We start from the raw sequence: 121896 nt of genomic DNA on the forward strand, positions 1-121896 counted from the left end.
TTTGATTTTGACTTTCTTTCCTTTGAAGTTAAAAGATAATCCTTGGGGAAACTCCCACCTATAAGGAATTGAGTTGCCTCTCAAAAGTCTTGCCAATTCTGTATATGTAGCTCTGAGGTCTAAAAGTTGTTTCGGTATGTCTCTGTAAATTTCTGCTTTGTTGCCTTGAATAACCAATGATTTTCCAAAATGAAGGCCTAGTATTTTATCTCTCTCTTGCTTGGATCTCAAAATGATCAAACAGTCTCTGGATCTGTCCTTCCTCACCACTCTTCCCAGTCTAAAAGCAGTTACAATTTTGAAGTCCTTGTCTTCTTCTATACCCCAGAACTTTGAAAGTTCTTATGTCAAATAACCAATCAAATCTCCCTGTTCAAGTTCTGGAATAGCTCTCAGTCTAAGGTTGTTTTCCCGGTTTCTCAGTTCAACCATAGACAGGTAGGCCTGCTGTTCACTGATCTGTTTATACAGCGGTTTTACTTCCACTTTTATTGCCTCGGCCTTCTGATTGGCTTCCTCTGCTTTCTGATTGGCTTTCTCAGCCAGTTTACGATTTTCTGCAGTTGCTTCCTGGAGAGTCCCAATTGCTTGTGTATGTTGAGCAACTTGATCGGTCAGTTTGCTAATAGAAGCAGTGGCTTGATCAATTTTAGTCGAATGTTCATCAGCTTTTTTGTTTAAAATTGCCAGTTGTTCCAAAATTTGATTTAAGACTGTTTCAGATCCTCCTGAAGCCATATCCGCTGATGGTGTCTGCTCAGCTTCTCCTTCTTGTATTCCTAAAACAGCTGGGACAGATGATCTGCGTGGTTGAGAAGTCAAAGTTGTTTGCACCAATTGTCTTGCTTTCGTTTTAGCCAATCTTGTTTTCCCTGCGCCACTCATTCCAAACCTGTCTATGTGTCAAGGTCAAGCTGTATGCAGTCTCATGGGAAAGGCAGTTCCAGAGTATAAACAACAAGGCAGCAAAGAGTCAAAACAAAATACAGTTCCCAGAGACTTATAAATCCAAAATCCTCTAGGGGGAGTACCACCGTAATTCAGAAGAAAGAAAGAGGTTTTTCCGCCATTAAAGTCCCTGCAGACCAAAACAAATTGCAAAGGAACCTTCAACTTCCTTTTTGGCGTGTAGAGCTATTCCCAAGTTAAAACAAAGTCTCAGAAAGGGTCAAGAAACAGTTTCCCTGTTTGTATCCAAACTGTAACACTTACATGTAGCACTTTCAAAATTAAATACAGTTTCCGCAATTTGACAGTTCTTCTTTAGCCTGGCAGTCCGGGGCTTTGGGTTTCTTAATCATTTATAAATCCAAAAGGGAGAGGAAAAGTCTGATCAAAAGTCCAATATCGATAAAACAGAATTGTCTCTTTTAATTTCTCAGAAACAAGTTCAATTTATTGCACGATAATCCAAGCTTTTTACAGTCCTTTTCAAAGCGCTTCCCGCTTGTCAAAATTTTTGCTTTGATCCCTTAAGCACGATCGGGAGACGGACTTCCTGGTTGCATCTCCCGTTTTCAGCCAAATTTAATCACTTTAGTCCCGATAATTTTAAAGTTCCCTACTCACGGGTTTGTAGTTTAAAATCTGATGTTCCAAGAAGAAAGGTCAGCGCTCATCAGCAGCAGCCGCGCGGCTTCGCTTCCGCAGAAAGAGCGATGAACTCACAGCACCGCTCCCCCTTCCACGTTCCGGAGCCCCTTACGGGGTTCCCTCTTCGCTTCTGGGGGGGCTTCTGGTGCCCGCCGAGCCCCACGGCCACGGGCTCGCTCTGCCCGTGGTTTTTCTTAATGGGTCGCCGCTTTGCCGCAGCGGACGACCCTTTTCTGCGGAGCCCCTCTTCAGAGCACGAAGAGGACCTCTTCAGAGCACGAAGAGTGTGATTGTTAAAAGGCTGGGTGATGGATAGAAAGTACCACCTTGTTTAAGAACCAAAATATTCTGCTGTAACACCTATGCAAACAAGTTGAGGAACTAAAGTAACTGGAAATAAGGATTTGCCATCTAGTATACTCACCTGTAATATCTACCTGATGTTACAAGAAATCAGTATAGGCCTGAATATAAGCTGTGGGTTTACTACCTTATTAGAAGTCTGTAAAATTTGTTAGATTTAGTACAAATATTAAATAACTGTTTCTTGAAAGAACATTATCTCCTGACATATCCTTTGTTTAAAAACTTTGTTCTATAAAAAAAAATCAATATTTGTTCAACTTCTGCCCAAGTCTCCAAATCACTGAGTTTTCCCTTCCACATAAAATCCACAAGATAACCTGTTGTGGTTATTATACAGTTATACCTAAGTAGGAGATCTGCCTCAATGGGTATACCAAGGTTGGATCCACTACAGCCATCCCTTGGGATGGTTGTAAGAAGCCAGTTGGTGGGGGGTGACTGAGGGCAGATTGAAGTTGTTGGGGCAGTCCCTCCTTCCACCTATTTGCATCAGATCTACCCCCACCCTCTGCAAAAATACTTAAGACACTTTTCATGGTCTTCTTGACTGACTTTCCTGATGCAATTCCTAAAGGGCTTCAGAGGATGGGAAGTCAATGTAGGAAGGGTCCAAAAGGCCAGCAGAAGTTAGGCATTAACCTCTCTTCTTTCTTTTTTCCAGGAAAAGAAGAAAAGTTCTAGTAAACCAGATGACGACGATGACTACGATGACCACAATGACCACAAGAAGAACAACAAGAACAATTAGAACAAGAACAACAACAACAACATAGATGGCGACGATGACAACGATGATATTGACATTGATGTTGATGATGATGACTAGGGTAACCCTCAGTGCAGATGTTTCTCCTTGGCACCTCAAGAAGGATTACAGAATCCCATACAGTTCCAACATCTCTCCTCCCACTGGATCCTCACCATTTCATACATCACCCATGCATCTGAGGCTCTCCATTCTTATTGAGTACATAAGCTCTAATTTTTAGGGGAGGGTGGATATAAGTTGTTTCCTTCACACACACACACACACAAACACACACACACACACACACACACACACACACACACAGCAACCTGCCCCAGCCCTTGCTTTTATCAATTGGCTCTTCCAGGAATGGCTTTTGCACCTGCTTTGGAAATGGATGGGCATGGGCAGAGCTGCACAACCTGCAGCCAGATATCACAGTTGTCACATTTAGAAGAAAGAATGTCCGTGAAACCAAGTTCTATGAGAGAGAGTTGAAAGCTGGGTACCTTTAACCTGAAAAAGGGAAAGTTGAGGGGAAACGCTAACTTATTTGCTATGCTGAAGATTGAGCAGACTTCTCTGTTGCTCCAGGGTCTCCTCTGGGATCCACAGGAGAATTCGTAATGACAAGGAAAGGCAACTATGGCAAGGCAATTCAACACCCTGGACAGCTCCCAGCTACTGTTCTTTACTATGGCAGATGCTATCTCAGCAAAGGCTGTGTTCCCCAAATGCTTATGGAGGCTGGTAAATCTTTTTCCTCAAGCATCTCTGCCCTCCTGGAAGAGACATCTGTAATCCCAACAGCCCATTGGCTGATCCTGAAATCACATACTACTGGCCAGCAGGGGAGCAGGGGAAGCTACAAGGGAGACACACATGGCCAGAGATCCTGAGAGCTGTTATCCAAAGCATTTGTAGGGCACCGCATTGCATCAGCCCAAAGAGCTGAAAGAGTACTGTGTTGTTCTATTGTGGCTTGGCACTCAGCCAAGAGGTGGGAGCAATTGCAAGAGGTTGGTAAGGCTAGGGAAAGCATGGGTGCTGGATATCTCCCAGTGGGCCCTGCTAGCTGAGACATGGAAGGTGTTGCTTCAGAAAAGGGCCAGAAGCAGTGCTTTGCATCTGTGGGTAGTCATGGGAACACAATACCTTTTGTTTTCAAATGTTAAAAGTGTGGCACTTACAGTAACATCCATCTTGGACTCCCTTCTCTTTCATTATTTCTGACCATAAGATCTCACCCAGTGCAGTGGTGAGGGAAATGTACCCTGTGTGAGCTCAGAAGGGCTCTTTTAATGCTTGTGTTCCTGAAAAAGACACAGCGCCTCCAAGAGGCAGATAGGGAGGGTGGGTGGGTGGGTTCTGATGTCCTGGGCCCAAGCCAACAGGGTACTCAGATTTTCAGCTTCCAAGTTCTTTCTTTAAAAAGCCTATCTGTGTCCTCACTGGAAACAAAGTTATGAAGCAAAACCCCTCTCCATTAATACACCTTTTCTTACACTTCCTCACAGTGTAGCCCTTTGAATCGCTGCACGTTGGCCTTCTGTTTTCTACCAGCAAGAAGTACACATCTTTCCTGAGGTGGGTTTGCCTGCAATCAGGTACTCCCTAGAAGTGATCTTCCGCAATAGGTGTGGGTGGGTGTAAGAGGATCCCTGCCCCCAATAACAAATGCAAACTGTAACAACTTTGCAATGAGGCTTAGACAAGCCTCCTGCTGTACAGGAGCTAAGGACTGGGCACTCAATGAGAACTCACAGTATATATGACTTGTTAGAAGTAGGTCTCTTTGTGGATAATGGGGCTTCCTCCCAGGTCTGGGGATATAGGCTTTTCCTTCTCTGGAAATACAATTCTGGGAAAAAGCTTCACCTGTTCTCAATCTGTCTGCCAAATATTATACTTTTATTTTATTTTTTATTTATGCATTTTCCAAATTCTATTTACACATCATACATTTTTCCTCATACATTATTTCTATGCAAACTTCCAAACCCATCAGTCCATGACATTCTAAGTAAAGGTAAAAGGTAAAGGACCCCTTGACAGTTAAGTCCAGTCAAGGGCAACTATGGGGTTTCGGCACTCATCTCACTTATGGCCAAGGGAGCCATGGGTCATGTGGCCAGCATGATTAACCTGCTTCTGGCGCAATGGGACATCATGACGGAAACCAGAGCACACAGAAACAGTGTTTACCTTCCCGCCGCAGCAGTACCTATTTATTTAGTTGCGCTGGCATGCTTTCAAACAGCTAGGTTGGCAGAAGCTGGGACAGAGCAACAGGAGTTCATCCATCGTGGGGATTTGAACCGCTGGCCTTCCAGCAAGCCCAAGAGGCTCAGTGGTTTATTCTAAGTATACCTTGTTTTGCTGCATATTTATTAGTTTTTCCACCCTATTCTCCTGCCATCATTTTCTTTGTTGTTGGTAACTGTGGCTCAAAGTATTACCCCTACTTGTAGAATAGTTTTGGTGTAATATCTTCTTAGGTATTCTTTGACTCTCCCCTTATTTGTCTCTCATCCTAATTCCTTATTTTGGCTGTCAAATTTGCAAGTTTTTCAGACTCCATCAGTTTGTACAACTATTGTTCTTTTGCTGGATTACCTCTTTCTTTCCAATTTCTGGCACAAACTATCCTAGCTCCAGCAGCTGCATAGAGGAAACGATTATATGCCATCTTTGGTATCTAATCTCATACTATAGCTAGTAAAAAGGCTTCAGGTCTTTTGGGGGAATATGAAAATCTTTTTTGGCCAAGTATTATACCATCAGTATTTTTAAATCATGGGTTTAGTTCAGGATCTGCTACTTCACCTGAAAAATAGGATACAACTTTGAATATCACAGGAAGCAAATGCAAATTCTCTGCAGATCTGTGTCCTCTTCTGAGAGTGTATTGGAGGACCCCACCCACCTACTGGACCCAGAATGTTCTGTTACACTCCTGGACAGATATCTTGTAGGTTAACATTCAAGAAACTAAACAAGAGGCTAGAATGCTAAGATTTATTTGCAGTTGCTGAATTCTTCCTGAATTCTGGGCTGCCCATGAAATCTGGATTCAGGGCTTAAGGACTACGGGAGCAGAGTGGAGGTATCAAGCAGTGAAGATATGCGACTGAGATCATTTGGTGAACCTGCTGAAGATCTGGGTTGATCCCAATCTGTGTCTCAGTTTTCTTCGGCCATAGTAGCTGCCTCTACATCTGTGAGGAGAAAGAAAAGGGCAGGGGATTCATTCCTCTGAGAGGCCAACTATGATCTTCTTTATGAAGAAGGCAGGAATCACAGAATTTGAGAGCTGAGAGAGACTGGAAGTCATTTAGTCCAGCAACTTGGAACTAAAATGTCCCCAGCATGTGGCTATCTCAAGTGGCAGACTTTCTCTCACTCCAAAATACCACTCTGTTGGGATTGGGTCCATTCTCCCCCTGTTTTTGCCATCAGGAATTGCCTCCCAGTGTTCTATCCAAATCTACCCTAGTGCAACTTAAGCCTCAAGACCCACTCCTCCCCTCTGGGGCAGCAAAGGATGATTCTTTGCCATCTTCCAACTGACAGCTCTCCATGGATGTAAAGAGTGCTCTCCTCTCTCCCTTCAGTCGTCCCTTCTCCAGCCTAAACCAACTCTGTGGTGTATCCAATGTTAGACCTACTTCAAGTCGGCCCATTGAAATTAAAGAACATGCCTAAGTTAGGTCCATTAATTCCAATGGCTCAGAGTAGAACTTCCTTGAACATAACCTTTCATTGCTATAACCTTTCCTCCTAGGGCGGGTTTCTGAGGTCTCTGCTCATCCTCATTGCCCTCCTCCAAAACCCTTCCGGGTTCTCTACTGATTGCCTTCTCATCTTCCTAGAACAACATTCATGCTCTCTAATATCTGAGCAAAAGACAGCTAGCAGGTCATTAACGTCCCATCATGGATACTTCCTTGCTAGGGAAGCTACAGCTGCTCAATTCTTGTCCACTGCACCACAGTTAAAAGAACAGGAGCACTTGGGATGAACAGAAAAGTCCATACCAACCTCTTTTACCCGGGCTGACAGTATCTATGTAGCCAACCGTGCTCGGACAACGACATATTTTTCTGCCCTAGAAGTAAAAAGGGATGCGTTTTAACCTCTTGACAATGTATCTCCAGTACATTTTTAAAAACAATTGAACAGATATTCCACTCTCTCCACTCCTATTGCCTCTGAATCCTGGGAATGGTTGTTTGAACAGCAGGATACTTACAAAAGACTCAGTACAGGAAGTTGGGCCTGTGCACTCCACGCGTTGGGCCCTTGTGCAGCTCATGAGAGCCAGAAGAGACAGCAAGATCAGAAGATGCTTCATGATGGATGGAGCTGGAACTGGTGCTTGCTTTGGATAGACAGAAACGAAAAAGGGGGGCCATGATTATATTTTTTCTGACCTTTAGAAAACATGCAATAAACACGGAACAACAGAGGCAATGAGAGCAATATCTACAACAACATTTAGAGTCATATCACAAAAGGTTAATGTCACAGAACATATGAGGAAGTGATTTAGCATATGCCCTAAAAGGCCTCAACCCTATATACCTGAAGGAGCGTCTCCACCCCCATCATTCAGCCCAGACACTGAGGTCCAGCTCCAAGGGATTTCTGGTGGTTCCCTCACTGCAAGAAGCAAAGTAACAGGGAACCAGGCAGAGGGCCTTCTTGATAGTGGCGCCCGCCCTGTGGAATGCCCTCCCATCAGTTGTCAAGGAAATGAACAACTATCTGACTTTTAGAAGGCATCTGAAAGCAGCCCTGTTTAAGGAAGTTTTTAATGTTTGATGTTTTATCATGTTTTTAATATTCTGTTAGGAGCTGCACAGAGTGGCTGGGGAAATAATAATAATAATAATAATAATAATAATAATAATAATAATAATAATTCCTTATATATGGGCAGAATGTGGGCTAATTGGCATGTAGTCTGGGCAGGTGAGAAGATTTCAGAAAGAAAGAAACACTTACTTGAGACAGTGTTGGGTTGTGGGCATCCTTGAGGCACTGTTGTCAGACATGGTCTGTGGGTGCTGCCGGTGCCCTTTGGCTTGATGGACACATTGGGGTGTAAGTTGCCCAATGGGGCCATGGTATGACTCTTTGGTTTTAAAACCAAAGGTCCTTGCAGCAGGAAGGAAGGAATCACAGGAAACCTCACTGCATGCACAATATAATAATAATAATAATAATAATAATAATAATAATAATAATAATAATAATAATAATAATAATAATTTTTATTTATACCCCCGCCTTCCCCAGCCAAGGCCGGGTTCAGGGCGGCTAATAAGCAATAATAAAAACAAGTTGAATGAATACAACTTAAAAACAAGATTAAAATACAACATTGAAACATTAAAATGCAGCCTCATCAGAGGAGGAGAAAGGAAAAAAGAAAGAGGGGGAGGGAATCAAATTGACTCCAATCCAAAGGCCAGGTGGAACAACTCTGTCTTACAGGCCCTTCGGAAAGAAATCAGATCCTGCAGGGCCCTGGTCTCATGAGACAGAGCGTTTCACCAGGCTGGAGCCAGTGTTGGGAAAGCCCTGGCTCTGGTTGAGGCTAATTTAACTTCCTTGGGACCTCTAGGGTGTTGCTATTTATGGACCTTAAGGTCCTCCGTGGGAGAGGCAGTATGTGCTGTGTGACCCCCATCTATTAATGGACATCTGCCCGGACTTTATTAGATTTGTTTACATTGGTTGAATCTGACTAACTAGTTTGTTTTGCAGATCCTCAAGTTATGTTTATTAAATATTACCAATTTATCCACCTGTGGTTGTCTTGACCCCTCTTCCTGGTGTGCTGGCAAGTGTCCTTGATGCTGTCTCTAAGCTGTCCCTCCAAACCCGAATAGGAACATCTCCCCACCTCCCTGAGAAAGAGGATTCTCTTTGTTTCTGCCTAGTTCTCAGGAACATAGAGTTTCTTCACTGAAAGAATCAAGTAATGAACAGTCCCCAAGTGACTGCCCACCCCCACCTTGTCCTGCTTACAAGGGGAATGTAAGGCATGAGATTGGAGGAAGTAAAGGAAAATGAAAAGGCTGCAGAGTGCAGACCACCACTTTGATTTAGATACCATTGACTCCACAGAACACATGGAAGCTTTTAATAATGGACCATCTAAAATCATTCGTTAAAAAGGATCAAGAAAAGCAAACTTTAAAAAGATACTTGCATATATTTAAATAGAAATATAACATTTAAAGATCTCATTTAAAGATCTTAAATTATGAAGATCTTAAAATTATATATAAAGCTGCGCATTAAAATCCTTTGCAGAATTAAAGTAAGGACACTCGCAAACACCCCTTCTGTGCCCTAGAATCCTGGAGTTTTTGACCAACGTTTTCTCTTCCCTTTGATCATTTTTAACTGCAGTTTCTTTCCCCAGATATTTCTGGGGAATAGTCAGAACAGCACTGGGCTTGATCTAACTGCTGCAGTCAAGAAGAAAACGATGTTCTTACCAAGCTAGTGATCTTTGTCTCCAGGGATGAGAAGCCAACCGAAGTCCTGTGCAGAAGAACCCACATTGGGCTGGTTTAAATAGCCAGGTGGTCTGACCTGGGGGGATTAGAGGGTATGATTTGTTGTCTTGTGTTCCTGGACTAAGACCAAGTGTCTTAGGGAGGACAATTAGCCATCTTGTGCTGACATGGAGAACAGTGTGCTCCTTCCCAAGGCAGAGTGGTCTTTCCTCTGTTCTCTTCCTTGACTGTTCCTCCGGTTCATTCTGTTCTGCGTCGTACCCTTCCTGAATTTCACAATTTCTTATATCCATGCCTGAATCGCATAATGCACAACTCCTCCATCATTTTCTTCTCCCCTAGGGCAGGCTCAGCAACAAAGAAGTGCTGTAGACACAAATGCTTTCCATAGAGTAGGGGACACTGGGTATGTGTTTATGGAACAGTGAGTGCCCCCCACCCAAAAAAAGGTTTGGGAACCTCTGCACTAAGTCATGAGGCGTGTGGCAGTTTTTCAGATCCCAATGTGATCTTTGATGCTTATCACCTCATGGTTGTTCCAACTTCCTGGCTGTATGATGACTTTTGAAAAAAGGAATATACTTTCCTCTGTGTATTTAAGAGGCACATTAGTGTTTCAACGGTACCATGAATAGGTTCAGTAACCCAGGGACTTGCCGATCCGAAGGTCAGCAGTTCGAATGCCCATGACGGGGTGAGCTCCCATTGCTCGGTCCCAGCTCCCGCCAACCTAGCAGTTCGAAAGCACATCAAAGTGCATGTAGATAAATAGGTACCGCTCCGGCCGGAAGGTAAACGGCGTTTCCGTGCACTGCTCTGGTTCGCCAGAAGCTGCTTAGTCATGCTGGCCACATGACCCAGAAGCTGTACACTGGCTCCCTCGGCCAATAAAGTGAGATGAGCGCCGCAACCCCAGAGTCGGTCACGACTGGACCTAATGGTCAGGGGTCCCTTTACCTAACCCAGTAGGGAGAACATGGACGTTGCATGATGAGCTTGGTTGTTTACTGGTGTGGGCTGATCAGCACACTGACACATGCTATGGACCAAGCATGGTTTATTATGTCTGCAACATCCACATTACAATGTCCTCAGGACCCCTATTCCTCTACTATCTTGGCTTGAGGACGTGACCCTACCCTCATTCCCAGACTCTGGAGATGACTTTCTCCCCATGTTTCTAGCCCACTCTCTATTTTCTGCATGCTAGCCCACAATTAGCCATCTTGTGCTGACATGGAGAACAGTATGCTCCTTCCCAAGGCAGAGTGGTCTTTCCTCTGTTCTCTTCCTTGACTGTTCCTCCGGTTCATTCTGTTCTGCGTCGTACCCTTCCTGAATTTCACAATTTCTTATATCCCTGCCTGAATCGCATAATCCACAACTCCCCCGTCATTTTCTTCTCCCCGCTCCACCTCACAAATATGAGTTTCTGCACTGGAGAAAGACCTCCATAAGAATACATATGTTGGACCCACTGAAGTTACCCACAAATTTTTAAAAAAAGTTTTGGAGCATTATGAGAGTCCAGTCCTGTAGTCACTAACGGAATGATTCCCAAAGTGGACAGTACTGCTCACCGAAGGACAGTGGGAATAGCTAAGGCAGATTCAGCTACAAAGAAGTGCTGTAGGCACAAAGGCTTTTCATAGAGTGAGGGACACTGGGTATGTGTTTAGGGAATGAGGCCAACAGTGGGTGCCCCCGCCCCAAAGTTTGGGAACCTCTGCACTAAGTCATGAGCTGTGTGGCAGCTTTTCAGATCCCAATGAGACCTTTGATGCTTAAAAGTAAAGTAAAGTGGCCCCTGACCATTAGGTCCAGTTGTGACCGACTCTGGGGTTGCGGCGCTCATCTCGCTTTATTGGCCAAGGGAGCCGGCATTTATCCGCAGACAGCTTCTGGGTCATGTGGCCAGCATGACTAAGCCGCTTGTGGTGAACCAGAGCAGCACATGGAAATGCTGCTTACCTTCCCACTGGAGCGATACCTATTTATCTACTTGCACTTTGTGCTTTCGAACTGCTAGGTTGGCAGGAGCTGGGACCAAACAACAGGAGCTCACCCCGTCGCGGGGATTCGAACGGCCGACCTTCTGATCGGCAAGTCCTAGGCTCTGTGGTTTAACCCACAGCGCCACCCGCGTCCCTTTGATGCTTATCACTTCATTATTGCTCCAACTTCCTGGCTGTACACCGACATTTGAAAAGAGGAATATACCTTCCCCTGTCTATTTAAGTGGTGCATTAATGTTTCAATGGTTCAGTAACCCATTAGTAGGGAGAACATGAACGTTGCATGATGAGCTTGGTTGTTTACTGGTGTGGGCTGATCAGCACACTGACACATGCAATGGACCAAGCATGGTTTATTATGTCTGTACCACTGAGCCTAGGACTTTCCGATCAGAAGGTCGGCGGTTCAAATCCCTGCAATGGGGTGAGCTCCTGTTGCTCGGTCCCAGCTCTTGCCAACCTAGCAGTTTGAAAGCACGTCAAAGTGCAAGTAGATAAATAGGTACTGCTCCAGTGGGAAGGTAAACGGCGTTTCCGTGCGCTGCTCTGGTTTCACCAGAAGCAGCTTAGTCCTGCTGACCACATGACCCGAAAACTGTCTGTGGACAAACGGCCAGTAAACTCGGCCAGTAAAGCGAGATGAGTGCCGCAACCCCAGAGTCATTCGCGACTGGACTTAACTGTCAGGGGTCCTTTACCTTAACATCCACATTACAATGTTGCCCTGAGTAGGACTTGAGCTGAGATTACTCTGAAGTCCTCAGTATCCCTATTCCTCCACTATCTTGGCTTGAGGACATGACCCTACCCTCATTCCCAGACTCTGGATATGACTTTCTCCCCCAGTTCCTAGACCACTTTCTTTTTTTATATATAAATATTTTATTAAGTTTTCACAATAGACAAGCATACATAGACAAAGAAAATACAAAATCACAAAAAACAATACAATACAAAAATACAAACATTAAACACATCAAAGGAAAAAGAAAAAAAGATAAAAACACATATAGTAACAAAAAAACAAAAATTCCCTCTTTCTTAATTTCTCATTTTCAATTAGCTTATTTTCCCGACTTCCTCACGTCTCCCGTTCTTGTATCCCTTTTTAAAAATTAATTCAGCAAATTCATATCCTATTAATTTATCTGTTGTTAGTCCAATCTTGCATTTTACTTTGTTGCTAAAGCCCCTGCAATTCATTTCAATGTCCTTAACATTCATAAATTTTACAGTATTTCTGCAAATAAATTTTAAATTTCTTCCAATCTTCCTCCACCATCTGAAACACATCCTGAAGTCCTGAGCATAGCTACACACAGCAGAATCTGCACCCTCATTGAGTTCAATGGGTAAGTGGATAAGTTTGACCTCTGGCATGGATACACTGTCAGACATATGACTTAAGAGGCATAGTCATTTCCTGGACATGCTGAAACAATGGAGGGAATAAGATCTTTTTATATATAGTAAAAATTTAAGACCGTCATTGTCATTGGAAGATTTGTAGTGCTGCATCACAATCCTGGATTTGAAACAATGGAGGGACTTATGTATTATATATCTTAATTTCAGAGGACATCTCCTTATTTACTATTCTCTCTTTGGCTTACAATGATGCTTTGATATAACAGTGCAACATGATAATTAGGTATCTGTTCGCTCAATCAATACTACCTTTATTTCAGGGCTCAGACAAGGGCTTCCATTCTAAGGAACTTCTTGCAAACAGTAGAAGAACAGTGGGAACTTTTGAACCATCTATCCTTGCAAAAATGGTATAAGAACATTAGGAACATTGCAGCCTTAGAAAAGATTGCCCACAGACTGTTATTTCTTGCAGAGTAAAGGACAGCCACAGTCCTTTAACACTATATACTGGGACTTTATTTTACATCCTGTGAGAATGGACTAGATGGGCCATTGGCCCAATCCAACAGGCTCTTCTTGTGTTCTGATGTTGTTATTAGGACAAGGACCCTACTGATACCCTGTACCCAAATGCCCCCAGAAAGATGGAGCCAGCCCTGGGGCTTCCCATGCTGGACATTTGATTGGTGACCATGAGGATGCTGGACTGGCTGAGCCTTTGGCCTGATCCTGCAGGGCTCTTCTTACATCTCCCCAGGGAGAGCATTCCACAACTGGGGAGCCACTACAGAAAATGTATCTTGAGCATATGATAAAATGTTTAGGGAGCTCCAACAATGAAGGAAAACAAATACAATTATTCAGTCAGTATTGGGAGGGTAGATTGTTATAAAACTAACCTTGTCGCCTGATGTAACACAACTCTAATCTGTTTTATACAATGCCAATGTGACAGATTTATTTATTTAAGAGTAGACACCAAATTGCAGTGGCTGAGATGCCTTCAGAATCCCAAGCCTAACTCTGGGTTTTAAACCTATCTTTATTGCTTTTCTTCCAAAGGCTCATCCGCTTGGACTACTGCAACGCGCTCTACGTGGGGCTACCTTTGAAGGTGACCCGGAAACTGCAATTAATCCAGAATGCGGCAGCTAGACTGGTGACTGGGAGTGGCCGCCGGGACCACATAACACCTGTCCTGAGAGATCTGCATTGGCTCCCAGTACGTTTCTAAGCAGAATTCAAAGTGTTGGTGCTCACCTTTAAAGCCCTAAACAGCCTCGGTCCTGTATACCTGAAGGAGCGTCTCCACCCCCATCGTTCAGCTCGGACACTGAGATCCAGCGCCGAGGGCCTTCTGGCAGTTCCCTCATTGCAAGAAGTGAGGTTACAGGGAACCAGACAGAGGGCCTTCTCAGTAGTGACGCCCACCCTGTGGAACACCCTCCCTTCAGATGTGAAGGAAATAAGCAGCTATCCTATCTTCAAAAGACATCTGAAGGCAGCCCTGTTTAGGGAAGTTTTTAATATTTAACGCTGTACTGTTTTTAACACTTGATTGGGAGCCGCCCAGAGTGGTTGGGGAAACTCAGCCAGATGGGCGGGGTATAATAATTTTTATATTATTATTATTATTATTATTATTATTATTATTATTATTATTATTATTATCCACAGTGGCAAAGCTGCATGTTCCACTACCAGGGCCGGAGAGCGGGCGGGGGCATGGCTGGTGCCCCCTGTGGGGCGTGATGTGTGCCCCAGGGGTGTGGTGCGCACCCTGGGGGCATGACACGACTCCTGTGGGGGTGCAGCGCCTGGCATGGGGGGGCGCGGCACATGTCAGGGGGGCCGCCGTGATGGCAGCCTCCCAGAATAGTGGTGCCGGTGGTGGTCCACTCCCGTTCCTCCGCCAGTGCTCATCCACACTTCTGCTTGTCTCATACCAAGAAAGTATGGGGCTGAGTGGCTTCCTGCTTGTCCTGCGCTTTCTTGGCACTATTCCAAGTGGCTTTGCCTTTGTCCCACCGCTTTCCCCAAGAAAATCTGCTCTTTATCACTAAATCAGAGCATTTAGCAATCCAGAGAAAACCTGGTTAACTTTGGTTCTGATTCCTGGGGATCAGGAGTGCTGATTTGGGCCTTGTGGGGTCTTGAAGGTCATGTCTGATACCTCACGAGACCTTTGATACAACTTCCGGTTTATACTGGATGTTGCATTTGGAGGCCTGGCATGGCCTTAAAGTTACCTGGGAGGTTGTGTCGGAGCCCCATGGTGTGGGTGCTGAGTGCCCACACAATTTTTTGTTTTGTTATTGGTGCCCTACTTGCCAGGGCCTCCTAGAGTTGGCTGGGTACAAGTGGTAGGGCAAGTGGAAGTGTGAAGGAACAGCATTTATACTACAGAAGAAACACACAACTTTAGCAACTATGATGCAGCACGAATCTGGATTTTAGAGGGGAACTGGTGAGTCTTTTATTCCTCTTGTCCAAGTTTCTGCTCACCCCCAGAATGCAACCTTCAAATTATATTGTTTCACTTTCTGGTTTAATTGTGACTTAGCATTATCTTGTTTCCCTTTCTCTATCCTCCCCCAGGCTTTAAGATTATTAGGAATGAAACACTTAAGGAGGAAGGGGCATAGACAGTTACCACATTGATTTTTTCTCCCTGATGATTAATTTGTATTCCTAAAATTCTCCCTTCCTCGTCTTTACATATTAATTTGGGCTCCCATTTTTCTTTAGCATATATCACTATCCCTCTTTTTTTGTTGGCATCTGAATTAATAAATTCAACCCCCAACCTTTTGTTTATCAGAATATGTTTATGTTTTTTGGCCACATGTGTTTCCTGGCAACATATCACATCGAAATTCTTTTTCATCAAAACTTTCGAGATTTGTCATTTAATCCGTTCACATTCCAAGATATAAATTTTAGAGTCATTATTATATATTTTATTTTATTTTATTTATACTACCCACGTTCTCAGGCTTATAGTCTAGTTTTTCTATTCCTTGTAATTTCTTCTTCCTCCTCCTCTTCTTCTCCTCCCACTGCACCTTCTTCCTCTTCTTCCTCTTTCTCCTCTACTTCTTTCCCTTTTTCCTCTTTTCCTTTTCCTTTTTCCTTCTCTTTCCTTTTCTTTTTCTCCTCAGTAATTCTCTCTCTTTCTTCAAATCTTTCTTCCACTTTTCCAAGCTCCTTCTCATATCTTCTAAGAATTTTTTCCACTTCTTGGGTATTCAACAGTCTGAATCTCTTGTCCTTGTAATAGAAGGTAATCCCTTCTGGGAATTCCCATCTATAGGATATAGCATTCCTTTTCAGGACACTTACTATTTGTCTATATCCGTCCCTTTTGCGCAAGAGCCTGATTGGAATTTCTTTGAATATAACAATAGGTCTTCCTCCAATTATTAATTTTTTTTTTAATAACTCATTCTTAGAATCATATTTTTCATATCAATTGAGTTGAAGACTACTAGACAATCACCAACACGTTTTTTTGATTTGGTTTGTTGTGTTTTCCCTCTAATCCTAAATGCCTTATTGATGGGAAGTTTTCTTTCTGTACATTCTTTCTTTACCCACCCTAGAATGTTCAGTTCATGAAACATTGTACCCTGACCTGTTCTTAATGCATGGTCAACCACATCTACGGAATGCGATGGTTATGCTCTTTTAAGTCTTGCTATATCAATCACTAGTTATAGTTTAAGTCTTGCTATATCAATCACTAGTAATTGTTTAATATGAGGTCTTCACGCCTGTCTAATTCTGTGTTCCCTTTCCCAACCTTTAATCTATTGATGATTAATGTCTATATGCAACCTTTGCATTGTATTTGTGTTAACCAATCAGCAACAAGCACATATGTGGCAATGCTGTAATATTCAATAAAAGGGACTCCTCGAGACATGCTCGGGAGATGCCTCCCATATGACACTTGTCACTCGTCTGTCGTTTATTTCAACCCAACACCTTATCTACCGTGTAAGCTACCTCTTCCTCTTTCAATTCTAGCCATTTAGAAAGCTCTCTAATCATTTTTTCTTTTACATTCTCATTTACTTCTTCTCCAACTCCTCTAAAATTTAAATTGAGCTGCTTCTGCCTCATTTCTACCATAGCAATATTGTCCGACAGTTGGTCTTGTCTATTGTTCCATTCTCTTATTTCCTCCTTTATTTTTTCTGTCTCTTTCTTTTGTTCTTTCATTTCCTTTTGGATTTTCCTATTTGAATCTTCAATAGATTTTGACCTAACTGACAAGTCTTGGATCTTACTAGCAAGTTCTCCTACGCCCCCTTCTATTTTCTTATCTATCCTGTCTTGCACCTCTCCTAATTTGTTTTCCATATGTACCTCACTTTGTTTAAATTCCTCCTTAATCTTTAACCACAAAAAATCTAAATCTTTGATTTCCTCTTATTGAGATGCTTTCCTTTCCCCCAGGGTCCCTACCGCCTTCTTTCCATTTCCCCCCGACATTATGCGTTGCTTTTTCCCCAATTGTCAATCTTATTACCTAAACTCTCCCTTAGAGGGCGCACAATCTCTCTCTCTTTCTCTGACTAGATCCCGTACTTCCCAATATCGTCCCCCCAAAAATTCCAGACCAGAATGTAACTTTGTTACCAATAGTACGTAACAGGGCAGAACACAGTCCAATCTAGATAAAAAGCATCATACAAGTACAGGAACAGATTATTTCATAATTTCCTCTTTAAATCCAATGGATATCTACTAAAGTTGAGACATCTATTACCTTATAACGCTTAATGTAGAGGTTGTATTTTACTTCAAGGCCTAAAAAATTAAATTAGAGTCTTAACATTGGAAGGCATCTAAATTAAATGTCTTTTCCCAGCAAAAACCCCAAACCAGGTCCTCTAATAGGGCTTGACTTGTTTCCCTAATTAAACCAAGATGCTTTTAAACTTAATTGAGAAATAGACCTATTTGCATCATTTTCCCAGAAAGAGCAAATAGCAAAGAAAAAAGAAAAAAAAATTGAGGAGAAACAATTTTTTTACCAATAAGAAATAATTTACAGTTAATCCTAATCAGTCTTAGTCCGCTCTAATCAATTCTGTTATCTTCTGCAATTTGTCGGCATTAATCCATCTTAATCCAGTTTAAATATGAAGTCTTCCACGCTTGTTATTTTGCCCAGGCCCAAAAAAGAAGAAGAAGAAAAAGAAAAAAGAAACCTCAAAGTGTAAAGTCACGGTTTGTTTTCACTTCTTAGAAAACAAAGAAACCCAAATAGCCAAATGCCCTCAGAGATCAAAGTCAATAAGTAAATCCAAAAATCGTTCAATCTTGTAAGGTCAAATTAAGTTGGTCAGAAAGAGGGATTTAAACTGTAATGAAAGAGGGGAGTTCAAAATGAAGTAACATGGAGCAGGGTAAATAGCTGTCATTACCAATCTTAGTCATTAGGGACAAATCTAGAATCTTCCTTCTCTTTCCAGCTCAGTCCATTTCAAAAATCCTCCTACATAGCCAGTCCCAGTCGCTTCAACAATTGTAAAAAAGTTTGGGAAGTCCCTCCAAGAGAAGAAAAGGTGATAGTCTAAAGTACCACAGTGTTGCCCTAATCTTTAATGTTATTGAGAAGATGAGAATTAGCGACTTCCAGGGTGGCGCCATCGGTAATGGCGGATTCCCTCTGATCTGGAGGGACTAGCTCCGCGGAAAACGGGTCTTCCCGCTACGGCGAAGCGGGGACCCTTTCAAAAATCACAGGCGGATGAAGCCTGTGACCATGGGACTCGGCGGGCACCTTTCGCGCCCCCCAACTCGTAAAGGAACCCCGTTACGGGCTCCGGAGCAAAGAGGGGCAAGTGGCGTGGTGCTGAGAGTCAACTGCTTCTTCCGTGGAGCGATGCCGCACAGCCGTTGCCGGAGAGCGCTGCCTTTTTCCTGGGACAATTTGGCTTTTAAAACAATTACCCGTGAGTAACTTAATTTTGGACATTTGGACTTTAAAAAACGACCTGCGAGTAGAAAGGAAATTTGGACTAAGAAATTCTTCTTAATTTGGTACTGAAACGGGAAGGTCTAAACAGGAAGTCAGCCTTCCGTTTCTTGTAGATAGATTAAAGCAAAGACATGGCAAACTAAAGTTTCAGAAAATAGTTTCTAAAGGATTAACTTTCATCATTTAAAATTGTTGAACCCCCTTCGGGAGCAGGAGAAGAGGGGGGATTTTTTCTGGACTGTTTAAACCTGCAGAAGAGTGTGTAAAGAAAAGTAATTTTCCACCGTCTTGAACCTGGGAGCCGGGTGTCAGGACTGACGTTTTTTAGGAAGCTCATTGACCATAGACAAATGTCTTTGACAGATGGTTAAAGGAAGAGAAACATAGTGATTCCATTGTTCTCCTTCGCATTTTAAAGGAGCAAATATTGACAAAATATCTGAAGTAGGAAACTTTGTTGTTAGATCTGTCTTTAAAAGAAAAGAACAAATAGAAGTTCTTCCCCCAGAGGGAGCCTGTGAAACTGTTACCGAATTTGAACCGGGGAGCTCTGCAGCTGCAACAGATTACGATCGTGGGAACAGACTTCTGACCTTGCAGAACAATGTATTCAGAAGCCTTGGTGCGTGCTTTCTGTAAAACAAGTGCCCTATTGGATCAGCTACATGAGAAGACGGACTTGATGACTGTTGCGATCGGAAATTTTGGACAGGTACTGGGTAACTATATAGAACCCACCCAGGAATCAAATCAGGAGTGTGCTCTGACAGATCAGATGAGGGAAGAAGATGTTGCTGAACCTCGGATGCCAGAGATGGAGGGAGTTGTGGCCCAGCAGGAACATGAGTTGTTGGATTTGATAGATGAACTTGGAAAAAGCCAGATTTAGAAAGATAAAGTTTTGTTTGGTTTGGAAATGGGGGGTTGGATAGACCCCCCTATGCAGGGATGTTTTGACTTTCCAAGTCTGGCAATGGGCCGCGGGATGTTTGGGGTTGTGGGGGCTCTTAATTCTGGAGGGACTTTGAAATATGTTCTTAAATACCACATCGAGTTTAGTGAGGACTATGGAAAAGGGGCTGATTTGTCGAGAAGGGTCAAAAACACCGTCAAGCTGGAGTACCCACGAGTGAAAGGAGCAGGAGACAAAGTAAAGTATAGGTATAAATATGAAGATGAGACATGAGGAAGGGACATGGAAGAGACTTAAGGGCCTCGGACTTAAGATTACCAGGTTAATGCGCCAGATTGATGGGATAGAAAGGACTGACAAAACCCGGGACCAGGAGGAAGAGACGCTGGATGAAGATTGGAAGAAAATCGGGGGGGGGGGGATTTATTAGGATTGCCTTATAAAATTAATGAATGTTAGAAAAATGTTGGAATGAAATTATTTGGCTTTAGCAAAAATGTTAAAAGAATTATGTAAGAATATCTTATGGTTATGAGAAATTGGTATAAATAAGATGTAAGTTTTAGGTTTTAGGGTTCTTTATAGTAAAATAAGGTTCAAATAGACTAAGGTAATGTAATGACAGAATATTATGAAAAATGGAAAGGATTTGCTGTGATAATTAACAACTAGCATACAAAAAAGGGAGGAGTGAGGAGGTCAATGAAAGAAGGTAATGACAGTTAAGAATTTGAGAATATTGGATTTGTTTTTAAAATTCTGTGGCTTATTTTTGTTTTTTGATTGTGCTCTGTTATCTGTTTTGTTGTTATTTTTTTATTTTGATTTTTACCAATTTGTATTGTTTGATTGTGGTTTGTTCTTCTTTTGTTCTTTCTCTTTCTGTTTCTTCTTTGTTCTTTCTGTAATTTTAAAATTCTTAATAAATATCATTTTTTTAAAAAGAGAGAGAGAAGAAGAGAATTAGCAATGGTTTCAACTACGACCTATTATGTAAACGGATGGGAAGGTAGTCCTTTGTGATACGCTTCCTTCTTTTGTCTGTTTAAAGTCCTTTGAAGTCCTTTGACAAACCTTATGCATCGCCCCTCCAGAGAGGGTCTCTTTTAAACACACACAAACAAAAAGGGAAGGCAGGTTTTCATTCCTCCGTTCAATTCCTTCACTTTAGGACCTTCTCAGATCTTTTCACAATCTTCTTAGCTACAGCTCTTTGAAGTGAGCGGACGTGGAAACTTTTTAACTTCTTAGCTTTTTGCCTTCCCGGCTCTAAAGATATACAAAATCTCTAAACATCTCCTTATTAATTACTTTGTGTTTAGTAAGTCTGTCTGCCGCAGCAAGAAGTAGCCGTGGACTTTTGTTTTGTACTCACTCAGATAGGGAGAAAGCAACTTCCTTTCTTGTTCTTGCGACTTTGTTTCCTGCGCCATTTTTTCCCCTCCGCCCGAGATGGAGACCTTACTTTCAATCTTTGAACATCTGAAGTTCCCTTGATGTTTTCTTCAAGCTTTTAGCATGTAAATCTCCCACTTTCATCAGGGAATTCAGTCATCTGTCTCTGAAAATTCATCTCGCTTCTCAGTGGAAGCTAAAGGCATCGCAGCATAGGGTCGGTGCTTTCCCACTTGCATTCGCAGTCTCGTCGTCCTCGAGCTCTTCCGGGAAAAAACCCCAAAAAGACAGCGAAACCGTACCTCCGCTGCTGGGTAGCCTGTCCCTCAAGGATCCCCTCCTTGAGATTTTTGGGGTGTGCAGTGCCTTTGCGGCTCCCCCAAGCCCCCGTGCTGCCCAGGGAAACCCCACTGAGGTTTCCTTTGCTTCCTCGCTGTCTGCAAGTCAAACCAGAAGTCTCCGCCTCTAGCCCTTTTCTGACCATTTCTGTACAGTGGTACCTCAGTTTATGAACAGTGTTGTTGTTTTTATATAAGATATTGTCAGGGCTGCTTCCAGATCCTAGCTCACAGAGGATCACGTTAGCCAGCGTTCACTTTATAAAAGTCTTTATTGAGTTACAGTTTCCAATTTCAAACTGCCGCAGGCAGCCCTACGTCTTATCAGCTAGACCGGCGAAGCTCCGTCTGAGTCTCCGCCTCCTGTACACCAACTTAATAACATCGCCTTACTCCACCTTTTCCGCCTTCCCCTCCTTCTCTGGGTCCCTCTGCCCCCCGTGGTCTCTTCCTTCCTGGACTCTTCTGACGCTGACCCCCCAGACCCTTCTGTCTCCTTGCGGCGGGCTTTAGGACCTGGCTCCCTCTCCGGGCTGCTTACTCTGCCGCCTTCCTGTGCATTTGAACTTGGCGCGCGCGCCCAACCTCCCACTTTCTGCTTGACCATTCCTTCGCTCCCCGATGGGGGTGTGGCCACTCCTGACTCATGCCCTCCCCCCTGCGGCGAGCCGCCGGATCCCGATACCTGGTGCCCTTCCTCCTCACTGCGCTCTGTTGGGGATGTTGGCCCCGATTTCCAACTGCTGCTCTCTGAACCCCCTTGTGTCCCTTTTTCCTGGGGTGTCCCCTTGATCTCCCCCCTCGCTCTGACAACTGGCGCTCCTTTCTGTGAATCTTCCGATTCACTGGAAAGACTCGGAGATCTCGGGTCGTCGTCATCGCTCATCTTTCCCTCGGACTCCTCCCCCTCACTCTCTGTTTCCTCCCTTGCCCTCGCCTCTGCTCCTGAACCCCTGACAGATATTTATTAAGATTTTCAAAGTATTACAAAGTAAAAATAAAAAAAATACAAAATACAAAACAAAAATGGTTAAAAACCACTCAATCTTTCCATTACTTATTTTTCATTAGCTTATTTCCCAGACCTCCTCACGCCTCCCTTTTTTGTATTCCAGTTCAGTTTGTTGGTTCAGCAAATCCTTACCCTCTTTATTTATCCTAGTCCTTAATCTTAAAATATTGTAACGTTAAATTTTTGCCTATTAATAATCCATTTTTCATATTCCCTTATACTATTACAGCTGAAAACCACTTAATTTCTATCCAACATCATTCTAACATTCATTAATTTTACAATATTTCTGTAGATAGTCTTTAAATTTCTTCCAATCTTCTTCCACCGACTCTTCTCCTTGGTCTCAGATTCTGCCAGTCATTTCTGCCAGTTCCATGTAGTCCATCACCTTCATCTGCCATTCTTCCAGGGTGGGTAGATCTTGTGTCTTCCAATACTTTGCAATAAGTATTCTTGCTGCTGTTGTGGCATACATAAAAAAAAGTTCTGTCCTTCTTTGGCACCAATTGGCCGACTATGCCTAGGAGAAAGGCCTCTGGTTTCTTCAAGAAGGTATATTTAAATACCTTTTTCAGTTCATTATATATCATCTCCCAGAAAGCCTTAATCCTTGGGCACGTCCACCAAAGGTGAAAGAATGTACCTTCAGTTTCTTTACATTTCCAACATTTATTATCGGGCAAATGATAGATTTTTGCAAGCTTGACTGGGGTCATGTACCACCTGTATACCATTTTCATAATATTCTCTCTTAAGGCATTACATGCCGTAAACTTCATACCTGTGGTCCATAACTGTTCCCAGTCAGCCATCATTATGTTATGTCCAACATCTTGTGCCCATTTAATCATAGCAGATTTCACCGTTTCATCCTGAGTATTCCATTTCAACAGCAAGTTATACATCTTTGACAAAATCTTAGTTTTGGGTTCTAACAGTTCTGTTTCTAATTTTGATTTTTCCACCTGGAAACCAATTTCCTTGACCGAATTATATGCCTCCATTATCTGGTAATAATGAAGCCAATCTCGCACTTTGTTTTTTAGTTTCTCAAAACTCTGCAATTTCAGTCTATCTCCCTCTTGTTCCAGAATTTCCCAATATTTCGGCCACTTGGCCTCCATATTGAGCTTTTTCTGTGCTTTTGCTTCCATCGGTGACAACCACCTTGGGGTTTTATTTTCCAATAAATCCTTATATCTTATCCAGACATTAAACAATGCTTTCCTGACAATATGATTCTTGAATGCTTTATGTGCTTTGACCTTATCATACCATAAATATGCATGCCATCCAAATATGTTGTTAAAACCTTCTGAATCCAAAATGTCTGTATTTTCAAGAAGCAGCCATTCTTTCAACCAGCAAAAAGTTGCTGATTCATAATAAAGTTTAAAGTCTGGCAGGGCAAATCCACCCCTTTCCTTTGCATCAGTTAATATCTTAAATTTTATTCTGGGCTTCTTGCCCTGCCAGACAAATCTAGAAATATCTCTCTGCCACTTCTTGAAGCAATCCATTTTGTCCACAATTTGCAATGTTTGAAACAAAAACAACATTCTAGGCAATACATTCATTTTTATCGCAGCAATACGACCCAGCAGTGAAAGCTTCAGGTTTGACCAAATTTCTAAATCTTTTTTCACTTCGGCCCAGCATTTTTCATAGTTGTCTTTAAATAAGTTCCCAATTTTTTCTGTCATATTAATCCCCAGGTATTTCACTTTCTTAACCACTGTCAATCCTGTCTCATTCTGAAACCTCTCTCTCTCAATCGGTGTTAAATTTTTCTCTAAAACCTTGGTTTTTAACTTATTCAGTTTAAATCCTGCAACCTGACCAAATTCTTGAATCAGTTCTAAAACCCTTTTAGTACTAGATTCTGGCTCCTGTAATGTCAATACTAAGTCATCCGCAAATGCTCTCAATTTGTACTGTTTAGCTCCGACTTGTATACCTTTAACCAACTGGTCCCTTCTAATCATATTCAGCAAAACCTCCAGGACTGATATAAAAAGCAATGGGGAAATTGGGCAACCTTGTTGTGTCCCTTTTTCTATCTTAAATTCTTCCGTCACTACATTATTTACAATTAGTTTAGCCTTTTGTTCTGAATAAATTGCACTTATACCGTTTTCAAAGCCTTGGCCTACCCCCAACCCCTATAGGTTCTTCTTCATAAAACTCCAAGAGATATTATCAAAAACTTTCTCCGCGTCCACAAATATCAAAACTGCTTTAGTATTTATGTTCACTTCTAGTTTTTCCAAAATATAAATTATATTCCTCAAATTGTCAGACAAATGTCTTCCCGGGAGAAAGCCCGCTTGGTCTTTATGAATCTCTTCCATTAACACTTTTTTCAATCTCTTGGCCAAAATGTCTGCAAAGATTTTGTAATCCACATTAAGTAATGATATGGGGCGGTAGTTCTTAAGCTGAGTCTTTTCAGTCTCTGTTTTCGGTATAAGTGTAATGTACGTCTCTTTCCACGACTCTGGTGCCCTTTTCCCTTCCAATATTTCATTGCAGACTTCCTTTAAAGGCTGTATTAACCACTCTTTCAAGGATCTATAATATCTAGAAGTCAGCCCATCCGGTCCTGGAGATTTGCCCAATTGCATGTTTTGGATGGCACCTTCTACTTCCTGTTCAGTTATTTTATAATTCAACATTAATTTACTTTCTTGAGAGATATTTTGTAATCCATTTGTCTTCAAAAATCGGTCTATATCCATTTCTTTCTGTGGCCCTTGTGTGTATAGTTGTTTAAAATACCTCTGGAAACAGTTTCTAATCTCAGTTGGATTGTGTATGTTCTTTCCTTCCACTTCTAAATTTGTGATAGTATTTAATTTTTGTCTTTTTTTCATTTGCCAGGCCAGCAATTTCCCACATTTATTAGCTGATTCAAATGTTTTCTGTCTCATTTGTTTAATTTTCCATTCTATTTCCTGATTCATCATTTCCATATATTGTACTTGATATAACTTTATTTCTCTCAAAATCTCCTGCGACTTTGGTTTTGCTCTCAATTTCTTCTCACTTTCTTTTATTTTCCCCAAAATTTTATCTTTCTTCTCATTTTGACTTCTCTTCTTTATTGCATTCTGTTGTATCAGGAACCCTCTCATGACACCTTTGCTTGCGTCCCAGATTACTCTTTTTTCCACATTGGTGTTCATATTTATCTCAAAATAATCTCTCAAGGTTTTTTGGGCCTTCTTAAGCACTTCTTCATCTCTGAATAAGGTGTCATTCATCCTCCATCTAAAGGAGCCAGTTGGTGCTAGTTTCATTTCCATCTTAACAGCATTATGGTCGGAGCAGGTTTTGGGGCAGATTTCCACTTTTCTTGTCTTTGGTGCCATTCCTCTAGTTACCCATATTTGGTCAATTCTAGTCCATGTCATCTTGGCTTCAGAAAAGAAAGTTCCCTCTCTTCCCAAGGGATTCTTTGTTCTCCAAATATCGACTAAGTCCAAGTTGTCTGTCATCTCGAAAAATGTTTTCGGTAGTCTACCATCCTTGGTGACTACCTGTCTTTGTGCCTTATCCATATTTGTAGATACTACTCCATTCATGTCTCCCATCCAGATCAGATTGCAATCCAAATAATCCAATAAGGTCTCATGCAACTTTTTAAAGAATTCAGCTTTCCCCTCATTTGGTGCGTAAATTCCTACTATCAAAAATTTCTCTCCTTGGAGTTTAATTTTAATTGCCAGAAATCTTCCTTGGTCATCTTTAAAAATAAATTTCGGTGATAGTCTCTCCTTTGCATAAATCACAACTCCTCTTTTTTTAACTTTGTCAGATGAAATAAACTCCTGTCCCAATCTCTTGTTAGTCAGTAGTTTCCTGTGTAACCTTGTTAAATGTGTTTCTTGTAGACAAGTCCAATTGTTCCTTTTTTAATAAATGAAAAACACTTTTTCTCTTCCGAGGGGAATTTAGACCATTACAATTCCAACTTAACAGTTGCAGAGCCATGATGGGGTTACTTCGCTTTACCTCCAACTGTGCCAAGTGTCTGTTCTTGTTCTGTCAGTGGTGTCACTTTCTCTGGACCATGCAATCCAAAAGATAAGTTTGCTATATCTAGTATTCCTTTTTCCAGTGCTTTTGGCTCTTCTCCGGATTCCGCTTCTTCCTGTAAATCTTCTCCGTGGTCCTTCAGAAACCTATCTTTGTCATTGACTGATCTTATTTTTATCTTTCTTCCTTTATATTTAAAGGACAGGCCTTGAGGGAATTCCCACCTAAGGATGATTCTATTTCTTCTCAACAGGGCAGCCAGATCTCCGTAGTTGAGCCTTAAGTCCAAAAGGTGTTTTGGAATGTCCTTGAATATCTCCACACTTGAGTCGTAAATTTCTAAAGTCTTTTGGTAATGCAGATTCAAGATTTTGTCTCTCTCCTCTTTTGTACGAAGGGTAATCAAGCAGTCTCTCACCTTGTTCCTCCTCCTCTTCCAAGTCTAAATGCACTCACTATCTTAAATTCTTCCTTCCCCAAATCCTGTTGCCAGAAATCTGCAAATTCCTGCGTAAGAAAATCAGCCAAATTGTCTTTCTCATGTTCTGGTACAGCCCTGATTCTTAAATTCCATTGTTTCTCCTTCAATTCAATCATAGGCAACGTCAAACCGTGGTCCTCAAGTTGCTTATACACCGGTGGTATCTTCTCTTGAGTAGCAGTTGCTATATCTTTTGCTTCTTCAGCTATCTTTCGGGTCGAAGCAGATTCCTGTAGTATTTTTTCAATAGACTCTGTGTTGGTATTCACCTTCTGTCCCAAATTGTTAATGCTTGTGGTATTCTGGTCAATTTTAACTGATGCTTCGGCTACTTGTTTATTTGTTTCAGCTACTTGTTTAGCTAAATTTTCCAAAGATTCATTAATTTTTCCAAGTGCCTGTGCCAAAACGTCTTCGGACAACATAACTTTTGATTTAACTTGTGGAGGTGCAGCCCCTGGTATTCCAGATATTCCAGAAGGACCAGATGTTGAAGCCCTTCGCTGCAACGCAGTATCTGTCCGATAGGGTCTGCCAGACCTAGTAGTTTTTTCCTGCGTCAACTCTAACTTTCCTCTTCCATCTGCCATAAAACTCTCATGAGAGTCCAAGGTCGATCCCATGGCTGGAATTTGTTTTGAAATGGAAAATTCCTCTAGCCCAGTTGTTATTGTAACAATGTCAAGCCTCCTCTAGGGGGACACAGTAACGGCCAAAGCTTGCAACTTTAAGAAAGGAAAATAGTTCTTATAAGTCCCCCAGTTCACATAAAAACAACAGTTTCAGTTGCACTTAATCAGTTACTTTAAAACCAGGAGAGGTTCAGAAACACTGTATCTCTTTTGCAGAGTTAACTGTCAAAAGTCCTCTGCTTACCGATAGGCTTTCCACAGAGCGGCATTCCTTATCTCGGGGCAGTCTGTTCCCAGGTTTTAGGCGGTGGATTTTAGCTTCCCTTTCCCCTTTCTTTGCAGATAAATACAGTTCAAACCTTTTCCCTCTCCTCTCCTGCAATCCGGAGGGGAGATCGCTTTCCTGATGTTGAGATTTAAATCTTTTTTTCAAGCGTCTTTCAGAGTTTCCGCTTACAGTCTCTTTGCTTTGATCCATTTACAAGAAAGGAAGGCAGACTTCCTGTTTATACCTTCCCGCTTCGGTGCCAAATTTACTTGTTTTCCCCTTTAAATCCAATTTAATCCTACTCATGGGTAGTTGCTTTCAAAGTCAAATTGTCCCAGGAAGAAGTCAGCACTCTCCGATAATGGCTTTGCGGCTTCACTCCGCGGAAGAAGCAGTCGACTCTCAGCACCGCACCGCTCAACCCATCTTGCTCCGGAGCCCTTAAAAGGGTTCCTTTCGCAATTTTGGGGGGGGCGCAAAAGGTGCCCGCCGAGTCCCTACGTTCACAGGCTTCACCCACCTGTGATTTTTAAAGGGTCCCTGCTTCGCCGCAGCGGTCAGACCCGATCCCGTGGAGCTGGTCCCTCAGAGACTCAGAGGGAATCCGCCATTATCGATGGCGCCAACCCAGAAGTCCCAGTGTTGTTTACAAACTATTCGGTTTACGAACTTCGCAAAAACCAGAAGTAGTGTCCCTGTTTGCGAACTTTACCTTGCTCTACGAATGGAAGCCGAATGGCGGAAGGGCACTGGCGGTGGGAGACCTCATTAGGGAAAGCACACCTTGGTTTAAGAACAGATTTGGTTTAAGAACGGACTTCAGGAACGGATTAAGTTCATAAACTGAGGTACCACTGTATATATATATCTTCACATCAGCCCCATCCAGGATAGCCAAAGATCTCCATCTCTGCATTAAAATGCTGCTGGAGGCAGTAAAGGCAAGCGATGGCCTCGTGCAGGGATGGGAAATCTAGTTTCTGTTGGGATACTGCCGGGAAGACGGGGGCATCAGGCAGGCATCAGGCAGGCTCCCAGCTGGCTCCAGCCACCGGCCGGCAGCCAGTCTCCCTTGGAGCAGCATCAATTAGTGACACGAGCCTCAGATACGTTTAGAGACCCATGCACGCACTATCAGCAGAGTGTAAATCTTCTCACAGCAGAAGAGGCAGACAGAGAAATGTGTAAGCATAATGTACAGCATTTTATTTAGCGTTGTTCAGGAACAAAGGAAAACATGTCTGCTTCCCTTCGTCTCCAGCAAAACGGCAGTAACACAAAAGCTATATACAAAACGGAAGTTCCCAGCAGACTGTGCTGGGAATGTAAACAGGCATGTGCCACACAATAGTCCTAAATGTCCCTTTTAAGGTGGAACGGAACTGTATCCTAACAGTTTCCTCCAGATGTTGTTGGACTCCAACTCCAATCAGCCCTTCCTGCCAAAGGAGCACAGGGTGGCAAATACCATAGAACACTGAGATTTTTTAAAACAACCACAGCAACAATGCAGATGCAGAGCTAGCTGCACTGGCACCCGGAGCGGCACCCGGGGGCAGGGCTACCCGCCGGCGGGGGTGCGCCACTGGCGGTCAGCATCCCAGAGCGGTGCGCCAGCAGCGTTGAATGTCCGGGGGGCGCCGCCAGCAGCGATGTAACCGCCTCTCAGGGATGACGCCTGGGGCCAACCACCACCACCGCACCCCCCTTTCTCCACCAGTACAACAATGTGATCATCTAAAACCAAGCCCAATACAGGCAGACTGGGAAGGTCCTTTTTGAGCTGTGGGACTCCCTTCCCACAGAGGGGTACCTGGTGACTTCACTGCACAGCTTTTCATGACTCCCCTTGTCCGGGACTGGACTGAGGAGGAATGGTGGGAGCCACTGCCTCCCTTTTTCTGAGCCTTCCCAAGGGCAGGAAGACAGTAATGTTTTACAACAGTGGTTTGCAAAAGGGGGGGGGACTGGGAAATACTGGGTGAGGAACGGCTAGAAGAGGAAACGCCAAGAGACAGACAGCTGGGAGGTTCAGTGTCCTTGGACAGCATTCCTGACCCCCCATTCGCCCAAGGTTAGACAGGCTTAGAAAGTAATAGAACAGAAAGTCTATTGGCAACAAGCTCAGATTACCTGATGTAGGAGTTAAGTAGATTAAGCAGATTAGACGGAGGGGGTAAAGCTTTACTGGGAGCAACACCATTTTTTTTGAGAGATATGTATATCTTTGTCTCTTGCTGTGATTATTAAAGAACTTATCTGGTAACGGTCCTTTCATTTGATCTGCTTATTTACTGCCACTAGGGGAGGGATCTGATTCCTTGAAGCCTGACACCTCTTTATCCTGGCGTTTGAAACTGGAGAAATGTGTTCATTTATAATTAAAATAGAGCATGAACACTCCCTAGTCAGGATTTGGACCTTAGCATGGCGGGGGCATTACTTGGGTTCATTTGATTGCATTCCAAGCGCTTATAGACCACTTTTCATTGAGACACTTGGCAAAGAAGTTTTCAAAGCAGGAGAGATAACAAAAAATGGGTGACGTATATAAGATAGGTCTAACAACATTTAAAACCTAAGTTTTCCCCTGCTTCACAATACACTTCCACCCCCTCGTTACACAGCTATACCTCAACCAACTTACTCACACACCCCATCAATTATCCATTCATTAACCATAATTCTTCACCATTCTCCACAATCCATTGATGGCCTTCTCCACTCTAACTTTGTCTCATTCTCCTTAAAACTCATCAGAGGTTGGTGGCCATCCCTGCCTCCTGTGGAAGCGAATTTCAGTTTGCTTTATCTGTGAATGAAGCAGGGCTCAAGTCTTCAGAGAAAGATCTCACAAGGACAGCTTTCGCATGTTGTTATTTTCACATTGTACTGTGCAGCAAAAATAGGGAAAGCAGAGATTTGAGAACGAATTCCATTTTTATTACCGTATTTTTCGTCCCATAGGATGTTCCGTCCCATAGGACACACCTAGTTTTTTGGGGGGGAAATAAAGGGAAAAAAATTTCCCTTTATTTCCCCCCCAAAAGCAGGTCGGGGAAACAGAACCAGGTCGAGGAACAGCGGGATGGCGGCGCTGCGCCTCCCTGCTGTCCCCCGAGCTTGTGGGGCTGGCCAATGTCTGCCCCGCGCGAGGGGCACTCTGCATCAGGGCGCCCCCCCCTGCGGGGCGGCAGGCTGCTACCTGCAGCGTGGGGAGCCTTGCGGGGAACTCCTGCAAGGCTCCCCACGCTGCAGATGTCTGCCTGGCGCGGGGGGGGCGCTCTGCTTCAGGGCGCCCCTCGCGCCGGGCAGCAGGCTGCTATCCGCAGCGTGGGGAGCCTTGCGGGGAACTCCTGCAAGGCTCCCCACACTGTGGATGTCTGCCTGGCGCGGGGGGCGCTCTGCTTCAGGGCGCCCTGCCCGCCGGGCAGCAGGCTGCTATCCGCAGCGTGGAGAACCTTGCGGGGAACTCCTGCAAGGCTCCCCACGCTGCGGATGTCTGCCTGGCGCGGGGGGCGCTCTGCTTCTGGGAGTCCCGCCCGCCGGGCAGCAGGCTGCTATCCGCAGCGTGGGGAACCTTGCGGGGAACTCCTGCAAGGCTCCCCACGCTGCGGATGTCTGCCCGGCACGGGGGGCGCTCTGCTTCCGGGCGCCCCTCACGCTGGGCAGCAGGCTGCTATCCGCAGCGTGGGGAGCCTTGCGGGGAACTCCTGCAAGGCTCCCCACGCTGCGGATGTCTGCCTGGCGCGGGGGGCGCTCTGCTTCAGGGCGCCCCTCGCGCTGGGCAGCAGGCTGCTATCCGCAGCCTAGACATCCCTGCCGGACCTCCCGTAGGGCTGCCTAGGCTGCGGATGTGTTCCTGAAGCCTGGAGAGCGAGAGGGGTCGGTGCGCACTGATCCCTCTCGCTCTCCAAGCTTCAGCAAAAGCCTGCATTCAGCCCATAGGATGCACCCAGATTTCCCCTTCATTTTTGGAGGGGGAAAAGTGCGTCCTATATGGCGAAAAATACGGTAAATACAATGAAAACACCCACCATTTATTCAACCTTCTACACCACTGTCTGTATACCATAGAAATTAAAACAAAGAAAGTTTTATTATTTGCTGTGCATTTGTGCTCTATTCAGTTACATCGAAGTCAGGCTTTCCTTCGTTGGATTCCACAAGCTTTTCTGATATTTCACAAGACGACTGTAATCTTTTCAGTATTCTTTTGATGACAGCAGCAACTATATCACTAGTAGGCTTGTCACGATTCTTCCAGACATCTTTCAAGATATCTAAAGTCTGTTTGTAGAAAGAAGAACAGAGGTCAGAGTCCCCTCTGGGAAAGGAGGTGTTTGTGTGTGTGTTTGTGTGTGAGTGTGTAGATTTCCACAGATTAGACCCACTGGTTATACTGGCCCTAAATAAACTGAGGTCCAGCTTCAAGGGCCTTCTGGCGGTTACCTCACCACAAGAAGTGAGGTTACAGGGAACCAGACATAAAGCCTTCTCAGTAGTGGCACCCACCCTGTGGAATGACCTCCCATCATATGTCAAGGAAATAAACAACTATCTGACTTTTAGAAGACATCTGAAAGCAGCCCTGTTTATGGGAGTTTTTAATGTTTGATATTTAATTGAGTTTTGAATATTCTGTTGGGAGCCAACCAGAGTGGCTGGGGAAACCCAACCAGTTGGGTGGGATATAAATTATTACTAATATTACTACTACTACTACTACTACTACTACTACTACTACTACTAAAAAGTCCATTAATTTCTGTGTTTCAATTCTGAATATGACTACTTTGGATACAACCCAGACTCCTTTTTGCCACTCACAACCTTATCTGTTTGGCATGGGGGGGGGGGAATCTTTACTGAACACCTTGTGGGGCTTCAGACAAACAGCACCTTCCTTCTCAAATACACTCACACATACGAATGCACACACAATGTAATTAGTGTTATTTTTACTCACAGTTTCCAAAACTGTCTTGAATATGTTCTTCATTTCAGAGTCATTGAGATTGCGTAATTTATCCCCAAACTTCGAATGAATCAATTTTTCGACCAGCTTGTCGACCTTCTTCACAACCCACTCCTTTATACAGTGACGCAGCCCACGCTTGGATCTGTGCTTGCGACTAAACAGGGACCTGAAATTGCACTTGGACCCATGTATGTCCTCGCCATGATCTTCATCCTGGTCCTCGTCCAGAGACCGCGTCTTAACTTGGTTTCCATCCTTGTCCAACACATCAGCATTAAAATTACCCAACGTGCTTGTACTCAAGGCCAGCAGCATTACAGCTAGCAGGATGGGCCAAGACTTCATGATGAGCCGAGACTTCAAATTCAGGGCGCCCTGATTTAGCTGGCAAAAAGGAACAGAAGAGTAGGAGAGTTGTCGCTTGTCTCTTCTCTGCCAGGGATGGAGCTCTCTGCCTTTCTTATACAGCCGTCTTCAAGCTCTGTTGGGTTATGCTTCCAATTATTGGACTAGAACCAAGTGGGCAGTCAGGCAGTTCATGCTGGCATAGGGAATGCTGAGCTCCTTCTAGGGTTGAGTGAATTGCCTCCATTCCCTTCCTTGACTGTCCCTCCAGTTCGTTCCACTCTGCACTCCCCTGCTAGAACCTCCAAACAAGCTCAAGGTCCAGTTCGTTCCACTCTGGGTCCCACTAATGCCTGAAATGGACCATGCACAGTTTGCCACGGTTCCTAAATCATTTTCTGCTCCCTCGGCCCCATCTCACAAATATGAATATGGACATTGGAGATATGCTCCAAAAAGGAAATCTGAAGTTACCCAATTTTTAATTTTTTCTTCTGATATGGAGTTCACTGTGAAAGTTACTCAGGCTTGAGGTTCAACATGGTCGTTCAGATCCCAATGAGATGTCTAAGGCTTATCACCTTGTTGCTGTTCCAATCTCCAAGCTGCTCAATGTTTTTTGCAGAAAAAGTACGGCACCTTTCAACAATGTATTAAACAGGTACATCAATTTTCCAAGAGTACAACATCTCTGCTGCAGGAACAGGATGCAAGTTGTTTAATGAGCTTGGTAGGTTGCTGATTTGGAGTGACCTACACACTGAAACATGCTGTTAACCAAGCCTAACTTACGTTGTCCACAACATCCATATGGCAACATTGCCCCGAGGAGGACTTGGACATAGATGACTCTCAAGACCTTAGTAGCTCCTTCTCCACTTTCCAGGTTTGAGGATGTGGCTCTTCCACTATCTTCAGACTCTCAAAATGACCCACTTGTAGTTTTGCCTGCTCCAGACATGCAGGAGCACGTGACTGCAAAATCAGCTGTGGACCCTTTTAAGGAATTGCAGACAGCTCTCTCAGAAGGGGTTCATCCATGGAGAAGAAAGCCTCCCCAGTCCTCTTGGGCCTTTTTCTGAAGATTTTCAGAAAAAACAACTAAACCACAAAATTAAAAATAGAATATGCAGTCCTCTCTTAAAGGTAGTTTGTCAAACACCCCCCAACCCAGCTCTCATCAGAGGTCTTTCCTTTCTTCTCCCAGCTTCTCACCCTCTAAGCCCAACACTTCCCTGCCTCCCACCCAGGGTCCACCCCATGAGTGCACAGACCCTGGACCCTGATGAAGGTCCCGAGCAGAGGACACGAAAGAAGAAATAAAAGAGAACGGAGAAGGGGAGGGGAGAGAAAGAGAAAGAAAGATGAGGAAGAAATAAAAGAGAAAGAGAAATGAAAGAAACAAGAAACAAGGGGAAAAAATAAAAATGACCTCCCGACTTCCGGGTTAGCGCGATCGGCTAATGGCAGATTCCCTCCGAGCTCCGGAGGGAATCGGCTCCATGGAGGACGGGTCTTGCAGCGGCGGCGATGCAGGGACCCTCAGAAACCACAGGCGCTGAAGCCTGTGGACTTGGTGACTCGGCGGGCACCATTTGCGCCCCCCCGACCCGCAAAGAAGCCATTTTAAAGGCTTCAGAGTGGGGGATGGAGAGTGGTGTGGTGCTGTGAGTAGACCGCTTCTTCTATGGAGTGAAGCCGCGAGCCATGGTCGGAGAGCGCTGACTTCTTTCCTTGAACATTTGGACTGTAAAAGAAACAACCCGTGAGTAGTACGGAATTTGGACTTAAAAACTTCCTTTCCTTTGAATTTGGTACGATCGGTGGAAGCGTTAAAAGGAAGTCCGCCCCCCCCCCGTCCTGCAGACAATTTAAAGCAAAAATCGGATAACTAAGGTCAAGAGACCATTTCTATCTTTGTGAGATAAAAGCTATTAATTTCACAATTGGGCATTAGAAGTTTTGTGCTGGAGGATAAGAACTGAATTTTAGGAGCTGACGTGCAACCCCCCGGGATCCAGGAGCGATCCGCGAGCGAGCCTGTTGAGGAGACATAAGGAGTTTGACAGCTGTCAAATGAGCTGTCAAACGAGCTGTCAAAGCTAGAAAAATTGGTTTTTTATTATCTCTGCTGGCTAGATTTGATACATTGGATCTTAAGTTGCTGGAAACAAAGAAGATATATTAATAAAGTAACTGGACTGTTGGAGAAAGATTACTAAATAACTAGAATCCCTCTAGAGGGGGTTCTGAGACATTACAATGGCTGCAGATGGAAAAATACAGGCAGAGCTGGAAAGAATGTTTCTTCTCGTGGGAAGGTTACAAGATCAGAGTACAGCTTTGGCTACAGAGGTAACGACCTTGAATTCTAAAGCAAGTAAACTTGTTGATTGCATTAAGGACTTGACTCAAGAGAATTCTGCAGCCGAATTAGAAGAGATATCTGCAGACTTAGAGGAGCGGGAAGGAGGAGCTGAAGTGTTGCAGGTGGAATGGGACAACCAGAGGCCTACAAAAATGAACTACAAGGAAAACAAGACTTGGACGATGAGAATTTGGACTGAAATTAAGAATGAAGAATGGAGTGATCTCTTCATGGGGAGATCGGAAGAACTATGGGTTACAAATTTGATTAAGATAAAATTTGGAGCTTTTGGGACATTTGGACTTAAAAGAAGTAAGAAACATGATTTGGGCTCCGCTTTTGAATATGGAGGACTGGTTGGAAGTAACACAGATCTTGCTGGGACAGAGCTCCTCCGAGACTTGATGACCAACATAAAGGACTACCAACAAAACCGGCAGAGAGGGACTGAGAGAGATTTGAAGGCCTCGGACGTGAGGAATCCAGGCTAAGAACTGATACTGTGGACATATTTTGGGGATTGAAACCGGGAAAGGGGGGGTGAGAGTTTTTGAATCCAAAGGGTGCATAATTTTATGTTGTTTTTTGTTAGTATGTTTAGTAATTAATATAAAAATTGGGGAATCTGTGGAAGGGAATTTGGGTTGACCTTAGAAAAGGACGTAAAAGATTAGTATTGTGATTTAATTGAGGTAAAAGTTAAATTTGGTTAATGAAGAAGAATTTAGTTAAAAAATAATAATAATAATAAGGTAAAGGTGGGAGATAAGAACTTGCTGAGTTAACTATTGGAATTAGGATGTAAGAAGGGGAGGTGTGGGGAAGTCAGGGAAAGTGGTTAAGAAAGTAAGGATTTGAAATTATGCATGTTTGTGTTTGTGTTTGTGTTTGTGTGTCTGTGTTGTGTATTGTGTGTTTATAAAACCCAATAAAAATTTTATAAAATAAATAAAATAAATAAATACGACCTCCCTTTTCCATCTGCCAGTTACATCTCAAAAAACATTTAAGACATTCTGTCCATGATAGCACTCATCTTTTCCACTTTCTGAAACAATGTTTCTTTTAAATCCAAGCATCTCATTCATTTCCTTTAACCACAAAAAGTCCAATAGGACTTTCCAAATTATTATTAGTAGTAATAAATGTCAACTGTGTTTTTTCTTTACAGTGGTACCTCGGGTTACATACGCTTCAGGTTACATACTCCGCTAACCCAGAAATAGTGCTTCAGGTTAAGAACTTTGCTTTAGGATGAGAACAGAAATCGGGCTCCGGCGGCACAGCAGCAGCATGAGGCCCCATTAGCTAAAGTGGTGCTTCAGGTTAAGAACAGTTTCAGGTTAAGAATGGACCTCCGGAATGAATTAAGTACTTAACCTGAGGTACCACTGTACTTTCTTTACTATGCTTCCAGTAATTCCCACAACCATGCCTTCATGGGGAGTAGTAGTAAATTCTTCCATCCATGTCCCTATTAGAGTTTCTCCACTGTGATCATATACTGAAATAATATTCCATAATCCCATTTTCTGATGTGTTTACCATAGTATTCCAATCTTCTCTAGAAGTGACCTTTCATCTACATTTCTTCCAAACTTTTTCCAGATGCGTAGCATAACTTTAGTGACATCTTTCTCTGAATTATTTCCAAATTGTACAAATAGCGCTTTCTCTCTATTAGAAGAATAGACAGGACTGAAGTTTCCCCAAAACCTTTTCTCTCTCGGCTCCCACAATGCCAAATCCAGATGGCTTGCCATCTCTCCATTTATGGTTTTATTTCCCCCTTCTCCAAACCCTTGTATGAAAGGCATTGGGGAGGAGGGCTATTGGGTAGTTTTTTCTATTTTTAATATGTATTTTCATATATATATTGTGATTTTATGTTGTAACTGCCTGAGACCTGTGAGTATAGGGTGCTATGCCAATTTAATAAATAATAATAAATAATAATTTTGATTTCACCATCTGCTTTCTCCAATTTTTCTCCGTCAACTGCTGAACAATACCAACAGTCACTGGGAGAGCCAAAGTCCTTGCTATGGTCTTCATCCTGGTCCTCATCCACAGACCGGGTCTTAATTTTGTTTTCATCCTTGTCCAACACGTCAGCATCAGAGTTACCCAACGTACTTGTAGCCAAGGCCAGCAGCACTACAGCTAGCAGGATGGGCCAAGACTTCAGGATATGTCAGATTCAAAGTGTCCTACTTTGGCAGGCCAAAAGGAATAGAAGAATGAAAGAGCTGTCCCTTGTCTCTGCTCTGCTGAATATGGAGCTCTCTGCCTTTCTTATATAGCCCTCTTCAAGCTCTGCTGACTTATGCTACCAGTTACCATACTGGAGCCAAGTGTGCAGTTAGGCACATCATTCTGTCATGGCGAACATTGAACTCCCTTGCCAGGGCTGAGTGAATTGCCTCCATTTCCTCCCTTTACTGTCCCTCCAGTTCATTAGGCTCAGGGTCCCAGTCTTCCTCAATTTCATGGGTTTTTGTTTTAATGCCCCAAATGCATCATGCACAGTTTGCCACAGTTCCCGAACCTTTTCTGCTCCCTCTGCCTCATCTCACAGATATGAAAGTGTACATTGGGGATATGCTCCAAAAAGCTTATCTGAAATTACCCCATTTTTATTACAGGTATGGAGCATTATGAGGTTCGTCATGGTCATTCAGGTCCCAAGGAGATGCCTAAGGCTTATCACCTTGTTGCTGTTCCAATCTCCAGGCTGCTCAATGACTTTTGAAGAAAAACATTGCTGCACCTTTTGAGGAGGTACATTCACTTTCCATCAGGGCCATTCAGGAGTAAAGCAACACTGTGGCAGAAACAGTTTGCAAGTTTTTTTAAGAGTTTGGTTGGTTGCTGATGGGGAGTGACCAACATACCAGTTCATGCAGTTAACCAAGCCTAACTTATAATGTCCACCCATCCATATCCCTTCTCCACTATCCAGGTTTGAAGATGTGGCTCTCCGATTATCCTTACTCTGAAAATGACTGACTTGGAGCTTCGCCGGATCCACAGACATGCAGGAGGATGTGAATCAGCTCTGGGCGCTTTTTAGGAATTGCAGACAGCTCTCCCAGAGGGGGTTCATCCACCAGAGAGGAAAGCCTCCCCAGCCCTCTTAGGCCTTCAGATGCCTCTAGCCCTTTTCTGAAGCAACATCTTCCATGTCCCATGGACCCACGGGGAGATGGCCAGGATCCTGATTTCCCTCACTTTACCAGCCTCTTGTAATTGCTCCCACCTCTGGGTGAGTGCCAAGTCACGCTTGAGCAGTATAGCACTCTTTCAGCCCTTTAGACTTTTGCAGTATAGCAAATGCAGTCAATACTGTCCCCTCCAGGTGCATTGGAGGACAGCTCTCTGCTTCCTTGGCCTTGTGTGTCTCCCATGTAGCCTCTCCTGCTCTACCACTGGGAGCGGCCGCCGAGACCATATAACCGGTCTTGAAAGACCTACATTGGCTCCCAGTACATTTCCAAGCACAATTCAAAGTGTTGGTGCTGACCTTTAAAGCCTTGGTCCAGTATATCTGAAGGAGCGTCTCCTCAAAGCAGATTCTGCAGTCACATTCTGCAGTGGTAATAATAATAATAATAATAATAATAATAATAATAATAATTTATTTTTTATACCCCGCCCATCTGGCTGGGCTTCCCCAGCCACTCTGGGTGTCTTCCAAATATATATATATTAAAATATGGTAATACATCAAACATTAAAAGCTTCCCTAAACAGGGCTGCCTTAAGATGTCTTCTGAATGTCAGGTAGTTGTTTATTGCTTTGACATCTGCTGGAAGGGCGTTCCAGAGGGCGGGCACCACTACTGAGAAGGCCCTCTGCCTGGTTCCCTGTAGCTTTGCTTCTCGCAATGAGGGAACCGCCAGAAGGTCCTTGGCGCTTGACCTCAGCATCCGGGCAGAACGATGGGGGTGGAGACACTCCTTCAGGTATACTGGACCGAGGCCGTTTAGGGCTTTAAAGGTCAGCACCAACACTTTGAATTGTGCTCGGAAACGTACTGGGAGCCAATGTAGGTCTTTCAAGACTGGTGTTATATGGTCTCAGCGGCCGCCCCCAGTCACCAGTCTAGCTGCCGCATTCTGGATTAGTTGTAGTTTCCGAGTCACCTTCAAAGGTAGCCCCACGTAGAGCGCTTTGCAGTAGTCCAAGCGGGAGATAACCAGAGCATGCACCACTCTGGCGAGACAGTCCGCAGGCAGATAGGATCTCAGCCTACGTACCAGATGGAGCTGGTAAAAAGCTGCCCTGGACACAGATTTGACCTGTGCCTCCATGGACAGCTGTGAGTCCAAAATGACTCCCAGACTGCGCACCTGGTCCTTCAGGGGCACAGTTACCCCATTCAGGACCAGGGAATCCTCCACACCTGCCCGCCTCCTGTCCCCCAAAAGCAGTACTTCTGTCTTGTCAGGATTCAACCTCAATCTGTTAGCCGCCATCCATCCTCCAACCGCCTCCAGACACTCACACAGGACCTTCACCGCCTTCACTGGTTCTGATTTAAAAGAGAGGTAGAGCTGGGTATCATCTGCATACTGATGAACACCCAGCCCAAACCTCCTGATGATCTCTCCCAGCAGCTGCATGTAAATGTTGAAAAGCATGGGGGAGAGGACAGAACCCTGAGGCACCCCACAAGTGAGAGCCCAGGGGTCTGAACACTCATCCCCCACCAACACTTTCTGAACACGGCCCAGGAGGAAGGAGCGGAACCACTGTATGACAGTGCCCACAGCTTCCAGCCCCTCAAGACGGTCCAGAAGGAAGTCATGGTCGATGGTATCAAACGCCGCTGAGAGATCCAGCAGAACTAGGAAACAGCTCTCACCTTTGTCCCTAGCCCGCTGGAGATCATCAACCAGTGCGACCAAGGCAGTTTCAGTCCCATGATGAGGCCTGAATCCCGACTGGAAGGAATCCAAATGGTCCGCTTCTTCCAGGCGTGCCTGGAGTTGTTCAGCAACCACTCACTCAATCACCTTGCCCAAGAATGGAAGATTTGAGACTGGGCGATAGTTGGCCATCGTGGCCGCATCTAAAGATGGTTTTTTAAGAAGCGGTTTAATAACCGCCTCTTTCAGCGGGTCTGGGAAGGCTCCCTCACGGAGGGAAGCATTCACCACCCCACGAAGCTCATTGCCCAGTCCTTCCCGGCTAGCTTTTATAAGCCAGGATGGGCAAGGATCCAGGAGACAGTGGTTGGCTTCACTCGTCCAAGCAGCCTGTCCACATCCTCCGAGGTAACAGATTGGAATTGATCCCACGCAACTTGACTAGACAGGACTCTAGCACTCTCCCACCCCGGCCCTGCTCCCACGGTGGAGTCTACTTCTTCCCGAATCTGAGCGATTTTATCTGCAAAAAACTTTGCAAAGTCATTGCAGGAGAACATGTGGCCCGTAGTGGGCCCCGATGTTGCAGGTGGTTCCGCTAAATTGTGAACCACCTGAAAAAGTCTCCTGCTGCTGTTTTCTGCAGATGCAATAGAGGCGGTGAAGAAATTCTTCTTCGCGTCTCTATCGCCACTTGGTAGGCTTGACGTTGAGCTCTAACCTGTGTCCGGTCAGATTTGGAATGTGTTATCCACCACCGGCGCTCTAGCCGTCTCAACGATTGTTTCATTGCCCTCAGATCTGTGGAAAACCACAGGGCTGCCCAGGCTCCATGCAATCGGAGAGGGCGTTTCGGAGCCAGTCAATAGCCCTGGTTAACTCCACATTCCAGCGGGCCACCAGGGAATCAGCTGAAAGGCCATCAACATGGGATAAAGCATCCCCTACCACTCTCTGGAAACCATTTGGATCCATTAAGTGGCGGGGGCGGACCATCCGAATTGGTCCCACCTCCCTGCAGAGGGGATGGGTCACAGAGAAGTCCAGTTGCACCAGGAAGTGATCTGACCATGGCACTTCTTTCGTTTCGCTTTTACTTAGTGTCAGATCACCAACATCCATAGAGGTAAACACCAGGTCCAAGGCATGTCCGCGGCTATGGGTTGGGCCAGACTTATTCAGGGACAGCCCCATGGAGGCCATGCTTTCCACAAAGTCCCGAGCGGCCCCTTGTAAGGTCATGTCGGCATGGATGTTAAAATCCCCTAGGATGACCAAACTAGGTGTCTCCAGGAGAACGTCTGCCACGACCTGAAGCAGCTCGGGCAGGGAATCCTTGGTGCAGCGGGGAGGTTGGTACACCAAAAGGAATCCTGTACTGCCCCTATTGCCCAACTTCCAGAACATGCACTCGGAAAACTGGGTCTTCCCAATAGGACGCCTGGTGCAAACTAATGACTTCCTAAAAATCACTGCAACCCCCCCTCCCCGCCCACATGACCTGGGTTGATGTGCGTAAGAGAAACCTGGTGGACAAGCAGCAGCAAGGACAGGCCCATCTGCTTCATCCAACCAAGTCTCTGTTACACATGCCAGGTCAAATCCTCCATCCATGATCAAGTCATGGATGGCAGTGGTCTTATGAATCATTGACCTGGCATTGCACAGCAACACCTTCAGGTCATGTGGGTATCCCTTGCTCAGGGACTGAGCAACGGGAGCTCACCCCGTCGCGGGGATCCGAACCGCCGACCTTCTGATCAGCAAGCCCTAGGCTCTGTGGTCTAATCCACAGCGCCACCAGCGATGATTTATTAAATTTATATCCTGTCCTTCCTGCCAAAAGAGCACAGGATGGCAAGTACCATAAAGCAATGGGATTTTTGAAAACAACAACAACAATGAGATTATCTAAAACTAAGCCCAATACAGGCAAACTGGGAAGATGCTTTTTCAGCTGTGGAACTCCCTCCCCACAGAGGGGTACCCGGTAACTTCACTGCACAGATTTAATGACTCCTGAAGAAACACCTCTTTATCCTGGCGTTTGACACTGGAGAAATATGTTTATTTATAATTAAAGTAGAGCATGAACACTCCCTAGTCAGGATTCGGACCTTAGCATGGCGGGGGCATTACTTGGGTTCATTTGATTGCATTCCAAGCGCTTATAGACCACTTTTCATTGAGACACTTGGCAAAGAAGTTTTCAAAGCAGGAGAGATAACAAAAAAGGGTGACGTATATAAGATAGGTCTAACAACATTTAAAACCTAAGTTTTCCCCTGCTCCACAATACACTTCCACCCCCTCATTACACAGCTATACCTCAACCAACTTACTCACACACCCCATCAATTCTCCATTCATTAACCATCATTCGTCACCATTCTCCACAAGCCATTGATGGCCTTCTCCACTCTAACTTTGTCTCATTCTCCTTAAAACTCATCAAAGGTTGGTGGCCATCCCTGCCTCCTGTGGCAGCGAATTTCATAGTTTGCTTTATTTGTGAATGAAGCAGGGCTCAAGTCTTCAGAGAAAGATCTCACAATGACAGCTCTCACATGTTGTTATTTTCACATTGTAAAGTAAAGGTAAAGGGAACATTAGTTTATTGGCTGAGGGAGCCGGCGTACAGCTTCCGGGTTATGTGGCCAGCATGACTAAGCCGCTTCTGGCGAACCAGAGCAGCGCACAGAAATGCCATTTACCTTCCCGCTGGAGTGGTACCTATTTATCTACTTGCACTTGATGTGCTTTTGAACTGCTAGGTGGGCAGGAGCTGGGACCAAGCAACGGGAGCTCACCCCATCACGGGGATTCGAACCACCGACCTTCTGATCGGAAAGTCCTAGACTCTGTGGTTGAACCCACAGCGCCACCCGCATCCCTTTTCACATTGTACTGTGCAGCAAAAATAGGAAAAGCAGAGATTTGAGAATGAATGCCCCCTTTATTAAATATAGGAAATCAAAACACCTGTGATGGCCTGGGATTCCGAGTCTGAGAGTGAACCGGAGGAATCCCAGCCGGCACAGGAGTCCCCGCCTCCAGGGCCGGCTGAACTGGGGCAAGGCCTAGATGCTGAGGAGCCTGCACCTGGGCCATATCCTATGGGGCAGGCACCAGGTGAGACCATTCTGGCCCCAGAGGTGCTGGAGGACTCAGTGGCTACAAGTGAGCCTCCCCCGGGGCCCAGTAACCCTTCGGCCTCTCCTGAACTGCAGAGGCTTAGGGCAGAGAGGCGAAGGGAACTGGTCTCTCCCAGGAGGAGTGCTCGCCTTAAGGCCAGGAGAGGCGGGGCTCCTGGGGGCCGGGACCGCCCCCAGCCTTAGAAGAAGATAAAGGTCAGGCAGCCCAGTCCCAGGTTGCGGGAGCAACGTCGTTGTGGAGTACCTGCTTTTACCCAGACCTAGATCTGCACTCCCGGTGTGCCTGTTCCTCGCCCGGCTGCCCGCTTCTGCCCTACCAGTGTTCCTGTTCCCCGCCTGGCTTCCTGCTTCTGCCCTACCAGTGTTCCTGTTCCCCGCCTGGCTTCCTGCTGCTGCCCTACCAGCGTTCCTCTTTCCCCGCCCGGCTCCCTGTTTCGGACCTCGCGTCTCATCTAGTGATCGTCTACCCTGCTAGTGACTCTGGACTGAACCTCGGCTACGGTATTAGTACCTTTCCCCCCCGGGACCAGCACAGTTTGCTCCCGCCCCACCCGCACTCCCTCTTTGTTGGGGTGCGTTCGGGAAGAGTCAGAGGCCATGGCCGACCAAGCGGCTACACTGCTGAGACTGAGATGCTAGCAGCTGCGCCCACTGAGGAGGCTGCTGCAACGCTCCCCGCTGAGTACCGGGACTATCACGACGTGTTCGAGGAACGGGGGGCAGACCAGCTGCCGCCGCATCGGTCCTTTGACTGCGGCATAGACCTCCAGCCCGGAGCGCCCCTACCGGTGAGTCGCTTATACTCTTTAACAGAGCCAGAGCGCGAGGCTTTGCAGGACTTCTTACGCAAGAACCTGGAGCGTGGGTTCATTAGGCCTTCTACCTTGCCCACTGCTGCGCCAGTGCTCTTTGTTAAAAAGAAATGTGGGGAGCTCCGCCTTTGCCATGATTACCGGGCCCTGAACAAAATTACCATCCCAGACCGGTACCCCTTGCCCCTTATTTCGGAGTTACTGGAGCGGGTGCAAGGGGCACAGGTGTTCACCAAGCTAGACCTCCGGGGTGCCTACAATTTGATTCGGATCCGAGCCGGGGATGAGTGGAAGACAGCATTCGGGACCCGGTACGGGCAGTTCGAATACCTGGTTATGCCCTTTGGTTTGTGCAACGCGCCTGCTGTGTTCCAAAGGTACATCAACCACGTGTTCCAGGACTTGCTAGACAAGTACGTGGTGGTGTATTTGGATGACATTCTGGTTTACTCCCGTGACCCGGCGCGCCACGAGGGTCATGTCCGGACCGTGCTGCAGCGCTTGCGCGAGCACCGTCTGTATGCAAAGCTCAGCAAGTGCGAGTTCCATCAGCGGTCAGTGGACTTCCTGGGTCACCGACTCTCACCAGGTGGGGTGCAGATGGATCCTGGGAAGGTGGCAGCGGTTCGAGAATGGGCGGCACCTCGGAACCGGAAGGACCTACAGCGTTTCCTGGGGTTCGCCAACTATTACCGGACCTTCATTGCGGATTATGCTCATCGCACCACCCCGTTGACCCGGCTACTGCGCCCCAAGACGCCGTTTTCCTGGGACAAGGAGGCAGAGGAGGCATTTGAAGGGTTGAAGGCCTGTTTCCAGAGAGTGCCAATCCTGCAACATCCGGATCCTTCTCGACCCTTTGTGATAGAGACTGACGCCTCCAGTACGGCTCTCGGTGCCGTCTTGTCTCAGCAGTGCGGACCGGAAGTGCCACTCTTACCCTGCGCCTTCTATTCCCGCCAGCTCCTTCCAGCGGAGCGTAACTATACCGTGTGGGAGCGGGAACTACTGGCCATCAAGGTGGCCTTTGAGGTTTGGCGCCACCATCTTGAGGGGGCACAACACCCGGTGGAGGTGAGAACCGACCACCGGAACCTGGAGTACCTCCAGACCACTCGCAAGCTAAACCAAAGGCAGATCCGGTGGGCGTTGTTCTTTTCCCGGTTCCAGTTCCGGATCCGCTACATCCCTAGCTCCCAAAACCAGAAGGCGGATGCCCTATCCCGGAAACCTGAAGACAACGCAGGCACGGTACAGCAAGCAGTACCCACCACGATTCTACCACCAGCTGCATTCCTGGCCACCCAGGAGGTTGAGCCACTGCAGGCTCGGGTGCGGGAACAGCAGCGGGTCGACGCTTGGGCCCAGGAACGACTCCGGGAACTGGCCGAAGGGTCATGCCCTCAGAATCCAGGGCTGGTCTTGCATCAGGGTCTTCTGCTGCACCACGGGCGCCTGTACATCCCACCCGGGCCGCTGCGGGCTGAGGTTCTCCGGATGACCCATGATGCTCCAGCAGCGGGGCACTTTGGGCGGTATCGGACCACCCATCTGGTAAGCCGTGAGTTTTGGTGGCCCCGTCTGAAGGCTGACGTGGCTCGCTACGTCGCTGGTTGTGATGTCTGCAGGCGGGCCAAGGGGCCTACCGGGCGACCCCCCGGCCTTCTTCAGCCGTTGCCGGTTCCACCACGTCCTTGGCACACAGTTTCTCTGGACTTTGTAGTGGAGCTACCCCCGTCTCGGGGCTGCACCTGCCTTCTAGTTTTCTCCGACCATTTCACAAAGATGGTGCACTGTGCCCCCTGCCCATCCGTACCCTCAGCTAAGGAAACCGCTCAGCTGTACCTTCAGCATGTCTTCCGCCTGCACGGCCTACCTGAGCGTGTGGTGTCCGACCGTGGCGTTCAGTTCACGTCCCGGTTTTGGCGTGCTTTGCACCAGGCCCTCGGAACGGAGGTCTGTCTCTCATCTGCTTGCCACCCACAGACTGATGGCCAGACGGAACGGGCGAACGCGGTGCTGGAGCAGTACCTCCGGTGTTACTGCAGCTACCAGCAGGATGACTGGGTCGACCACCTAGCCTTGGCGGAATTCGCTTATAACAACGCGGTGAATGCGTCCACCCAGCAGACCCCGTTCCAGGCCAGCTACGGTTTTCATCCACGGTTGTTTCCGGATGTGCTGCCGGCATCTGCGGTCCCTGCGGTGACAGAGTGGCTTCAGGAGCTCCAGTCCCAGCAACAGCTGTTGATGGAGCAGCTGCGCCAGGCCAAGGAGGCGTACAAGGTCCAGGCCGACCGCCACCGCCAGGTGGGGCCGGAACTCCACGTCGGTGACCTGGTATGGCTCTCCACTCGCCACCTCCACCCTTCTCGACCTTCGCGGAAGCTGGACGCCCGTTTCACCGGCCCGTTCCCCTGTTAGGATATTTCCGTTCCACCTTAAAAGGGAGCAGGCTTTCTGTAAGAGTCTGCGCATGTCCTGATCACAGGATGTTTATGTTCTGATATTCCTTTCGGTTTTGTCAGTTGGCCAGAGATGCTGACACAGAACGGTCACGTTTTCTTTTGTTCTGTTAAACGCTAATAAAGTCTGTAAATTATGCTCTTCTGCGGTGCGACTTTTGGCTGTGCTTTTATCTGCTGATAAACAGTGTACACAAGCCTGGAATGTGGCAATCCGTTTCCAGAACGGCTTCGTGTCGCTAACTGCTGGATCTGCCTGAGCTACGGGAGATTGATGGACGTCCGACTGCCAGCTTGGGGGCTCATGATGGACACTATCTCCCTGGCAGTTTCCCAACAACAAGGTTTCGGGCCCAGATTCACGGCACCTACAGGAGAGTAAAGCTGCAAAAGCCCACGCCAGTGGAAAGCAAGGTTTTGCTTGCTGGTACAGCTTCAGCAAAGGCTAAAGGCACGTCTGCTGGCCAGAAGCAGGGGGGCAAGCTGCAAAAGCCCACGCCAGTGGAAAGCAAGGTTTTGCTTGCTGGCACAGCTTCACCAAAGGCTAAAGGCACGTCAGCTGGCCAGGAGCAGCAGGGGGGCAAGCTGCAAAAGCCCACACCGGTGCAAAACAAGGGTTTGCTTGCTGTAAGGACTGCTCCAACAGCCAAAGGCAGCTTTGTTGTTGATTCAGGCTGTACGCGCCACATTTTGAAGGATCGCCATCTCTTTATCTCCTTCAAGCCTCAGGAAGGTGAGATCCACCTGGCTGATGGAAGGACGTTGCAAATTGCAGGAGAAGGGACTGTGAAACTTGCAAGTCTGCACACTACCATCAGTAATGTACTTTTTGTTCCAGGAGCAGCGAGCAACTTGTTGAGCGTCCCACAGCTTACTGGGCGTGGTTTTCAGATTTCTTTCAAGAGGAGCGTCTGTGTCATCAGTAAAGGCAAAGAGGACTATTTGCATGCAAAGTTTATGGATGGTTTGTTCCATATAACTTATGATGACACTGCTGTTGTGAATAATGCTGATTCTTGTTGTGTTGCACAAACTAACAAAGTTCTTCATGCAGGTTGCATTCATGATGCGCATCGAAGATTTGGTCACCTCTCTTGGAAGGCACTGGCCAAGATGCCAGAGGTGGTTGAGGGTTTGAACATCAAACCCTGTAAATTTCACATGAAATGTGTATCTTGTGCAGAGAACAAGGTGAAGGTTGCTCCAAAAGGCAAGGAGTCTAGCAGGCAGGCTTCCAAACCCTACCAGCTAGTGCATGCGGACCTGGTTGGACCACTAGCACCCTCTATAGGAGGAGCAAGGTACTTCATGATTCTGATTGATTCTTTTTCCAGGTACATTCATGTGTTTTTGCTCGAACAGAAATCGCAAGCGTTTCCAAAGTTTAAGGCATTCTGTGCTTGGTTGGAGAATGTGCACGGTAAACGTATTTCTTGTTTTTTTACTGATCGGGGCGGGGAGTTTACTTCTCAGCAGTTTGAAGCTTTCCTGACTGAGAAGGGAATCCAGCATGACATGTCAACGCTCAGATCGCCATGGATGAATGGTCTTGCGGAGAGAGCAATCAGACATTGCTGCAAGGAATCAAAACCTTGTTGCATGATGCCAATCTCCCTGATAAGTTTTGGGGGGAGGCTCTGGGGAATTTGGTTTATACCGTTAATCGCAGATTGTCATCACCCATTGGTTGTACCCCCTATGAGAAGATGTTTGGCAAGAAACCCAACATCAAGCACATGAGAATCTTTGGTTCTGACATGTGGGTACGCACTCAACAAACCAACAAGCTTGGGAAGCGTGGGGCACATGGTTTGTTCATGGGGTACGAAAAAGGTGCTTACAGGGTGTGGATGACTAACTCTAAGTCCATTAAGTTCACAAGGAGTGTTGAGTACAATCCTAAGTGGGGGGGAAATGTGGGAATTTTCCAGAGTTACCCAGAGGAGGATGAAGGTGATGTCAAGCAAGCAGCTAAAGATGAGAAAGCTGCTGCTGATGATGATGAGGATGATGATGATGAGGATGATGATGATGATGATGATGATGATCAGAGTTCGGATTCCAGTTCAGTGGGCGGCGCGGCTGCTGCTGCTGGTGTCAGTGACAGTGATGACACAGCAGACTACCAGAGCGCAAAGGCCTCAGTCAGACCATCTGATGCGTCTGACAATGAACTGGAAGAACCACTGTTCACCATTGGTCATTTTTCTCCTAAGAAAGAGGAGATGAGTCCAGAAGACTTGCGTCTAGTACGTAGGTCTGAAAGGGCGACCAAGGGCAGACCTCCAAAGAGGTATGCTGATGAGTTTGCTAAGACAGCAACTGCTGTTCTTAGTAGCTCAGAGAAGGTATGGGAACCTTCAAGCTTCAAAGAGGTTCAGGAGTTAGCCTCTAAAGATGCTGAGCCTTGGCTTAATGCCATGAAGGCTGAAGTTGATTCCTTGAACAGGAACCAAACTTGGGAATTGGTACCGGTAGTCCCAGGAATGAGACTGGTTGGCAGCAAATGGGTCTTCAAGGCCAAGACAGACCAGAATGGCAAGGTAGTCAGACACAAAGCCAGATTGGTTGCCAGAGGTTTTTCACAGGTACCAGGACAGGATTACCACGAGACCTACTCTCCCACAGTCAAATATGAGAGCATTCGGCTGATGCTCAAGATTGCTGCGGAGGAGAAACTGCATGTTTCCCATCATGACATTAATACAGCTTTTTTGTACGGGGTTTTGGGGGAGGAGCTGTTCATGCTTCCACCTGATGGGATGGAGATACAGAAGGGAATGGTCTGTAAACTGCGGAAATCCTTATATGGTCTCAAGCAGAGTGCCAGGTGTTGGAACACAAAACTCACTGAGACATTGCTTTCTCTAGGTTTTCACCAGGGCAAAGCTGATCCATGTGTGTTTGTCAAGGAGGAGGGGCAAAACAAACTGTATTGTTTATGTTTTGTTGATGATCTTCTGATGTTTTGGAAGAATCAGGCTTTCTACCAAAGCACCCTAGCTCAGCTGAAGGAGCACTTTGACATGAAGGATCTTGGTGAGGTATCCAACTATCTTTCTCTGCAGGTGGAGAAGGACCAAGCAGGTAATTTTCTGGTATACCAAACACAGAAAATTGCTGATGTGTTAACCAGGTTGAATTTGGTTGATGCAAACCCAGCAGACACACCGATGGTGACAGGTTACCAGGTAGACAGTACTGCTGAAGCGTTTTCTGACACAACGCTATACAGATGCATTCTAGGCAAGCTGAATTTCATTGCCAGATGTTCAAGACCTGACATAGCTGTAAGCTGTAATCTGCTTAGCAGACATGCCAACAATCCTACGGTTCAGGATTGGAAAGCTCTGAAGCGCATAGCTCGCTATTTGAAAGGGACTATGCACTACAGGCTGAGGTTCACCAGTCAGAAGACTGGAGGTCTTGAAATCTTTGCAGATGCAAGTTTTGGAAGTGACACCACGGATGGTACAAGCACTTCTGGAGTATGCTACATGTACAACCACTGCCTGTTTGACTGGTTGTGCAAGAAGCAGACAACAGTAAGCCTAAGTTCCTGTGAAGCAGAACTCAATGCTCTGTCATTTTCACTCATGGATTGTGAATGGTTGATGCAACTGTTTAAGGACATCAGGGTTTCTGTGAAATGTCCTATACAAGTGTATCAAAACAACAGATCTTGTTTGGCTTTGCTGAACTCGGAGAGTTGCAAGCAGAGAACCAAGTACTTGCAGATTAAGCTACATCGTGCAAGAGAGTGTATTCAGAAAGGACTGATTCAGGTGTCCTACATGGCAGGAAATGAAATTCCTGCTGATCTGTTGTCTAAGGTTGTTAACAGAGAACAACATAAGGTTTATGTACAAAGGTTGCAATTGGGTGAACCACAGGTACAACAGGTTACACGGAAAGGGGGAGGATGTTAGGATATTTCCGTTCCACCTTAAAAGGGAGCAGGCTTTCTGTAAGAGTCTGCGCATGTCCTGATCACAGGATGTTTATGTTCTGATATTCCTTTCGGTTTTGTCAGTTGGCCAGAGATGCTGACACAGAACGGTCACGTTTTCTTTTGTTCTGTTAAACGCTAATAAAGTCTGTAAATTATGCTCTTCTGCGGTGCGACTTTTGGCTGTGCTTTTATCTGCTGATAAACAGTGTACACAAGCCTGGAATGTGGCAATCCGTTTCCAGAACGGCTTCGTGTCGCTAACTGCTGGATCTGCCTGAGCTACGGGAGATTGATGGACGTCCGACTGCCAGCTTGGGGGCTCATGATGGACACTATCTCCCTGGCAGTTTTCCAACATCCCCATCGTGCACCAGGTCTCGCCGGTGACATTCCGTCTCCGGTTGCCAGCGACCCTGAAGGTTCACCCGGTATTCCACAGGTCCCTTCTGAGTCCGGTGGCCCCACCCGACGAGTTCCACCCGAACCGTCCCCGACCGCAGCCAGTTTTGGTGCAGGGAGAGCCTGAGTACGAGGTGGAACGCATTCTGGACTCCCGATACCGCAGGGGAAAGCTGCAGTATCTCATAGACTGGAAGGGGTATGGGCCAGAGGACCGTTCCTGGGAACCAGCGGCCAACGTCCACGCGCCTGTCTGCCTCCGAGAGTTTCATGCGGCGTACCCCAACAAGCCGGGTCCGGACCCTCAATTGGGGGGGGGGCTGGGAGGTGGGATGGTGTGATGGCCTGGGATTCCGAGTCTGAGAGTGAACCGGAGGAATCCCAGCCGGCACAGGAGTCCCCGCCTCCAGGGCCGGCTGAACTGGGGCAAGGCCTAGATGCTGAGGAGCCTGCACCTGGGCCAGATCCTCAGGGGCAGGCACCAGGTGAGACCATTCTGGCCCCAGAGGTGCTGGAGGACTCAGTGGCTACAGGTGAGCCTCCCCCGGGGCCCAGTAACCCTTCGGCCTCTCCTGAACTGCAGAGGCTTAGGGCAGAGAGGCGAAGGGAACTGGTCTCTCCCAGGAGGAGTGCTCGCCTTAAGGCCAGGAGAGGCGGGGCTCTTGGGGGCCGGGACCGCCCCCGGCCTTAGAAGAAGATAAAGGTCAGGCAGCCCAGTCCCAGGTTGCGGGAGCAACGTCGTTGTGGAGTACCTGCTTTTACCCAGACCTAGATCTGCACTCCCAGTGTGCCTGTTCCTCGCCCGGCTTCCTGCTCCTGACTCTCCGGTGTTCCTGTTCCTCGCCCGGCTGCCCGCTTCTGCCCTACCAGTGTTCCTGTTCCCCGCCTGGCTTCCTGCTTCTGCCCTACCAGTGTTCCTGTTCCCCGCCTGGCTTCCTGCTGCTGCCCTACCAGCGTTCCTGTTTCCCCGCCCGGCTCCCTGTTTCGGACCTCGCGTCTCACCTAGTGATCGTCTACCCTGCTAGTGACTCTGGACTGAACCTCGGCTACGGTATTAGTACCTCCCCCCCCCCCGGGACCAGCACAGCACCCATCATTTATTCAAAGCTTTTACACCACTGTCTTTATACTATAGAAATTAAAACAAAGAAAGTTTTATTATTTGCTTTGCATTTGTGTTCTATTCAGTTACATTGAGGTCAGGCTTCCCTCTGTTGGATTGTACAAAAATGAGCAGGGACATAGGTGACTAGCAAGCAGAGTGGGCTTGCTTCATTATTACATGATCAAGAAGAACAAAGAGCCTCAGATGTGTGGGTGGCATATTAGCAGGTGGAGGGTCCGATGGAGCAAAGTGGTTGGAACTGATCCATAATTTAATCTGGGATTGTGCAATCCTGGTTGAGGTGCCCAGGAGGAACTTCTTCCCTAAGGATTGCCTAATTTCACATGCTTTTCTTTTTCTGGACCAGAAGAGGACAGTCTATTGAGTATACTTGTGGTTGCACCAGCTGCTATATACTCAGCAGGCTTGGCACGATTCTTCCAGACATGTTTAAAGATATCCGACATTTGTTTGTAGAAAGAAGAACAGAGGTCAGAGGCCGCTCTGGGAACTGAGGTGTTTGTGTTTGTTGGTTTTGTGTTTGTGTGTGTGTGTGTCTGTGTGTGTGTGTGTAGATTTCCTCAGATTAGACCCACTGGAAGTACTGGCCCTAAGTAAGTAATGTCCATTAATTTCTGTGTTTTTATTCTGAGTATGACTAACTTTGGATACAACCTGGACTTTTTGCCAATCACAACCTTATCTGTTTCGGATTTGGGGGGAAATCTTTGCTGAATACCTTGTGGGGTTTCAGAGAACCAGTACTTCCCTTCCTCAAATATGCACACGCATACACATGCACACACGATGTAATTAGTATTACTTCCAGTCACAGTACCCATAACTGCATCAATTATTTTCTTCTTCAACACATCACTGAGATTGCGTAAATTATCTCCGAACTTCAAATGACTCAACTTGTCAACCACCTTATAGAACTGCTTCTCAGAACTTAGAACTTAGAACTGCTTCTTCCTTGATATTTTGAAGCAGCCCATACTTGAATCTGCGCCAGAGATTGAGCAAGAACCTGTGATTGCTCTTGGGCCCATTTGATCCTCTTCATGGTCTTCATCCTGGTCCTCATCCACAGACCATGTCTTAACTTGGTTTTATTCCTTGTCCAACATGTCAGCATCAAAATTACTCAACATGCTTGTAGTCAAGGCCAGCAGCAGTACAGCTAGTAGGATGGGCATGATGGGTCATATTCACAGTGTCCTACTTTGGTGGGCCAAAAGGAATAGTAGAGTAGAAGAGTTGTCCTGTGTCTCTACTCTGCCAGTGATGGAGCTCTCTGCCTTTCTTATATAGCCCTCTTCAAGCTCTGTTGGGTTATGCTACCAATTACTGCACTAAAACCAAGTAGGCAGTTAGGCATTTCATGCTGGCATGGGGAATGCTGAGCTCCTTGCCAGGGCTGAGTGAATTGCCTCCATTCCCTTCCTTGACTGTCCCTCCAGTTTGTTCCACTCTGGGTCCCACTCTTCCTCAATTTCATGGTCTTTTGTTTTTGTTTTTAATGGCCGAACTACATCGTGCACAGTTTGCCATGGTTCCTAAATCCTTTCCTTCTCCCTCCATCCCATCTCACAAATATGAATATGTACATTGGAGATATGCTCCAAAAAGAAAAGAAGACGTTGCCCAATTGTTTTTTACAGGTATGGAGAATTATGAGAGTCCACTGTGGAAGTTACTCAGGCATGAGGTTCGTCATGTTCGTTCAGGTCCCAAGGAGATGCCTCAGGCTTATCACCTTGTTGCTGTTCCAATCTCCAGGCTGCTCAGTGACCTTTGAAGAAAAAGATTACTGCACTTTATGACAACGTATTTAGGAGGTCCATTCGCATTCCAATAGTGCCATTCAGGAGTACAGTAACTCTGCTGCAGGAACAGTATGTAAGTTGTTTAATCAGCTTAGTAGGTTACTGGTGGGGAGTGACCAACATACCAGTACATGCTGTTAACCAAGCCTAACTTCTAATGTCCACAGTATCCATATTACAATGTTGCCCTGAGCAGGACTTGGAAGACTCTCAAGTCCTCCATGCCCCCATCTCCACTATCCAGGTTTGAAGACGTGGCTCTCTGCTTATCCTCACTCTCAAAATGACTCACTTGTAGCTTTGCCTGATCCACAGACATGCAGGAGGATGTGACTGCAGAATCAGCTCTGGGCACTTTTTAGGAATTGCAGGCAGCTCTCCCAGAGAGGGTTCCTCCACGTGAGAGATGAAAGCCTCCCCAACCATCTTAAGCCTTCAAGTGCCTCTAGTCCTTTTCTGAAGCAACATCTTCCATGTCCTAGCCAGAAGGGCGGGCCCACAGGAGATGTCCAGGATCCTGATTTGCCTATTTTTTATATATATATATAATTTTTTATTACGTATTTTTTGCTCTATAAGACGCACCAGACCATAAGATGCACCTAGTTTTTGGAGGTGGAAAACAAGAAAAAAAATATTCTGAATCTCAGAAGCCAGAACAGCAAGAGGGATCGCTGTGCAGCGAAAACAGCAATCCATCTTGCTGTTTTGGCTTCTGGGATAGCTCCGCAGCCTGCATTCGCTCCATAAGACGCACGCACATTTCCCCTTACTTTTTAGGAGGGAAAAAGTGAGTCTTATAGAGCAAAAAATACGGTAGTTTTTTAACATACCATTTTCAACAGTAATTAAACATATGTTTACATCTTACTCATTTTTTTGACTTCCATCAGTCCTATCTGAGAATTTTCCAATCTAATCTCTTAGTATACATTTCTTACCTTTCCTATTACATTTAAAACTCACAACCAATATATCTATTCTTTAATCTACTTTGTAACACTTCATATATTTCTCCTTACAAAACTTCTTCTAGTCCTACTAGTGTAATTTGTTGATTACAATTGCTCTTCAAATAGTTCATATACTTCTTCCTTGTCCTCCTCAGAATCCTCCCTGACATTCTTCACCATTCTCCACAAGCCACAGGTGGCATTTTCCACTATAAATTTGTCTCATTCTCTTTAAAAATCATCTAGGTTGGTGGCCAATCCCTGCCTACTGCGGCAGTGAATTCCTTAGTTTGAAGATGCACTAAGAAACTCTGTGATGATCTTCTAGGAAGGGTCTACCAAGTTTAGAAGGATAATAATTTTGGGGTGGTTTTTTGTTTGCCAGGAATAAGGGGATCAGGGCACATCCTCTGAACTGTGAGGCCTATCCCCTAAATCCTCTATGGAGGACTAAATCCTTCATTTGGTAACTCACTGTCTAAGCCCAAACTAATGGATTCAATTTTCACAGAAGGAGATTCTGACCCAACATTAGTAAGACCTTTCTGGTGGGAAGATCACTTTGACAGTGGAATAACCTTGTTTGGAAGGTGGTGGCCTCTCCTTCCTTGCAGGTTTTAAAACAGAGTGGGCCATCTGTCAGGGATTGCTTTAGCTGTCTTCAGTGCCTTGCAGGGGGTTGGATTAGATGTCCCTTGGGTTCCCTCCCAACTCTACAATTCTGTGATTCAATGAAATATAATTGCTCTGTAGAAGCTCACCTGCCTCAAGATTCCTCATGTAAGCTGAGCTTCAGATGGTATGAACTCCCCTCATCCCTCTGAAAACTCATTCACAGACAATGGAAGCAGAGCCTTTACGGTTGAGCCCACCAACCTTGCTCTGCCTTCAGCCGGTCCCCACCTGTCCAGAAGCATAGGAAGGTCAGGTGGTACCCAGTGCGGAAAATTTCTTGTCACACCCCCATTGATTTTTATTTTATTTTTTGCCTGCAAAAATGGTTTTACGTTATTTCATATTTTCTTACAAAGGAATAATAATAATAATAACAATAATAAAGTTTTATTTATACAGTCATACCTCGGGTTACAGACGCTTCAGGCTGCGTGTTTTCGGGTTACAGATGTGCCAAAACCCAGAAGTACCGGAATGGGTTACTTTCTGGTTTCAGCACTCGCACATGCGCAGAAACACTAAATCATGCTTTGCGCATGCACAGAAGCACCTAATCGCGACCCGCGCGTGTGCAGACACGGCGCTGCGGGTTGCGAACGTGCATCCCACATGGATCATATTCACAACCCGAGCGTCCACTGTATCCTGCCTTCCCCAGCCAAAGTCAGGCTCAGGGTATCTAGCAACAGATACATAACATTGGTATAAAATCAAACAATAATTAAATCACCTAAAAAACATGTCAAAATCAAATTAAAGTCTAATTAGATGGCTTTCTGCAGGGTTAGGGTTGAGAACAGTAAATGCTCCACTGAATTGAAATTTCAGCCTTCACGACATAGGAAAAAGGCCAAGTAAACAGGTATTTTCATGGAGAAGGGTCAAGATATTAACCGATATGCATGGAATTTCATATATAGCTATACAGTGGTGCCTCGCAAGACGAAAAGAATCCGTTCTGTGATTCTCTTCGTCTAGCGGTTTTTTCGTCTTGCAAAGCAAGCCCATTGACGGATTAGCGGATTAGCGCTATTAGCGCTATTAGCGGCTTTTAACGGCTTTTAGCGGCTTTTAGCGGCTTATCTGCTGATCGGATCAGCTGATAAGCGGCTTAGTGGCTTAGAAAAAGGGGGGGAAGGGGAAAAAACCAGCAGGAACTCACAAGACATTGTCGTCTTGCGAAGCAAGCCCATAGGAAATTCGTTTTGCGAAGCACCTCCAAAACGGAAAACTCTTTCATCTAGCGAGTTTTCCGTCTTGCGAGGCATTCGTCTTGCAGGGCACCACTGTATAATCCCTAGTGTAGTAAGATAAGACCTTTGGAGCAGGCATTTTTTTTAAAAAAAGTTTTTTTATGAACTGCCCTAGTAGGGCAGAGATTGTTCCTTGATAATTTGTCATCTCCCACCTTGATGGAAACTGGGGCAACCCACCCCACCCCACCCCCTGCCTATGCCCCTGCACCTGTCTTGCTTCTAGCTTAGGTAAAAGGTAAAGGTAAAGGACCCCTGGACGGTTAAGTCCAGTCAAAGGCAACTATGGGGTTGCGGCGCTTATTTGGCTTTCAGGCCGAGGGAGCTGGCGTTTGTCCACAAACATCTTTCTGGGTCATGTGGCCAGCAGGACTATACCACTTCTGGTGCAATGGAACACCATGACAGAAATCAGAGCACACGGAAATACCATTTACCTACCTGCCACAGTGGTACCTATTTATCTACTTGTGTTGGCGTGCTTTCAGACTGCTAGGTTGGCAGGAGCTGGGACAGAGCAACAGGAGCTCACTCCATTGCAGGGATTCAAACCTCCAACCTTCTGATCGGCAAGTCCAAGAGACTCAGTCATTTAGACCTGCGTCCCTTCACTTCTAACTTATAAGCATTCAGCGGCTGGCTTTGTCTCTCATAGGCTCTGGCTCTGCTTGTCATTGACTCTGAACCCACCTGCTGTGGTCCCCTTGCCTGCCACCCTGCCAGCCTGAATCAGCACTGCTCACAGGTTGCCATGTAGTCAGGATTAATTTGTGAATGGAACAAGGCTCAAGGCTTTGAAGGAAGATCTCACAATGCCAGCTCTCACACATTTTTATTTTGATGGTGTGCATTGCAGGAAAAGTAGAAACAGGAGATATTTGAGAATGAATGCTCCTTTTATTAAGTACATGAAATGTAATTGAAAGTACACCCATCAATTATGCAAAGCTTTTTTTGCTGCTGACAAAATTGAAGAATGTTTGATTATTTGCATTACATTTGTGTTCTATTCAATTATCATCAAAGTCAGGATTGTACAGAAATGAGCATGTGCACAGGGACTAGCTTCCTTCATTTAGTGTGTGTGCATGTTCAAGAAATATCTCCCACCCCCTGAAAAGCTGGAGTTAACCTGAATCAACAAGAATTAGGAGACTCAAGTACGTAGGTGGTATAATAGCTGGTGGGGTGTCCAGTAGAGGAGAGAGGCTGGAACTGATCACTAGATCAAACTGGGATCCTGTAACTTAGGTTCAAGTGCCAACGAGGAAATGACATGAAAACATAAAAGTCATAAAACATAAAAGGTTTCCTGCTGTTGTGGTAATTATTCAATCATTTTGATAATTGGTTATATGTAAAAAATGTTTCTTTATCTGCATTACATTTGAGTTACATGCAACTATATACAGTATAAGGGAAGAAATGGAGGCAGTGAGAGATTTTACTTTCTTGGGTTCCATGATCACTGCAGATGGTGACAGCAGTCATGAAATTAAAAGACACCTGCTTCTTGGGAGAAAAGCAATGACAAACCTAGACAGCATCTCAAAAAGCAGAGACATCACCTTGCCAACAAAGGTACGTATAGTTAAAGCTATGGTTTTCCCAGTAGTGATGTATGGAAGTGAGAGCTGGACCATAAAGAAGGCTGATCGCCGAAGAATTGATGCTTTTGAATTATGGTGCTGGAGGAGACTCTTGAGATCAAACCTCTCCATTCTTAAGGAAATCAGCCCTGAGTGCTCACTGGAAGATCGTGAAGCTGAGGCTCCAATACTCTGGCCACCTCATGAGAAGAGAAGACTCCCTGGAAAAGACCCTGATGTTGGGAAAGATAGAGGGCACAAGGAGAAGGGGACGACAGAGAACGAGATGTCTGGGCAGTGTTCTCGAAGCTACTAACATGAGTCTGACAAAACTGTGGGAGGCAGTGGAAGACAAGAGTGCCTGGCATGCTCTGGTCCATGGGGTAATGAAGAGTCGGACACGACTAAACGACTAAACAACAAAATATGAAAGATAGAGTGTCCTATGTAGGATTCTACAGAAATAAGCATGCACATAGGTGAATATTAAGCCACTCCCATTAAGCCCCTCTTTCTGCCACTGCTGGGATATTGGGGGTGCAGGTTGCACAGCTCTGGCTATGCCCATCCATTTCTTGAGTGGGTTCCAAGGTCAGCCCGGTAGAGTCAGTTGAGATGGGCTGCAGTGGGGGCTTGCTTCATGATAACATAGTCTAGAAGAATTAAGAGCCTCAGATGTGTGGGTTGTGTAATAGTTGATGGGGGGTCCGATGGAGGAGAGAGGTTGGAACTGATCTGTAGTTCAATTGGAGATTCTGCAATCCTGGTCAAAGTGCTCAGGAGGAACATATACCCTAAGGATTGCCTGATTCCACAGGCTTTTCTGCTGCTGGACCAGTAGTGACCATACCACTCACATACATCCGGTAGATTTCAGCAATGTTCTCTGCAATACGCTTGTTAGGATTCTTCCAGATATCCTTCAACTGTTTGTAGAAAGAAGAAGGGAGAGGAAGGCCTAACAGCTACAACAGTGGCTTTTGAATCCTTCTGACATTGACTTGCGTGTTAGAGATCCCATCCCCTGAAGCCCTTTAAAATTGCATTGGGAAGGTCAGTTTTTTAGGTCAAGAATAGTTCTCAAGGGGCTGTATCCAATGCTGTAAGCAAATCAGGAGAGGCTAATGCAGCAGCACAAAGCATTTCCCCATAACCTTTGTCTACCTTCAGCCATCCCCCATCTGCCAGCTTCTTAACTACAACCCCCCTACCTACCAAGATTCTGCAGGGGGTAGGGTGGGCTCTGCATGTATTTGTTAGTATCTTCGCTCACAGTCAGAGGTACCTGGCCTCCCCCGAGGCAATTGAGCGAGATACTGTGTTTACCTTCCGTCTGCGACCCCGGCAGGCTAGGTAAACAAACCCGGCGATTCTTCTCATTAGACGTGAGATAGAACACACCCTCTGCTTCTCTGCTTCTCTCTCCCTCCCTGCATTCTCCCAGGGAGGAAAAATGAGACAGACAGGAGTCCTTTTTACATGTTTTATTCCTGTCACTCAACAGTACATAGAAATGTAACTGTTCCCTTCAGACTCCATCAGAAGAGACACACAACTCCTCCCCTGTACTTCCAGCACAGGTCATATGACACTCTGAGCTAACATCTGGTGCTCAGTACAGAGAATAGGCTCCTCCTTTTCCCCAGCAGTACAGCAGCAAACCACAACATCCTGTTTTGCATTCCAGCAATCTGGAGCTGGCTTTTGCCTTGCTGCTTTTCCCCAACATCCTCCCCCAAAAGCATCAATTGGCAAAACATGATCCAGAGAAGAAAACAAACAGTTGTTATACATATAACAGTCCCCTGTTGTTTCAGTTCCACCCTTGGAACTTCCCACCACTGGTTCCACCAGTGTACCTCTCTGGTTGTCTGGCTTCCAAGGAATGAGTGCTTCTGCATTACCTTGGCTAGCTACTCTCTGTTGTGTCTTTGTCTCTGACTTAGACACTGCTTTAACCTGCTTTGAGTTGTTAACAATAGCAACACATGCAACAGCTAAGTTAGCAAACTCTTTTGAGTACCTCTTTGGTGGTACACCCTTTGTAACTCTCTCAGACCTGCGTATGAGGTTCTGATCCTCTGTGCTCACTGGTTCAACCTCTGGACTCTGTTGAGAACCAGTAGCATTGGCTAACAGTGGTTCTTCCTTCACCTGTGAAGGTCTATCCATTGTGTGAGATTTTCTCTCAATGACTGTTACAACTGAACTCTCTGAGCTATCAGTGTCATCATCAGTACCACTGTAATCTGTGACATCAGAAAAATCATCATCATCATCATCATCTGAATTGCCACCTGTGGGAAATGTTTGTTCTACAACCCGCTCTTGTTCAGGAGCACTCTCTAGGAACTTTGTGAGAATCACCTGACCAGATTCAGACAAAATTACTCTGTAGAGACCCTTTTCATAACCCACAAAAATGCCTCTGGCATTCTTTACTCCACCTGGAGCTTCTGTTCTCACATGAGACCCGAAAACCTTAAAGTAGGCAACAAAAGGTTTTCTATTGAACAGCTTCTCAAAAGGAGAACATCCCAACTCTGTTGAGACTTTTCTCAACCACACATGAAGATAGGACGCTAGCGATTCGGCCCAATATTCATGTGGCAAATGTGAACTCAGCAATTGCGCATGCATCCCCTTTTGCAATTCTTTGTTCACCCTAACACAGACCCCCCTGTTCCACGCTTCGGCAGAAACAGCAACTTTGTGGTCTATCCCTCTTCCATCCAGGAACTTCTGAAACTTCTGTAACAGAAAAAATTGCTTCTCATCTGTGAAAAGACAATCAATGTTAGCATCATGCATATTTTTAACCTTGTCACAAAACTCCTGAAACTTTTCTAAAGTTTCTTGCGGTTTCTCCATCAAATACACCCAAGAATAATTAGTGAAACAATCCACACACAAAAGGTAATATTTTGCACCGCCTCTAGATGGTTCTAGAGGACCAATCACATCAGCATACACCCGCTGAAACGCTCTGTCGACCTTCGGCACCTTCCGGGCGCTCGTTTTGGTCACACCTGCAAGAGAGATTACGTTAGAATCAGAAGAATTACATTTCATGTAATCACTTTGATCAAAAGTCAACAAATACAGTCCATCTTTCTCTTTGGCAGTAAGAAACAGTTCTCCATCTTTGTAGATCTTGCAGCTTTTAGCATCATAGGACAGTTTCAGTCCTTTCTTTGCAATCTGCGACACGCTCAGCAGATTAAATCTCAGTTCTGGAACCAGGTAAACATCGCTTATAGTCAAGTTTAGACTCTCAAGATACACAGTTCCAATTCCGGTTGCTTCCAACTCCTGACCGTTGGCCTGTTTCACAGTGAAGCTTTGCTTCTTCAACGTCGAAAACAGTCCTCTGTGTGGGCATAAATGTTTTGTACATCCAGTGTCGATTACGAATGCGTTCCCAACATCTGGCGTGGTTCCTTTCGCCATCATAGCCTTTGCAGGTTTCACCTGGTACTTGGTACGGCTTTTGCCTGACGCCTCAGGCTTCGTAGAGCTGCTCTTCGCTCCTCTTGACTGTCGCGGCTTCTTACAGTTTCGCTGTAGATGCCCAGTCTGTCCACAATTGTAGCATCGGACAGCACTCAATGCTACTCCATGCTCTCCAGTAGATTCAGCAGCGGGAAGATTCGAACTCTGTTCTACCCTCCCCCTGTCCTTCACTTCCAGTGCAGCAAGTCTGTCGTGTTCGTTCAGTACGACGGCACACACTCTTTCCGCGGTCAGGTCCTGAGCCGGAAGGGAACCAAGCTGACTGGCAACAACCTTGTAGGTGCGATTAAGGCTGTTTATCATCATGAAGCAAAACACTTCCTCTTGTAGACGGAAATTGCGTTCCACCATCTGTTGATGCAGAAACTTCATCTCTGTCAGGTGCGCTTGAACATCTCCATCAGGCGCAAGTCTCAGATTGGTCAACTTCTCAAAATACAGCAACGCTGAAGAACCAGCATCTCTCTGATGCGTTGTACGCAGCGTGTCCCAAACCTCTTTCGCATTTTCTAAATGCTGGATATGCACCAATTGCGCGTCTGAGACACACAGAATTATAGCAGTCCTGGCCCTCACGTTCTGTGATTCCCAACCTCCGGTTGGTGCTGCAGGGATGGGGTTTTCAATTACATCAAAAAGCCTCTGATTCTGCAGCAGGGCCTTCATCTTTACAGACCAAGATGAATAATTGTCATTGGTTAAGGGAGGTGGGTAAGGCAGCGCTCCCCCTTTCTTGGCATCCATCTTGAAGCCAAGCCTCCAGTTCACACTGTCAAACAAACTGTAAAATCCAACAGTTGTTTTTTTCTTTCTCAGGCAGGCAAATTGCAAGTTGTTTATGCTCTTTGCACCTGGCAGCTAAACTCTGGCTGCTATGGAAAGTCCCTCCAAGAGCTTCGTAAAGCTTGTAGCCAAAACATTCTATGGCTTTGTTTCGCTTTCCCAGGCTCACAGTCCAGCCTCTCTGCTAGTAACTTTCCACCATCGTTACTTAGCAAGAGTGCATTCAGGACTTCTTATCAACCACAGGAATTTGTGGAATGCAGGCTTCAGCCTCTGAGCTGCAGGCCTCCTTCCGGAGCTTTTGTTTTTCAAACGCAGAGCTCCCGTGAACCAGGGAATTAATCAACCTGCGTTCACACTTTTAGCCCGAAATGCAGCATACCTTGATCTTTCGTTGCTTGGAGAACACTTTCCTCTGGGTGTGTTCAGCCTCTGGCTTCTTTCAGACGCTTGCCTTCTCCCTTGGAGCAGAGGAGGACAATCCACCAGCCTCTCATGCAGATGTCCGATGAATCGCAACCATCCTCTGCTACCATATGTTAGTATCTTCGCTCACAGTCAGAGGTACCTGGCCTCCCCCGAGGCAATTGAGCGAGATACTGTGTTTACCTTCCGTCTGCGACCCCGGCAGGCTAGGTAAACAAACCCGGTGATTCTTCTCATTAGACGTGAGATAGAACACACCCTCTGCTTCTCTGCTTCTCTCTCCCTCCCTGCATTCTCCCAGGGAGGAAAAATGAGACAGACAGGAGTCCTTTTTACATGTTTTATTCCTGTCACTCAACAGTACATAGAAATGTGACTGTTCCCTTCAGACTCCATCAGAAGAGACACACAACTCCTCCCCTGTACTTCCAGCACAGGTCATATGACACTCTGAGCTAACATCCGGTGCTCAGTACAGAGAATAGGCTCCTCCTTTTCCCCAGCAGTACAGCAGCAAACCACAACATCCTGTTTTGCATTCCAGCAATCTGGAGCTGGCTTTTGCCTTGCTGCTTTTTCCCAACAGTATTGGCTCTGGCTCCACTTTCTGTTGGCCTTCCTGCCTTCTGCTCATTAGTCACAATGAGCACCAGCCACATACACAACCCAAGGTGTTGTGGCACAGTCTTTAAGCCTTCTCCCACTGAGATTTTGTCCCCATAGAACTTAGTGTTAGATAGATTTGGAGTGTAGGGGAGGATGTATTATTTAGTGATTTTCCTTCCTTTGGCTCATGTGTGTGACAATTCTTATACAGATTCAACAGAGTTAAAAGTCACCATCCTTTGCAACACAGAATGGACATTTCTGGGACGAAAGCTATGTAGCTTTCTATAATTATTGAGGAAGTGTTAGCAGACTGGATCATTTGTGGATTTCACTGCTTTGTAAGCCCTCTAGACAGAAGGTTCAGACACAGCTGACTGAACTGTAAGCATATAAAAAAAAATGTTTACTTACATAGCCTTGTGCAAGGTTCAGCAGAAACAATAGTGTAAATCAAGACAGGCAAAAACTAGTTACTAAATTGCAAAACACATTGTTGAAGATCAAAATAGACCTTCTTGCTCAGGAGAGCAAAAGATATGCATCCTATCTGCTCGTCAGGAAGGTGCTCAGGCAGGAAGAAAGTACATAGGATAATCTGCTTTGCAAGAAATCCCCTCCAAAGCAAACAGAGTGAAATGACCTCACAGAGTTCTCTCTAGGAATTTTTTACTAACCCTTAGACATCTAGGAAAAATGAAATTTTATATTTGGCTGCAACATCATTTTCCCATGCTCAGCAGGGTGCAGGATGGGCTCTGCCTGCCATTGTTTCCCTCTACTGTTGGCCTCCCTTGCCTTCTGCCCCTCCTCTCTCCCCTCCTCTCTCTTTTGCAAAACCTAGGCCACTTCTATGTGTACTTATATGTGTGTGTGCGCGTGTGCGCGCATGCGTTTATATATAGTTTTCTTCAGAGTAGACCCACTGGAATCACTGGTGCAAAATAATTAATGACAATTAATTTCAGCGGGTTTATTCTGAGTATAACAAACTTTGGATACAACCCAGACTCCTTTCTGCCATAACAATCTTATCTCTTTGGCTTCAGGACAAAAATCATTGTTGAATATGTTGTGGTGCTTCAGAGAGCCACTACCATCCTTCCCCAAGTACACACATATAAGGCATCTAGGGTTACTTCTACTCACAGCTGTCAAAATTTCCTCGATTAACTTCTCCTTGAGCTCGTCACTGAGATTGTATCCATCCAATTCGAGCTTCGTATTGATTATTTTTGTCACAAACTTCTTGGCCTTATTCCTGGTCCAATTCTTGAATTTATCAATCATGCCACCCTCAAATCTGTGGTTCTCACCATGGTCTTCATCCTGGTCCTCGTCCAGAGACCGTGTCTTAACTTGGTTTTCATCCTTGTCCAACGTGTCAGCATCAAAGTTACCCAGTGTGCTTGTAGTCAAGGCCAGCAGCATTACAGCTAGCAGGATGCACCAAGACTTCATGATGAGCCGAGACTTCAAATTCAGGGTGCCCTGATTTAGCTGACAGAAAGGAATAGAAGAATGGAAGGACTGTCCCTTGTCTCTGCCAGAGATGGGGCTCTCTGCATTTCTTATATAGCTCTCTTCAAGCTCTCTCTTGGGTTATGCTACCAGCTATTGGACTAGAACCAAGGTCGTTCAGGTCTCAGTGAGGCTTATCACCTTGTTGTTGTTCCAATCTCCAGGCTGCTCAGTGATTTCTGCACAATGTATTTAAGAGGTACATTAACTTTTCAGCAGAGTCATTACAGAATACACAACTCTGTTGCATGGACAGTGTGTGAGTTCTTCCTCATCCAGTCCTGCCAGCTTTTTTCGAATTTCATATCTTTCAGATTTATTTTGTTTCCCTCTTTCATCAAACGTTGAGCTGAACATTTTAAATTTTCCCAGCATCAATTGCCGAACAATATCAACAGTCACTGGCACAGCCAAAGATACCTTTGCCATACTCAGTGTTTTAGTGCTATTAACAACTCAGTCTCTTTATAAGTCCCAACCCTGCCTTAAGATTTCCACCTTAAGATCACAGTCAAAACAATATTATTTCTCATGGAGGAAGTAATGGTTGAATTATTTCAGTTTCTCAGTGACTTTTTTAAAAAAAAGAAAAATATTTTTTTCTCACTGAGAATTCCCTTGTTTATTTAATTTTTTTTCCAACCATAAATCAGGCTTTCCCCTCTACCATAGACACTTTAACAACCAGTTTTCCCTCTCTTCATCGTAAAGGCCGAAAGGAGACCGAAAACATTTGCATTATATTTAATTATACCAAGGGCATGGTTTCACATGTAGGATTGTAGAGAAATGATTGTGTACATGTGCCTAGAAAACAGAGTGGACTTTTTTCATTTTAGCTTGTGTGTGTGTTAGAGAGCTATATTCAACCCCCTAAAAAGAGAGAGCCAGTGTGGTGTAGTGGTTAAGAGCGATAGACTCCTAATCTGGTGAACCGGGTTCATGTCTCCGCTCCTCCACGTGCAGCTACTGGGTGACCTTGGGCTAGTCACACTTCTTTGAAGTCTCTCAGCCCCACTCACCTCACAGAGTGTTTGTTGTGGGGAGGAAGGGAAAGGAGAATATTAGCTGCTTTGAGACTCCTTCGGGTAGTGATAAAGCGGGATATCAAATCCAAACTCTTCTGAATCAACAAGAATTGAGAGCCTCAAGTGCATGGGTGGTATATTAGCTGGGTGTCCAATAGGGGAGAGGGGCTTGAACTGATCAAGCTGTGATTCTGTAACCCAGGTTCAGGTGCCATTTCAGGTGTGGAAATAAAATGAAAACATCAAAGTTATTTAAAGCTTTTTCCACTGTTGGGGTAAGTATACGATCATCTGATCATTGGTTATACAACAATAATTCAAACAAAGAATGTTTCATTATTCACATTGCATTTAATGATATGCAACTATATCAAAGATAGTTTCCAATGCAGGATTCTACAGAAATGAGTGTGTACATAGGTGAATTTTAAACAGCTCCCATTAAGCCCCTCTTTCTGCCACCACTGTGATATGGGGGTGCAGATTACACAACTCTGGCCATGCCCATCCATTCCTTGAGCAGGTTCCATGGCCAGTCCTGGTAGAGCCAGTTGAGATGGGCTGCAGTGGGGGCTTGCTTCATTATGACATCATTCAGAAGAATTGAGAGCCTCAGATGTGTGGGTTGTATAATAGTAGGTGGGGGGGCCCAATGGGGCAGAGAGGTTGGAACTGATTCGTAGCTGAATCTGGGATTCTTGGTTGAGGTGCCCAGAAAGAACATCTGCCCTAAGGATCGGACGATTCCTCAGGTATTTCTTCTTCTTCTGGACCAGTTCCTATGCCCTTTATTTTTTCCACTGTTTCCAGTGTTTTGTCAATCACATTAGTCAAAAGCCCCACAATAGGCACTCCGATCTTATTCCAGCCATCAAGCTGTAGGAAGAAGAAGAGAGGGTAAGGCCAAACAGCTGCACCAGTGGCTTTTGAACCCTTCCTACATTGACTTGCCTATGAGAGAGCTCATCACCTGAAGCCCTTTAAAAATTGCATCAAGAAGGTCAGCTAATTAGACCAAGAAAATGGGCAATAGTTTTACTCGAGCTATATCCAATGCTGTAAGCATGCAAACCAGGGGAGGCTAATGCAACAGAACAAACAGAGCATTTCCCCATTAACCTCAGTCTGCCATCCACCAACTCTCACCTGACAGCTTCTTAACTACAACCCCCACTCGTGCAGAGCTTTCCCCCTTGCAGAACTCAGCAGCAGAGAGAATGGGTTCTGCATGCATTGGCTCTGGCTCCCTAACCGTTGGCCTTCCTGTCTTCAGCCCCATCAGTTGCAATGGGCACCAGCCACTACTGGCACATACACAGACAAATAATAATAATTAAAAAAAATATTTATACCCCCGCCCTCCCCAGCCAAGACCGGGCTCAGGGCGGCTAACAACCAATAATAAAAACAAGTTGATTGAAATGCAACTTAATGCAACACAAGATTAAAATACAACATTAAAACATCAAAACATTAAAATGCATAAATAAAATCTAAGCTTATGACATTAAAAATGAGGAGAGGGGCTTGGAAAATAATGATGATGATGATCTTGTTCAGAGCATACCCATTGAATAGTAATTTTTATTTTTATTTTTATTTTATTTTTTTGGAGCACTGCAGCAAAAAATTTGCATACTGCTCATCGTTTTCATGGTCTGTATCCAATGCAATAGGCACACATACCTAGCCTGCATACCGGTGCAGGCTGATAAATCAGGATTGAATAAGGCTCTGCCCAACTTAACCTCAGTCACCCTCAGTCATCCTCCACCTGCAGGTCTCTTAAAACCAACCCAATGAATGATACAGCCTGTAAGCCTCCTCCCACTGTGCTTTTGTCCCAATAGAACTAAGTGTTGAATGGATTTGGAGTGTAGGTGGTTTGAGCCGACCCAGGACAGCTGTAGCAGGATTCCTGTGTTGTAGGATGTTGGACTAAATGACTCTCAGGGGTCCCTTCCAACTTTACAGTTCTATGGCAAATGCAACTACTGTTACGTCTACTCACAAGACCTTTCTTGATCCTTTCGACCTTTCCCTGGAACTCAGCCTGGTATTCATCATTACCCAAAACACCTGTAGTATGAACCAGCAGCATTACAGATAGGAGGATGGGCCAGAACTTCATGATGGGTTGGAATTGGAGTGTCCTCTTTCAGCAGCAGCAAAAAAAGGAAAAGAAAGAAAGAGCTGCTCTTTGCCTCTGCTGTGCCTGAGATGGTGCTCTTTGCCTGCCTTATATAGCCTTGTTTGAGCTTCAATGGGTGATGCTACCCTACTTCTGGACTAAAACCAAGTGCCTTTCAGAAAGACAATTAGGCAGTTCATGCTGGCATGGTGAACACAGAGCTCATTGCCCAGGCTGAGTGAATTTCCTCGACTCTCTTCCTTGATTGTTTCTCCAATTCGTTCTGCTCTGGGTCCCACACACTTTGATAAACTGATAATTTCTGTGCACAGGTCATGCCCAATTTGCCACAGCTCCCCAGTCATTTTCTTATCTTGCCTCTCCCTCCTATCTCATCAATATGAATGAGTACACTCAAGTCTTGGTTCCAGAGTTCCCAGAGGCAACTGGTTAGCCACTGTGAGAATTGGATGCTGGGCCAGATGGACTTGAGCGACCAGGTTCTTCTTAAGTTCTGATGGCATGAAAGAGTGTGGAAAATCCTACATAGTGCTGTCAGAGAAACTCACGAGCAATACTGTCAGGCTGCTGGGAGCGACTCCCGGCTGGTTGTCCAGGAACGTTCAAAGACAAGGGAATGTTTCTTACTATCCGCTTTCTATACAATATTTACAGAAAGAGGCTATAGAACCCAGCCTCTTGGAAAATGGCATTGATCTGAGTGAATCTCCACCCCCGTATCTCTCCCACTTTCTCATTTGTCTCTCTTATAGGTGCTGCTATGCACCCTCTGTCTTTGAGGTTTTGCTCTCCTACTTTCAAGGCTCGCCAGGTACTGGGAGAGGGGTGGGTGTTGGTTTCTATTTCCCTCACTGAGCAGCAACTGCAGTCAGAAGACATTGTTTTGTATTCCACAGTCCAAGTTACTGTTGGATTCCCACGGGAAATGGGAGACTGGATGTGACGTTCACTGGTTTCCTGTTTTTCACTGTTCTCTCGGTTTCTTTGTTAGAGAGACGGTTGCTTCTCTGCTCTCACAGAAGCAAGATGCATGTTTGTATTCTCTCAGCATAGAGAGGAAATAAAGTTAAGAATGTGGCACATACTGCTTATCCTTCTGCTGTGTGGACTGCTCTGCATGGGCTCAAGATGAGACGAGCCTGTATCAGCTTCAGATGGCTGAAGCTGGTCAAAATCTCACAGTGGGTGGGTCTGAAATGCTTTCTAAAGACACTGTCCATCAGCTGTCACCCCCCTGGTGCTTCCTCCTCCTCCTCTCCCATTATTTCCCAACTTTCCCCCTCATCTGCTTCTGAGCAGATTTACAACCCCTGTGGTAAATCTAAACTGTCTTCCTCTTCCTCCTCCTTGGAAAGGTCAAGCTGGGGGGATGGTCGCCCCCATTCCTCCTCTGCCCAGTCCCTGACACATACATTGCTACACATTTGAAATATCGCATTCAATGGTTGGATGGGGAAGATATGAGCCCGGTTTCAATTTTAATGGAAGGTTATATAGAAAAGTACCTTGGGTATGTGATGAAAGATATCAGTAGCTCCAATGATGGTAAAAGAGAGCCAGAGTGGTGCAGTGGTTAGAGTGCAGGACAAGAACCTGGAGATCAAGGTTCAAATCCCCACTCAACCTTGAAGGGTTGACCTTGGGATCAGTCCCTGCCTAACCCACATCACAGGAACACAGGGGGTGCTGTGGTCTAAACCACTGAGCCTCTTGGGCTTGCCGATCGGAAGGTCGGCGGTTCGAATCCACAAGGATGGAAAGGGCAAGCGCGAGGGATGCAAAGTCCTCCTTGCTCATATTGCTTTGCTGTTTTCCAAGCACACTGACCTGGTCTCCTTCAGTGTGCAGGATTTTCTTCTGTGTACAGGACTTTAACAGAATAATGCTTTAAAGGGTTGCTGCTTTGTTTTTGTTTTTTTTTTAAAAAAGAAATGTGAATGGTATGTTGTGTTTGACTAAGTCTGTAAACTGCCCATTAGCTATTTGATAGTGTTTGTGTGTCTTGCTTGCTTGACAACAACAGTGTTGATATGTGTTGTGACAAAACCAGCCAAGGGTATGATGACAAAAACTTAACAAAAAAAAACCCTGGTTGATTCCATAATGTAAGCTTTTAAATATGTTGCCGAAATGTTACTTGATTTTTATTATGTTTTATGTGTGTTGGGAGGCACCCAGAGTGGCTGGGGCAGGGTATAAATAACAAAATTATAAATTATTATTATTATTATTCTGTTTCTAGAGGGGTAGCCATGTTAATCTCTTGCTATGAAAACCAAAAGCAGCACCATAAAGGCTAACACACTGATGTAAGGTTTCTTGGAGCAAAAGCTCATGCCTATAAATGTGGCACCTTAAATGTGTTACTTTTTAGGGTGTCACGAGAGATGCTTTATGTTTATTTTTATTTTCTGTGCACCTGCTTGTTGCAGCAAAATGTTCATGGGGCTAAAGAGGAGGTTTCTACCTGCCCATTCAGTTCAGAAGTGCAGAAGCGGCCTAGATTAAGACAGGAACCGAAAATGCATCAATCAAAATAATTGAAAGCTTTATTGCTGCTGCCATAATTGATTGATTGATTGATTGATTGATTGATTGATTGATTGATAATTTGATTGTTTTTGCTACAGAAAATGAAACAATGTGACTGGCAGAATCCGAGACCAGGGAGAAGAGTCGGTGGAAGAAGACTGGAAAAAGTTTAAAGACTATTTGCAGAAATACTGTAAAATTAATGAATGTTAGAAAAATGTTGGAATGAAGTTATATGGCTTTAGTAGAAATGTTATAAGGAATTAAGTATAAATAGATTAATAGAGCATTAAAGGGAAAAATAAGGTTAGAATGTGTTAAGACAATTATAGGATAGAAAACAGAGGAAGATGGAAAGGAATTGCTGAAACAATTAATAGAAGTGGAATACAAAAAGGGAGGTGCGAGGAGGTCGTGGAAATTAGTAAAAGAAAGATAAGATATTGAAATTGGACTGTGTTTTAAATGGTTTTTGTTTTGTTTTGTTAGATGTATGTTAGTGTTTTGCAGTTTGTTTGTTTTTGCACTGTATTGTATTGTTGTATGTTTTTTTTCTTTTTTGGTTTTTTGTAGTGTTGTGTTTAATTTGTTGGAAAACTAAAAAATATTATTAAAAAGAAAAGAAAATGAAACAATGGTTGCTATCTTTGCATTATGCTAATGTTCAGTCAGTTATATTAAAGTCCCTAGTTTTCCATGTAGGATTGTACAGAAGGGGGGCAAATGATCAAACAGCTCCTGATAAGCCCCTCATTCTGCTGCTGCAGTGACCTGTAGACAAAGGTTAGGTAGCTACAGCCATGCTCAATCTTTCCCTGAGGCAAATATCACCCTGTGAGAGCCAGCATCTCAGGCAGCAGAGTAGGCTCACTTCGCTGCAGTGTGTTTGTGATTGTGAAGGAAACCATTTCTGCCCACCCATCCTGAGAAAAGCAAGCATTCACCATAATCACCAAAAACTCAAGAGTCTCAGGTGCACAGGTGGGGTATTAGTTGGTGAGTGATCCATTGGAAGAGAGAGGTTGGACATTATCTCTACATCCATCTTTCATTCCACAATCCCAGTGAAAGTGCCAAGGAGGAACATAATCATGGTTTGAAACATTTCCAATTCCATAAGCTTGTTGTTTTTTCAGTCATCACACACTAGCTGGTTCCATTTGGCTTTCAACTATTGTTTTGCCCCCTTGAACGCAGCCTTGGCAGCTGCTTTAGAGATCTTCCAGGCTTCCAGCATCTATTTGCAGAAAGAAGAAGGAAGGTGAAAGCTTAACTTCTGCGACAGTGGCTTTCGAACCCTCTCTACTTTGACTTGCCTGCCAGAAAACATACTCCCTGAGCTCCTTTTAGGATTGCATCAGGAGGGTCAGTGTAATAGGCTGAGAAAACTGGTAGTGGGCTTCTTTGGGAGCTATATCCAATATGGCTCTGCCCCCAAACTTCTTCCAAATCCAGAGCAGTGCAAGTGACCCCCAGGTTGGCCCAGGGCAGGGTGCTCTTATTTGGAAACCACCACCCCACCCTGATTGATGCTATGGGCGACGACTATTGCATCAATAGGAGTATAGCATCTAGATCAAGGGAAGTAATAGTGCCACTGTATTCTGCTCTGGTCAGACCTCACCTGGAGTACTGTGTCCAGTTCTGGGCACCACAGTTCAAGAAGGACACTGACAAACTGGAACGTGTCCAGAGGAGGGCAACCAAAATGGTCAAAGGCCTGGAAACGATGCCTTATGAGGAACGGCTAAGGGAGCTGGGCATGTTTAGCCTGGAGAAGAGGAGGTTAAGGGGTGACTATGATATATATATATATATATATATATATATATATATATATATATATATATTTAAAAAAAGATATTTATTAAAGTTTTTTTTTAAATATAACAATGAAAATGAAAAATAAAAAGAAACAAAATATAAAATACAACATAAAAACAGTTTAAAAACAGATAATTTTCCATATCTTCCTTACACTTATTTCCCCAGACCTCCTCATACCTCCCTTCTTTGTATTCCACTTCAATTTGTTAGTTCAGCAAATCCTTACCATTAAGCCAGTGTTTCCCAACCGGTGTTCCGCGGCACACTAGTGTGCCGCCAGACGTTGCCTGGTGTGCTGTGGGAGGGAGGTGGGCGAGTCGGGCTAATCCTCCGACGAGCTCCACCTCCAGACCCATTGCTCAAATCCTTTAACCCAGGAAGGCAGGAGGGCGGGGAGGGGGGGGAGAGAAAAAAGAAAGGGTGGAAAAAAAGAAGGGGAAGAGAAAATATTTTTTTAAAAAAAGGAAAGAGAGGAAAAAAGCGAGGGATGGAGGAAGGGGAAGGGGGAAGAAGATGGGGGTCTTTGTGTATAAACAGAAGGGGAGGACAATGAAGAGGGGCGGGGCTTGGCAGGCAGCAGATAACTGGGGAGGGGGGCGCAGCTGGCGGCGGCTCAAGGCAGGAAGGGAGGAGCTGCCTCGCGGAGAGTCTTGGGCTGCAGAGATTTCCCGTTCAGGAGTGCGGGAGGCCACGCCATGGATGGGAATCTCCTCCTCCTCTTCCTCCTCCAGGAGAGAGGGTGGTCCGCCCCACCGAGTCGGGCCTGCTCAAGCGTGGGAGCCTATAGTTAGAGCTCAGCTCCTTTTCTTGCCTTCCCCGCCCCCCCACGGAGCACATTTTCCTCGCCCCCCCAACCCCCGCATGTAGAATAGAAGCCCTCCAGCCTCCACGGTGCACAAACTCTCCCCTCTGCAACGAAGCGCTTTGTTGCATATCTTTGGTGAGGTTTTTAGGCAGTCTTGGTGCACCTTAAATCAGCGCTAATTGCGCCTGGACGCAGTATTTACTTCCGAGTAGGCCCCCTTCTCCCCCCCCCCGGTAGCACCTGACGTTGCTATTCGTATCATCAGGTTTGTTTGTTGATAATTTAATTGTTTTAAAAGCATCATGCTAAAGAGCTCTCTCCCACCCCCAGACCCTTGGGCAAAACAGAAACACATACATACACAAACACAGAGATTGAGCCCTGCAGGTTTTATGAAATGAATGGATTCTGAATGCCTGTTTCAGTGGCTTGTCCGCCTTAGGCTGCTGGGCCAGACACCTGTTACACGGTGCAGTCCGTAAGCTGTGAGCTCTGCTACCTGCCGCCGAGACCACGTAACGACAGTCTTGAAAGACCTACATTGGCTCCCAGTACCTTTCCGAGCACAATTCAAAGTGTTGGTGCTGACCTTTAAAGCCTGAAGTAGTGTCTCCGCCACCATCGTTCAGCCCAGACACTGAGATCCAGTGCCAAGGGCCTTCTGGCAATTCCCTCACTGTGAAAAGTGAGGTTACAGGGAACCAGGCAGAGGGCCTTCTCGGTAGTGGCGCCCGCCCTGTGGAATGCCCTCCCATCAGACATCAAAGAGATAAACCAGTGTTTCCCAACCGGTGCGAGACGTTGCCTAGTGTGCCGTGGGAGGGAGGCGGGCGAGTCGGGTGGCGAGAGGCGGGGCGGCGGCGGCGAGGAGAGGCCGCCCAGTGCGGGGCTCTCACCGTCTGCCTGCATGGCTGCCTGCGTGGCGCTGACGTCATGGGGCTGTAACGTGCCCCACATAGGCATACGCGGGGCGGCGAACGAGCTCCCTCCCACATCCCATCGCCGCTCGCTTCGGCCGGCCTACTGGGCTGTCGCAGGCGGAAGGCCTGCGCATGCGCGAGGTTTCCGCACCTTCGGGATTCCCTTCACACCTTCCTCCTCCCGTGTCCTTGAGAGCGCGGGAAGCAGCAGCGCGAGACCGGCGTTGAGCCTGGTAGGTATTGCGCTTGCCAAGGCAGTCATTTGGGAAATGAAAACTTGCAAAGCAAGCAACCAGTTCAATCTGAAGTACGTGTATGCTTAATATCCTGTATCTGAAACCTGTTCTGCCCCTCCCCCACACTTGGTGCCATTTTCATCTACACATGCAGCAGAGTAAGTTGACCCAGAATAGTACCAATTCAGATGGCAGATGGGAGAATGACAGTGCTGAATGCTTTCCCATGTAGAACAGTCCCTGCAAATAAAAACCTAGCATATTTGGAAGAGGGATGCTAGCCTAACCATTACCTTCTATGCTGTTACTATTTTTTTATTTTTTTTTTACATAAGTAAAAAGTGACCTTTCCCCATCTGGCATGGTGGTGTGCCTCGAGATTTTTTTCATGAAACAAGTGTGCCTTTGCCCAAAAAAGGTTGGGAAACACTGCATTAAGCTTTTACCCATTTGTAAACCTTTTTTTTCGTATCTCCTAAAGCATTACAGCTGGAAACCCCTTAGTTTCTATCCAACATCCTTCTAGCATTCATTAATTTTACAATATTTCTTTAAGTAGTCTTTAAATTTCTTCCAGTCTTCTTTCATTATATCTTCTCCCTGGTCTCGGATTCTGCCAGTCATTTCTGCCAATTCCATGTAGTCGTTCACCTTCATCTGCCATTCTTCCAGAGTGGGTAAATCTTGTGTTTTCCAATACTTTGCAATGAGTATTCTTGCTGCTGTTGTAGCATACATAAAAAAAGTTCTGTCCTTCTTTGGCACCAATTGGCCGACAATGCCCAGGAGAAAGGCCTCTGGTTTCTTCAGGAAGGTATATTTAAATACCTTTTTCAGTTCATTATATATCATTTCCCAGAAGGCCTTAATCTTTGGGCACGTCCACCAAAGGTGAAAGAATGTACCTTCCGTTTCTTTACATTTCCAACATTTATTATCGGGCAGATGGTAGATTTTTGCAAGCTTGACTGGGGTCATGTACCACCTGTATATCATTTTCATAATATTCTCTCTTAAGGCATTACATGCCGTAAACTTCATACCTGTGGTCCATAACTGTTCCCAGTCAGCAAACATAATATTATGTCCAACATCTTGTGCCCATTTAATCATAATGGATTTCACCGTTTCATCCTGAGTATTCCATTTCAACAGCAAGTTATACATTCTTGACAGATTCTTAGTTTTGGGTTCTAACAGTTCTGTTTCTAATTTTGACTTTTCCACCTGGAAGCCGATTTTCTTGTCCAAATTATATACCTCCATTATCTGATAATAATGAAACCAATCTCTCACTTTGTTTTTTAATTTTTCAAAACTCTGCAATTTCAATTTGTCTCCTTCTTGTTCCAAAATTTCCCAATATGTTGGCCATTTGGCCTCCATATTGAGCCTTTTCTGAGCTTTTGCTTCCATTGGTGACAACCACCTTGGGGTTTTATTTTCCAATAAGTCTTTATATCTTACCCAGACATTAAACAATGCTTTCCTGACAATATGGTTTTTGAATGCTTTAGGTGCTTTGACCTTATCATACCATAAATATGCATGCCATCCAAATACATTGTTAAAACCTTCTAAGTCTAAAATGTCTGTGTTTTCAAGAAGTAGCCATTCTTTCAACCAGCAAAAGGCTGCTGATTCATAGTAAAGTTTAAAGTCTGGCAGGGCAAATCCACCCCTTTCCTTTGCATCTGTTAATATCTTAAATTTTATTCTGGGCTTCTTGCCCTGCCAGACAAATCTAGAGATATCTCTTTGCCACTTCTTGAAGCAATCCATTTTGTCCACAATTTGCAATGTTTGAAACAGAAACAACATTCTTGGCAATACGTTCATCTTTATCACAGCAATACGACCCAGCAGTGAAAGCCTCAAGTTTGACCAGATTTCTAAATCTTTTTTCACTTTGACCCAGCATTTTTCATAGTTGTCTTTAAATAAATTCCCATTTTTGGCTGTCATGTTAATCCCCAAATATTTCACTTTCTTCACCACAGTCAATCTAGTCTCATTCTGAAACCTATCTCTTTCAGTCGGTGTTAAATTTTTCTCTAAAACCTTAGTTTTTAACTTGTTCAATTTAAAACCTGCCATTTGACCAAATTCTTGAATCAGTTCTAAAGCTCTTTTAGTACTAGATTCTGGCTCCTGTAGCGTCAATACTAAATCATCTGCAAATGCTCTCAGTTTGTACTGTTTGGCTCCGACCTGTATACCTTTAACCAGCCGGTCCCTTCTAATCATATTTAGCAGAACCTCCAGGACCGATATAAAAAGCAGTGGGGAGATTGGGCACCCCTGTCGTGTCCTTTTTTCTATCTTAAATTCTTCCGTCACCACATTATTTACAATTAATTTAGCTTTTTGTTCAGAATATATTGCACCTATACCATTTTCAAAACCTTGGCCTACCCCCATCCCATGTAGATTTTTCTTCATAAAACTCCAAGAGATGTTGTCAAAAGCCATGTTCAAATATATAAAAGGATGTCATATAGAGGAGGGAGAAAGGTTGTTTTCTGCTGCTCCAGAGAAGCGGTCACGGAGCAATGGATCCAAACTACAAGAAAGAAGATTCCACCTAAACATTAGGAAGAACTTCCTGACAGTAAGAGCTGTTTGACAGTGGAATTTGCTGCCAAGGAGTGTGGTGGAGTCTCCTTCTTTGGAGGTCTTTAAGCAGAGGCTTGACAACCATATGTAAGGAGTGCTGTGATGGTGTTTCCTGCTTGGCAGGGGGTTGGACTCGATGGCCCTTGTGGTCTATTCCAATTCTATGATTCTATGATTCTATGATTCTATGATTCTATGATTCTATGATTCTATGATTCTATGATTCTATGATTCTATGACTGTGTACAGTGCCAGATTACCAAATAGGCAGAGCAGGCACTTGCCTATGGGCCCCATGCCTTTTAGGGGCCCCACAACAATAGATCAAAATTCCAACTCAACTTTAGGAATAACGTTCTGGTGGAAAGAGCTATTGGACAGTGGACTGGACTCCCACAGGAGGTGGTGGACAATCCTTCATTGGTGGTTTTGAAGCAGAAGTTGGGTGGCCATCTGCCAGTGATTATTTAGCTGTGGTTCCTGCACTGCAAGGGGGTTAAACCAGATGACCCAACTCTACAATTCTATGATTCTATGAAAACTATAATTATTTGGAACCACCAGTCCTTGCCTGTGGCTCCAGTTTCTGTGGGCCTCCCTGCCTTCTGCCCCATCAGTCTTACTAGACACCAGCAGTGTATCACACACAAACACAAAGCCTTTGCTTAAGGACTGTTAAGAAGGTTGTGAATCGCTTGGATAAGTTTTTGTGCCACAAGTTTATTAATAATAATAATACTAGACAAGAGTGTGCCTCTCACAATCTTATATGATCATTTTTCTTGTACAAGCCACTGCCGAATACATTGTGGAGACTTTGAAGGAACATAGGAACACAAGAAGCTGCTTTTACCATGTTGTTTCATCTGGTTCATTATTGTCTGCATTGTCAGCGACTCTCCATACCTTCAGACAGAGGACTATCTATGCGCTACCTTGAGATTCCAGAGATTGAACTGGGGTTTTCTAAATGCAAGGCAGGTGCTCTACCATGCTTCCCAAAAATACACATATTGCATTTAGCATTGCTTCTACTCACCTTGTTCTTAGTGACTGCAAGAAAATTGATTACTGCTGGACTTCCGGGTTAGCGCCATCGGCGAATGGCGGAGTTCCTCCAACCGGAGGAACTGGCTCCGTGGAAACTGGGTCTTCCCGCCGCAGCGAAGGTGGGGACCCGCTAGAAATCCCAGGCGGAGGAAGCCTGGGAACGTGGGGTTCGGCAGGACACCAGGAGCGCCTCCCCTACTCACGGGGAACCCCATTTCGGGGTTCCGGAGTGAAGTGGGGTGAGCGGCGCGGTGCTGCGAACTGATTGCTACTTTCACGGAGTGAAGACGCACAGCCATTGCCGGAGAGCGCTGACTTTTTCCTGTGGACAATTGGATTTAAAACAAGTACCCGTGAGTAGAAACGGGAAATTGGATCAAGAAATATCCTAATTTGGCACCGAAGCGGGAAGGTTCAAAACAGGAAGTCCGCCTTCCGCTTTTTGTATATAGACTGAAGCAAAAACCTTGTAAGCTAAAGCCTGGAAAGTTGTTTAAAAAGTCTAAATTTCCTTCATTTATAACCACTAAAACCCCCTTGGAAGCAGGAGAAAAGGGGGGGGGGACTTTGTTTAAGCCTGCAGGAGAGGGAGTGAAGAAAGATAAGTTTCCACCGTCTCTAACCTGGGAACGGGGTGTCAGAGACAGAAATTGTTGGAGAGGTTCTCTGACTGTGAATGGAATACTTTGACAGATAGCTAAAGAAGAGAAATAAACTGATTCCAATGTTGCCTTTTGCATTCTAAAGAAACAAAATATCTGAAAAATGAAAGTAATTTTCCTTTGTTGGACTTGCCTTAAAAAGATGGATACAAATAGAAATTGTCTCCTCTAGAGGGAGCTTGTTAAATTGTTGCTGCAGTCTACTGGAGGACTCTACAGCTGTGAGATTAAGATCGTGGGACCAGTCCTTTTGACCTTGAATAAAAATGAGCTGGGAGGAAGTTTTGGTGCTTGCTTTATGCATGACAAGTGCTTTGTTGGAACAGATGCATGAGAAGATGGATTTGATGAATGAGAAAACGGATTTGATGACTGTTGTGGTCAATAACTGTGGACAAACAGGGAATATTGATACAGAAACCATTCAGGGACCAACTCAGGAACCTGTATTGATTGGGCAAGTGCAGAAGATAATGGAGGAGGTTGCGGTTGCACCTCAAATAATACAAATGGAGAGATCTGAGGCCCTGCAGGAGCATAAGCCGCTGTTTTTAAAGATTGAAGTTGGAGTGGGCCAGGGGGAGTCTGGAGCTGAGGAGGTTCTTAACTTCGGAGGGACTTTGAAATATGCTCTTAAATATTTTTTGGATTATATTGATGACTGTGGGGAGTGGGACTGTGGGGAATGGGCTGGTTTGATGAAGGGAGATGGAGATAATCTTGGGCTGGAACCTCCCAGAGACCTACTCCTCAATGAGAAAGGAAATAAATTAAGAAAGAGACCTACAAAAGACAAGGAAAAGTGCAGGTATAAACAAGAAGAAGAAGATCTGCAGAAGGGACATGGAAGAGACTTAAGAGCCTCGGACATAAGATTACCAGGTTGATGGACTAGATGGAATGGACAGTAAGGACTGACATGACCCGATACCAGGAAGGAGAGACGTTGGATGAAGATTGGAAGAAAATTTATAAAGAAAATTTTTTATTTCGGGAATTAGCCTAAAATTAATGAATATTAGGGAAAATGTTGGAATGAAACTATATGGTTTTAATAGAAATGATATAAGGAGTCATGTATAATTGAGTATTAAGTTTCAAGCCCTAAGGTATTTTACGGTAAGATAAGGTTAAATAAATCAAGGCAATTTGAATAACAGAATATGGGGAAAGATGGAAAGGATTTGTTGAGTTAATTAATAGGTTAAATTGTTAAGATAAATTATTCAATAAAAATTGAGAAAGATGGAAAGAATTTGCTGAAATAACTAACTAAACTAGAATACAAAAAGGGAGGTGTGAGGAGGTCAATGAAACAAGCAAATGGAAGTTAAAGATACGTAATATGGAATTTGTGTGTTTTTTTTCTTTGTGCTGTATTGTTGTATTGGTTTTTATGCTTTGGTTTTTTTTCTTTTTTATGTATTGTAGTGTTGTTTCCTATTTTTTCTTCTTTTCTGTAATTCTGAAACTTTTAATAAATATTATTTTTTTTAAAAAAAAAAGGAAAAAAAGAAAATTGATTACTGCCCCCATCCTCGTCTTTTTCCTCTATCTGTTCCTGCTCTTACTCTTGTTCTTCACCTTGCGCTGACTTGAAATGCTCACATTTCTGATGGATCAGAATCAAAGTGTCCTCCTTCGGATGGCATAGATGAATAGAGGTGACGAAGAGCTGGCCCTTGTCGCTGATGTGTCTGAGATGGTGCTCCTCAGTGAGTGCTGCCTGGCATTTTGTCACCCTCCTCCGTGGTGACACCTGGGGTGGCCTGCACCCACCGCACCCCCTTCCTCTGCCCCTGTCTCTGCCTTCTTTGTACAGACCTGTTTGAGATGGGTGATGCTACCTACTTTAAACTAAGTGAAGTTTAGTAGGGCAATAAGCCATTTCATGCTGATGTGGGGAACACTCAGCCCTTTGAGGCTGAGTGGATTTCCTCCATTCTCTTCCTTGACTGTTTCTTCAGTTCATTCTGCTCTGGGTCCCACATGTCGCAAATTTCACAGTTTCAGAGCTCAATGAGGAAATTGGCTCACACTCTTTGCAACAGCTCCTTTTCTTCTCTCTCTCCCCACCCCCACCAATCTCATAAAACTGTATGTGTGCATTAGAAAAATGCTCCAAAAGGAATGTCTTGAACCCACTGAAGCTACCCTTTTTTATTTTATTTTATTTTATTTTATTTTATTTTATTTTATTCAGGTATGGAGAATCACAAGAGTCCAGTCTGGAAGTTACTATAGCGGATTTTCAAATCCTAATTAGAAACTCATCACTGCATTGTTGTTCCAAATTCCACAATAACTTTAAAAAAAAATTTAAGGACATTCCCCTACTTATTTAAGAGGTATATTAACTTTTCAGCAGTATCATTAATGGATAGAGTAGCTCTGTTGTAGGAAAAGTATGCAAGTTGCATTGTGAGCTGGTTTGGTTACTGGTGTGGAGTTACCAGTACTCATGCCATTGACCAAGCCTAAGTTATTATGTCCCCAACAGCCATGTCACAGTGTTGCCCTCAGGAGAACTTTGATTAAGATGACCAAGCAGTCCTCAGCGCCCCTTTCTCCACTATCCAGGCTTGAAGACGTGTCTCTCCCAGAGCAGAAGAAAAGAAGAGCCTTCTGAATCAGGTCAATGACCTATCTGGTCCAGCATCCTCTTCTCATGGTGGCAAACCAGTTGTCTGTGGGAAACCCATAAGCAGGATTTGAGTACAAGAGTACCTTCTTCTCCTGAGGTTTCTAGTAACTGGTACCCAGAAGCATTGCTGCCTTAGACCATGGAGGCAGAGCCGAGCCATCATGACTAATAATAATAATAATAATAATAATAATAATAATAATAATAATAATAATAATAATTTATTATTAATACCCCGGCCATCTGGCTGGGTTTCCCCAGGGCGGCTTCCAACAAAACACTAAAATACAATAACCTATTAAACATTAAAAGCTTCCCTAAACAGGGCTGCTTTTAGATGTCTTCTAAAAGTTTGGTAGTTATTTTTCTCTTTGACATCTGGTGGGAGGCCGTTCCACAGGGCGGGTGCCACTACCGAGAAGGCCCTCTGCCTGGTTCCCTGTGACTTGGCTTCTCACAGCGAGTGAACCACTCATCATTCAGCCCGGACACTGAGGTCCAGCTCTGAGGGACTTCTGCTGGTTCCCTCACTGGGAGAAGTGAGGTTACAGGGAACCAGGCAGAGGACCTCCTCAGTAGTGGTGCCCACTCTGTGGAACGCCCTCCCATCAGATGTCAAGGAAACAAACAACTCTCTGACTTTCAGAAGACATCTGAAGGCAGCTCTGTTTAGGGAAGTTTTTAATGTTTAATGCTGTATTGTGTTTTTAATATTCTGTTGGGAGCTGCCCAGAGTGGCTGGGGAAAACCAGCCAGATGGGCAGGGTATAAATAATATATTATTATTATTATTATTATTATTATTATTATTATTATTATTATTATTATTATTATTATTATTTTCCATTCTGAAGGAAATCAGCCCTGACTGCTCACTAGAAGGACAGATCGTGAAGCTGAGGCTCCAGTACTTTGGCCACCTCATGAGAAGAGAAGACTCCCTGGAAAAGACCCTGATGTTGGGATAGATTGAGGGCACAAGGAGAAGGGGATGACAGAGGACGAGATGGTTGGACAGTGTTCTCGAAGCTACCAGCATGAGTTTGACCAAACTACGGGAGGCAGTGGAAGACAGGAGTGCCTGGCGTGCTCTGGTCCATGGGGTCATGAAGAGTGGGATCCGACTAAACAACAACAACATTGTTATTATTATTTGTGTTCTTGTCTGGCTGGGATGTGTCCTCAACTCTGATGATGCCTCTTGGTTGCCTGGATGGAGGTGTGTGTGTGTGTGTGTAAAATCTAGCTTAGTCTGTAAAGGTAAAATCATACGGTCACCCAGAAGGAAATGCAGCCATCGGGCTGAGAATGGTCTCCCCTTCCTTGAAGGCAGACACTGAAGCAAGCAATGTGGGAATAAACAGACTCTCTTTATTAAGTACACAAAGCAAAAAAAATCAGTTATCGAAAGCCTTTTTTGCTCCTGCTGCCACCATGATTAATGAATTAATTACATGACCGTTCATTTATACTGTATAAATTTAAAGAAATCATATTATATTTGCATGACATTCAATTACATTAAAAGGCATGGCTGTCCGTTTAGGACGGTACAGAAATGGGTGTTGTACATAGGTGTCTATTAAACAGCTCTCCTTAAGCCCCCTTTTGTGCCACGGCTGTGACGAGTGGATGCAAATTGTGTGGCTGTGGCCACTCCTCATCTTCCCCTGCAGAGGGTACAAAAGCCAATTGAGATAGGGGGCAGAGTGGGCTCACTTCATTGCAGTGTGTGCTTGTGGAAGTGAAGGAAGCAGCTTCCACCCACCCTCAATAACAGGAGGAATTTAACATAATCAATAAGAACCGAGAGTCTCCGATGTGTGGGTGGAGGAAAGAGGTCGGGGTTCATCTTGAGATCTATCTTTGATTCCACAATGCTGGCGAAAGTACCAAAGAGTCACATCTGCACAGTTCAGACACAAGGTGTTTTCTGTTTCATGGGCTTGTTGGTTGTCCCTCGCTCTCTTATTTTTACCCAAATACATTACTGAATTTCGCCTTTGCACCTCGGGCTATTGCTGAAAATTTCGCTTTTGCCCCTTTGGCCAAGTATTTTGCAGCCTCTGCTGATGCTGACACTGCTTTGCTCATCTGATTGGAGAAAGAAGAAGGGATGTTGAGGCCTGATTCCATCAGCAACGCTCCCTACATTGACCTGCCTGCCTGGGGACCCCTCCCCCTGAACCCCTGTTAGAATTGCATTTGGAAGGTCAGTGTGGTAGGCTGAGAAAAGTGGTCGCAGTCTCCTTTGGGAGCTGGATTCTGCCAAGGCCTGATTCAAATCAGGCATATGTGGATGCCCCAGAGTCATCCATGACTCTCAGGGCAGAGTAGGCTTCAGGCAGGAAGGTGAGGCAGAACCTCTAAAACACTTACAGAGGCAAGCCCTGCAGAGAAGCCCCTTGCATAGGAATGGCATGGACAAGGCAAGATGGGTGCCTTTGCCAAACAGCTTGCAAAGGTGCACACTTCAAAAGTGACCCCCCCTTACCTTTAGTCAGTTGTGGGGAGGCACAAGCCCCGAACTACAGTGGAACGTACTAGCTCAGAAGGTGGCAGACTCTCCTTCCTTGGAGAGTTTCAAACAGAGTTTGGATGGCCATCAGCTAGGGATGTCTTAGCTGTGATTCCTGCATTGCACGGGGTTGGACCAGATGACACCTGGATTCCCTTTCAACTCTGCAGTTCTATGATTTTATTATTCTACTGCAGGAACAAATCCAGGACAGAACAAGCAGTTGCTTGGGAAATGACTTATAATGAAATTGGGCAAAGGACCAGAGTCATTCCTTTAGGGCAGGGGTCTGCAACCCGCAGCTCCGGAGCCGCATGTGGCTCTTTTACACCTTTGCCGTGGCTCCGGGGCAGATACTAGCGAGGGGAGGAGGCGCATTGTGTGCCCTGACACTCCCCACTGTGGCGGGCGCTGTACTGGCTGTGACGTCGCATGGGGGCAGTGCGTGCGTTAGTTACGCACCGTCCCAACGTCACCTTCCCGCCCGCTACATTGTAAGGGGCATGTACACTGGTCACTGCATTGAAAGGGGGCATGTACGCTGGTCACTGTTTTGAAGGGGAGTGAAGAACACACACACACAAAAGGTAACTTAACGTTTATTTCTATGAGGAGGAGTAATTCTGAGGGGTCAAACAAAGAAATAAAAAAAAAGTGACAAAAAAGTTATTTTTATAATGACGAGTTTTGCGGCTCCCAGTTTTTTTTCCTTCGGAAATGGGTCCAAGTGGCTCTTTTTGTCTTAAAGTTTGCAGACCCCTGCTTTAGGGAATGGTACAGACAGAGGCTCCCAGGGGCCAGAAGAGCACATTTATATATGCAACTACAGCAACTCAGATTTTGTAAGCTCAGAAATGGAGGATGGGAGAGGTCCCAAGGAAGGAGGAATGGCAGCTAAAATTGATGGAGTATGCAGAATTAGCAGACTTAACTAGCAGGATAAAAAAATTCCTTCCAGTAGCACCTTAAAGACCAACTAAGTTAGTTCTTGGTATGAGCTTTCGTGTGCATGCACACTTCTTCAGATACACATGCACACGAAAGCTCATACCAAGAACTAACTTAGTTGGTCTTTAAGGTGCTACTGGAAGGAATTTTTTTATTTTGACTATGGCAGACCAACACGGCTACCTATCTTTAACTAGCAAGGTAAGAGAACAAGATGATTGAGTTTATAAAGAGGAATGATTTTTGTGTGCGGAATACGTGGAAAATAACTGAAAGCAAGTGAAAACATGAGCAAGATTAATGTGAATTCAACAGTTACAATTTTGTTTGAGGTAACATGAAAAGGAGGGGAAATTAGATGGTTGGAATAGAATATGCAGTAAGAATGGGAAACTTAAAAGAACCATGGAAGGAGAAGAAGGGAAGTTGGTGTATTATTTTGTTTTATTGGTGGGTGTTTATTTGTGGAAATTCTATAACTGGAAACTTTAATAAAAAATAATATCTGATAAAGGCCAAGTAGTTGCCAGATTGGCCCAGGGCCTGATTCAGACCCTGCCTGGATTGAGGCCATAGGGCAGATGGGAGGCAAGAGCTGTGAACACTTCTAGGATCCAGCCCTACCTAAGGATTTTGTGGGTAGGACTGGGATTTTCTGGATGCAAAGCAAGCAGCACGACCGCTAAGCTCCCATCCTTCCCCAAACTCATCAGAACTGCATGTAGAATTGCCTGTACCCACCTGCTCCTTGAATTTTTCAAAGTCACTTTTCTCTTCCACTTTAGCTGTGTCTCTCTTAGCTGTGTCGCTCTTAGCTGTGTCGCTGTCATCCTCCTTGCCCTGAACTGAAATGCTCAGAGTCAAAACCAGCAGTGCTGCAGATAGCAGGATGGACCACAACTTCATGATGGGTCAGATTCGGAATTCCTCCTTCGGCTGGCAGAAAGGAATAGAGGTGAGGAAGGGTTGCTCCTTGTCTCTGCTCTTCCTGAGGTGGAGCTCTGCCTTCCTTATATAGCCCTTGTTGAGGTCTGTTGAGTGATGCTACCTATTTCTGGCCTCAGATCAGAAATAGGGAGAGCAATTCACCATCTTGTGTTGGGAACACTGAGTTCCTTGCCAGGGCTGAATAGATTTCCTCCATTCTCTTCCTTGACTGTTCCTCTGGTTCATTCCACTCTGGGTCTCACCCTTCCTGGGTTAGACATTTCTGATATTGACTCCAAATTTGCATCATGCAAAGTTTGCCACAGCTCCCCAGTCCTTTTGAAAAAAATAAGCAATGTTGCTTCCCCAACATACTTAAGAGGTACATTAACTTTTCAACAGTCTCATTAATGCGTACAATAACTCTGCTGTAGGAACAGTATGCAGGTTGTATAATGTGCTTGGTTGGGTACAGGTGTGGACTGACCAGGACACTGATGCAAGCCTAACTTATAATTGCAGGACGTGGGTGGCACTGTGGGTTAAACCACAGAGCCTAGGACTTGCTGATCAGAAGTTGGCGGTTCGAATCCCCTTGATGGGGTGAGCTCCCATTGCTTGGTCCCTGCTCCTGCCAACCTAGCAGTTCAAAAGCACGTCAAAGTGCAAGTAGATAAATAGGTACTGCTCTGGCGGGAAGGTAAACGGCGTTTCCATGCGCTGCTCTGGTTCGCCAGCAGTGGCTTAGCCATGCTGGCCACATGACCTGGAAGCTGTATGCCGGCTCCCTCGGCCAATAAAGCAAGATGAGCGTCACAACCCCAGAGTCAGCCACGACTGGACCTAATGGTCAGGGGCCCCTTTACCTTTACCTTTACCTGAGGTGGACTTGGAGTTATATGACTCCCAAGTCTTCAGTGTCCCGCTTTCCACTATCCAGGCACTATGTACAGACAAAAGCATAATGATGTCCGTTCTCTCCAGCTCCGAGAGAACAAACAGGCACAAGTAAAAAAGTACATACAGCGGAAGAGATAAGACTGTCTTCCATTCCCCACACACTTCTCAGACAGGCATGTGATTTACACCAATCACAAATGCAGCATCGGAGGAGGGAAATTGCTAAAAAAAAACCTTTCTCCTGAAGCATCTGTGCCCTCCCAAAAGAGTCATCTGCAACCTTTAAATAGCCCATGGCTGATTCTGTAGTTACAGCCTCCTGTCCAGTGGTGCAGTAGGAGAAGCTACATGGAAAGAGATGCTGAGAGCTGTTCTCCAAAGGATTTGGAAGGCAGCATATTGACTACATCAGCCCCAAAGCCTGAAAGAGTTCTGCTACTGTTCTACTGGGGCTTGGCACTCACCCCGGAGGTGGGAGCAATTGTGAGAGGTTGGCAAGGAAAGGCAAATCAGGATCCTACAGATCTCTCAATGGGCCCTGCTAGCTGAGGCATGGAAGATGTTGCTCAGAAAAGAGCAAGAGGCATATGAAAGCTTAAGAGGGCTGCGGAGGCTTTCCTCTCCTGTGGAGGAACCCCCTCTGGGAGAGCTGTCTGCGATGCCTAAAAAGCATCCACAGCTGATTCTGCAGTCACATCCTCCTGCATGTCTGGGGCAGGCAAAACTACAAGTGGGTCATTTTGAGAGTCTGAAGATAGTGGAAGAGCCACGTCCTCAAAACTAGATAGTGGAGAAGGAGCGACTAAGGTCTTGAGAGTCATCTAGGTCCAAGTCCTCCTCAGGGCAACTTTGCCATATGGATGTTGTGGACTATCAGGGAACTGACATCGGAGCCAGAGGCAGAGACAAGGCTCCCGAGCGATGCTGGAGAAGGGCCCAGCAGGGGGAGAGGCAGCTCATCAGCTGGGGAAGGAAATCAGCGTAACACCAGGGATAAAGGGGGGCAGATGGGGGAATCGGCAAGGGGGCTCCAGGACTCCTTGCCGGAGACCAGCGGGGAGAGCATGGGTCCTCCGCTACCCACACTCTCCCTGCGCAGAAGACTTCCACGCAGGGAGAGTAGGAGGAGACTTGGAGTCAAACAGCTTTTATGCTAGAAAAGGTTTAAGAAACGCCCACTGACAGATTCTGCTAGCGACTGAAACAGCCACGAAGTGAAGGGCTGTCCAGACAGAAAAGGTTTAACAAGGCAACCTAGCCAGGAGTGGTGGCAACTTACGCACAAGCAACCCCTATATTTATGACATGGACAATATAAGTTAGGCTTGGTTAACAGCATGTTTCACTGTGTAGGTCACTCCCCACCAGTAACCTACCAAGCTCATTAAACAACTTGCATACTGTTCCTGCAACAGAGCTGTTGTACTCTTGGAAAATTAATGTACCTGTTCAAAACATTCTCAAAAGGTACAGTACTTTCTCTGCAAAAGCCATTGCGCAACCTGGAGATTGGAACAGAAACAAGGTGATAAGCCTTAGATATCTCAACAGAGTTGCTGTACTCCTTCATGTTGAAAAGTTAATGTACCTCTTAAATATACCTCTTTAAGTATTCATTTTTGGACTGGAACAGAATTTTGGGCTTCCTGACTAATGGAATAATAGACTCACCAGGTGCTCTCTGAAACTTGGAGTCAGATGAGATGCTTAAGGAAGTTGTTAGCCACCTCTCAAAGAAATATTTGTAATGTTAACATTGTAAAAAAAGAGATTACAGCCGTAATATATCATGTGGAAAATCCTGCCGCCCCCAAAACTATTGCCTCTTCTCTGATGGGGAAATGATTTTTATTTAATGTTGGTGCACCTTATACAAACGGGGATGCGGGTGGTGGTGTGGGTTAAACCACTCAGCCTAGGGTTTCCTGATCAGAAGGTCGTCGGTTTGAATCCCCGCGACAGGGTGAGCTCCCATTACTCAGTCCCTGCTCCTGCTAAGCTAGCAGTTCAAAAGCACGTCAAAGTGCAAGTAGATAAATGGTACCGCTCCGGCGGGAAGGTAAACGCCGTTTCCGTGTGCTGCTCTGGTTTGCCAGAAGCGGCTTAGTCATGCTGGCCACATGACCCAGAAGCAGTATGCCGGCTCCCTCGGCCAATAAAGTGAGATGAGCGCCGCAACCCCAGAGTCGGCCATGACTGGACCTAATGGTCAGGGGTCCCTTTACCTTTACCTTTACCTAGGTCAGTGGCTATCACTGCCTCCTGTGGGAGTGAGTGCCATAATTTAACTATCCACTGCATGAAGCAATTCTTCCTATTACTCATCCTGAATCTTCTGACATGCAGCCTCAGTGGAGGCCCATGAGTTCTAGTATTATCAGAGAGGGAGAAAAGCTTTCCTCTGTTCACTTTCTCCATGCCATGTGGAATTTTATAAGCTTCTATCATTGTCACCAGTCAGGCTTCAGGGAATCCAATCCCTCCCACAGTAGGCAGCCAAGTAGTAGATAAACAAGGAAAGTTCTTACCAAGTCTTTTATACAATACAGTGGTACCTCAGGTTAAGTACTTAATTCACTCCGGAGGTCCGTTCTTAACCTGAAACTGTTCTTAACTTGAAGCACCACTTTAGCTAAAGGGGCCTCCTGCTGCTGCCACACCGCTGGAGCACGATTTCTGTTCTCATCCTGAAGCAAAGTTCTTAACCTGAAGCACTAGTTCTGGGTTAGCGGAGTGTGTAACCTGAAGCGTATGTAACCTGAAGCGTATGTAACCCGAGCTACCACTGTATTCACAGAGAGAGAGATAGCAATGCCATCTTTCTTAGATAATGGCGTTTCTCCAAGTTAAGCCCCACCCCTCCATCTCTCCCCTTATACGTCATTCCTACGGTGGCTGATCTGTGCCTTCTACCTCTGAGCTCTCTGCTCTCCTACTTTCAATGACCTCCAGGTTCTGGGGGTGGTGGAGCCGTCTGGCATGCTTACTAAAGATACTGAGTCTGTCAGCTGTCTCTCCCCTGGTGCTTCTTCTTCTTCCTGCTCCTCTCCCATTATTTCCCAGCTTCTCTCCTCCTCTGCCTCTGAGCTATGCCCTCCCACAGACCACTGACTTCCTCTTCTCTGGAAAGTTCAGGAGGAGGGGGAGGCGGTCTCCACCATTCCTCCTCCACTGTCCAGTCCCTGACATCACCTCTTACTCACTTTTTCTATGGACCCAAAAGTCTCAAATGAGGCAACCTTTGCTTGTAGGGGAGTCACTTTATTCCCTTCCACATTTTGGCTGCCCTTTTCTGAACCATCCTGAAAACCAACTCCAAAGATTCTCCTCTACTTAACTTGCTGATCTACATCAACAAAATTGAGCCCCCATCCAAACATAAATTGTTGGGTTTCCAGGAAGAGAGAATGCTCTTGTGCTCAGGTCTGGCTTGGCCCCTGTGAAGATGGGATGCTGAGCTGCATGGGCCACTGGCCTGATCCAGCAGAGCATTTCTTAGGTTATCATCACCCTAGTGGCAGTGGAAATGTTGTGGGATGGGGAAATAGAAGGGAACCCCCTGTTCAGTACAGTTTTTCTTCCCCTACTTGGCCAGGGAATATCTGAGCCATGACAGCCTCATAACCCATTAGGGCCCCAGCAAACTCTGAAACTGGCCACGTGGAAAAGAGATGTCTGCCAAGACCAGTGGTAAATGGTGTTCCAAATATCTTTGTTCCTGCTCCCTAGCCAACAATACCTTACAACCCAAGCCACTCCTGATTAAAAACAATAAACCAGCTGAGTGGCCGGGCACAAACCCAGATTCTTCCTTGCTCATGAAGGAAAGGGTATATAAAGAGCTGGTGCCGTCACCTAGGACAGAACAGACCAAAGGAGAAGCTCTTCCACTCCATTGACCAGCGTGAAGCCATCATGAAGTTCTCCATGGCCCTCTTTGTTGCTGTGTTGCTGATCTGGTCCATTATAGCTCTGGATGAGGTCCAGGCTGAGGATTCAGCCCAAAGCAATACGGTAAGTAGAAGAATATAAGGAGAGCCCTGAAGCTGGATCAGGTCAGGGGTCCATCAAGTCCAGCATCCTCTTCTCACAGTAGTCAACTGAAGGAGAAGCCCACAAGCAGGCCCTGAAGGTAACAGCCACTCTCCCTGACACTTGGGATTCCCAGGAACTGATATTAACAAGGGGTCTCCATCCTGTTGCCAAGGAGTTGTCATTTGCTGTTTCAAACTGAACATGGCCATCCAAGGGGCCTCCAATGTGCTCAGGTCCTGCTTGTGGGCTTCTTGTGGACTTCTGGATGGCCACACTGGGAACAGGATACTGCACCAGATGGGCCTTTGCTTGCTGTCTAGTGGGACTCCTCTCAGATCTCCTAAGACACAGGGTGGTATCCAATGCTTGTCTTCCTCAGAGTAGACTCATTGAAGTTAAGAGGCATGGCTATCTTAGGTCCATTAACTGCAAGGAATCTACTCTGAGTAGGGTCTTCTCTGAGTAGGACTAGCACTTGCTACCAGTGGCATCTGAACTGAAATTGTTTTCAGATGTTGTTAGATGAGTTAATTCATTTATCTCTTGTTTTGCTTGGTGCCCCAGAGGAAGGGCAGGATATAAATATAATTAATAATAATTATGGTAATGGCAATAACAACTAAATCTCAACAACTCATAGAAAGCTGCCCTCTGCCAAGTCAAACAATTGGTTCTTCAATGTTATCTATGAATTGACTGGTTGTAGCTCTCCAGGGGTTCAGTCAGGGCTCTTTTCTATCCCCACCTGCAGATGCCAGGGATTAGGGTAAAGGTAAAGGACCCCTGGATGGTTAGGCCCAGTCAAAGGCAACTATGGGGTTGTGGGGCTCATCTCGTTTTTCAGCCCAAGGGAACTGGCATTTGTCCACAGAGAGCTTTCTGGGTCATGTGGCCAGCATGACTAAACTGCTTCTGGTGCAACGGAACACTGTGATGGAAACCAGAGCACACAGAAATGCCATTTACCTTCCCTCTGCAGTGGTACCTATTTATCTACTTGCACTGGTGTGCTTTCGAACTGCTAGGTTGGCAGGAGCCAGGACAGAGCATCGGGAGTTCATCCCGTCACAGGAATTTGAAATGCCAACCTTCTGATTGGCAAGCCCAATAGGCTCAGTCGTTTAAACCACAGTCTTTGGTACCTTGGACCTTCTGCATGCAAAGCAGATGTTCTAACACTGAGATTTATTATTGTTGTTGTTGTTGTTGTTGTTGTTGTTGTTGTTGTTGTTGTTATTATTTATACCCCGCCCTCCCTGGCCAAATCCAGGCTCAGAGCGGCTAACATCAAACGTATAACACATTAACTTAAATCAGGCAAACAATTGAAATACATCCTAAAATCAGATCAGGATCAAAATAAAATCCAATCAGATGGCAACCCACAGATTAGGGTTGGGGACCTTAAATGCTCACCAGGCCCAACTGTTTCTGCTGAACTTATATGGGTCTGTGAGAAAAATTGGGAGGCCACTTTCATGCAAGTTCTTATGAAAGGGGAGGAGGAGTCAGACTGAACCCTGACCAAAGGCCTGGCAGAACAGCTCCGTCTTGCAGGCCCTGCAGAGAGAAGTCAAATCCTGCAAGGCCCTGGTGTTTTGTGACACAGTGTTCCACCAGGCCGGGGCCCTGGCCAAAAAGGCCCTGGTCCTTGTCAAGGCCAGTCTAATCTCCTTGAGGCTTGGGACCTCCAAAATGTTGTTATTTGTGGAACGTAAGGTCCTCCGTGGGGCATACCAGGAGAGGCGGTCCCGTAGGTACGAGCGACCTAGGCCTACATTCCTTCCCTCAAACTCAAGTACAATCCTAGTCTTTGTGGTTCTCATAAAGGGGTGGTTTAAAGAGAAACAGACGAAGCTGTCTTATACTGAGACAGTCCATATAGCTCAGTATTGTCCACTCTGAGGAACAAAACATCTCCAAAGTTTAGGACAGGAGACCCGGCAAGTACACCTGGGAATGCCATTGTAGATTGAATATGGGCCTTTTGGCCTGCAAGGTAGATGCTCTAACACTGAGTACAGTTTGCAGTGGAAGAGGATAGTCTCTTCCACTCTTGACTAGAGGGACAAAGGTTCCACTCCACACTTGTAACACAAGGAAGGGTGTCTGCAGATGCTGGGTCGTGATATCAACTATCTTCTCTTTGCTACCAACAGGGGGCATTGAATAATGTGGTTCCTACAATCAGGAAACGTGCCCCAAAGGTAAACGGGAATGGAGTTGAGGCAGCCCTACTTTTGAAAGGGATACTTAATGCTATCACAAATGGTGACAAGCCTAAGGAATATCAGCCTGCACCAGACCACCCAGTGGCTATGTCATAGCAACATGTCCTTCCTGCCTGCTGCTGGCCCTCCTCAAGGCACCTCCACTTCTGCAACCAGACCCTGCGATGCTCCAGTTCATTTTGATCTAACCTCCGACCGCTCCCTCCTCCCAAAGATGCTCAGAGGTTCAGCACAAGGTCTTCAAACATCAGCCCATCACCACTAATTTCTCTCCATGCAGAAGGAACCCAGCACTGAGGCATCAATTGCAATGGCCCACTCAAAAAAATAAAGGTCATTCAGCATTTCTCTGTGTCTGTTTTTACCTGGGATTAATGTCACGTCAGTTGAGTTACAAGCAGAAGAGGTTTATTCACTAGGGCTGCCCCACTGAGCTGTGATTGTCATTGGAGGCTCAGGTGGCCTTGGCAAGGAGTGCTTTTTTCCAGCTCCAACTGGTTCACCAGCTATGGCCCCTTTTGGACACAGATGACTTGACCTCTGTGCTCCATGTTCTGGTAACTTCCAGGTGGACCTCTGCAAAATGGGGCTGCCCTTGAAGACAACTCAGAAACTTCCGTTGATTCATAATATATCAGCCAGATTACTAGCAGGAGTTCCATTTTCATCACATATAAACCAGATGCATCAGTTGCCCGTTTGATTCCAGGCTCAATTCAAGGTACTTCTATTTGTGTTCAAAGCCCTAAAGGAGTTTTGCTCCAAATATCTGAAAGATAGTCCCCTTCCTTACGCTCCCTCTTGGCTGTGAAGTTCTGTGGACTAACCAGCTTTATATAACCAATATGCTTAAGTCTACTTAAGGCACAAAGGGGTTAAGACCATTGAGTCAGCTGTCCTGCCAGGCTTAGCTCACCTTGGGAGGAGCTAGGGAATCAGGCCTATGGTTCTTCCCTCAGTCTCCCTCAGAAGCTCAGCATGTAAAGAGGTCTGAGCTGATTGCTGAAGCTCAGATGTAGCATGGCCATTATTGTGTCCCTATGCTAATAATTTAGGAACTTTGGCCTGATCCAGCAGCCAGGCTCTTCTTGTGTCCAGCTGATATTTTCCATGATGGCTGTACACAGGAAGGTGTTCCTGAATGGTTATGCAGGGAAGAACCACCTTAAAGAATGCCCTGTCTTAGATGATGGCTTCGAGCCTCCTCAAAATAACCAAGCAAGTATTAAAAGTCACCCCAGAACTGGCCCTACTAAACATCTTCCAAGACAATAATGCCCACACACATTACAAAGAGCTCATAACCCACAAAGAGCTCATAATGACCTAGATCAAAGTCCACCAATGTGAGGGGGATATCTAATCAGGAAGAATTTTGGTCATTCAGGTTTAGTGTCTATGAAGCAGAAAGAAAATTAATGAATAGAATAGAATAGAATAGAATAGATTCTTTATTGTCATTACACAAGTGCAACATTGTACAAAGTGCAACGAAATTGGATGCCATCCCTTAAAACATCAAAAGCAAAACAACAACAACAACCAAACAAACCACATTCCAGCCACACCCACACCACACCCATCAAACTCCCAGGTCACACTATCGAGTTACAGCATTCAAAAAGGCCACAGCTCTTGGATAGAAACTGTTTTTCAGTCTATTTGTCTTTGACTTGATGTTTCTATATCTCCTGCCAGAAGGCAGTAGTGCAAACAGACCGTGTCCCGGGTGAGATGAATCCTGCAGGATGTTATTTGCTTTCCTAAGACAACGGGAACCGTACAGTTCTTCCAAAGATGGGAGAGGATGACCAATAATCCTTTGGGCTGTGGTTATGACCTTCTGGAGCACCTTCCTCTCCCTAGCTGTACAACTGGAGAACCAAGCACAAATACAGTATGTAAGAATGCTCTCTATGGAGCCTCGGTAGAAGCACACCAGCAGTCTCTCACTCAGATTGTTCTTCTTTAAAAGTCTGAGGAAATAAATTCTCTGCTGGGCCTTCTTCACCAGAGCAGTGGTATGTGCGCTCCAAGTCATGCCCTGATCGATAGCTACTCCCAAAAACCTGAATTCCGCCACCCTCTCCACCCGTTCCCCGTTGATATACAAGGGCTGAATGTCCGCCTTTTTTTTCCTGTAATCCACCACCAATTCCTTGGTCTTAGCCGTATTAAGAGCCAGATTTTTCTCTCCACACCAAACACAGAGCCGCTCCACCTCGTCCCGATAGGCGGACTCATCCCCTCCTGAAATGAGCCCTACCACCGTAGTGTCATCAGCAAACTTGATGATTTTGTTGCTGGAATAGATGGCTGTACAGTCATACGTATAGAGAGTGTAGAGCAGGGGACTCAACACACAACCCTGTTAAGGCTAAGGGCTGTGGACATGTGTGACCCTACTCTAACCCTCTGAGAACGTTCTGACAAAAAATCCAAAACCCAGAGACAGGTGGAGTTGGAGAGTCCAATCGCCTCTAGCTTGGACACCAGTCTATGGGGGAGGATAGTGTTAAAAGCAGAGCTAAAATCCACAAACAGCAGCCTCACATAACTCCCCGGCTGCTCCAGATGGGACAGAGCAGCATGGAGAGTGGTATTGATGGCGTCTTCTGTGGATCTATTTGCTCTGTATGCAAACTGGTAGTTGTCAAAAGTTGATGGAAGACAGGAAATAATGTGACGGCGCACCAGTTTCTCAAAACACTTCATGATGATTGGAGTCAGTGCAACTGGTCTATAGTCATTCAAACTACTGATTGTGGATTTTTTAGGCAGAGGGACAATAGTTGACGACTTCAGGCAGGGTGGGACAATAGACTGGTGTAAGGACTTATTGAAGATCTTAGTAAAGACCCTCGCCAGCTGATCCGCACAGCCCTTCAACACCTTTCCAGTGATGCCATCAGGTCCAGCCGCCTTCCTCGGATTCGCCATCCTCAAAACCTGTCTCACCTCATGTTCCTCTACCGTGAATGAGGGGCCCCTATGGGCTGGTGGCTGTAATACCGGCGTCTCAGGTGGCTCCTTCTCGAAGCGAGCAAAGAAGAGGTTAAGCTCCTCCGCCAGCAAGGGGTCACCGTCGACAGCACCAAGGTTAGGTTTGTAGTTGGTAATATGCTGAATCCCCTGCCACATCTGTCTTGTGTTGTTGCTCCTTAAATTATCCTCAATCCTCAGCCTATAATCCAATTTTGCCCGTCGAATACCCCTCCTCAAGTTTGCTCTTGCTACACTGTAAAGCTGCACCTCGCCTGACCTGAAAGCCCTGTTCCTTTCCCGCAACAGGCACTGGACCTCTCTATTCATCCAGGGTTTCTGATTGGGGTAAAACCGGATGGATTTGTTTACAGTGACAGTGTCTGTGCAGTGATTGATATAGCACAGAACTGCCGCCGTGTGCTCCTCCAGGTCTGAACTATCGAAAATATCCCAATTGGTTCTCTCAAAACAGTCCTGCAGCTGGTGAATAGCACCTTCAGGCCAGATTTTAACAGATTTTAATATTGTGGGAGCCCGTTTCCTGACTGGGATATATGCTGGTACCAGGAACAGAGACATATGGTCGGACTGGCCCAAGTGTGGCAGCTGTAAAGCCCTATAGCCGTGATTTACATTCGAATAAACTTTATCCAGTGTCTTGTCCCCTCTTGTGGGACATTTCACATGCTGATAGAGCGTTGGGAGCACTGTTTTAAGTTCAACATGGTTGAAGTCTCCCGCAATGATGTGCACAGCTTCAGGATACTTGTCTTGCTGGCTGCTGATAAGGTCCTGCAGGCATCCCAAAGCCAAGTTGGCATTGGCATCTGGTGGCACGTACACACCAGTTAACATAACAGCTGTGAACTCCCTAGGGAGATAGGCTGGTCTACATTTAACAGCCACATATTCCAAATCCGGTGAACAGTGACTGCCCACAGTCTTCGAATTATTGGACCAGCATTTGTTCACATATACACACAGCCCCCCTCCTTTGGTTTTTCCGAAGTCCATGCCTCGGTCATGACGATGTACTGCACAGCCTTCCAACTGAATAGCTGTGTCTGGTATGGACGGTTGAAGCCATGTCTCAATGACAAATAAAACGCAGCAATCTTTTACAAGGCTGTTCTTTGCTGCCTGCAGCCTCAATTCATCCATCTTGTTGGTAAGAGATCTCACATTAGCAAGAAATATGCTAGGGAGCGGTGGTTTAGATGGACTCCTCTGCAATCTTACCAGGACGCCAGCCCGACAACCTCGCATAATGAGCATACCATTTTCCATCATCTGTGTTAGTTCCACCTGGGCAGCAGCAGAAACTGCCAGGAGCCTGATCTGAGACCAAGCCATAATAGATAATATCTAACTGAGCCGGCAGAAATACTTGAGGAAATTTTTGCACATTCTCTGGGCATTGTGCACATCTTCCAGTCAATATGCAGTGTCGCCAATAAAAATGTCCTTGCTCTCTGTATCTAATTCACAGATGCATGCGATTCTCTGCCCCTGGAAATGGTGGCAGGCCAGATGTGGAGTGCAGGCCAGATATCCCCACTTGTTGGTGTACAGGACTGAGCTGGGATCAAGGACACCCATTCAAGGGCGTATCTGATCGGGAAAGGTTTTGGCCATTAAATATGGAGCAGGAAGAAAAACCAAGGGCATGGTGTTATGCCTCAGCCTCATCAAGGGTCCTTTTTGTTGAGGATAATTCAGACAAAAATTTCCAGGTGTCAAAAAAGGATATTTATGTACTGTATGCCACTACAGCGGCCCGTGTTTTGTTATCCCAAAATGGAAAACGAGCAAGGTCCAAATTAAAGAAGAATGGAAATATAAACGGATGGAATATCTTCAGTTTGCAGACCTAACACATCGAATAAGAGAACCAGAAGAACATATGTTTAGAGAAGATTGGAGAATGTTTACTGAATATATGGGGGAGATTGTGTACACTTGAAAACGTTGGCAGCATTAAGATAAATTCAACAGTGTAAATAAGTTTTGATGGATGTAATGGAATACTGAATGGTTTGGTTGATGTAAAATATGCAGGGATTTGTGTTATGCAAAATTAACCATGGAAAGAGAAGAAGGGAAGTCATTGATATTTCAAGGTGGTCTAAATGAATATTCTAAATTGTAAAACAGAAAATTTAATGTAAAATTTTAATTTAAGTTGCCATTCTTCTTTCATTGAGACCTTGCTCATTTTCCATTTTGGGCTAACAAAACATGGGCCACTGTAGTGGCATACATAAATAACTTTTTCTGACACCTGGAAATTTTTGTCTGAATTATCCTCAACAAAAAGGACCCTTGCTTTTTTGGAAAGTACTTTTTTAAAAAAAATAATATTTTATTGCTTTTTTCCAGATATATATGTAAAGTCAAGTACATAATAGAATCCACAAAAGAGAAAAGAAAGAAGAAGAAAAAACAAACAAACAATAGAACAGAAAAATTCATTTTTCCAGAACATTTTTTCATAACCATCTGGACTTCCCAGCGTCTCCCTCTCCCTGCATTCTTTACAATAAAGATATCAGCAAATTGTTACCTTGTTTCATGCGTTTTCTGTACTTTCAGATAGTTTTACTTTAAGTTTAAAATACTTGTTGTCAAATTACCTTTATCCTGAAATAAACATAAAGGTTACTTTAAACTTTGGATCTTTTTATTAATTTCCAGGGTCCTCAAGTTTTAATTGCTGAAGCTAGACTTTCCCAGCCATGCAAACTCTTAACATTCATATAGCTTATGTTGTTTTTGTAAATAGTCTTTAAATTTTTTCCAGTCCTCCTCCATTTTTTCTTCACCCAAGTCTCGGATTCTGCCAGTCATTTCAGCCAGTTCCATGTAGTCCATCAATTGCATCTGCCATTCTTCCAGCGTGGGTAGATCTTGTGTCTTCCAGTATTTGGCGATAAGGATTCTTGCTGCTGTAGTTGCGTACATGAAAAAAGTTCTGTCCTTCTTTAACACTTTCTGGCCGACAATGCCCAGAAGGAAGGCCTCTGGTTTCTTGGGGAAGGTATACTTAAATACCTTTTTTAACTCATTGTAAATCATTTCCCAGAAGGCCTTCACTTTCGGGCAAGTCCACCAGAGGTGAAAGAATGTCCCTTCAGCCTCCTTACATTTCCAACATTTATTATCAGACAAATGGTATATCTTAGTAAGCTTGACTGGGGTCATGTACCACCTGTATATCATTTTCATAATGTTTTCTTTCAAGGCATTACATGCCGTGAATTTCATACCGGTGGTCCATAACCTTTCCCAGTCTTCAAACATAATGTTGTACCCAATGTCTTGAGCCCATTTTATCATGGCTGATTTGACTATCTCATCCTGAGTGTTCCATTTAAGCAGCAAGTTATACATTCTTGAAAGAATTTTAGTCTTTGGTTCCAATAATTCTGTTTCTAACTTTGATTTCTCCACCTGGAAACCTGTTTTTTTATCCATTTTAAATACCTCTTGAATTTGAGCATAGTGCAACCAGTCTTGCACCTTGTTTTTTAATTTATCAAAGCTCTGCAATCTCCAATTATCTCCGGTTTTTTCTATTATCTCCCAATATTTTGGCCAACCAACCTCCATGTTGAGTCTTTTTCGGGCCTTAGCCTCCATTGGTGATAGCCACCTCGGGGTCTTGTTTTCTAACAAGTCCTTGTATTTAGTCCAGACTATAAATAAAGCTTTTCTGACAATATGGTTTTTGAACATTTTGTGAATTTTTACCTTGTTGTACCACAAGTATGCATGCCATCCAAAAGCATTATTGAACCCTTCCAGATCTAGGACATCAGTGTTTTCTAATAAGAACCAATCTTTCATCCAGCAGAAAGATGCAGCTTCATAATATAACCTTAAGTCCGGCAGGGCAAATCCCCCTCTTTCTTTTGCATCAGTTAATATTTTAAACTTTATCCTGGGCCTTTTGCCCTGCCAGACAAACTTCGAAATATCCTTCTGCCACTTTCCAAAACATTCCACTCTGTCCACGAGCTGTAGGGTTTGAAACAGAAACAACATCTTTGGCAATACATTCATCTTAACGGCAGCAATTCGTCCCAACGAGGAAAGTTTTAATCTTGACCAGATTTCAAAATCCTTTTTGATTTCTGACCAACATTTTTCATAATTATCTTTGAATAAATTCAAAATTTTAGCAGACAAATTAATCCCTAGGTATTTCACTTTTTTAACCACATTTAACTCTGTCTCCTTCTGAAACCCATCTATTTCTGAAGGTGTCAGATTTTTCCCCAGAACCTTGGTTTTTTGCTTATTCAACTTAAATCCTGCCACCCGACCAAACTCATGAATCAGTTCTAAAGCTCTTTTGGTACTAGGTTCTGGCTCCTGTAGTGTTAACACCAAGTCATCTGCAAAAGCTTTCAGTTTATATTGTTTCACTCCGACCTGTATTCCTTGCACCAACCGGTCCTCCCTAAGTAAATTCAAAAGCACCTCCAGGACTGAAATAAATAACAGAGGGGAGAGAGGGCACCCCTGTCGTGTCCCTTTTTCAATTTTGAACTCTTCCGTCACCACATTGTTCACTATCAGTTTGGCCTTTTGCTCTGAATAGATTGCTTCTATACTGTTTTGAAACGCCTGTCCCACTCCCATCCCTTCCAAGTTTTTCTTCATGAACTTCCAAGAAACGTTGTCGAAGGCCTTCTCTGCATCTATGAAAATTAAAACTGCTTTCGTGTTGATATTGGTCTGCAATAATTCCAAAATGTCAATAATGTTCCTAGTGTTATCAGACAAATGTCTGCCTGGGAGAAAGCCAGCCTGGTCTTTATGAATTACTTCATTTAACACTTTTTTAAGTCTATTAGCCAAAATATCGGCAAAAATTTTATAATCCACATTAAGGAGTGAGATGGGACGGTAATTCTTTAGTTGAGTCTTTTCAGATTCCAATTTAGGTATCAATGTGATGAATGCTTCTTTCCACGATTCTGGTGCCCTTTTCCCCTCCATGATCTGGTTACATACCTCCATTAATGGTTGAATCAAGAAGTCTTTTAATGTCTTATAGTACTTGGAGGTAAGTCCTCCTGGGCCTGGAGATTTCACTAATTGCATATTCTGAATGGCACTCTCGATTTCCTGTTGTGTTATTCTATAATTCAGGGTTGTTCTCTTCTCTTGAGATAATTTTTGTAATCCATTATTTTTTAAAAATTGGTCTATCTCAGTCTCTTCCTGTGGCCCTTGCGTGAACAGTTTTTTGAAATATCTCTGGAAACACTTTCTAATTTCTTCTAGTTTCTGAATATTTCTCCCTTCAACCTCCAGATTGGTGACAAAGTTCAGTTTTTGTCTCTTTTTCAGCTGCCATGCTAGCAGCTTTCCACATTTATTTGCCGATTCAAATGATCTTTGTTTCATTTGCTTAATTTTCCATTCCACTTCTTGGTTTATCAATTTCACATATTGTGCTTGGTGGAATTTAATCTCTCTTAGAATTTCTTTTGATTTTGGTTTTAGTCTCAGCTTTTTCTCTCCGTCTCTTATCTTCTCTAGTATCTTATCTTTTTTTCCACTCCAGAGTTTTTTCTTAATCGTATTCTGTTGTATCAGAAACCCTCTCATCACGGCTTTACTTGCGTCCCAGATTGTTCTCTTTTCAACCGAAGTATTTAAATTTATTTCAAAGTAATCTTTCAGGGTTTTTTGGGCCTTGTTCACGATCTCCTGATCTCTTAACAGAGTGTCATTCATTTTCCATCTGAAGGAACCGGCTGGAGTAAGTCTTAATTCCATTTTCAAGGCGTTATGGTCGGAGCAGGTTTTTGGGCAGATTTCCACTTTTTTAGTCTTAGGTGCCAGCCCTCTAGTTGTCCATATTTGGTCGATTCTTGACCATGATAGGTGGGCCTCAGAGAAGAATGTTCCTTCTTTCCCTAGGGGGTTCTTTGTCCTCCAAATGTCAATCAGGTCCATACTGTCAGTTAGTTCAAAAAAAGTTTTAGGTAGTCTGCCATCTTTAGTCAAATTTTGGTTTTGTCACTTGTCCATATAGGTAGAGACCACTCCATTCATGCCTCCCATCATGATGATGTTAGTATAGTCCATATAATCCAGCATTGTCTCATGCAGCTTCTTGTAAAATTCCGATTTCCCCTCATTTGGTGCGTAGATTCCTACTATCAAAAATTTTTCTCCTTGTGTTTGTATCTCTATTGCCATGATTCTTCCTTGCTCATCTTTAAACAAAAATTTCGGTGACAGGTTCTCCTTTGCATAAATCACTACGCCTCTTTTCTTAACTTTGTCTGAAGAAATAAATTCTTGACCTAATCTTTTGTTGATTAGCACTTTCCTGTGGAGCCTAGTCACATGTGTTTCCTGCAAGCAAATAATGTCCAATTGTTCTTTTTTCAATATATGAAAGATCCTTCTTCTTTTCTCCGGGGAATTTGCGCCATGAATGTTCCAACTAAGTAGCTGTAGAGACATCCTGAATCAGTTGGTAAGTCCTAATAGAGAGTCGACTTCCTTTTCGTCCAGACCTGCAGGTGGCCCAGGTGTTGATTCCGGCGAAGGTGGTGGCCAGACTCCTGCCACTCCTTTCCGAAGGTCCTCCCCGTGGTCGTGCAGAAATTTCTCTTGGTCCTCTGCTGATCTGATTTTTACTTTTTTCCCTTTGAAGTTAAAAGATATTCCTTGGGGGAATTCCCACCTGTAGGGAATTGTGTTGTTTCTCAACAATCCTGCTAAGTCTTTATATGTAGTTCTTAAATCCAATAGTTGTTTCAGAACGTCTCTGAAGATTTCTGCTTTCTTGCCTTGAATCACCAGTGGATTTTTGAAATGTAGGCCTAGTATGTTATCTCTTTCTTGCCTAGATCTTAAAATGATCAGGCAGTCTCTAGATCTGTCCTTCCTCACCACTCTTCCCAGTCTGAAAGTGGTGACAATTTTAAAGTCCTTATCTTCCGCTATACCCCAGAACTTTGAGAATTCTGCTGTCAAAAAGCCAATCAAATCTTCTTTTTCAAGTTCTGGAATAGATCTCAATCTAAGATTGTTCTCCCGATTTTTCAATTCCACCATAGACAGATAGGCCTGTTGTTCATTGATTTGCCTGCTCAGTGGCCTTACTTCCTTTCTTACTTCCTCAACTTTCTTATTGGCTTGTTCTGCTTTTTGATTCGCTTCTTCAGCCAGTTTGCGATTCTCTGCCGTTATTGTTTGGATATTCCCAATTGCTTGTGTATTTTGGGAAACTTGCTCAGTCAGTTTGTTGATAGTTGCTGTCACTTGATCAAATTTTTCCGCCTGTTCATCAGCTTTCCTGTTTAAAGCTGCCAATTGTTCCAAAATTTCTTTAGAGACTGGGTCAAGCCCTCCTGAAGCCATATCCCCTGGGTCTGGCTGCTTGATTTCTCCTTCTTGCAAGCCTAAGACAGTTGGGACAGATGATCTACGTGTCTGCACAGTCAAAGTTGTTTGCAACAGTTCAGATTGTTTTGGTTTTGATTTAGCAGCCCTTGTTCTCCCTGTGCCACTCATTCCACAGCTGTCTATGTGTCAAGGTCAAATTGTAAATCCCATGGGAAAAACAGTCCAGAATAAAAACATCCAGGCAGAAGATGAATAAAACAATAAGCAGTTCTCAGAGACTAAATAATCCACAGTCCTCTAGGGGGAGCTCCCCTGTAGTCAAAGAAAAGTAGAAACTTTCCACCATTAAATTCCCAGTGGACCAACAAAGAAGGAAAAAATAGGAAGTACCTTCAACATCCCTTTAAACTTGCAGAGCTTTTGCCCAAATCAAAAAGAAAGTTTCAATAATGGTGCATGCAACAGTTCCTTATTTGTATCCCACAGTAAGGCTCAAATGTAGCACGTTAAAACTTTAGATACAGTTCCCGCAAATTGACAGATCCTTTGTATCCTGGCAGTCCGCAGACTATCTTTTCTTAAAATTTTGCAATCCACCAAGAGAAGGCACAATCCCAGTCCAAGTCCAGTTCATTTACACAAAAAATAATCCTCTTTACTTGTAAATAGCGAAGTCAAAAATTGCACAGTAAAAGCCAATTCCCTTTAAAGTCCCTCTTTCAGCGCTTCCCGCTTATCGAGGTCTTTGCTTTGAACTTAAGCAGAATCGGAAGACGGACTTCCCTTTTGACGTCTCCCGTTTTCAGCCGAATTCAGTAATTTAGTTCCCCAATCTTGTGGTTCTTACTCACGAGTATGTTGTTTGAAAAGTACTTTTAAACATTTTTTTTTCAACTCATTATGGATTATTTCCCAATATTACAGCTCACCAACTCTAAAGTTATATGACTCATTTCTTCTGTCTTGGTGGATGTGCCTCTCAACGGAACACGGCGCTGGCAATATCTGGTGCTGGCCATGTGGAAAGAACAGAGTTGATGAGGCTGAGGCATAACGCCATGCCCTTGGTTTTTCTTCCTGCTCCATATTTAATGGCCAAAACTTTACCCAATCAGATACGCCCTTGAATGGGTGTCCTTGATCCCAGCTCAGTCCTGTACACCAGCAAGTGGGGATATCTGGCCTGCATTCCACATCTGGCCTGCCACCATTTCCAGGGACAGAGAATTATGATTTGAGGACCCGCCCCCTTCGCTTGGGAATAAGAAAGACACATGGACACAGTATTTTAGGTTAATGGGTTAGAAAAGGCCACAACTTTATTGATTACAGCATGTGAGAGGTACTGGCTTCTGAGGGAGACTGAGGGAAGAACCATACCCTCATGCCTGCAACCAATCCCTGATCCCCTTTGCTATATCAGTCAGCCATATGTCATGTCCCGCATCCGACAGATATACGCCATCAGACCAGTAGAGGGCCTCATTGCTGAAACGAATGCCATGGTGGTCAATGACCCGACCACCCAAGACTGCCACTCTACGCACCACCACCCGATCCAAGGCTCTCCTAGCCCTATTTATGGCTATCGGGCACCGGCTATCTCTCCAAACCCGCCTCTTCATCTGTGATGCCCACAGAATGATTATGTCTGGGTAAGAGGCCTTCAGTTCTTTAAGTCGCCATAAATATGCCACATCAAATCGACTGCCTTTCGATAAGCTAAATCATTTTCACCTAATTGAATTATTAAAGCATTTGGGGGACCCTCCACTGCCGCTTTGGCCCTAACTGTGGGCAGCATTTCTGCCCAGCTCATTCCCCTCCGGGAGATCCAGGAAATAGTAATGTCTGCAGGTAAGTTGAGGTGCGGCCCGAGACCGGCATTGATGGTGCGGACCTTGGCCCAATACACAGTGCTGTGCCCAATTATCCAGATGCGCGCCCTCATAGTTCCTGTAAGAATTGAAACAACAGGCCAAGGTCAGGTTCCCCCCGTGAGCAGCCATACTTTTTTTCTCACATAACACTTTTAAGCATCCGATTTCCAACAGCCTAGATCCTTAATCCTCCCTGCAGTCAGGCCCAGGTGCATTGCCGTGGTGGCCGCCCCTATGCAAAATGAGTGTGCAGCGAAATCAGCGGGGGGTAAGCCGCATGCTGCAATTGTTAAACACATGACACGAGTGAACTGGTGCCGAGTCAGGGGTGAGCCATCCGCATGAATCAAGAGTGGCCCTGCCATATTAGCTCTCAAAAACAGGAAGCGCCTAGTCTCCTTAACCGGGCATGGACCCGATTTACCGGTCGCCAAAAGCCGAATTAAAGCCCCCCTCCCGTACTGGTCTGTTTTAGAACTGCGTATCCGCAAGACTAGATCCTGCCACGATAGCGTGACATCGCTCAACAGTAAGCCTCGGGAAGAACAGCGTTGGCCAGCCTCATATACTACCTCCCCAATGTGGAGTGCGCCAAAAAAGGCAATGGAATACGCTGCTGAGAATAAGCGGGCCTCGTACTTAGACCAGTAAACAGTTCTCAATTTTTTATGGATCTGGTAAAGGATGTCAAACGATATTGGCCTTCTGTTATCGCAGCTGGGGGGCTGCAATCTATGCCAGCCCTCCAAGGCCTTTTGCACCATGAAGTCGCCACATGGGTCAGAAGAATAAACTGCCTTGCAAAAGAATGATATTGCCACCGTCTGTATGTTAAGGGTTTTTGGGTCGCGGCCCATGCGTCTCAGATGTACTAAGTAGGAAAGAACCTCAGACTTGACAGGAAAGGAATTGATTCTAGTGGTGTAGGATTTACTGCGAAATTTTAGGAAATCCAATGAAGCTTTCTTGTAAGATCTTAAAGTGGAAGGCGCCACCGAGGCTAATATTCCCTGCATCACTTCTAGTTCCCAAGGCTTCATAGGTGCTCCGGGAACGGCTGTGGAAGCTGGTGCGCGCCCGGTGCTAACGAGCGGAAGCGGTCCATCTGAAAACGAGATAGGGCATCCACAATGTCATTGTTAACACCAGGCACAAATTTGGCAGAAAAATGGACATTGAGCTCTAAGCACAAGAGGACAAAGGAGCGTAGAAGGGCCCCCACCCTTGGTGACCGGGCGGCCTGCTTGGATAGGACTGATACTACTGCCTGGTTATCGGTGTGAAAGCATACCCTATGGTTACTAAATTCTTTAGACCACAAGTGCACTGCCACTACGATCGGGAAGAATTCCAAGAAGGTTAAATCTCTGGTTATTGGACCCCCCCCCCTTCCAGGCTGCGGGCCAGTGCTGTGCACACCATTGTCCCCTGAAGTAAACACCGAACCCTAGAGAGCCTGAAGCATCTGAATGCACCTGAAAGTGTGCCAGTGTGGTGTAGTGGTTAAGAGCGGTAGTCTCGTAATCTGGGGAACCGGGTTTGAGTCTCCGCTCCTCCACATGCAGCTGCTGGGTGACCTTGGGCCAGTCACACTTCTTTGAAGTCTCTCAGCCCCACTCACCTCACAGAGTGTTTGTTGTGGGGGAGGAAGGGAAAGGAGAATGTTAGCCGCTTTGAGACTCCTTAAAGGGAGTGAAAGGCGGGATATCAAATCCAAATCCAAACTCTTCAACCTGCAGCGACATGTTATCCTGCCACAGGGAAATTCCATTATAACTTTCCAAAAACTTCAACCAGACTTCCAGATCGGATTTTACCTCTTTTGATAGGCGAACCCTGTGATGAGGTGATCGCATGACAGCTGATAGCCTCGCGAGGCGGCCGCAAAATGGGCGGCCAGGGGAAACCACACGGCAAGCGAAGTTTAAATGCCCAAGCAGTGACTGAATCTGCTTGAGGGTTACTTTCCTTAGGGGAAGAAGTTGCCAAATAAGGTCTCTGAGTGCAATTAATTTTTCTCTGGGAAGCTTTGAGGTTTGGGCGACAGTATCCAATTCAATACCCAAGTAAACCATAATTGTAGCTGGGCCCTCTGTTTTGTCTGCGGCCAATGGCACCCCCAGCTCAGCTGCTAAAGTCGTGAAGGCTTCCAGAAGGGCCGAGCACTTTTGTCTATTATCAGCCATGAGGATAAAGTCGTCCAAGAAGTGCGACACACCCTCCGAGCCTGTTCTATAACAAAGTGTCCAGTCCAAGAAGGTACTGAATGCCTCAAAGGCTGCGCAGGCTACTGAGAAGCCCATGGGCATTGCCTTGTCTACGAAGTATGCCCCCTCGAATTTAAAGCCCAGCCACCGGAAATCCTCTGGGTGGACTGGCAAGAGTCGAAACGCAGACTCGATATCGCATTTTGCCAGCAACGCGCCTTTTCTAAATTTGCGAATAAGTTTGACTGCTTGGTCAAAGGAGGCATATCTCACAGAGCAGAGTTCTTGAGGTATCGCCTCATTGACAGACCCTCCTTTCGGGTAGGACAGGTTGTGAATCATGCGAAACTCACCGGGCGCTTTTTGGGGGACAATGCCTAATGGGGGAACCCTCTATGGGAGGGACCAGAAAGGGACCGGCGACCCTCCCTGCTCTTATCTCATTGAAAATTTTATTGTGCGCAACTTCGGGCATTTCTCTGACTGATTTCTGATTTGGTGGGTCACCTGAACTGGGGGGAAAGGCGAGTGGAATCCTAAAGCCTAAACTAAAACTTTCCCAAAGATATAGTGCTGCTGTCCTGTTGGGGTAGAGGGCTAAAAGAGTTTTTAAAGGGGTCAGCTTAATGGGAGAAAAGGCCAGGCCGAGTTCCAAGTTATTATTGGTTACGCTGTGGTCCGAAGGAAGCACCATGGGAGCCTCTAGTACCCTAGTTGGAGAAGCCTCTCCCGCCCCAAAAGGGCTGCCTTCCTTTGATGCAAGCAGTGGCTGGGTGGTTGCCGAGACATTTTTCACACTCGTGGCTATACTTACAGATAGGCCTCGTACAAACCCCTTTGTTGAATTCCCAGCACTGCCACCTCTGCTTTGAGTTGGCCTTTCCAAATTTGGATGAATCCTGGGACTTCTTCTCTACGTAGGGACCGACGTGCTCCATCCAATAATTTTGGTCCCTCCAATCCCAACGTGTAGATGATAACAGAGAAGCGTTTCTATGAAAATCCTCATCATAATTTAGAGCAGCAGTCTCCCCTGCTAATTCCCGTGCCCTCCTGACATGTGCTAAGTAAGCTATTAGATGCATCACACGTTTAGGATAAGCTGCGCTGACCAAACCCATGAACACCTGGAACCCGTCCAGCCAATTTTCAAAGTTATGCTCGGCTCGTGGTGTTCTATAATGCCACTTGCCGTAGCTACACTTCTTTTCCCCCTTCCCGGTCATCTTAGGTAGGGGCAACAAAGTAAATATGTCAATGAAATCACCGTTAAGTATTTTGGTCCTCTTTCTTTGAGACAAATGATTCCCCAGGATAAAATCAGTAGATAAATTTGTGGATGTTTTTACATCCTGGACTAAAGCACCGTCCTTCCATTCCAGGGGACCATTGAAGGACTCATGGTATGAATTAGCCCTTCTTTCATACACCTATAAAGGGAGCCCTGAGCTGTCTTCCCCCCAACCCCAGTACTCCTCCATAGGTGTGTCGCTATCAGTATCTGATGATGAGGTACCTGATCCCTCCTCAGACTCCAACCGTCTGCTTCTCTTGCTCTTCTTAGAGGTATGCTTCCTTTTTTCCTTCCTCTTTCCAGCTTGGCCCTCGCCTGGGACCGGTGTTGGAACGCTGGTCACCTGGTCGCCCTGGTGCTCCTGCGCCTCCTTGTCAGAAGAGGAACCTGACGCGCCTTCTGCTGCAGCAGCTTGTGGTGGTGCATCCTGCAAAAGACTACGGATGCCTACATCCTTGTGGGGGTTAGTAGTATTAGGGCCTCTAGCGTTTGCCTTGTCAGCCTTACCACCCTTCTGACCCCCTTTTGACTTGCCTGCACTGGACGATTGTGACCGTGTGTTGGGATGGTTTGCTGAATCATTGCTCAACCTCAGTGTGGCCGCGCTGGCAGCTGAAGTGCTGGGGTGATCCAAATAGCAAAGGGGGGTATCAGGGATGCATTCTTGCGAGGGCGGCACAGGAGGCAAGGCCAACTGGCCTGCAGACTTGCATTGTCTATAAAACGCCTCAAAAGAACTGGGCAAATGCCTGCAGGTTACAAGGCATTACCAAGGCCTAGGTCCCTTCCTGATTTCCCTGCGCCAACCCAGATCCGGCGGGCGTCTGTTGGTTCTCTTGAGCAGACATAATTAGAGACAAATACCCTTATAAGATAGTTCAGTAAAGTCTACACTGGCTGGTTTGGATTGCCTAGTAGTAGGGCGGGTCCTGTCCTGAATACGTAAGTCGGAAGTATTACCAAAATAGTTCAGCAGTGTCTGCACTAGCAAGTTTTAAAGGAAAACAAAGATGCCTACCCAAACCTCTAACCAAGGTATCTAGATGCAAAAGCCTAGTCTTTAGCACCGACCTGGGTCTATAAATATGAGTACAAGAGTACCTCCGAGAAGTAGACAGCTATGAGCAAAACTTACAGAGGAAAATGAATAAGAACCCAGAGATCCAATGGTGCAGAGGTGTGTTGATAAAGGCCAAAACAATTAGGAATTAAGATGAGACAAATGAAATATTCAGCAAAATCTATATGACCTTAGCCAAAGAGGAGAAGCACCCTGGGGCCGAGAAGCACTTTGAATTGCAATAAACCAAATGAACTGAGAACCAAAGATGAAAAGCTCCCTGGAGCCCCTTTTGCACTTTAATTAAGATTGGCCAATTAATCCCACAAAATGAAAAGCTCCCCAGAACCCTTGTGCACTTTACTTAAAATTCCTCTAATGAATTATTCAGCCCAAATGAGAAGCTCCCTAGAGCCCTTGCATACCTTAATTAAAATTAAGCTTCAGTGGAGGCCCATGAGTTCTAGTATTATCAGAGAGGGAGAAAAGCTTTCCTCTGTTCACTTTCTCCCAAGCGATGCTGGAGAAGGGCCCAGCAGGGGGAGAGGCAGCTCATCAGCTGGGGAAGGAAATCAGTGTAACACCAGGGATAAAGGGGGGCAGATGGGGGAATCGGCGAGGGGGCTCCAGGACTCCACGCCGGAGACCAGCGGGGAGAGCACGGGTCCTCCGCTACCCACACCCTCCCTGCGCAGAAGACTTCCGCGCAGGGAGAGTAGGAGGAGACTTGGAGTCAAACAGCTTTTATGCTGGAAAAGGTTTAAGAAACGCCCACTGACGGATTCTGCTAGCGACTGAAGCAGCCACGAAGGGAAGGGCTGTCCAGACAGAAAAGGTTTAACAAGGCAACCTAGCCAGGAGTGGCGGCAACTTACGCACGAGCAACCCCTATATTTATGACATGGACAATATAAGTTAGGCTTGGTTAACAGCATGTTTCATTGTGTAGGTCACTCCCCACCAGTAACCTACCAAGCTCATTAAACAACTTGCATACTGTTCCTGCAACAGAGCTGTTGTACTCTTGAAAAATTAATGTACCTGTTCAAAACATTCTCAAAAGGTACAGTACTTTCTCTGCAAAAGCCATTGCGCAACCTGGAGATTGGAACAGCAACAAGGTGATAAGCCTTAGATATCTCAACAGAGTTGCTGTACTCCTTCATGTTGAAATGTACCTCTTAAATATACCTCTTAAGTATTCATTTTTGGACTGGAACAGAATTTTAGGCTTCCTGACTAATGGAATAAAAGACTCACCAGGTAATCTCTGAAACTTGGAGTCAGATGAGATGCTTAAGGAAGTTGTTAGCCACCTCTCAAAGAAATATTTGTAATGTTAACATTGTAAAAAAAGAGATTACAGCCGTAATATATCATGTGAAAAATCCTGCCGCCCCCAAAACTATTGCCTCTTCTCTGATGGGGAAATGATTTTTATTTGATGTTGGAGCACCTTATACAAACGGGGATGCGGGTGGTGGTGTGGGTTAAACCACTCAGCCTAGGGTTTCCTGATCAGAAGGTCGTTGGTTTGAATCCCCGCGACAGGGTGAGCTCCCATTGCTCAGTCCCTGCTCCTGCTAACCTAGCAGTTCAAAAGCACGTCAAAGTGCAAGTAGATAAATGGTACCGCTCCGGCGGGAAGGTAAACGGCATTTCCGTGTGCTGCTCTGGTTCGCCAGAAGCGGCTTAGTCATGCTGGCCACATGACGCGGAAGCTGTATGCCGGCTCCCTCGGCCAATAAAGTGAGATGAGCGCCGCAACCCCAGAGTCGGCCATGACTGGACCTAATGGTCAGGGGTCCCTTTACCTTTACCTAGGTCAGTGGCTATCACTGCCTCCTGTGGGAGTGAGTGCCATAATTTAACTATCCACTGCATGAAGCAGTTCTTCCTATTACTCATCCTGAATCTTCTGACATGCAGCTTCAGTGGAGGCCCATGAGTTCTAGTATTATCAGAGAGGGAGAAAAGCTTTCTTCTGTTCACTTTCTCCATGCCATGTGGAATTTTATAAGCTTCTATCATTGTCACCAGTCAGGCTTCAGGGAATCCAATCCCTCCCACAGTAGGCAGCCAAGTAGTAGATAAACAAGGAAAGTTCTTACCAAGTCTTTTATACAATACAGTGGTACCTCAGGTTAAGTACTTAATTCATTCCGGAGATCCGTTCTTAAACTGAAACTGTTCTTAACCTGAAGCACCACTTTAGCTAATGGGGCCTCCTTCTGCTGCCACACCGCCGGAGCACGATTTCTGTTCTCATCCTGAAGCACTAGTTTTGGGTTAGCGGAGTGTGTAACCTGAAGCGTATGTAACCTGGAGCGTATGTAACCCGAGCTACCACTGTATTCACAGAGAGAGAGATAGCAATGCCATCTTTCTTAGATAATGGCGTTTCTCCAAGTTAAGCCCCACCCCTCCATCTCTCCCCTTATACGTCATTCCTACGGTGGCTGATCTGTGCCTTCTACCTCTGAGCTCTCTGCTCTCCTACTTTCAATGACCTCCAGGTTCTGGGGGTGGTGGTGTCTGGCATGCTTACTAAAGATACTGAGTCTGTCAGCTGTCTCTCCCCTGGTGCTTCTTCTTCTTCCTGCTCCTCTCCCATTATTTCCCAGCTTCTCTCCTCCTCTGCCTCTGAGCTATGCCCTCCCACAGACCACTGACTTCCTCTTCTCTGGAAAGTTCAGGAGGAGGGGGAGGCGGTCTCCACCATTCCTCCTTCACTGTCCAGTCCCTGACATCACCTCTTACTCACTTTTTCTATGGACCCAAAAGTCTCAAATGAGGCAACCTTTGCTTGTAGGGGAGTCACTTTATTCCCTTCCACATTTTGGCTGCCCTTTTCTGAACCATCCTGAAAACCAACTCCAAAGATTCTCCTCTACTTAACTTGCTGATCTACATCAACAAAATTGAGCCCCCATCCAAACATAAGTTGTTGGGTTTTCAGGAAGAGAGAATGCTCTTGTGCTCAGGTCTGGCTTGGCCCCTGTGAAGATGGGATGCTGAGCTGCATGGGCCACTGGCCTGATCCAGCAGAGCATTTCTTAGTTTATTATCACCCTAGTGGCAGGGGAAATGTTGTGGGATGGGGAAATAGAAGGGAACCCCCTGTTCAGTACAGTTTTTCTTCCCCTACTTGGCCAGGGAATATCTGAGCCATGACAGCCTCATAACCCATTAGGGCCCCAGCAAACTCTGAAACTGGCCACGTGGAAAACAGATGTCTGCCAAGACCAGTGGTAAATGGTGTTCCAAATAACTTTGTTCCTGCTCCCTAGCCAACAATACCTTACAACCCAAGCCACTCCTGATTAAAAACAATAAACCAGCTGAGTGGCCGGGCACAAACCCAGATTCTTCCTTGCTCATGAAGGAAAGGGTATATAAAGAGCTGGTGCCGTCACCTGGGACAGAAGAGACCAAAGGAGAAGCTCTTCCACTCCATTGACCAGCGTGAAGCCATCATGAAGTTCTCCATCACCCTCTTTGTTGCTGTGCTGCTGATCTGGTCCATTATAGCTCTGGATGAGGTCCAGGCTGAGGATTCAGCCCAAAGCAATACGGTAAGTAGAAGAATATAAGGAGAGCCCTGAAATCAGGTCAGGGGTCCATCAAGTCCAGCATCCTCTTCTCACAGTAGTCAACTGAAGGAGAAGCCCACAAGCAGGCCCTGAAGGTAACAGCCACTCTCCCTGACACTTGGGATTCCCAGGAACTGATATTAACAAGGGGTCTCCATCCTGTTGCCAAGGAGTTGTCATTTGCTGTTTCAAACTGAACATGGCCATCCAAGGGGCCTCCAATGTGCTCAGGTCCTGCTTGTGGGCTTCTTGTGGACTTCTGGATGGCCACACTGGGAACAGGATACTGCACCAGATGGGCCTTTGCTTGCTGTCTAGTGGGACTCCTCTCAGATCTCCTAAGACACAGGGTGGTATCCAATGCTTGTCTTCCTCAGAGTAGACTCATTGAAGTTAAGAGGCATGGCTATCTTAGGTCCATTAACTGCAAGGAATCTACTCTGAGTAGGGTCTTCTCTGAGTAGGACTAGCACTTGCTACCAGTGGCATCTGAACTGAAATTGTTTTCAGATGTTGTTAGATGAGTTAATTCATTTATCTCTTGTTTTGCTTGGTGCCCCAGAGGAAGGGCAGGATATAAATATAATTAATAATAATTATGGTAATGGCAATAACAACTAAATCTCAACAACTCATAGAAAGCTGCCCTCTGCCAAGTCAAACAATTGGTTCTTCAATGTTATCTATGAATTGACTGGTTGTAGCTCTCCAGGGGTTCAGTCAGGGCTCTTTTCTATCCCCACCTGCAGATGCCAGGGATTAGGGTAAAGGTAAAGGACCCCTGGATGGTTAGGCCCAGTCAAAGGCAACTATGGGGTTGTGGGGCTCATCTCGTTTTTCAGCCCAAGGGAACTGGCATTTGTCCACAGAGAGCTTTCTGGGTCATGTGGCCAGCATGACTAAACTGCTTCTGGTGCAACGGAACACTGTGATGGAAACCAGAGCACACAGAAATGCCATTTACCTTCCCTCTGCAGTGGTACCTATTTATCTACTTGCACTGGTGTGCTTTCGAACTGCTAGGTTGGGAGGAGCCAGGACAGAGCATCGGGAGTTCATCCCGTCACAGGAATTTGAAATGCCAACCTTCTGATTGGCAAGCCCAATAGGCTCAGTCGTTTAAACCACAGTCTTTGGTACCTTGGACCTTCTGCATGCAAAGCAGATGTTCTAACACTGAGATTTATTATTATTATTGTTGTTGTTATTATTATTGTTATTATTATTATTATTATTATTATTATTATTATTATTATTATTATTTATACCCCGCCCTCCCTGGCCAAATCCAGGCTCAGAGCGGCTTACATCAAACGTATAACACATTAACTTAAATCAGGCAAACAATTGAAATACATCCTAAAATCAGATCAGGATCAAAATAAAATCCAATCAGATGGCAACCCACAGATTAGGGTTGGGGACCTTAAATGCTCACCAGGCCCAACTGTTTCTGCTGAACTTATATGGGTCTGTGAGAAAAATTGGGAGGCCACTTTCATGCAAGTTCTTATGAAAGGGGAGGAGGAGTCAGACTGAACCCTGACCAAAGGCCTGGCAGAACAGCTCCGTCTTGCAGGCCCTGCAGAGAGAAGTCAAATCCTGCAAGGCCCTGGTGTTTTGTGACACAGTGTTCCACCAGGCCGGGGCCCTGGCCAAAAAGGCCCTGGTCCTTGTCAAGGCCAGTCTAATCTCCTTGAGGCTCGGGACCTCCAAAATGTTGTTATTTGTGGAACGTAAGGTCCTCCGTGGGGCATACCAGGAGAGGCGGTCCCGTAGGTATGAGCGACCTAGGCCTACATTCCTTCCCTCAAACTCAAGTACAATCCTAGTCTTTGTGGTTCTCATAAAGGGGTGGTTTAAAGAGAAACAGACGAAGTTGTCTTATACTGAGACAGTCCATATAGCTCAGTATTGTCCACTCTGAGGAACAAAACATCTCCAAGGTTTAGGACAGGAGACCTGGCAAGTACACCTGGGAATGCCATTGTAGATTGAATTTGGGCCTTTTGGCCTGCAAGGTAGATGCTCTAACACTGAGTACAGTTTGCAGTGGAAGAGGATAGTCTCTTCCACTCTTGACCAGAGGGACAAAGGTTCCACTCCACACTTGTAAGGCGAGGAAGGGTGTCTGCAGATGCTGGGTCGTGATATCAACTATCTTCTCTTTGCTACCAACAGGGGGCATCGAACAATGTGATTCATACAATCAGGAAACGTGCCCCAAGGGCAAAGAGGCATGCAGTTCTGGTAATCCTTCTTTGGCGATATATAGTTAAATCTATAAAAAATGGTGACAAGCCATGTCAGCCTTCACCCAGTGGCTAAGTCATAGCAACATGTCCTTCCTGCCTGCTGCTGGCCCTCCTCAAGGCACCTCCACTTCTGCAACCAGACCCTGCGATGCTCCAGTTCATTTTGATCTAACCTCCGACTGCTCCCTCCTCCCAAAGATGCTCAGAGGTTCAGCACAAGGTCTTCAAACATCAGCCCATCACCACTAATTTCTCTCCATGCAGAAGGAACCCAGCACTGAGGCATCAATTGCAATGGCCCACTCAAAAAAATAAAGGTCATCCAAAATTTCTCTGTGTCTGTTTTTACCTTGGATTAATGTCACGTCAGTTGAGTTTCAAGCAGAAGAGGTTTATTCACTAGGGCTGCCCCACTGAGCTGTGATTGTCATTGGAGGCTCAGGTGGCCTTGGCAAGGAGTGCTTTTTTCCAGCTCCAACTGGTTCACCAGCTATGGCCCCTTTTGGACACAGATGACTTGACCTCTGTGCTCCATGTTCTGGTAACTTCCAGGTGGACCTCTGCAAAATGGGGCTGCCCTTGAAGACAACTCAGAAACTTCCGTTGATTCATAATATATCAGCCAGATTACTAGCAGGAGTTCCATTTTCATCACATATAAACCAGATGCATCGGTTGCCCCTTTGATTCCAGGCTCAATTCAGTGTACTTCTATTTGTGTTTAAAGCCCTAAAGGAGTCAGGCTCCAAATATCTGAAAGATAGTCCCCTTCCTTACACTCCCTCTTGGCTGCGAAGTTCTGTGGGCTAACCAGCCTCATATAACCAATATGCTTAAGTCTACTTAAGGCATAAAGGGGTTAAGACCATTGAGTAAGCTGTCCTGCCAGGCTTAGCTCACCTTGGGAGGAGCTAGGGAATCAGGCCTATGGTTCTTCCCTCAGTCTCCCTCAGAAGCTCAGCATGTAAAGAGGTCTGAGCTGATTGCTGAAGCTCAGATGTAGCATGGCCATTATTGTGTCCCTATGCTAATAATTTAGGAACCTGATCCAGCAGCCAGGCTCTTCTTGTGTCCACAGATTATTTACTACTATGTTCAGAACATTGAGACAATGTCCTCATCATGACATACAGACATTCAGCTTTCCATTTTTATGGACAGTCTTCTCTCATAATGCTAGAACGGAGTCAGGGCTGTCCAATGAAGCTGAATGGCAGAAGATTCAGGACAAAGGAAATAAACTGTATAGTTCAACTATGGCCCTCAGTCCCACAAAAGGTACTGATAGTCACCAGCTTGGACGGCATGAAAAGTGGATTAGTCTAATTCATTGATAATAGGGTTTCTGCCTAATTATGTTCTACTCAAAGTGTATCCACTGAAGGTGATGGACCCAATTTCTCATGTTCATTCATTTTGGTGGTTCTATTCTGAGAAGGACTCACAGTGGATACCACCAAAAGGCCATCCATGGCTACTGATTGTTTTATTTTCTTTATTTATTGCATTTCTATCCCACCTTTTTCTCCCTAAACTAGATGCAAAAAAAATCTTTAAAGATGATGAGGGTCGATTACTAGGGGTAAAAATAACAAAAGGTAAAGAACATTTAATTATAGTAGGAGTTTATGCACCGAATGGTAACAAAACAGAATTTTTCAGAAAAGTAGAAGCTATTTTAGTGGAATTTATAGAAGAGGAAATTATTTTGATGGGAGACCTAAATGGTGTCACATCAATAGAATTAGATAGAACAGAGAGAGAAAGAAAATAAAAAAGGCAGACTCCCAGACACCTTCTTTCAGATGGTAGAAAACTTAAATTTGATTGATACATGGAGATATAAAAACCCAGGAGAAAGACAGTATACACATTTCTCGGAAGTTAAAAAATCAGCCGACAGAATTGACAGCATATGGGTATCAAATAACTTAACAACTAAAATTTAAAAAGCAGAAATACAGACCAAAATTATTACAGATCACAACCCAGTCACATTAGAATTAAAGGAACACAAGAAAACTAATAAAAGATGGAGACTTAATGAAAGACTATTAAATGACAAAAAGATTGTGAAAAAATTGCAAGAACTATTGAGAGAATTTTTTGAATTAAATAAAGAACAGGATACAGACTTCAGGACAATATGGGATGCAAGTAAAGCTTTTATAAGAGGCTTTTACATACAACAAAGTGCAATAAGGAAAAGAAACAGAGAGCAAAAACTAGAACAAATAAGGAAAGAAATAGGAATAAATGAAAAATTATTAGCAAAACAACCAAAAAATGAATTAATAAACCAAAAACTAAAAATATTACAAACCCAGGCTTCAGCAATATTAAATAGCGAAATTGAGGACAATATCAAATGGATGAAACAAAGGTCGTTCGAATTTGCAAATAAACCCGGAAAGATGCTAGCCTGGCAACTGAAAAAGAGACAAAGGGAAAAACTGATTGATAAAATAGTGGAAGAGGAGAGAACTTTAGATAACCCTGAGGAAATTAAAAAGTGTTTTACAAAATATTATAATAAGCTATATAAAGCAGGAAATGAGACAGAGGTTGAAATAAAAGAGTATTTATGTGGAAAGGATATACCTAAAATTAAGAAAGAAAAGATTCAAGAGCTAAACTCCCCAATAACCACGACAGAGCTTCATCAAGCGATAATTAAGATGAAACTGGGAAAATCCCCAGGCCCAGATGGTCTTACCGCAATACATTACAAAAAATTAGAGGAACCACTATTATCACCTATGAAGACACTCTTAAATAGAATATTAGAAGACGGGAAGATTCTCAACACCTGGAAACAGGCGCACATAGTAGTAATCCCAAAACAAGGACGAAACAAAGAGTTTATAACTAATTATAGACCAATATCATTATTAAATAACGATTACAAGATTTATGCACAAATATCGGCAACAAGATTAAAGACAGTTTTGCAGGATTGTATAAATAAAGAGCAGGCAGGGTTCTTGCCGGGCAGGAAAATGAGTGATAATATAAGAACAGTGATTGATATGATCGAGTATTTAGATATGAAACCAAGTAAGAAGGTAGCCTTTGTTTTTGTGGACGCGGAAAAGGCGTTTGACAAAGTATCATAGAAATTTCTAAAACTATTATTAGACCAGATGGACATGGGAGACCAAATTACAAGAGGGCTAAAAGCTATTTATGAACAACAAGAAGCAAATATAATAATAAATAATGATGTGACTGATTATTTTAAAATACAGAAAGGCACCAGACAAGGGTGCCCACTTTCACCTTTATTATTCATTTTGGTTTTGGAAATATTAAATCAAGAAATCAGATTGGATCAAGAAATAAATGGAATATCCCTAGGAGAGAAAATATACAAAATAAGGGCATTTGCAGATGATTTAGTTTTAATGGTGGAAAACCCAAAGGAAAGCTTAGCAAAGGCTCTAGAAAAAATGGGAAACTTTGGAAGGGTATCAGGTTTTGCTTTGAATAAAGAAAAAACGAAATTAATGGTAAAAAACATGGGAGATCAAGAGAAAAAGGAACTGGTAGAAAAATTTGGATTACAAATTGTAAAAAAGTGAAATATTTAGGTATACAAATAACAATGAAAAATATAAATTTGTTTGAAGATAATTATAAAAAAAATTGGGAAGAAACAAAAAGAGAAATGGAAACTTGGACAAGATTGAAATTAACACTCTGGGGTAGAATTTCGGCCATTAAAATGAATATCTTACCAAAACTTCTGTTCCTTTTTCAAATGATTCCCATAATAGGTAAAGATGATTGTTTTAAAAAATGGAAAACGGACCTAACAAAGTTTATATGGCAAGGTAAAAAGCCACGGATAAAACAATAAGAGAAAATTTTATGAAAATGGTGTACCAATGGTACTTAACTCCGGTAAAATTGGCAAAAATTTACAAATTAAAGTCGAATACCTGTTGGAGATGTAAAAAAGAAATAGGAACAATGTTTCACATGTGGTGGGAATGCCGACCTATTAAACAATTCTGGAATGAAATCTATGAAGAACTCAAAAAGATGTTTAAATTATCTTTCAGTAAAAAACCGGAGGCATTCCTTTTAGGTTTAATTACAAATGAGATCCCCGAAAATCAAAGGAAAGTATTCCTTTATGCAACAACAGCTGCCAGGATGCTTATAGCTAAAAACTGGAAAGGCAGAAAATTTCCATCAGTGAAAGATTGGCAAGTTAAATTATGTGAATACATAAATCTGGCAAGACTCACAGCTTACATAAGGGGACAATCGGACCAGAAATTATTAAAAGAATGGGGTTGTGCCAGAGAGTATATGAAAAAACATTGTTCTGGAGTTAGTATATTGGTATGTAATGAATGATGCTTTACAGGGTTAAAGAAAAAGAAAAATGGTGTAAAAAAAATAAAAAGTACCAAGGTGGATGTAATCTAATTAGACACAACAATACAGTAAGAGTAAATTTTCTGAGGTCTTAGAACAAAGGAAGGAAGTCAATTTGTGTTTATGTATGTAATGATATGTTTTTTTTCTGTAGATGTGTGCTTTTTCGTTTTTGTTTAGTTTAGTTTAGTTTCCTTTGTTTTTTTTTCCCCTTTCCCTTTCCCTTTTCTGTTTTTTGTTTTGTTTTGTTTTCTATATGTTCCGGGGATTTTTGTTTGTACAGTATTATTTTGGATTCTATGTTCGTAATTTGTGTTATGATTCTGCATTGAAAATAAAAAAAATCTAAAACAAACAAACAAACAAACAGAAAAGTGGATTAGTCTAATTCATTGATAATAGGGTTTCTGCCTAATTATGTTCTACTCAAAGTGTATCCACTGAAGGTGATGGACCCAATTGCTCATGTTCATTCATTTTGGTGGTTCTATTCTGAGAAGGACTCACAGTGGATACCACCAAAAGGCCATCCGTGGGTACTGATTGTTTTATTTTCTTTATTTATTGCATTTCTATCCCACCTTTTTCTCCAAGGAGCTGAAGATGGTGTACATGGTTCTGCCACTCCTCATTTAATCCCCACAACAACCCTGTGAGGTAGGTAAGCCTGAGAGGCAATGACTGGCTCAGGGTCACCCAATGAGCTTCATGGTTTGAAGCTTGGTCTTCCAGGAACCTAGTCCAACACGCTAACCAATGCACCACATTGTCTTCTTGCAAAGTCCAGGGATCTAGATGAACAGAGAGATTTTAGTTTGGCAAACATAGATGGGGCTCTTTTTCAGCCGGAACCGAAAGGTTCCCAAACCTCTCAGGTTGGTGCCATTGCCATTCTAAGAGAATGTGACTTCATTGTGAGTTCTGGCACTTCTTTTTCTAGAAAAATAGCACCGAGCATAGTGTTATGCAGCACAGTGAAGCTCAGAAACAAAGTGGCATGAGGCTTTGCAGGATCCTAGTCACACTGAAGAGGAATTTGTTGTTGTTGTTTTGAATACTTTGTAGACTGCATCATTTTGATAATCTCTAAGCATTGTACAAGGAAACAAAACAATTGACCTCACATTTTGACTCAGGAGGGGGACACCCTGAGATCACCTTCATCCACCTAATTATTGGGTCCACACCCATAGGCGATTGTCAGGCAACTGACATCGGAGCAGAGTGGAGAGGTTAGGCTCCCACATTCTGCCGGAGAGGGAACTAGTAAGGGAAGAGAGAGAACATCCTCTGGGGAAAGAAGTCCAGGTGAAACCAGGAAGAAGGGAGAGGCAGAGAGCACTTCGGAGGGGAGGCTCCAAGACTCTTCCAGTGAAGTCAGTGAGGAGAGTGGAGGACCACCGCTTGGCACGCCCACTCTGCGCAGAAGGCTTCCGCGCAGAGAGGCGAGGAGGAGGTTGTCCGTTAAGGAATTCTTATGCTGGAGGAAATTTAGGAGACACCCACTGACGGATTCTACCAGCGACTGAGG

The 121896-nt window shown here is 44.9% G+C and overlaps 3 long non-coding RNA genes across 6 annotated transcripts; 1 reads left to right on the top strand and 2 right to left on the bottom strand.

The window, feature by feature from the left end:
* Positions 1-5711: 5711 nt before the first annotated feature.
* LOC308592080 lies at positions 5712-9253 on the bottom strand. Its single transcript, XR_014010357.1, has 4 exons — positions 9220-9253; positions 6960-7088; positions 6749-6815; positions 5712-5925 (listed from the first exon to the last, which is right to left on the bottom strand). It is a non-coding gene; the product is annotated as an uncharacterized lncRNA (long non-coding RNA).
* Positions 9254-66929: 57676 nt separating this feature from the next.
* On the top strand, positions 66930-115971 carry LOC308592078. Of its 4 annotated transcripts, none has more exons than XR_014010352.1 (4): positions 66930-67080; positions 81629-81762; positions 86024-86193; positions 115906-115971. It is a non-coding gene; the product is annotated as an uncharacterized lncRNA (long non-coding RNA). The 4 variants fall into 4 exon arrangements; XR_014010354.1 differs by lacking the exons at positions 81629-81762; positions 115906-115971 and adding exons at positions 90890-91079; positions 93260-93641; XR_014010353.1 differs by lacking the exon at positions 81629-81762.
* LOC308592085 lies at positions 83122-86098 on the bottom strand. Its single transcript, XR_014010362.1, has 2 exons — positions 85980-86098; positions 83122-83442 (listed from the first exon to the last, which is right to left on the bottom strand). It is a non-coding gene; the product is annotated as an uncharacterized lncRNA (long non-coding RNA).
* Positions 115972-121896: the final 5925 nt, after the last annotated feature.

This window comes from Podarcis bocagei (assembly GCF_964188305.1).
Source record: "Podarcis bocagei genome assembly, chromosome: 7".
Lineage (NCBI taxonomy): Eukaryota > Metazoa > Chordata > Lepidosauria > Squamata > Lacertidae > Podarcis > Podarcis bocagei.